This window comes from Eublepharis macularius, chromosome 9, assembly GCF_028583425.1.
Source record: "Eublepharis macularius isolate TG4126 chromosome 9, MPM_Emac_v1.0, whole genome shotgun sequence".
Classification (NCBI taxonomy): domain Eukaryota; kingdom Metazoa; phylum Chordata; class Lepidosauria; order Squamata; family Eublepharidae; genus Eublepharis; species Eublepharis macularius.
This window is the reverse complement of record NC_072798.1, coordinates 28073127-28197495: the sequence shown is the minus strand read 5'-3', so window position 1 is coordinate 28197495 and position 124369 is coordinate 28073127. Positions and strand designations below refer to the sequence as shown.

The following is a 124369-nucleotide window of genomic DNA, read 5'->3' as shown; positions in this document are numbered from 1 at the left end:
TGGGCAGTACTGGAGTAAGCTTTGAATAGGGGACATAATAATGTTACTCTGAAAGTAATCACATTTGATTCAGTGTACACACAATTCAAAGCATTACTAGCTCTCTACGATGACATTGTGTGTTGCCAAGGGGCAATGGCTCTTTTAGAATTAACGATGATACAAAAGCGTTGAAAGAAAATGGATTCATTAAATCTGTCTGACAATTTACAAAAAAAATGAGTACAGAACAGAAAATAGGCTTATGCCCCTATACTGCAGTTGAGAACCCCAAGGAACAACAACAGGTAGATACCTAGTTCTGGTCAGTTGCTCAGTACTGTTTCTATGGTTCAGTTTGCTCTGAGGTTCTCCAATGGAGAGTTTCTATGAGAGTTCTATAGAAGCGATGTGGCTGCACCTGAGTGAGCACTTGTTTCCCCCTAGTTGGCCTTTGGGAGGAGTGATGTATTCAAGGCCAGCTGATAAGCAGTATGTGGCAAGTGTCCTAAAAGACCAGGTGCATGGTTTAACTCATAAACATCCCACTCCCCAGTACAATGATAGGACTTTGTGATCAGATAAGAAAGACAGTAAAATGTAAGTATGTTTTTAAGAGAGAAAAACATCTTGCATTGCCAAAACATAATGTTTAGGCCTGGCCTACAAAGCCTGCTGGGCAGAAAATGGAGGAACTGTGGCACACCAAATTTTCCACATGGGCCTTATCTATGGTAGTTGGCACCTACCCATTTATTTTACCAGTGCCGAGATAAAACTTGTTTTATTTGACATTGCTGCATTTTGGACTGTAAAGAACCTTTAAGACTTTGTGGTAGAAGAGCAAGGTTTTATAGTCAGCAGGTGTGGATGTTGACAGTTATATCTAGGGTTCTCGAGTGCCAGCTGCAGGTAGAGAGAGACTCTGGCCTCTGTCTCCATTGCCAGTCGGCTTTCTAGTAAGCACACAGGAGAAAAATGGGGTGGGGGCACATTGCTGATGATTTATTCATTATTTGTTTAGTTTACTTCATTTATACCCTGCCTTTCTACCTAATAGGGACTCAAAGCGGCTTACATTATTTCCCTCTCCTCCATTTCCCCCTCACAGCAGCCTTGTGAGGTAGGTTATGCTGAGAGAGTGTGACTGGCCCAAGGTCACCCAGTGAATTTCTATGACAGAGCATGGAATCAAACCTGGGCCGTTTCCAGATGGCTTACCTGAAGCCGCTCCATGCCGCAATGTTGTGGATCATGCCAGGGAAAATGGGATATTTCGCGTTTTCCCCGGCATGATCCACAACATTGCGGCATGGAGTGGCTTCAGGTAAGCCATCTGGAAAAGGCCCTGGTTCATCTTAATCCCACTCTGTCATTATAGCCACTACATCACACTGGCTGTGCCATCACTACCCCATGATTGGAACTGACCCAGAGGATTCCTACAGTATTGTGGGAGGAGGTGATGTCATTTCCAGGTCTTTATCCAGAAGTGATATCAACGCCTCAGTGGCATTTTCCCCTCCTGGGTCCACCCACCAATAGCTCTTGGGAAGCAGAGGCCCAGCAACCCTAATTGTGTCTTTGTGTATGGGTTTTTTTTTAGATTTGGATTTTGAAAGCAGCCTCAATATTGGTATTCAATGGCATCCAGGTCCCCCAGTACCATTTTTGGGATTTGGGTTCTATTTTTTTCAGGATTCCAGAATTATTCAGGCTACATTATTCCCTATGTGGAACATTTTCAGGGGGGCTGGGGGTGCTGTTTTTAACCAAATGACATGAAAATTGGAGGGGACCTAGTGCTGCCTGTTCACAAGTTTCAAGCGAATTGGACCAAAGGATACAATTCTACTGGCCTTGGAACAAGGTGCCCCCAGTCATCGTACTTGAGATTGGGAGGGAAAAAAGGAGAGAGAGAAGGAGGAGCCAGCCAGATGTGCAGCTCTGCCAGGCTTTGCATCTGGCTTGCACTAGCTAGGAGCTGCCTTCCCTGAGCTGAGTGAGACTCAGACAGGCTGCAAGCCACTTTCCTGTTGTCCAGGAAAGCTATTAAAGGGGGGAAATGCCAGCCTTGGATATTCCTGAATATTCCTGGAAATAAACAGGACGCAGATACTGATATTTCCGAGAATCCCGAATATACTTGGAAGTACTGAGAAGGTATTTTTCAGATATCTATTTGGACCAGATATATCCAAGCTCACATCCCTACTAGTGTGACAGGTACTTGCCATGTCAATGATCTTTGATTGTGATTTCCGGGAACACAGTGAAGAACTTTGAGAAGAACACAGTGACTTTAGAATTCTTTTATTTTCATTCCTGCATGTCACCAAGAAGTCTTTATGTTTTGTCTAGGAATTCTCGGTTTATAGCCAAAGGGCTAAGTGTTTCATTGTTATGCAATGTATTTGAAAAAAAAAATTGAGATCGATAACCCTTAAGTGAAAACTACCTATGAATGGATGATCTGTACTAAGGGATGAGGGAGGGGAAAGAAAAGCATGGAACCAGGAAAAGAGAGGGTAAATATGCTGCTCACATTCCTTTAAATAAGGGCCCAGTCTTTGAAATGTTGGAACAAACATTCAGCCAGGAACAGTTTAGTTCCTCTTCTTGCTTAACAAGGTTTGAGCAACAATGGCCCAGATAACTGAGCCCCTTTTTCAAAAAAGCTCTTACATCTGGCAACTATGCTTCCTCAGAAGGGACACTGAACCCATATTCTTAAAAAAAACTAACCCTGGCCACCATCTCTTGAAGCTGTGAAGTGGAGATTTGGCACCAAGACCTAACTTCATGCTATCAGAATTGATATAATCGCCTTTGAATATAGGAGAAATTCAGATTAATTTACTATACTGGTTTGGTGAGAGGATCTTTTTTCTCAGCAAACATGATGATAGCTTTATGTGCTAATTTTAGAGTTGTGTTAATGAAGGACGTGTTAATTCCTGAAGGTGGCAGAGGCCATGGAGATTATGCTTATTGCTGTTGTGGGTCCAGTTATCCGTTGTGAATGGCAACTTGGAAATTGGCAAGTGGCACTAGTGACAACAGTGAGTAGAATTTTTATTGTCACCTTCTAGACTGTTACAGCTAGGGAAAGAACATCAGAAATTCTATTTGTTGAATTTTTTCCCATTCAGCTAAAAATATTTTCTTTTTGTTGATTTATGTTTTTCCATGTCTATATCAGTTTGGTATCCTGAAAGGATCATTTCTGGCCTAATTCTCACATTACAATGCAACAATATGGCCAATTCTTTGTCATTTTACCACATCCATTTTGTGTGGTGCTTATTTCATTTTGAATATGTGAGATCCCATATTTACCAAATCTAGTGCTTTTCATTGTGTCTTTCATGTGTTAAATATAACTTCATATGCCAAGAACAAGCAGTCCCATGATGTTGGGGTCCTCCTCAACCTTACAGTGTTGAGGAGAGACCTGCAGTGTTAGAAACAATCTGACAAGAGGATGAAAAGTATTAATTGCTAAAATTTCTTTTTCTACACAACTAAAAGTTTAGTGAGTAATCCTAGAAGCAACTTGAGAGAGGTTGTGTTTTTAATTCATAGTTTGCAGGATTATTTATCCTTTAATTAGGTTTAGGGCTATTTCTCAGACAATGTAAAATGTTCATACTTGTGTTCCAATCTTTTTCAGATGGTGTTTTTTGGCTATATGTTATCCAGTGTAATCTTTGGACTTTTAGCTGATCGATATGGCCGCTGGAAAGTAAGTGACATATAGAGAATGCATTAGGTTGCCATTTGACCTTGCTTCCATGGGTTTAACAATTGCCCGACATGTAGAAATTTAGCCGATTGAACTTCTGACATGGAATTAAAGTAAGTTAGAGCTAAGTCCCACTTCAAAAAGTTTTAGAACCACTGTGTTGTAAGCTAGAAATTCAGCTTTCCTGTGCTAGTTTGTGTGAATCCTGCCACTGCCTACTTTTATTTTATTTTGAAGTAGCCTCAAAGTCTAATGGACCCTGATATTCGTATTTTAGCTGTTAACATACTGCTCACATGAAGTAGGCTTATACGGAGTCAGACCATTGATCTGTCAAGATCAGTATTATCTATTGTGACTGGCTGTGGTTCTCCAGGGTCTTAGACAGAGGTCTTCCACATCACCTACTACCTTATAATTTTAACTGGAAATGCTGGGAATTGAACCTGGGACCTTCTCTGTACAAAGCAGATGCGCTATCACTCAGTTGCAGCCCCTCTCTTACACACACAAGACATTGCCCTGCAATAATGATCCAGCTTTTTCTCGGCTACTGTGAAATTTCAAGTTTAAAATGGAGACACTAAGCATGGATAAAATTTAAGTCAACACTATTTGGGTTTTCAGCAACTTGTACTATTTTTTTCTTTGGAGTCAACTCATTGCCCTGTGTTTAACTCAATTAATATTTCTTTTCATATTCCCTGTTCCAGATTTTATTTCTCTCTTTCATCTGGGGATCATATTTCTCTTTGCTGACATCGTTCTCTCCTTCATACATCTGGTTTGTTTTCCTCCGGACCATGGTGGGATGTGGCGTGTCAGGTCATGCTCAAGGGTAATGTATTGCAAATATCATCTCAGTCAAAACATCAGCAGATTAAAAATCAAGAATGCCACGAAGAGAGCTTAGCCGTATTCATAGGCATCCCCCCTCACTGCTCTATTTTACATCCTCGGGGTGAGTCAAGATCTGCAGTTGTATCTGGAAGCTCAGGTTGTGATATGGGCTACCAGTGATGTCCACTGGCGAGAATACTGTACTCCTTTCTATCAGATGATCTGAAGCTGTAGCTCACGAAAGTTCATACCCTATTACTAATTTTGTTAGGCTTATAGTTGCTACCGGACTCTTGCTCTTTTCCTTTTTATCAGATGGGAATCTATCAACCATCATACATGCCTTCATCACCTCAGATTACCGTGATGTGCTCTGTGTAGGGCTGCCAGAAACTTGAATTGATACAAAACATGGCAGCTTTCCCTCTCATGTAGATGACAGCTGTGTCTCAACATCTACACTGGATTCCTGCTGTCTTCTAGTCACAATTTAATATAAATGGCTTTAATCTATGAATCTTAAACATTGTAAGCCTGAGCTACCTGAGGAGAGAGATTGTTTCTTGTGTTCCATTCTGATTTCTGAGCTCAACAAAGGATGCTATTCTAACTTTGTACCAGTTCCAGAGAGCAAAGGCTCACAGAGAGATGTTTTGGGTAATTACTCCCATCACCTCCTGTGGGAATTCTCTCTGAAATCTTTCCAGCCTCGGCATCTTTCAGGACCACTCTAAAGCTTATTTCTTAGGCTGTATGTTACAAAGATCTTGTGTTGTTGGTGGATAGTGCAAGGACTTTGTATCAGGTTTGTGATGGGAGCTTTGTGTACCCCAGATGCCGGCTGGACCTTTTCCACTCATCACCATGGTGCATAGGGAAAAGTGGCTTCAGCCTTCCACCCTGAAACATTTTCATGTCCTCAGATTGCTCCATAGAGGCACTACAGGCTCAGCTGCAAAAAATTATGTGTGACCATGTAAGTGAAGTATTGGGATTTTGCAACAAACCCAGAAATGCCTCCACGGGACAGTTTGAGTATATAGAAACAATGGGGGAGGGGAGTTTGAAGCGACTTGAACCCATGGGCCATGATCTAAACCAGAAAATGCATGCATCTCTAGGAGGCACAAATTTCCTATCATACATCTGGTCCAAAGTCCTTCTGTTATCCACTAACAAACACAATCACTCTGTAATGCATAGCAAGGCCCAACGGAAAACCAGTGTTCAAGCTATATAACTTCAAGCTGCAGGCAATGTTTTTCCATAACACTGTCCCCCATTCTTCCACATGCAAAGGTAGATGTCAGGAAAGATCCTAGCTACTTCTTGGTATGCTAATTTCTACATGTAGAAAGCATTCTTTTATTTGTGGAGGAGCATTATATCTTTTGAGCCTCCACCTGAAGTTGGAAGTGATAGTCCAGTCTCAGGTGACCACTTCAATGAGAAGGCCTAAGTTCTTTCTATCTGGGCTGCTATTTGGGAATCATTGTTAAGCCTTATAATAAAGCCCCAGTTAACTCCCCTACCCAAGAAAATGCCCATGGATGGAAGACCACTGACTTAAAGGGATTGGAAGAGGGCCCTCTAAAGGAACTGCCAGTGTATGAACGAGACAAGTGGGCAGGCTTGAAAACTGCTACTACGGATGCTCATACACCCAGGAGAATAAGCAAATGGTACTTGACTGCTCATCTGTTTTGTAGTGATGGTGACAGCAGCCATTTCTTTTAGGGTGAGGCTGTTTGTTGCTGCCCAGACAGTGGCAACAATGATTACAAGACCTCTCACTCTGTGTATGGGGAGGAAGGAGACGGGGATGACTCCTCCTTGCCAGTGACCCTTCCAAAACCTGGAGCTGGTCCTGTGAGAACCTTGCCGGGTCTTGGTCTAGCTATCCCAAGTGGCAACTGTATGCATGCATAAGATGTGCTTTCTTAATGTATTGGATAAACTCTGTCAATGGATATTGATGATCTGTATTATATGTTGAGTTTGCTGAAGACAATTCAGTCACTGTCAGCTTCTAGTGTGTAATATGGGTCAGCCAGCCCAGAACCACATATAGAAATCACTTGAGCTAGAATGTTCGTTTCTCTTTAACCTTCCCACTTTATCCTGCCCTTTTTTTCAGGCTTATAATAAAAACTGAATTCTTGCCTACAAAGTATCGGGGCTATATGCTGCCATTATCACAGGTAAGCCCCTTCTGCTCTTTAAGAATTTCATATTGAGAAGCAGACAGGTTATCCTATTACCTCTGTGTTTCTTGATCATTCCCGGGAATCCACCAATTATACCAGGAATCCCCAGCATAGTAGCTCCGGGTGCCATGGGGCCAGCCACTGTATTGCCCGCAGCCTATTTGCTTCATCTTCAAAATGCCTCTTCTCCTGAAGAAAGGAGCCAATCTTGGCTTTCCTCCAAATAAGGGCTTTTTCACATACTTTCTTTTTGAAAAAATAATTTTTTTTCTTTGTGGAAAGAAAGAAAGAGAAAGAAAGAAAAACAAACAACAAAAAAACAATACAATGCTGATGAATCTATACATAAAAAGTCTCAAAATACCTAAAAATAAGTCTATATGCAATTGTCATCTATATGTAATACATTCAGATGTTGGTAAGTTTATAGGTCCTCAATCCAATGAGTTATGGGAAGTGGGTTTTTATCTTTCCAGTTCTGTAATATAAGTCTTTTAGCAACTGTAAGGGTATGGAGGGTCCATTTCTCTTGACCTTCGATTAGGTTCCATGAGCCAGGCAAGCAATTTCCACACACTTGACTTACTCCTGAGTTTTGTAGCTGTCAATCCACAAGGGCTGGAATTGGTTTGGGTATGGTTCTTCCATACATTTGTCCTACCCTCTGTGTTTTTACAGTTTGGGGGGTGGTTTATTTTGTTCTTCATATGCCTTAAATAATCAGGATTTTCGAGCAAGTGTGCTTTCTTCATCGGTGGTGCCATTGATGGGGCTTTCATCCAGAGAATCATGCCTAAGATCACCACACAAAAAGAGAGATTAAGAAGAGGGGAGAGGGGGGGAGTGGTGGCAATGGGCGGGGGAGAAAAGAGTGCATGTTGAACAACTTGCCATTTCCACATGTACACCCAGGCGCGCATATACTCACAGAGAGCATTCACCACAGCTGTCCTACTGCACTTCATGGTGGTTGAGCTGCACTGATCAGTGGCACATGACCCAAATGAATTAATAAATACCTGGACTTTCCAGCTTTTAACCCTGACAACCCCTGTTCAATCGGTCTTTCTCTCCACCCTTTCAGAGCCAGGCAAGAAGGCTTCTTGGAGCTGCTGGAGAATCCCCAAAGCTTCATATCCAGCCCTTATCCTTTTCCAGTCCCTGTAGTTTAGAGTGTCTCTTTCCCTGAAATTTGGGGTGGGGTGCTGCTGGTGTTGATGAAGGGAGGGATCAGGAGATTTTTCTGCCCTCGGCTTGGTTGGATTTTTTAAAAACTAAACCCTGACTGATACAGCAATAAAAACATGCACAAAAATGCAAACAAAATGGGGGTGCTTTTAATCTGTTAACAAATCTGTCCCTCCTTTTCCTCTTTGCCACCTGGCAGGTTGGGTCTTGGGGTGGAAAGCTGAAAAACGCCATTAATGGAGTCATGTTGATACAAACACTGAATTTTTTTAAAAAGATTAAAACGGAAACCAGGAAGGTGGAGGGGAGAAGGAGGAAATTGACAAGGTCAACTGTCCAATCATCCAAAAGTGGGTTGGAGGTGGGTGGGAGTCGGTTTTAAGGAACAAAGGCCACTCAGGATTGGCTTCAGAAAAAAAAAAGATCAGAGTAAAACAGGTGTCAAAAGAACCAAGAAAAAAAACCCAAGAAAAACAAAAACTTTTGGGTGTGCAGGGAGCACCCATTCAGAAATTACTGCGCCCATCACAAGAAGATGCTTGTCTTCCCTCACTAAAGTAGTGCTTTGCATCCTGAACCAACAATTGTGTGAGTGTGGTGTTTTTTCCTGCCCAGTTTTATTGTTTGTTTTACTGTGTATTTTGTATTGATTGAAATATGCCATGAGGAGATCAGATAAGATGGAACAGGAATGTATAAGTAAAATAAAAGACCTCAATTTGTCCAGAAGCATTCAAATGTATACTTCAGACAGGGAAATACTCTTATCTGAGGTGGTGTGCTTTGCAACATTAAATGTGTATGCTGCTATGCACTGAAGAAATTTATTTTCCAATAATCGGGTACTCCTTATGTTACGCTTTGCAGATGATTGACAGCTGACATTCAACCTTCCATAGCTGAGCTGCAGAATGTGTTGCTTACTTTAACAAAATCTGTATTGACAGCCTGTGGCGCCGACAGCGAAATCTCTTTTCTTAATAATATTTACACATCAGCAAAAGTCCAAGGAGGAAAGACCTGAATGCTGATGCTGCTAAAACAAATAAGATGTAGAGAAAGCCATTGCCTTCTGTATTAACCTCCATTTCCCCATTTTACAGGTGTTTTGGTTGGCAGGCTCTTTATTAATTATCGGGCTGGCATCAGTGGTTATCCCAACCCTTGGATGGCGATGGCTGATCAGAATTGCCTCTCTCCCAGGCATAGTTCTCCTCTTAGCATTTAAGGTTAGGAATATTTACCGCTGAATTTACATGTACATGAACACAGTTCGTTTAATATAGATTATACTGGTTCTGACATGGGCAGTCTTCACAAGTAACAAACTGTTTCAAATGTCACCATGAGCTGGATTATGCAAAGTATTTTCTGACCATTGTGGATATGGGGTTGTATGTTGCAACTCCATTCTGTTAATACAAGAGTTTTCCATTTGCATCAGCAAAAGGCTCCTTGCACCAAAGGAGAGCCCCAGGCGTAGCTGAATGGAGTCACAGGTTACAGGGAGGGGCTGTGGTGCTGCAGTTAGAAGCTTTGACACTTTAAAGCTCAGATCCTGGAAATCTAGTTGGTTGTTAAGGTGCAAATATTGCTAACAGTCAGACTTGCTCCCACAATATTAGAAGGCCTATTAATATAGTTATACCATAAAACTCTTCTCTGACTGTGCTTCGAGCACTAAAACTACTGCCCAAGCAGGCGGAAACATGGAAACCAGATCCCAGCTGGGAGATGGAAAGTGCAAGCATGAGGAACGACAGGCGAGGCCAGTTCTCCCCCTCACATGCCCCGAAGGTGAGCTAAAGATCCTTTTTTTTTTTTAAATAAAATTTTTATTGGAATTAGAATCATTTGATATCACAATACAATCAATTCCCGTTTCCCAATTTCTAACCCCCTCCCTTTCCCCCCTTTTTTATAGACTTCCAACAGTTTTCCAACCCTTTGTCCCTTTTCCCTTACTCATTTTAAATTCATCTATCTAACAAACATATACTTTCCCTTTAATCTAAGCAATAATTCTTTAACTATTTTTAACTCTCTATACCCTATCTTTGGGTCCCTTCTTCCGTATTAGACAAACAATTTGTCCCTTTTTCCATTATTTCAAAATTTTCTGGTTTCAAATACTTCTATAAGCCATATACCAGATAAACCATATAATCCATACATTCATATAAGTCAACCAATTTAACTTATATTCTATATATTACTTTTTCTACATATCTTATCTTCATTCTACTTTAGTTATAGCTAATTATCTTATATTATATTATTAATTTCCTCTTTCTTTAATTATACATCTATATAACTATCGTGAAAAATTATCAATCAATTTGATCCATATATTTCTTCAGGTAGACTTATTCAGTTTAACATGTTACACGTTTATACCAGAAACAATATTAATTAGTCGGTCCTTATAGTTAATTATTTTCTATCCATATTCTATATATTTTTCTATATATAACAATCTAACAAAATAACTGCTTAGACATTTTCATTTCTCTCTCTACCCTCCGGTAAAGTCACCCCCCTCTACATTTTGTCATATTTCAGTAGTTCTCAAACTGCCACAGTTCTCTTCCCACCTCCCATTTCTTCAACACATATTGCTTCAGCTTCTCCCAGTCTGTGTTGAACTGTCCTGGGTCCAGATTTCTCAATTTTCTTGTCATTTTGTCCATTTCGGCCATATACAGCAATTTGTAAGTCCAGTCCTCAATAGTTGGCACTTCTTGTACTTTCCATTTTTGCGCATACAAAAGTCTGGCCGCTGCTGTCATGTAAAATAACAATGTTCTATATTGGGCTGGAATGTTCTCCATTCCCAAATTCAGTAGCAGGAGTTCTGGGTTCTTATTAATTTGAAATTGTAAAATCTCACTTATTACTTTTATTATTTCTCCCCAGTACTGCCTAGCTACCTCACATGTCCACCACATATGATACAGAGAGCCCTCATGTTTTTTACATTTCCAGCATTTGTTAGAAGTGTTCGAATTCCCTAGCGCAATCTTCTTTGGTGTCATGTACCAACGATAAATCATTTTGTAAATGTTCTCTTTAATATTAGTACACGTTGTAGTCTTCATTGTGTTTTTCCACAAGTGTTCCCATGCCTCCATTGTTATTTCTTTGTTAAAATTTATGGCCCACTTCACCATTTGTACTTTAACTATTTCATCTTCAGTATACCATTTCAACAGTACTTGGTATACCTTGGAAATTTCCTTCTTATCCTCTTTTAAAAGTGTCTGCTCTAGTTCCGAATTCTCTGTTCTTATGCCTCCCTTTGCACAATCTGAATTGTAAAGATCTCTGATCTGCCTATACTGGAACCAATCATAGTTGAGTGATAACTCGTCCTGTGTCTTTATTTTAAGTTTGGAAGATTCTATTCTGGTTATCTCCTTATATGTTAAACACTGTTGCTCAGTATCGACAGCTCTCGGATCTATTACTTCATATGGAACTACTCACATGGGGGTTCCTTCTTGTAGAAAGTCTCTGTACTTCTTCCAAGTTGCATATAGGCTTTTCTGTATATAATGATGTAGGAACATAGAGTTCACTTTTACTTTGTCGTACCATAGGTATGCATGCCATCCGAATATTTTTTTATATCCCTCTAGGGCCAATAATTTCTTATTCTTCAGCGTCATCCAGTCTTTCAGCCACACTAGGCAAATTGCATCATAGTAAAGTCTTAGATTGGGCAGTTGCATTCCGCCTCTTTCCTTTGCATCTTGTAAAACTTTCATTTTCACTCGAGGCTTCTTGCCTGCCCAAACAAAGTCTAATATTTTCCTCTGCCATTTTTCAAACTGCTTAGAGTCTCGGATAATTGGTATTGTCTGTAACAAAAACATTACTCTTGGTAACACGTTCATCTTAACTGCTGCAATCCTTCCCAACCATGACAAATTCAATCTATTCCATTTGATCAAATCTTGCTCAATCTGAGTCCATAATTTTTCATATGAAAATTTTCATAATTTTTCACCGGGGACTTCCGGATTGGGATTCATGGAGGTCTGACGCAGCTCCAACTGCGGAGCTGACCGGACTGCCGTTTTAAGCGGCCGGAGGGGGCAAAATAGCCCACGGCCGACTGCTCTCAGGCGGAGAGCAGGCAAAGAACGCTCAAGACCTCAGGGCGCGTTGATCTCGGGCGAGGGGGGGCTCTACGCGACGGGCCCCCTCACGACCCTTGAGGTCCCACCCTGTGACAGGTTGGCAAAGATCTCTGCGGCAGTTTCGGGGCCAATGCGGTTGGCATAAGACCTACGTACCCAAGCTTCAACAGGGGAAAGAGGAGTGGAGGAGAAACGAAGATTGAAACAGTGATTACAACCCACGGAAAGTGAATGGGAAGGTAAAGATCACTATCTTCTGATACGGGACAGATTGTTAAAAGTAAAGAAGAATAAAAGTAGATTTTAAAACTGCAACAGGCTAATTATAAGGAGGAGAAGACTCGGCAAGAGTCGAAATAGAAAAAAGACTAAGTTTAAAGAAGTTATTAAAGAATTTGGACTATTGTTTTGAATACTTGCGGTTATGGAGCTGTGAGAAAATTCTGCCATCGCGAGAGCTACTGCGGGAAGTCGGGAGACAGGAAGTACGTAATAACAATAGAGTTGCTGGAGAGAAGCGGCTCCTGCCGGAGGGCAGGAAGAAGGGAATCGCCATCTTTGAAAGGGGAAAAGCCGCGGCTTCAGCGGAAGAGGAAGTAAGCCATTTTGGATTACAAAAACCATAGAAGAACCATAGAGAAAAGACGCCCGACATTTTGGATTTTCTAAAGGTTTTTTCCTTGCAAAAAGACTGGGACATTTAAATTAAAAATTAAAAAGACGCTTAATTCCACGCCACGGAGTTAAGGAAGAGGGCGGACTCGTGGGAGTGAGCTAAGGCAAGCCCCACGATGTCGAAAAAAGAGTGGCAATCGGCAATAGAGAACCTAGACAAAAAACTTTTAGAAGTGATTAAAGAACTTAAGGACATGAAACCGGAGCTGATCAAAGAGGTTAAACAGACAGTGAAAAGTGAGCTGTCAGAAGTAAAGAAAGGTATGGAAATAATGCAAAATGAACTGCAAGGAACACAGCAGAGAGTTAAAGTAGTAGAAGGCGCGGTGGAGAATTTGGCTGACACGCAACAAACAGAGATGAGGCTGATGAGGGGGAGAATGGCGGTTGCGGAAAGTAAACACATGGAGAAGCAGCTAAGATTTCGCGGTTTGCCGGAAGTGGATGGAAAGACAGCGCAAGAACAGATGACTGAGGTGTTAGCTGAATACCTGGGGAAGGAGGAGGAGGAAGTTGTGGCTATCCTGGACGTGGTATATCGTGTAAACTCAAGAATTGCGACCCAGAGGAAATTACCAAGAGATGTGATTGTGCAATTTACGACCCGAAATATGAAAGAGAAGATTGTGACTAAACAGTTTCAAGATCCATTGGAGATTGATGGCAAGACGATTATTATTATGAAGGAAATACCCAGATCGGTGTTATTGGATCGGAAAAAATATAAGGCGCTAATTCAGATTTTGAAGGACATGAAAATTAGGTACAGATGGGAATTACCAGAGGGAGTGTCCTTTGAATTTGGAGGGGCCAAAAAACGCATCAGATCTGAACGAGAGATGGAGCGATTCATAAGAGACAATGAAAAGGACTTACCAGCAACTAGATTATGATTATGGAGTGTAAAGTTTTATCCTGGAATGTAAATGGACTTAATTCACCGAATAAGAGAAAAAGCATTTTTCACTGGCTATTAAAACAAAAATGTGATATTGTTTGTTTGCAAGAGACCCATATTCGGAAACAAGATGTAAAGTATTTAAAATCAAAAAAATTGGGCAATGATTTTGCAGCGGCCTCTAATAAGAAAAAAAGAGGAGTAGTGCTTTACATTAAAGAGGAGCTGCAGCCAAAGTTTGTAATGAAAGATGTGGAAGCCAGATTTATAGCAGTGGAATGCGAATGGAATTTAAAGAGAGTGCTGGTAGTTGGAATTTATGCACCTAATGGAGCGAAAGAAAGCTTCTTTGAGGACTTAAGGAAGCAACTAGATGAACTTTCATATGATCAGATAATACTTGCTGGAGACTTCAATGGAGTGACAAATTTGGATTTAGACAAAAAATCATCAACTGCACAAAAGAAGAGAGGACTGTTACCAAAGTTGTTTTTTGAATTGGTACAACAGGAAACTTTAGAAGATATATGGAGAAGACAAAACCTGAAAAGCAGACAATTTATGTTCTACTCCGCAAGACACTTTACACTATCGAGAATTGATATGATCTGGGCCTCAAAAGACTTAGCGTTATGGACTAAGGAAGCGGAAATAATGCCGATGGTAGGCTCGGATCATAATCCAATTATGTGGAAATTGGGGAGAAGGAGCAAAAGGAAAGGATGGAGAATAAATGAGGACTTACTTCAAGAGGGAGAGAATATGGAGATGCTGAGAAAAGAGACAAAGTACTTCATACAATACAACATGAATAAAGAAGTACCAACCAACAAGGTTTGGGACACCTACAAGGCGGTAATTAGGGGCATACTAATGGACTTAAATGGAAGAGCCAGAAAAAAGAAAGAGGAGAAGAGACAGGAGATTATGGAGAAAATAAAAGCCAAAGAAATACAGTTAAAAAAGAGACCAGGGAAAAAGAAAATTTATCAGGACATTAAAATATTACAAGAACAGCTGACTGCAATGAATAATAAAGAATTGGAGTGGAATCTTAAAAGACTGAATCAAAAAGGGTTTGAAGGCGCAAACAAACCTGGGAAATATTTGGCATGGCAATTGAAAAAGAGAAAGGAAAAGAAAATAATAAATAAAATATGTGAAGAAAACAAAACGTATTTGGATCAGACATCCATTAGTAGAGCCTTCTATAAATTTTATGCTAAATTGTATAATAAGAAAGAGGTGAATAAAGAATCAATAGCGACATATTTGGAGAAAATGAAGCTCCCAGTAATTTCGGAAGCGTGGAGAGACAGACTGAACAATGAAGTAACGGATGAGGAAATAAAAACGGCAATACAATCAACAAATTTGGGAAAGGCGCCAGGGCCAGACGGACTTACAGCTAAATTTTATAAGACAATGGCCAATGAACTGGTACCATTCCTAAAAGAAGTGATCAATGGAGTATTAAAGGACCAACGGATTCCAGATACATGGAAGGAAGCTAATATTTCATTGATCCCCAAAGAGGGCCAAGATCTGACTAATGTGAAAAATTACAGGCCTATATCCCTACTTAACAATGACTATAAAATCTTTGCGAAGATACTGGCAGAGAGAGTGAAGGGGTGGCTTTCGGAAATTATTGAGGAGGAACAAGCAGGTTTCTTACCTGGTAGACAAATTAGAGACAATTTAAGGACAGTGATCAATGCTATTGAGTATTATGATAAGCGTTGTGACAAAGAGGTTGGTTTCTTCTTTGTTGATGCTGAAAAAGCGTTTGACAATTTGAACTGGGACTTTATGTTTGCCACTACGGAAAAGCTACAAATGGGAGAAAGATTCATAAGAGCAGTTAAAGAAATCTACAGAGACCAGAATGCAGCAATTGTGGTGAATGATGAGACTACTAAGAAATTGACTATAAGTAAAGGAACAAGACAAGGTTGCCCGCTGTCTCCGCTGTTATTCATATTGGTATTGGAGATACTGATGATACAAATACGACAAGATGAAGAAATCCGCGGAATAAAAATAAAAGACTTTTCTTATAAAGTTAGAGCTTTTGCGGACGATATAATGTTAATTGTGGAAGACCCAATGGAGAATATGCCAAAAGTGATAGAGAAGATTAAGGAGTTCGGAGATTTGGCAGGGTTTTATATTAACAAAAAGAAGTCAAAGATATTATGCAAAAATATGACAAAGCAAAAACAACAACTGTTAATGGAAATAACGGACTGTGAAGTAACAACCAAGGTGAAATATTTGGGAATTGAACTGACTGCAAAGAATATAGATCTATTCAAAAACAACGGTGAGCTAAAGATCCTGATACAATAGGATCTTCCCAGAGTTCCTGAATTAATCAACACAAGGACACCCTATTGATCTCTCCTTAACCACTTTTCTATTCTTAGGCAATTCAGGGAGCTGATAGCCTCACCCATCCATGTCATGGATCGTTAATCATTATTAACTTTAGTTCCACCCAGGAAAACCTAATCAAACCCTCCTAGTTCATTGTCACACCCCAGAGACAGTTTGCTGGTTCATAGTCCCACTTTGAAGACAGTTCACCAGCTCTTTGTCTCACCCCAGAGACAACTTCTCAGTCCTTTGTCCCAACTTGGGAACAACCATTAAGTCTTTACTTTTGGGGCAGAAGATGCAATCTTGCCCTTGGTAGGATCCACAGTATAATTAGACTGCTCCTCCACCACAGTTGTGTGCATCCACCCACAAACCTTCCACCTGCAGGTCGCTCAACGGTCTCTCTCCTGAGTGTCCTGAGTGTCCTCTTCTGGATGGTAAATATCACCCAATCCCTTAAACTCTGTCCAACTTTCCCCACTGCTTTCCAGTTATCTCTGAGTGAGTGCTGTGTGTGTTTGTTGATCTTTGTTATTTTCAATAAAAATCCCCTTTTTGGTTGAAACCTCTGTCTGTTTATGAACGAGTTCTCTAGCTGGGACAATCCTTGTATACATGGGTGGAGATCCCTGAGTTACCCCCTCTCACTGCCCTCCTTTCATGCTAATTCCCCCAGCTCACAAGGAGACTTTCCCACAGGACCCAAATCTTGCTCTTCTACTACAGACCAATATGGCTACCCACCTGAATTGGTTCAATTCCTAACATTTCTAGTTTATAAAAAGATCAGGTGGTGTGAAAGAGGGTCTACTGAGACCATGGTGAGTTGTCAGTTAGTATTGAACTTGATAGACCAATGGTCTGACTCAGCATAAAACAGCTTTATCTCCATTTATGGTGATTATGGGACAACTTTTTCAAATTATTGTAATCATCAGAATTACTTTTGACTGTAGTTGTGATAACTTGATTCATGCAGTATGTTTGTCCACGTACCCACGAATGGATCGCTGTGTAAACCACACCGCAATAGCATGTGTACTGAATGTGAGTTTTGTAGCCTTAAAGGAGAAGTTCAGCAAAGTTTGACATTAAGAATCCACGACAGAGTTGGAAATGCTGCAGCTAATCCATCTCACCCATTTGCATTTGTAGTTTATCCCTGAGTCTGCTCGGTATAATGTTTCTAGTGGAAATGACAAAGCTGCCCTTGCAACGCTGCAGTGGATTGCCAAGATGAACCGTTCCGTTATGCCTGAAGGAAAGCTGGTGGAACCTGTTAATGTAAGATTCAGAATATTACCATTATACTTGGTGGTTGACCCTAAGATGAAATAAATATTCAGGACTGAGTCACATGACCTGTGGAGATGATAGTTATCACATAAGACCAAATGTATTTTTTCTCCCTAAGGGGGGCTCAAAGCATCTTACAAAATCACACGCTCCTCCTCTATTTTATCCTTATGGATGGATGGACTGAAAGAGAATGATCACCCAGTGAGCTTCCTTGGCAGAGTGGGGATTCCCAATCCCAACCCAACACTCTAAGCGCAACACCATGCTGCCATAGATGACGTAATCAGGAGCACTGCCCTGCCAGAAAAAGATGTCAGCCTTGATAATTTTCTACCAATATATCTAGGACAAACGTAGGACACGATCATGACATGAAAAAGTAAGAGCGGTGTAGCAATATTAAGAGTGCCTTAGTATGACTGGAGAAGCCTAAATTCAAATTCCCGTTCTGCAATGGAACTCACTGGGTGACCCTGAGTCTAGTTTAACTTACCTCACAAGATGGTTGTGATGATAAAATTGTGGAGGGGACAATCATGTAAGCCAGACTGACCTCTTTAGAAGAGAGAGGCCAAATAAACAATACATTTATTTCAACTGAAGGAACTTAGGTGTGTGCTTAACACTGCCATTGAAATCAGTGAAAGGAAGGGTCCAAGAACCATGATGAGATACATGGAGCTGCTGCCACTCTTTGGCTTTCTTCCTCCTCCTTTGTAATTTAGAGGAAAACAACAAGTTTTGTGATGTGCATACAGTCCCCTGTCCTGCCTCCACCTCACATCACTTCATGATGGGGCTGGGGGGTGGGGCGCGTGATAGAACGTGGGGAGCAAAAGACACAGAGTGGCAGCAGTTTTCTCTTTCTCTTCCTATTGAGTCAGACCCTTCAAAGTACTGAACAGTGTCTGGATGATAGATCATGCCAGTGGACATTTCCATGCAAAAAAGCAATTGTGGCTCTTTAAACACTTTTCAGATTGGTTTGGAACTAACACATGACTGTGGCATCACATATCAATAATTTCCCCTGCCCTCTTCTATGACATATGGTCAAAAACATAACTTAAAAAAAATCCCTTTTCAGACATTGTCTATGCATACCAGTAGCATGTGCTACCCGTGATGTTCCTGATAAGCACAGTCACCCTCTTGTCTGGACATGGGTGATGTGTATATTTGCATGTGTGTACAGCTTTAGTACACACAAAACAGAACCCTAGAAAATCCAGCATTTGATTCATGCATACCAAAGCCTCATGCGCATGCAAAATTCATGAATTGCTCCTGTTCGAACAACATGGTAACCGTTCACTTCGGGAGGATATATGCATAGTTGCTAGGCTCAGTACCTAATGGACATAACATTTAAAAAATGGCTTCAAGTTTGTCTTCTATTTTTATCCCCAACACATGGTACTATTTGAGAGCTTTCCTACATGGAGGTTTCTGTTAGCTGTCTTGATTAATTATCAACAGCTCCTTCCTTCCACCAACACTTTGACTCTATTAGATTATAGTCCTGATGCTTCCAAGCTTGGTACTGTAGAAATAACACCTCTAGGTTTCAACAGTGATTTTGTAACTTATTTCTCTTTGTGCCTTCAAAAAAATTATTTTCAGGAAAAAAGAGGCCGGTTCAAAGACCTAATGGATCGCAAATACTTACGGACAACTTTGCAGATATGGATTATATGGTAAAGTCGTTCCTTTTGGATGACAATGTGCTAGGCTGATTGAACTCAATGGAACATGCCGGGAGAGTTAGCTCAGATGCATTTGAAAGAGCAAAGTCATTATTCACAAGATAGTCAATTAGAATGGGAGGAAATTGGTTCTGATGGTTGAATTTGCCAGTCTTTTTCATAAAAGGACCTATGCACAACCAGCTGCCTCTGTATCACAGGTCAAGGCCCTCAATGACAGCTGATGGCGTTCTGTGGAAAGCCTATTGCCCTTTCTGTTAACTGAGAAATTACATGTGAATAAAAGATGAACACATAGCAGATAATGAAGCTGCACAAATATCACTTGCATGCCCCCGGATCCATTGAAATGGCTCCATTGTATAGCGCTGCAACAAACACTGGCTGCCACAGATTCAGCTGAGAATCTTATTCTATTGTCTCCAAGTAATTTAAAACTGTTTAAAGATACACGTCACACAGCAAATGAGGTCGAGCAGTGGGATATAATGGAATGTGTGTTTTGTCTAGCAGTGACAGGCACTGTCCCCACCCACCCCCACCCCATATTTAAGCTGTTTTTTCTCTCTGGCTGCTGTTGATGGAATTACTAAAGGGATATTGACACAATAAAGAGACAATATTGGCACACAATTCCATTTGAGTGCGTACAAACCCTTGCCTACCTGTTCAGAATTGCATTTTAAAAAGAGCCCAAATTCAATAAACAAGACAGACAAATATTTCAGTTCTGAATTGTTTCTCAGTCTGTAAGCATTATCTAGCTAGTTCTATCCTATACATGCATATGTATGTGTATGCCAATTTGAATCTTTTGTTACTTGACTTATGGTCTAGTATGCTGTTCTGTCCTGTAGGAGTTACTCTTAGTAGGGATGGGAGTGGATAGAAAACTTCTAATCTGACAATTTTTCTGGTTGATGCTGCAGATATGTTCCTGACACAGACATTATCCACCTCAGACAATTAACCACTGTCCCTGCCAAACTGGAACAATCCTATCTGTGTCTTTCTCTAGCACTTTTGCTTTCTGTCAATCATTGCTCTGTCTCAGTTGCTGTGGGGAGGGCTTTCTGATTCTATATAAGTTCAGCTTGCATGCACATGTGCACCAGTATATGTGCATCCCCCAATGGGCCTAATAGTGTCCCTGGGGCCAACTCACATGGAGAAACTTAATGAAGGGAAAGCTGAAGGCCCCTTCACTTTGCATGCTATTTGAACTGAAACTTGCATTCTTGGAAATGAGTTTCCATCAGCAAACTTGGAACTGAGAGGTAACTGCCCGATTCAAAATCAGGTCAGAGAACCCAGGCACAACATGGTTCTAGGACTTCTAGTCTTGAGTTAACTTTATTGAATTTAAATGCATCTGGGAGGGAACCTCTTACCTTTCCATGCGCTGCTGTTTAAAGCATATTTTCCCAGACCCGGGCTCCAAAACTGGAAGTCTGCAATGCTGGGGGGAAATGCTGAAGACACTACAGCCCAACAAAGTAGAGAATGGAGAGTTCAGGGGTTAGTTGTCCTTTACAGTCAAATGGGGTGGAGGAGCAAAAAGCAGAACGAAACAGCTGTAGAACCTTTTCCTCTCAAGTCATTGTCACTGGTACCGTAGTAAGTTGTGTTCCCCAACTACAGCCACTTACTACTTACATTTAACTTTCTGTAGGGGGAAAAAAAGCACCCAGTAGAAAATAAACACAGATAATCTATGCATTTTTCCACTGGGGTATTTTTCTACCCTGTGAATTTATTAAGAAAACAGTGATCCAGGGAACCATTTTAAGTGAGTTGGAGAGATATAGCCCTTCAAGACAGCCACAAACCAACCAACCAACAACCAACCAACCGTTACCGGAACTGGTCTCCTTGCAATAAAATGATTTGTGGGGGAATTAGGTAGCAAGGAGAATGGCTATGCAAGAGGCCGGTAACTGCAGGGATCTGTCCCCAGTTTCAACCAAGTCCCCTCCCAAGATAGCAAACGAGACTGGTTCTTAAGGTCCAACAATAACTTTTATTAAGAACAAAATGACATGCACATACATGCAGAATTATGGGGTAAAAATAATTACACACCCACAGAGAGCCCTAGGAAACTTAGTCAGAAATTGGGAATAGAGAGAGAGAGGGAACAAATATATCTACCTATCCTGAAGAGGGGTCCAGTCCACGGGAGAAGAGAGTAGCTTTGAATGCCAGTGTCCTTGGCTAGGAGAGCAAGAGGCTTGGGCAAACCTCAAGGGAACAGTGCTTGTGGATCCGGAAACGTGTACAAAGAGAGAGAGGCTCAGGGAAGTGACCCTAAGGGAGCAGCCAGGAAGCATGCTCGATTTGACTGAGGCCAGGGCCCTACCTTTATAGATAAAATGTGCCCTGAGGTGGAAGAGCCCACCTAGCCATTAGAGCAAAGGCTCCAACGGTCAGTTCCTGGGTTTGACAAAAGGTTTGAGTACCTTGATTGGTAGCTGCCGGGGTGCGTGAAAGCAAATGCAAAACATGTTCTAGCACTGCACAAAAGGGATAGTTTGTTAGTGAATTCCACCTGGGCTAAATTGATGGTTTTTAGGTGGGGACTGTACTTTCCCAGGGATTATGTCGTATTTTCACTCACACTGTGCTATCCGCCAGATCTCAGTAAGAAAGGTGGACAATACATACATACATACATACATACATACATACATACATACATACATACCAACAACAGGATGTGTTCCAATATCTATTTTTGCAACAAAATATGCAACAGTTTAATAACAATTTCCAGACTTTGGCATGAGTGGCAAGCACTGGTCTACTCAATGAGTCCAGAATACTTTCAGCTCTAACACTGTTCAAGTTCCCCCAGATTATTCACTGGTTGAATGACTGCTTTATTCCATATGTCATTTGCAGTCCCTAATGAGGACTTACGTACCAAACAATTCAGGTATTTTCATTTATTATGCTGCTTCTTTGGCCTTCTCTTTCACAGGCTTGGCATATCTTTTGCTTACTATGGTGTCATCCTGGCCAGTGCAGAGTTACTGGAGAAGAACCTGGTCTGTGCAACAGGAGGAGGAGGAGCTGAAGAGGCAGAGATTGGCAATGCTGCAGAGGAGATCCGGAGTCCTTGCCTGTGTCACTTGTTTGCCCCTTCAGATTATCAGGTCATGATCATCAGCACAATTGGAGAGATTGCATGTAACTTTTCCCACTTCTTTATTTTAATTCGGGATTATCTGAAGGGAAGGGAGAGTGAACACTGCAAAAGAAAAGAGGCGGAGCTTGGGACCCTCTACCGTGTAGGCAGGGCATGCATTGTCCACAGGGCTTGGGTCTATTTAACTTCCCAGTATGACCTGTCAAACAAGAGCTCATGGTTCTTAGGGCCAAGTTAGAGGGAAGTCTGTGGTCAAATCTCCTGTCATGTCTTGAAAAACAGCTGCAGGGATGGAGTATTGGACTGGGTCCGTGGTATGTGATGTAAAAAGGTTCTTTCTCTTTAGTGCCATTTTTCCGATTTAAATCCCCCAGCTGCTTTGAAAAGAAAATAGAAAAAAATCATAGATTTTCACCTGGTTTGGCGATAGGTAATGTTTCAATGTACGGAAGGTGGATTTTGCCACCTCAGAGATTGGCTGCAGTGGCAAGAGCCAAGATCTTGGCAGTCCAATTTGTATGCCACATGGTTCTCCCATGAATGAAGAGTGTGGCTTAATGTGGTGTTTGATTAATGCATGACTCTCATCACCACATTCCCTCATGATGTGTATTCAAGTGAAGTTCTGCTCTCTTTCTTGTTGCCCACACCAGTATTACCAGCAGGGCCAGCACCAGCATAAAAGCTGCTGCTGTGCGCGCACGCGCCCAGACCACATGATGATGTCACTGCATGTGACATCATCACGCAGGGCTGGGTGGCGCACGGGGGTCCTTCCAGCCTTCCCATTCAGTTTCTCTGCGGGCCAGGTGCAGCCAGCCCCCCTGGCCGCTGGCTGTGCCTGGCCCACAGAGCAACTGAGCGGGAGGCTGCCTGCTTAGCTGCCCCATGCTGCTGCCACCAGCACACGCTCCTGGCTGGGCGCAGCAGCTGCGGGCCAGGTGCGGCAGGCGGCCGGGGTGGCACATGGCAGTGTGCATCCTCTAGCCCTCCAGCCCAGTTGCTCCATGCGGTGCCCTGGCCGCCTGCCATGCCTGGCCCACAGCTGTGTGCCAGCAGCTGTGGCAGCGGCAGCGGCAGCACAGAGCAACTGGGTGGGAGGCTTGGGAGGCTGCCCGCTCAGTTGCCCCATGTTTCCTCTGCCTGGCTGCCTGGCCGCCTGGCCAGGCGCAGCAGCATGGGCCAATTGAGCTCCATGGTACACGGCCCCTGCCCCCGGGCCAGCACTCCCTCTGTTGCCTTAGTGCTTGAGGCGGCTGCCGGCCCGGCCTCAATGGGCACGCCAGCCCTGATTACCAGAGCCACAGAGGTCTGAACAGTTCTTACAAATTTGTATGGGAATTATAACAGTAGTTGTTGATAGTACCTTCCAGGAGGCAGTGAGCATAGATTGCAGATAAAGAGGGTCAAGTAACCTGCTTTTGCAGTCTTGACATGATGTTATTTTCCACTGAATGTTTTCCAGTAAACCCCGTAAACATTCTGGGCATCAATTTCCTGGGCAGGAGACTGAGCCTGACAATAACAATGGGGTGTACAGCATTGTTCTTCCTTCTCCTCAACATATGCACTTCAAGGCAAGTATGTCAAGCATTGGCAGATGAAGATGAAAATTATGTTTGCATGTTTCACTTTGTACACCCTAGAGCTCGTGATGTTCCCAATGTGCCACCAAGATATTGTGAGAATTTAATACACTGTACAATGGCCATTCAAAGGTTATTGACAGTTCATATTTCAAGAGTCCTGCTCTCTCACACTGAAGGCAGCTTGTGCCAGCAGAGTTGGAGGATGCCAATCTGCACAAAATGTGCCTTTTGATGTGAAATCCTTAATTCTGTTTTATGACCTGACCTTGCAAGTTTGTTATTATGAAATGAATGAGGTGTTGCTCTTCTCATAAGAATAGATGCCCAGAGCTGACAAATTCCCATACTCAAGTTTGCATAGCTTGTGTGTTTATAGCATGTTCATGTTGTGATGTTCCTGTAAATACATAAAAGCAGCTCATAAATGAGGCTGGATGTATTCAATGCTAAAAATAAATTTCCATAGGAGGAAAAACAGAATTCCGTGACTTTTGTAAACTGTGTAAACGAGGGAGGTTTGCACCTCTGCAATTATTTTGCACAACTGCATTATTTGAGAAGAGACCATCTACAAAAAAACATTGAGATAAGGGTTGCTAAACACAATTGAAATTCATTCTTACCCAATTAGAAGTGTGTATATTTATATAAAAATTGATCCAACATGCAATACAGTCAATACAATCCACAAATGTGTTCAGTTACTAGCAAGCAACAAATAAATATTGTAAGAAATTAGGTAAATGAGGGAGGTAAGCACCTCTGTGGTTATTTTGCACAACTGTATTAGCTGAGAAGAGGGCACATAGCTATTCAGGGCAAAGACCCAACACATTTTCTTCTGTGAAACTCCTCAGTCCATTTGCTGGCTTCCACCATTTCAACACTTTCAAACCTATTTTCTTATATTATGAGCAAAAGACAAGAGGCCTGATCCGTTCCTTTCTGTGCACCAGTTTCTGCATCTCTATTTCTGTGAAGAATCACTCTCAACTGTTCTCAATGTTCTGAGAACAATAAGCTTCCCAATTTAAAGGGTGTGTGTGTCAGGAGTTCACTATTTGAGGGGGGCAGGCATTCACTGTCCAAAGTCCTCTATTCAAAGCAGGGCTGGCCCGTCCATGGAGGCTGGTCCGGCAGCCGTCTCGAGTGCTGAGGTGCCAGAGGGGGGGCCAGGGGCAGGCGCATGTGTCGTGGAACTGGCAGCGGCAGCACTGTCGGTTGAGCGGGAGGGCTGGGAAGCTGCCCACATGCCACCCCGGCCACCTGCTGTGCCTGGCCTGCAGCTGCTGCACCTGGCCGGGAGTGTGTGTTGGCAGCAGCAGCATGGGGCAATCTGAGTGGGCGACCTTCCAGCCCTGCTGCTCAGTTGCCCCATGCTGCCGCCGCCTGCACACAGCAGGTGTGGCAGGCGGCTGGGATGGTGCAGGGAAACTGAGTGGGAGGGCTGGAAGGCCACCCACGTGCCATCCCAGCTGCCTGCCTCACCAATGGGGCTGGCTCGGAGCAACATGCTGCGTGATGACATCACACGCAGTGATATCACGCGTGGGGGCGGCAACAGCCTTGAAGTTGAGCCCCGGCCTCAGGTGCCAGAAACTCTGGCACTGGCCCTGATTCAAAGGAACAACTTGAGTTCACATGAGGAAATGTGTGTTCTTATTTGCTTCATTTATAATATAATCTGACCCATAGTGGCTTACAAAATTCTTCCATCTTATCCTCAAAACGACTCTGTGAGGTAGGTTAGGCTGAGTGTGTGTGACTGGGCCACGATTACCCAGCAAGATTCTGTGACAGAGTGAGAATTTGAACCTGGGTCTCCCAGATCCTAATTTAATACTGTAATCATTATTCCGTGCCAGAGACAAATGGTGGGAAATCCTCCTCAAGCTCAAATGACCCCTCTAGGAGCCTATAATGGGGGCTTAAAAAGGCCCTTTCCCTATCCTTTTGCCCCCTCCTAATTTTCAACTGTTTTCAAAATTCCTTGCCTCCAAGTTTATGCTCAGTCCTCATTCAGTTTTTTTGGGGGGGGAGGGGAGGGAATAGTAGTATCTATTTTGATTCATTGGCAACGTCATATTTTTCTGCATTCTTAGGGAGCATCCACAGTATTTAGAAACCCATACAGTGTCTGTGGGTGGCCTAATTTTGCTGTTTTCATGATTGACACTTTACTGTTATAGTTTTAAAAATATGGACTTCTTTGATGCCCCATGCAATCAAGTAATCACACAATCATAATGCAGTCATTGTAACACAAAATTTTCATGCAGCTTCTCTGTTCCTTTTTATATCTAGTGCGGGCCTCATTGGTTTTCTCTTCATGTTGCGTGCCTTGGTATCTGCAAATTTCAATACCATCTACATATACACGGCAGAGGTAAGATAAGATCTTTTAGAACCCATCATTTGTACAGGGAACAATAATTTTCACACATCTTACTGGCTCCGGTATGTCGTGCAAAGCTCCCACGACAATGTCTTCCTGGCGCGATTTCCCAGTTCTCACGCAAAATCACACTAGGAAGATGCTGTCCTTGTGGGAGCTTTGCGCAACGTACTGGAGCCGGTAAGACGTGTAAAAATGGCCCATAACTGGGGGAGGGGGCAGTGTCTGTAGCTTGCATGTGCTGTTTTTATACCTTTCTCTAATCAATTTAGAGTCCTATATATAAGGAATGGATTTCATTCATTAGGGTTTATCACAAACTAACGGGAGTTTTGTTCATGATAAGCATAAACCAGGTTTATTTGGGGGCTTGAGGATGCCTTCCTGTATTCTCACTACGCCTGAAGCAGGGTTGCCAACCTTCAGGTATGGGGGCTGGAGTTCTCCTGGAATTACAGCTGATCTTCAGACTACAGAGATTAGTTCTCCTGGAGAAAATGGCAGCCTCAGAAGGCAACTATGGGTTGCCGTAAACTCTAGGTAAAATCACTCCCCAAATTCCCAAATTCGCTGCCCCCAAATCTCTCAGAATTTTCCAGACTGCAGTTGGCAACCCAAAGACTTCCTGGTTTAGGAAGTCTTCAGTCTAAATGACATTTGTCATGTCATCTTTTTTTTTTTAAATAAAATTTTATTAAAACTGTAAAACACAACTATAAACCGTTAAACAATAAGCACACAAAATTTAAAAACATGCATAAAGTCAAAGCAAGTAATAAGTAACAATTAAATATACAAAGATTTATAACTCACAAGAAGTCTATGTTAATAATGAGTAGTAATTATACTACGTGATGCTTATTACAATATAAGGAATTATAGTTGATCTAGTAAAGAGAGGGAATTCTTACAAAGTACACCAGATATTCTATGAAACTAAGAGGTATTTTATATATTTGCATATGTATGAAAAAATTTTAGGCCGGGCACGGAGCTGTTATATTCCAGATATTCAAAAAATGGAAACCATTTCTCCATAAAATTAGTGGTTCTTGGGAAGTATTCTACTTGATAGATTTTATCATACAACTTTTCCAATATATAATGGTCCCAAAATTTTTTTTGCCAGTTATCAATTGAGGGGGTAGCCTTAGATTTCCAAAGTGTAGCTATTGCATTCTTTGCAGCTACCAGTAAGGTGGTTATTAGGTTTCTCCTTAATATGGGAATATGGGTCTGCCAATTATCCCATTGATCTAACAGGATAATTTCTGGTTCCAGAGGAATTTCATATCCTGTTATTTTCTGGATTTCCTTTAGCACTTCTTTCCAAAATGTTTCTATATGCTTGCACCTCCACCAGCAGTGGGCAAAATCTCCTTCTTCTCCACAATCTTCCCAGCAATTAGGGGAGGATGAGGAAGAGATTGTCATGTCATCTTAATGAAGGCACCTTAACAAATTGGGGTTTCTTTCTTTTCTGGTAACTGAGATTCTAAACCAGGATACAACTGTAATTTAGAACCTCCTGCTTAAAGGGAAGAAGCAAACTCCAGTTAGTCGAGGTACCTACATTTGGACATCACACAAATTGGAATTAGATTGAACCAGGCAGTACATGTTCCTCATGTACAAGCTCTTGACAAAATGCAGCTGAACACTACTCCACTTAGCAGGAAGTGCTGAAACCTCTGAATCATTTGGATACAAAATGAAAGAAATTATGAAGTGGCTCCTAGGAGCTGGGATGCAGGGTGTGGATGGGAAGGTATAGCCCAATCTTGTCTGATCTCGGAAGCTAGGCAATACTTGGTTGGGGGACCATCGAGGAAGACTGCAGAGGAAGGCAATGGCAAACTACCTCTGAGTCTCACTTGCCTTGAAAAGCCCCTTGCTGGTGTCACCTTAAGTCAATTGCGACTTAATAGCACACACATACATAAATTAAATACATGGAATATAGCAGAGACCAATGTTTACAAAGACCCAGTTACCAATCTCCAGGTGGGGCCTGGAGCTCTTCTGGAATTACAGCCAATCTCCAGATAATAGAGATCACTTCCCTGGGAGAAAATGGCTGCTTTAGAGGGTGGACTATATGGCCCTCCTCAAACCCCACTTTTCCAAGGCATTCCCAAAGCCTCCAGGTATTTCCCAAACTAGAGTTGGCAACCCTAACAAAGATGCCAGCTTGATATGTCATTTGCATGTTCATGCAAAAATATCCTATGCTGAATAATTACAGAATGATCTACTTAAAAGTTAAGTCCTGTTTTGAGAGTGACTGATCTCTTAAATAACAAAATCCAGAAGCAAAGAGCTGAGACTGATATTGGCACTTCATTACAATTTGGTTTCAAATTCAGAAAATCTGAAGTTGAACATTTGCCAAAATTGCTTTTCAATTGTCAAAAAAATAGTTGACCTTTCAAAGTTCCAAAATACCAAAAAATTGGACAGTGCAAAACATCAGGGCTTAGATTATCTCACTGGTAAAACTGGAAGTTATTTATATGTATTTATGTATGTTATTTATATTTCACTTTTCTCACTGAGACAAGGGAGATTACACAGTGTAATTCAATACGATCAGTATTGAATTACACTGTGGAATCAGTATAATATTGTCAAACTGGCACGCATTTGAATCTCTCTACTTTCAACAAAAGAGATTTAAGCACAGTGATTAATTCTCTCCTGCTGAAATTGGTGAGACTCAAAGACACACTTCGGCTGGGCTATGCAAAATATTTTTTACCAAGAAAACAGTTTTCAGCCTTTCTTGTGCAGATCTGCTGTGCCTGGGGTGCTATTTGCATTCTGGTACCTCCTCCTGAAGAGTTCAGTTGCTGGCCGCATAACACCCCCCTCTTCATCTGTACTGCACACGGTGGTCTCGTCTCTGGGGTGGTCTGTCTCCAGAGCTTGGTGCCCAGTTGAAGTCTGCTTCAATCTACTCTTCTAGAGCACAGACCTGACTGATACTGAATTAAAAACTGTTCTTATAGGTTTATCCTACTTCAATGAGAGCCCTTGGACTGGGGACTAGCGGATCACTCTGTCGCATCGGTGCTATGGTGGCACCTTTCATAGCACAAGTACGAATACTTCCTTTTGGTAAATTCAGCCTGCTAAGTTAAAACAGATGTCAGGGAAGAGACTTCAGATAAATTGAATAGGCTATGCTTCATTTTCAAAATTCTGTAAATTCAGGCTTTTTTTTTTTAAAGGTGAGAAAGATAGGTTGAAGTTAAACTGTACTGTTTTATGGAGAAGCTTCCAAGCCACAGCTATATTATAATATTCAAAATAAAAATGACTTACAAGCAGGGGACCTGCAAGGACTTGCTGGGGCATATTATTTCCTGCTGAATACCCATTATTTTCTTTTTCCCTTCCCTGAAAGCCTCCATAGTCTCCCCCTTTTTCTGCTTTCTTCTCTTCCACTGGACCTGCCTTCCTGCCTTTCCCACCTTCCCTCTCCCTGGCAGCCTCTTTCTGGGAAAACTGTACCATTCTAGCCAATGGGTTGGGCTGGGCCAAGTTAGGCAGTGGGGAACCCACAAGGACATGTGCTGGGGCATTTCATTTCCCCCCATATCCCCCACACTATTACCTCTTTTCCTCCTCCTGGCAGCTTCTTTTTTTCTTTCCACCCATCAACCAATCAACTTTTATCTATCTCCTATCTTCAGCAATCTTTATTATTTATTTACTTCATTTATAGCCCACCTTTTCCCACAGTGGGGACCCAAAGCAGCTTATATAATTCTCCCCGACTCCATTTTAGCCAGTGAGCCTCAACAGCAGAATGGTGATTTGAACCTGGGTCTCCCAGATCCTAGTCTGAAACTCTAACCACTGTAACACACTTGCTTTTGAGCAGTGGATGCTGTTAATATTAGTGAGTAGCCGAGCCTGCCAGTGGTTGCTGGTATGCCTGGTCCCAATGAGTCCTTCCTCAAAGGCCAAAACATAGAAAGGGCCTTCCCTTCCCTTTTATTGATAGATGGCTGGCAATATTGCTGTACTTGCATAGCCACTCCCGTGCTTCTTTCCCTTCCCTGGCAGGCTCCATAGCTCCCCTTTTGCTACTTCCTCCTCTCCTCTCCTTTCCACCCACCAGCCACCCTCTCTTTGTCTGCAATTTTACAGAGAAAGACCAACTTAAAACAAGATCCAATCGGAATAATAAATCATGAGTTGGTGAGGACCATTCCCAGTTGTTCTTAGAGGTAAAAATGGGCAAATCCAGGAAAGTACAGGGTGATGTGGGATAAGCAAATCCAGTTAGAAAAATGCAGGGACTGGTGACACGTGACCTGAGGGCATGGCTGCTTGAAGCTTCCCCAGCAGGGGAGAGGCAATGCAGTTTTAATTAATGACTAGAGAAGCTCTCCAGTTGATAAATCACTCTGGATAAAGAGAGATCATGAGTTAATCCACATGGCACCCTTACTTAAAGTTTTACTGCGCAGATTTTAATCTGGGTGGTGACTGGAAGTTTGGGGTATATTTGCTGTATTTGTGGACTGATGAAAACTTCCATACTAGAAGCTAAGGCTGAACCTGAGAAAGAGGAAGGTAGTATTGAACTTTTTAATGAATCCTAATTCTTCACTTTCCCTGAGAAGTATTTTTTGTAGAATAGTGACTTGTTGCTCTGCAACATAAAGATTAAAATGCATCAAGCCTTAAAGATATTAAGTTCCACTAAACTCTTTTCTAACTGGATCTGCTTATCAGGATCTACTTATCACTTTACTGGAATAGACTTTATGTTAATCCAATTTTACCTATCAATCAAAAGCTGGGAATCGTCCTCAACCACTGAGTGATTTATTATCCTGTTGATTGGAATCTTGTTTTCAACTGGCCTCAATTCTTAACATTCTCCTCCTCCTCCCTTCTCTATTTTTATAACTATAGAGTGATCATTAGTCAACTAGTTTTTGAGATAGTTTTCCTAATACAACTACAAAGATGCTGAAACTTTTCTTCCAGTGCAGGGAAAAGGCTATTCTGCCATAGCACAATGATCAAAATCTAGAGGTATGCTTCAACCCATTATGCTTACATATGCCTGCCTCTTGTGCTATACTTTACCTAGAATACTTAATTTTGATGAATCTTGAAGGGGATTAGCATAGTTAAGCTTTTAAAAATGTTAGTTTGTTGTATTACAACATGTGTACTAATTGTTTATTTGTAGGTGCTTATGAATGCTTCTTTCTTGGGAGCGCTTTGCCTATTTGCTTCAGTCTGTGTTGTATGTGCTGTTTCGGCTTTCACTCTACCCATAGAGACCAAAGGAAGAGCCCTTCAGGTTGGTAGACTACATACTACAAGGATAGAAAACCACATCCTTCACCTACTAAGAGCTATGGGGCAACTTCCCCTGAACTTCCTCAGCTATGAAAAGCCAAGAGCCCTATAAGACCCACCTGTGTGTCAGGAACTAACAAGCTTAAAGGTTTAACTAGAGAAAAACAATCCTTTCTACATCTAAAATAAGCCAAACACAAGTGATTCTGTCAAACAAGGGAGATCCAGATAGTAAAGAGCCCTTCCAGCTGCACATCTGATGGAGATGTTTATCTGAATGTATGTCCATAACACAATGCACATAAGTAAAATACTTGGATGAGCAGCCTTATAAAGACCTATACAGCAGACATTCTCTATTCAGTGATCTGTTCCCTGATCACCACAAACAGTAAAAGCTGCTTCCCAGTAGGTAAAGGTAAAGGTAGTCAGTCCCCTGTGCAAACACCGAGTCATTACTGACCCATGGGAGGGACGTCGCATTACGACGTTTTCTTGGCAGACTTTTTATGCGGTGATTTGCCATTGCCTTCCCCAGTCATCTACACTTTACCCCCAGGAAACTGGGTATTCATTTTACCGACCTCGGAAAGATGGAAGGCGGAGTCAACCTTGAGCTGGCTACCTGAACCCAGCTTCCGCTAGGATCGAACTCAGGTCATGAGCAGAGCTTGGGCTGCAGTACTGCCACTTACCACTCTGCACCATGGGGCTCTATGCTTCCCAGTACCAAAACAATAAAATTTCCCAGATAACTTAACAATTAAGATTCATGGTATGATAGGAGTAAAACCAGTCTGGAGAATGCATCATGTGAACAGACTGTAAATAAGTAAAATCACAAATCATGATTGTGAATGGTGAGGATCTATTCTAAGTTAAGTTATTGTTGGGATTTTCAGGTTCTTTTTTTTTTTGAAAAATTTTTATTGGGTTAGAACATTTTTATTTTTACATTACAGTCAATTTTCCCCTAATTTTTCGTTTCTAACCCCCTCCCTTTCCCCCCCTTTTGTTGACTTCCAACAGCTTTCCCACCCTCTGTCCCTTTTCCCTTACTTCTATTGAATTCCTCTGTCTAGAACAGATATACATTCTCCATTATATTAAGCAGTACATCTTTAACTCCTTTACTTATTATACACCCAAACTATACGTCTTTAGATAAACAATTTATCCCATTTTCCAGTTTTGAATATTTCTATATAAACCTATATATCATAAACCATAAAAATTTCCCACATTTAAATCAAACAATTTGATTTGTTCTCTATATATTACTCATTTCAACTTTTTATGGTAATTCTATATAACTCCTCGCATAATCAATCAATTTAACTCTTCTGTACATTCAGTTTGGTGCATATAAATCTTATCAAAGAAAGAAAATATTGTTATTTACTCAATCCTCATGTTTAAACCTTATCATTAATTATTCTCTATCAATGTTCTATCAGTTAACCTATACATATCTATATATATCTCAATCAATTAATCTAACTGCTTATAAATTCACATTTCTCTTCCGCCCCCGGTAAAGTCACCCCTCTCTTTTATACTTTTATTATACTTCAGTAGTTCTCAAACTGCCACAGTTTTCCTCCCACCTCCCATTTCTTCTCCAGATATTGTTTCAGCTTCTCCCAGTCTGTGTTAAACTGCCCTGAGTCCAGATCTCTCAGTTTTCTTGTCATCTTATCCATTTCAGCCATATACAGCAATTTGTAGATCCAATCTTCAATAGTTGGCACTTCTTGTACTTTCCATTTCTGCGCATACAAAAGTCTAGCTGCTGCAGTCATATAAAAAATCAACGTCCTATGATGGGCTGGAATTCCCTCCATTCCCAAGTTTAGCAGCAGGAGTTCTGGGTTCTTATTTATTTGAAACTGTAAAATTTCACTCATTTCTCTTATTATTTCCCCCCAGAACTGCCTAGCTACCTCACACGACCACCACATATGATAGAGGGAGCCCTCATGTTTCTTACATTTCCAGCATTTATTAGAAGTATTCAAGTTCCCTAGCGCAATCTTCTTTGGTGTCATGTACCAACGATAGATCATTTTGAAAATGTTCTCTTTAATATTAATGCATGTCGTTGTTTTCATTGTAGTTTTCCACAAGTATTCCCATGCCTCCATTGTTATTTCTTTATTGAAATTTATAGCCCATTTCACCATCTGTGTTTTAAGGTTCTAATGTACAGCTGTAAGACTGATAAGCTTCAGTTTCCATCATTTAAAGTAAATTAGTAAAATGTACATGAGCTGATATGATATAAACTATACACAACAAAAACAAAAGACACTGAACAACAAAACAAATTGTTTACACAATCAAGGCCAATTTTAAAACTTCCAAGTTCTATCCATGAACTGGAAATAGCACCCCCCCACACACACACAAAAAACCCTATTACTCTAAGGAAAGATAGATAACCCCTTTATCATGAAGATGCTTTATAAGAATACTATAGCTGCTTTGGGTTGCAATGATAATATTGATCCGTACTAAATTAAAGTCCTCCATCACAGAACTGTAGCTCTGATTCTGAAAAATTTCTGCACCAGCACCACAGGATCATAGTATATTAACCCCTCTGCATTATACATGATGACCACATCATCATGCTAGGGGCAGTACACAAGAAATATATGCTTGTTGGCAACTACATCAAAGTGCTGCCTGAGGCTGATACCCTCCAAGGAGACAAGGCAGTTCATGAAGCCACTTGCCTCGTATATCAAGTGATTTTCTCCATGCCGCTACAAACCTTAAGAGGAGGGGGGGGGGACAAAGGTTGAAATGAAAAAAAAAGCCCCAAAATCACAGATTCTGGGTATCCTAGGACCTTCATGGACAGAAGCCATGAGGGATGGGGGTTGTAGTAAGAAGCAGAATTGGGTGGGATTGACTGAAAAAGGTGGCTAGATCCAATACATTAACAGTATTAAATGTAAGCTACAAAGCAGACACAACTTAAAATATTTTCTGTGTAGTTGTGGTGGGTCGTCTAATAGTTAAACTTGAGCTTTTAATTCCATTTTAGCAATCAAAATGAAGACACAGAGGCTGGAAAAAAGCACGATAAATAACCTGCTATCAAATAAATTCAGACCACTTTCTAAGAGAGCAAAAATTGTGTTTTCTTGTATGCCTTTTCTCAAAAATGTATATTGTGTTCTTGCATTAATAAACATGTGACCCATTTCCCTTCCTCTTAAATAAAATAGCAAAAATAAAACGTATCTAGTGTCACGCTTAAAACAAGGCTAGTTGCAATGCTGCTGTTTATGGCAGAGCCAAAATGTCAAGGCAGGATACATTTAAATACATGGAAGACTTAATTTTGTGTTTCAGCCCTACTGCTTTCTCTGGATTTTAGCCAAGGCAATAAGGTTTGCATACAAAATGTAGAAAAGTGGAAACCAATCAAAGCCACAGCAATGGCGTTAAATTCAGGCACATTTTTGTACTACACGGAAGATCAAACTATAGTGTCAACAAGAATAGGAATGCTGTTTCCTGTACTAGGTAACCAGTGTGTTCCTAATGAAAGAAATATCAAATGATCATAACACAGTTTAATCTGCTGATTCAAGAAAAGCAGGGATGTGTATTTCCAGTTTACTGGGCAGACACAACATACTGTGAGATAAAAACCTACCTTTATAGAAGACACTAGGGATGTGCGTGTCATGAGTCAGCCCCAGCCCCGACTGGCCACCTTACCTAGTGCCTCAGAGTCCTCCTCAGAGTCCTCCTCAGAAGATGAGCAGGAAGGGCCAGCAGGATCTCCTCTAGAGTCGGAAGCCCCTGCAGAAGCTATGGGAGAGGAGGAGCAGTCAAAAACCACTGCTGCTGCTCCAGAGGGAATTCAGCAAGAACAGCCTGGAGCTGAGACTGTCAGGGACGAGGAACAGCCAGAAACCTCCACAGAGGCTGTAAGAGACAAAGACTCCCCTAGGGCAAGAGCGAAATCCGAGCCTCTGAGGCCAGCTGAAAGGAGGAAACGTAGAGATAAGGCAGCGCTCCTGGAGAGGCGTAGGAGTGGCCGTCTGCAAGCACAACACCCAGCTGAGCTGTTCGAGGGAGAGGCAACAGCTGTCCCTCATTAGGACAGCAATAAAGGAAGACGCTGAGGAAACCAAGCGTGGAAGCAACTCAGCTCGCCACTCCCTACCTGGACGTTTGTGTACCCTGCTCTACTGCTTGCTTGGACTTTGACCTTGGCCTGCCTACTGACTACTCTTCTGCCTGCCCCCTCTCTCTGACTGATAGCCTGACCTTGACACCTGGCCTGACTCCTGGACCCTGGTTTCCTGTCTTCTGTAATACTGAACTCCTGCCTGCTGTGTTCAGCCCTGCAGTACCAGTGAGCCTCCTGCCTGCTGTGCCCAGCCCTGTGCGCGACAGTGCGCTCAGATATATTGGCCCCAAATATACACCTTAAAATACCGTAACAGTATTTTCAGGTATCTGGAGCGGTATTCATGATTCTTGGGAATACTGCTATTTGGGTCCCATATATTTATGGAACTATCTGGAGATGGCATTTTAAGGTTCTTAGCTCTGGTCCCCCTCGCCCCAGGTTTTCCAGGCAATGAGGAGGGTAGCTCATGGCTGCTGAGAGCCTCACCCAGTCAGGCAATGGCAAATTGCAGCCGTCGAGACCTTGACAGGCCTGGGATGGGTAAGTCATAGCTGCCGAGAGCCTTGGCCAGCCAAACTGCAACTCTGGCTGGCAATTTCTCCTTCCCTCCCTTTTTTGTGCATGCAAGGCCAATTTCCAGGACCATTTTTTCCTCCCAGTCAGCACCCTTACAAGTAGGATGGCTAGGTGCATCTCGTTCAGGAATCTGTAGAATTGGTCTCCTTGTTCAAATTTGCTTGTAACTTGGAAGGTGTCTAAGTAGACAGGCACAACTAGCTCCACTGCAATTTTAGTGTCATTCAGCTGAAAAACAGGCACTCCAGCAGCCCTCCCCTGCCCCAAGTCCAAAATAGGGAATAATGGAGCCTGAATATTTCCTGTATCTGTGGAAAACCCAAGCTTGAATCCTGAAATGCTCCTGGGGGACCTGGATTCCATTGTATACCCGTATTTATAGCCTTCCTCAAATCCGAATCTGAAAAATATATTTTCCCCAGATGCACTATGGAGCTGAATTACGGTTTCTAAATGTTATGCAGCAGGAAACTAATAACTAGTATAAGATTTATTTTCACAAGATCGCAACAAGACACATTTCAATACTTTTCAAAGTATTTTAATTCATTTTCTTCACTCCTTACACTTTAGTGCACAAGTAACTTTCTAGGGGCAACTACAATTCCATTATACCAGTAAGTATCCTAGGACAATATCAAATCATGTTCTCCCCCCCACCCCTATCCCCAATGGCTAATGGTTATGTACAGGTACAGACAATCGATATTATGGCCAGTCACGTGCCTTTGGTAAATTAATGTCTGGTGGGTTCACATTTTCCTGAAACAGCAAAAGCCATTAAATTTAATTCCAACAATAGTTTTTACAAATCTTTTTCAAATAAAAGATTTGAACAACAGTCACTCTGGAGTACTCGTGGCTTCCAAAGAGGATATAGAAATTTTCTAAGGTCTCCTACATGCTTCAATTCTTGGTAGTACTAAGCAGCAAAGTATGACTCTCAGTAAGGATCCATAGATGTAGAAGTTATCTCAAAATTTTCTCCAGAAAACGAACATTGATAAATATCAAGTTTTTTTTTAAAAAAAAGTGTTAGCAGTTCATACAACCAGTTCATTTAAAAAACTGCCGCTCTTCCCCTTTGAGGCGTTTTTTCCTGGGCTGTACAAAGTCATCATCCGAGTCGTCTGTTAAATCTGGACTGCCTCTATTAGTATGGCAATACAGCTGGGTGGGGAATTTTTTGTCAGGATAAATGTTCTTCAGAAGTTCCTCAAAGTAAGCTTCCAGTTTCATGCCAGCATCAGCCACTTCTGAATCAGGCTGTAGGGGAAATTTAACATACCAGCATGTCAGGTTTTTACAATTGTTGTTCCATGAAATTAAAAACAGTGTTTTCACATTAATAGTCAAAAACCATTTCACTTGGAATAATTTGCATATTTTTGAAACAGGTGAGAGACCCAACACTACCAGCACTTCTGTTACTAGGTATATATTGAATAGTTTGTCAACAGCATTTACAATATAGAGTAAACAATTTAGCTAGCCCTTTGGGAACTTCATATCACTAGAGGTAGACAGTTCCTGGGCTAAAATATCATAAAAGAACTTGTTCATACAGAATTCCTTTTAATGTCAGAAGACTACCTCAGCCAACACCACTATGGATGTTGGTCAGATTTAATCTCTCTCTTCCAGAAGAGTATTCCCTATTGCTACTAAATGTGGCAGTTGTAAAGAAGTTTCTCATTCAGCTCTGTCACATAACATCTTGGTAAAATCCGACTATTCTGGGTGGCTTTTGTCAGGCTAATCAGTATAAAGGTTTGTACTTGATAATCACAGGTTTCTATTTAACTTTCCAACAACTGATTATTAATCTCTGGGCAAAAGTGACTTTAGGTTCATGTCAGGTATAGTACAAAATTACTGTCAAAAAACTTTTGCATCTGTTTTCATTTTACTCACCTACACACACACGCACACACACACACCACACACACACACACTGCCCACAGCTTTAACTTGTTATGTACTCAGAGTTATAAAATAAAAGAAGAAAACTGCATGAGTCCAATATTGCTTCAAAAGGTACAGACACACAGCAGCTTCAAACTCTAGAAGCTGGTTTCTATTCCAGAGTTACCATATTTATAAAAGGTTACCTCACATAAAAATAATTTCTAACATAACCTGACTGCCCCACTAATTGAGTTCACAGTCTTCATTAATTCAGCATTTCTATAGAATTAGAACATCTTGTAAGATTTCCCCTTCCATATTTTCTTAGATAGGGTGAACCAAGCATATTCATGTGTGTCTTCAGATAGCACTGACTTATTTTAATTGTATCAGAAATATATCCATTTTATAATGACTGAGCCCTGATCTGGACAGCCCAGGTGGGCCTAATCTCATCAGATCTCAGAAGCTAAGCAGGTTAGTAATTGGATGAGATTAACAATATTCCCTGTGTTTTGATACTGTCCAACGTCTTTTCAGACTACTTCATAGTTTTCAGTCTGATTCTGTCTTATTTTTAAAAAAAGCATTTCAGATATTAATCAGAACAAGGCATTCCCTGATCTTTACCTGCAGCAGCCTCATTAACAAGACCAATAACCATTTTTAGCACTTGGCTACCGATAGTCTTTGTGAGATCTCTGATGCAATGCTGGCAAGACATCATGCAACAGGGACACAAGCAATTACATTTCACATATAACAACAAGCTGTGTCCCTCTGAAACTACCGTAGCACCCAAAATAAAATGATATATACATGCAGTGTAATATTTCCTAACCTCATTAAATTCAGCACAGTTTTGGAAGATCAGTCGGAAATCAGCTACAACATCTTCTGGTTTTGTGTATGATGGGTGGTGAAGTTGCAATCTATTCTTGATTGTGGACAAGTCCATTGGCTTCTTAATTATTTTGTAGTAGTCAGGCACCTAAAGAGAAATAGATCTGTATTTTCATAAATACTCCCAATGTATTTTTAGTTCAGTTTCAGGGGAACAGGACATTTGAAGCTCAGAACTTCAGGAACTTATTTCTGTTAATGCATGATTTCTATAACTGATGAAAATAAATGGAAGGAATCTATATTAAATATCAGTTAGCTCCATATTACTTGAAAACATATAGCCAGTTTAGGGAATTATTCACTCAATAAATGACTTGGGGGGGGGGCGGGACATGATTCAACGGACATGCTACTTAGGATCAATGTTGGAATTGTTTATTGCACTGATAATAACAATTTGGCTGATGAACGGTACCAATTTATATTATAAAACTAATGGTAAATAATCAAGTAACAACCATACCGTAGGAGGGACAGGATCTTGAAAAGCAAGGCTCATTTCATGGCAGTAAAGGTACAGCAGTAATCTTTCACACTTCTGTACAACATAAGAGATCACAATTACACAAAATACCAATATGAAAAGCTAAAACTGGTAGTCTCCAGTGCTTTTGCTGTGATAAGGGATGCCCCTGCTGATATTCTGACATTGTGCGGTTCTTTTTCTCACTTCCTCCAGCAGAAAATCTTTAAATTAACATATTTTCAAGACATATTGAGTAAAAGGACATTGAACAGACAATGTGTGCATCTCAAAGAGAACAGATGTTCTACTGGTACATTTCCTAAAACGATGAAGAAACTGCACAGTGCAACTGATTAGTCCACACCTAAAACACATTATTACAACTTCATGAAAACTGTTCACATCCAGGAATTTGAGAAGAAAGGTGTTAAAATGGTTTGCCAGAGCAAGGCACAACCAATCACATTTTTGCAATCATGAAACTGAAATGCCTACAATAATAAACTTATGAAAACTGCAAAAGAATGTAGATGGTCACAGGAAATGCACAGGTGCAAGATGTCTTTTGGATACATTCTCACATTCTTGGGTCCTGTTTTTTTTTAAAGAAACTACTGATGTTCTGTATTTATTTTTGTCACTCACTTCATTTCCAAAAAAATATTCACAAATGAACGTAATTCAATTAACTCATATCCTCACCCTCCGATCTTTAGGGGTCAATCCAATGTTGCTTTCTAGTTTTCTTTTTTCTTCAGCCATATGTCTTGGGCCATCACAATCATATTCTACTTGTGGTCTGGACAAATCACGGCAGAATGTGCAGATCCACTCCCCACTAAGTAAATGGACAGAAGGCAGGTAAGTCTCAGTGCACATGCTTGAGTTCTGAAAGCTTCTAGGTAAACACTTTAATCTAAGATGAGGTTTTAGAAGACCCCCAGACAGTGAGATGTTTGGGCCCACCCCACCGTTTCCTGTGCTTTGTACCTTGGAAAATTCCTGAGTGTGGGAACATGGCAAGAAAGATGGAACACTTTAGGGCATCTGTCACAACACAACAGCTCTCCTCCATTCTGACACACTGCACACCAGTCCTCGTTGGGGTCATCATCTTTTCTACCATCTCCAATATGAGCAGCCCCTATCCATGCTCCCTTGCCACTGGATGGCTGGTCACCTGTACTATCTGGGGCTTCAGTTCTCAAGGCAATTTCTTCAGAGGAGTGATTACGATTGCTATTCAACAGCAGTGAGGTAAGCAAATGTCTAGAAAAACTCGCCTGCAGAGAAAACGAAAAACAAGAGCATGGTCTGACAAAAACACTGACGTGACTATGTTTTTACACACCTGCATCGTTTTAAAAATACTGGAACATGTCTACAATAGGGCAGTTATAACCTATCCTACTGAATCGCTTTAACTCCTTCAACATATAACTCTGAAGGCTGCCTACAATATTAAACACCTCAAATACTTAGATCTCAAGGGCTGAAGAACAGGTGGTTCTTCTAAATGAATAAACTACATAAATAAATAGCATGAGTGCTATATAATTTTTCAAAGATTAATATGAAGTGCTCAGTTCTCACCAGACTTTTAGCTTTGAAAAAGAATCTTAGCAACTCAGGTAGTTTTCCAATAAATTAAAATTATCTTCCTACACTCAGACTAGTTTCTTTATAATAACAGTGATTACATTTTGATTCCTGGATTCTTCATCTGTTTCTTGCTTCACTGTTACAACTGGGAAATCATAATTCTCACTTGGCATACCAGACTCTTGTTTTATTCTGATAGGCTCCAACATGACTACTGGGGCTTTTTGGGTTGAATCAGCACCTGATGGTCTGCTAGAGGAGCCAGAGCTGTAAAACAAAGATGGGGGTGCGGGTCGGGTGAGGGGAGGGAAGAAAAATTAAAGATGTTTTTGACATGTTCTTGATTTCCTGAAGCAGAACACAACACCACTATTTTCAGACAGGAATGTGAGGGTTATGAGAATAAGCCCTTTATGCTACAGGTTTTCAACCTCTCTATGATTAAAAGCTGTTTTTGAACTGGTTTTTTAAAAGATAAATTACAAGAACTTAAGAAGTTTCCCACAACTTTCAACTACACAAAGTGTAGTTCTTATAGCATAATTCTTATAGCATAAGAAACATACAAGCAGAAAATTTTGACCCTAGCCAAAAGGGGGGATTTCAGCACAGAAGATTCTTTAATTTTTAAAAATTTATTGTAAATTCAAACAAATTTTACAGTCAATCAATACCACAGAAAAGTCCAAATACAATATAAAATGTGCCTCAACCAAAGTTCTTACTATTAATCTCTGCTATCTTAAGTTTTTCTTAAAGAAACTCCTATAAAAATATAAACAAGCAAACTACTTAAACATTCATACAGAACATCACATCACATCTAGGGAGCAATCCTAAGCAGGTCTACTCAGAAGTAAGCCCCATTCCATTCAATGGGACTTACTTCCAGGAATGCGCCCTCAGGATTACAGCCAGTGTGATTCATCTTTCCCCTTTAAATATCTTGATTCAGATTCTAAGATATTTGCACTCCTTGCACAATGGGAATATGAAACTTCATGCAAGGCAAATCAGGTTGCTTTCAAGATTTCCAGATGACAAAAGAGCAGTCCTCTGATTTAATCTGTCCATATCAGTTTTTCATTTTGCTCAGGTAATTCAATCTTAACATACACATCTGTCTTAATTTTCTCATATTTATAGATTTACACTTTCTAACTGATATCTTCTATCCTCCCATTAATATGCGACTATTCCTGGGATATTTTGCAGGAGCCCCTCTCCAGACATACAAAGTGTCCTACATGAACCACTGATGACCATTTACAAATTCATTGCCTAATAGTTATTTCAAGGCATCCTTTCCAACATATAATCTGCTTACCTGCCTCGGCTTCCAACACTGGAGGCACTGGGTGAACGAACTGGAGGATGGATGCCAGAAGCAGAAACTGCCCCTAAGCCATCAATGAAAAAGAAATTAGAAACATATCTTGCCATGCACTTTCTATTATATTTTAAAGCCTCTTGTGGTTTGATCTGAAGATTCAGATCAATGTGTTTTTATTTTCACCTTTGTTGGGAGCTGGTGTAGCATACAGGTTATACACCTCTCTCTGTCCAAAAGAGAGGTATACAAATGAACTATTGTTATTAAGAGTAGAAAAGTGGGGTGTGAAATCACCTGACAGAATGGAGAGTATCCCAAGTCCAAGGGAAAGGCGACCATCCCTGCAGGTCTAGGCACAGTAGTGACAACCCTAGCAGACCTAACAGCCACGATACTCCCTGATTATTGTCACTATCATGGAGAAGTCCATGGGCTGGCTGTTCAAGCATGCCATTCTGACCCCCAGGAACGACAAGGCTGCCATCATTGGGGAAACACAACTTAGCGCCCTCAAAGGGGCAGAAATGGAGTACAGATCTGTGGACTCAGTGGTGCAAATGGATGATGTGTTCCACTACCCTGTGGAGTATCTCAACATGCTCAGCCCTCCTGGCTTCCCAGCCCGCAAGCTTCTCCTCAAAGTGGGGGCTCCAGTGATGCTGCTCCAGAACCTCAGCCCACCCAAACTCTACAATGGCACCAGACTACGAGTGAAAGCCCTCCGAAGGAACATCATCAAGGTCACATTGTTCACTGGCAGTTCTCGGGGGGGGGGGCAGGGTTCATACCACGCACTTATGTGGCATTTGAGGTATGTAAGGGACATACCCCAAAGCAAAGAGCGAATCCTGGCTTTCTTGTGCCTCGTCAATCGAGGATGTGCTTTAAAAGAGCCCAGGGGACACTGCCTTTGTGTCTACAGGGAGCACCCACTCAGAAGAAGTGGCAGGAAAACTCTTGGTGTGGAACCTCTCAGTTTCTTGTGACTGGCCCAGCCTGCGGCAACCATTCTGTAATAGTACCCACTATCTTTTTTCAAAATTCAAAAAGAGCCTATAGGCTTAACACAGTTGTGGACCCACTTAGTGCTTCCTAGCAAAATGCTGGTGGCCCCCAGAATTATTCTTAAAGCACGGTTTCATGATTGTGAAGGCTGCAAATCTTTCCGTGAAGGGACTGCCTCATTCTGTCATTGCAATTGATAGAGCTGCTGGATTCAAACGGATTCTTCCTTCTGTACAGCCAGAAGCCACACTGCCCATTTATTTATTTACCGAGAGCTTTGGGAATCTCTTTTCTCAGAGGTTTCAAGTAAAGGCCTAACCAGAATTTGTTGGGGTGCTTTAGGTTGAGTAATCCATTTTAATCATAAGGCAAGTTAGTTTTATCTGTGAACACCACTAAACTTAGGTTTTATTTCACCCACTGATTACTGCAATATTCTATTGACCATTCTTCCTATTGATTGTCTTCAGTCTTTGATTTCTTCTGCACAGTGTTTTCTCAGTTCTTTTGTTTTTGCTATGGCCTCCTCCATCCTCCCACATCCAGTATAAGTTTCCATAAACCTTACTATTAAATCTTTACATGTTCTTGATCCCACTGTCATCCATATCTTGTTATTGTCCCAATTGTACTCTCCATCCCTGTAGTTCTTTATGCCATGAAACTCTATCTCAGTTGCACATTTGTTTCTCCTGCCCTCTTACCTCTCCTTAAGAGCTGCAATTCTTCACCTTGTCATTTACATTATACTACTTTGTCTAGCTCTTTTCTGAGTCTTTTCTTTTCCGATAATGAATAATGACATAATAATCATAATAAGAGCTAGAATATTCATCTGTAATAATTGCACTCTATTTAATTCTTCTTTCCCTTTTCCTATTCTTTTGTTTCTTATTTTGTTAAACTGTTGGCAGAGACTAGTTTGTTTTTACTTCGTATGATGCACACTGCAATATTAGGGGTGGTATGAATAGCAGCAACCCTACCTGAAAGGCCTGGAGATGGTACTGATGAATTTGGGGACTGGACGGTTTTGCGGGAAGGAGGTTTGGATTGGCTCTGCTCCAAAATTGCATCTCTCCTTCCAATGTTATCCAGGGAAATAGTTCCTGAACAATCAATCTTTTAAAAAGATGAAAGAATATAAGATAGATAGAACAAAATCATGCCCTTATTTAGAATGTATCGAATTAGCCCTGACACAGGATTAAATATCAGATCTTAATATATCCATTCAATTCTAGGACCACATAAGTACACTACTGACGGCAAGGAAACATGCATATAACTTAACTTTTCAGCATCAGCCAATTCTTACACTAGGCAAGAAAAAATACTATGGAATAAGGAAAGAGCACCTCTGTAGAGCTCTTCTGGAGTGTAGCCATCAGCTGAAGAAGCAAGTTCACATTAGTTTACAGCCAGAATTCTGCTGTATTGGAATATCTAACAAGGCTAGAAGGCAGCCACATAAAAAGGCATACCTGCTCTGTTCTCAGGTGTCAGGAGAAATTAACAATCAATTGGTTGCGTCCCGAGTACAGTACTAACTATATCATGTCTAATATTCTATGATTATTCAGATTTCTTAAATCCTAGTTCTAGCGCATTGCTTACTGGATGACTCATCATACTGACTGTATTGAGTTACACTGTGTGAGTCTCAGTGAGAAAGGAGACTATAAAATACAGTAACTAACTAAATCAAACTCTCTTGAAATCTCCAGAACAGAAGTAACTGTTCGAACTTGAAAAGCTAGGCTGAAACTGCCTGTTTTGCAAGTAAGCCAGATATACCACTGCAATGGTTATTCATCAAATGTAATAAATCTTTTAACAGGGCAAAATATCCATCTTACATCAGGAAGAGCAGGTAGCGTATAGGAACCACTCATTGTTGAGGCCAGATCTATCATGGGGGGAGTAAATGTCTTCCCATCGTATCCAGCAGCACTATTAATAGTGGGACTGGAGGCAGTTGCAGTGGTGCTGCTGGCATTTGAGGGAGCAGCAGAAATTTGTCCACTGTGGATTTGCCACTATAAAAGAATGACAGACATGTTAAGCCGCAGCAATCAATCATAAACATCAGTAGTAAGAGAAATGGGGAGAACTACTGTGAATCTGGATTTAAGTCATGTGTTTGGATTGTCTGCCTAATAAGGCTAGCGTGTTAAGGCTGAATAAATATGAAAAGACTTAGCAAGTCATTCTGAAATCAGTTTACAGGATTTTTCTTCACACCCAATTTTTTTAGTCATAATGAATGCAAACGTTCTTTGTCTTTTTTTATTTATGAAAGTTATGCCCTGTCTTTTTGCCCTCATCAGGCCCACTAAGGCTGCCAACAAATTAAAATATAGATAATAAAAACATGCCTTAAAAACCATTAAAACCAAATAAAACACATAATTTAAACAATTTAAAATACATATACAGGGAAAATAATCTAAAACATAAGGTAGGAAGGAAGGATCACTGAGGGAATGCCAGATGAAGGGAAAAAAAGTCTTCACTCACTGGTACAAGACAGCAACAGAAGAGGACAGGCCTCTCTAGGGAGAGATGCTAAGTATTGGTGCCATGGTCAAGAAAGGCCCTCTCCGGGGTTGCCACCTGTCTAATCTCAGACGGGAGGGGCACCCAAAGCAAGGCCTAAGAAGGTGACCACCGCAGTTGGGTAGGCACATTTAGGGTAGAAAGGTCAACACCAGCACCTTGAATTGTGCTCAGAAACAAAATGGAAGTCTGTGTAGATGGGTCAAGATAGGAATGACATTGCTTTGGCAGAACTGGATGATCTAGCTCACTATTCCATTCATCTCTGAGACTCTGCATATCATTTATATTATTAACCAACACCAAATATGTAAATATTGTAGGTTTCATTTTCTGTGTTGATTCAATAAGAGTTTCCAAAAGGGGAAGAGATTCTGAAGCACTCAAACCTGCAGGCCATATTTGAGCCCCAACAGATAGTACAGTTGTAAATACTGCCATTCAGCAAAAATAGGCAAATCGTATCTAGATCTCAGCTGTGAAAATGACAACAGTCCATTATCATACCCTATCAATTGGTCTAAAGTAAAAATCCCCATCTGTCCAAACCTTCCAGAAAAAAGATTTCCTCCTAATTTTTAATTGGCCCATAAGGTTAGTTTAGCATGTGAGAATGGGTCAAATTGATATTGTTGTAATATTATGTGCCATACTTCTCTAACTCCAGAGATTGCAGAAGGAAGAGAATTCATTTTAACATAAGTAGATGCTAATGCACTCCATTTAAAAAGTGGCTCCAAACACGAAGCCTCCAAGCCCAAGATGGATAATACAACAGAGGATTAAGTACAGTGTCCAATTGTTGACATTGTAACTTAAAAGATGAATGTCTTCTTAAGCATAGGCTTTGGGCACGTCCAGTTATTTGGTCCTTTTGGGAGGAAGTTATTACTCTTATTATTTTTGTATTAGAATACTCATTTATTTTTTAGGATGTTTATGTACTTTTAAATTATTTGCCTGTCTCACAGAACCTAACTGATGGTCAGTGGAAATGGACCCTCCAAGCCCTTACAATCACTTCAAGACTTAGATTACAGGATTGGAAAGACAAAAGCCTGCTTCCCAGGAATCACTGGATTGAGGTCCTTATAAACTTATCAACACTTGAATGTATTACATAGAAATGACAACTGCTTATGGACTTAATTTTAGGTATTTGGAGACCTTTGATAGAACCATGTGTATAGTTTCACCAGCATTGTTTCACTGGGTTTTTGTTGTTGTTGATTTGTTTCCTTCTTTTTTTTCCTTACACAAATAAATGTGTTGGTTTTCTTTTTAAAAAAAGACTGGAGTGACACGGTTCCTATGCTTGCTAGAGTCAATAGCCTGGCTACAGCATTTTACACCAAATGGTTTCCAGTTTATACATGCAGCTGTTTAATAGACAATGTCCTACAGAAGGGGGGAAGATCCATACCTGCTATGGCAACAAATAAGCTGCATGTTAATTCAGTTAGCAGTTCTCCTCTCCATGTTGTGTTTTACGTAAAATGATTATCTAGCATTCCTAATTTGTTTGCCCCTCCCATAATCCTTCTTTAACAGTTAAGAGGGCAGGAGGCTGGGGTAGTTGTGGAAGAGGCACTGCAAAGGATATGATCCTCTTACCTGTTTAATAGCTTGCTGTGCCAAGAATGCCATCTGCAGTGGATTGGGCCTTGCAGCTGGATGTGATATATTTTGGTTTTGAGGCACTCTCATTGGCTGACTAAGAGGAACTGAGCCATTTGATTTGGGGTTGTGATTCTGAAAGTTAACCAAACGTGGAGGAGGCTGCTGGAAAGATAAAACCATCCCATTAGCTGGTTAAGTATTAACCAGAATGCCACTGAAGCCTCATTATTTGAAACAATTTATAGACCTGTATGAATCACCCTCAGCATAATGCCATGTAGCCCAATAACACAATTTCATAACCTGCTTAGCCAACTGAGAAACTTACACAGCAGTATAAGAAAAGACACTCTTACAGAGAATACGAGCATCTAAGAATTCTAGAGAAGGCACTGAACTTTCAGGACAGAAGCAACCAACACTGGTGTTTATGTAATATGGACGATTCTTCTAAAAGCACAAAACCCACTATTCACTGAATGCCTTGACACACTGCTCTGCTGATTTCAGCTTCCCTTCTGACCAAAGTAGAGGTGTCTTCTACTCTGGTCTTCTGATTTACCTGAGGAGGAGGTGGAGGTGGAGGAACCTGGTGCATGGGCCCTGCAATTCTAGGATTTGGGAGACCAACGGGACCTGGCCTTCGCTGGGCCTGCTGCCTCTGAGCAAGGACCTGCTGCTGCATGTGCTGGAGTCGCAGTTGAGCTAAACTGATCTGCGTTGGGAACTTGGAGAGCTGATTTGAAGGTAAGCCGCTTTGAGGCGGTATGTTTGGTTCCATCACCGGGCTTTTAGGCATGTGTGGTGGGGTCTCATTATCTTCTATTGCCAGAGAACCTGAGTAAAAATAATTACTTCATTATAACCCTTTTCTGCCATTAGGCTATGACTTCTGACAAACCATTCTTTTTGCTATTAACGTCATTGCCAAACTAAGAACTCATCTGTTGCTATGAAGCTAAGTTGTGTAAATGTGTTTTTATTCAGTTGCCAAGACCAGAACTACCAGTACAAGAAGTGCTTAATACCTGACAGACATAATCTTATTCTGCTAAACTCTTAATCACGTTCACACAGATAATAGTAGAAAAGAGCAAGAATCCAGTAGCAGCTATAAGAATACCAAATTTGTGACAGTGTAAGAGCTTTAGTGAGCCACAGCTCACTTTTTCAGATACAGCTAGGAAGTGAGACTAACAAAAGAAATGAGCTGTAACTCACGAAAGCTGATACCCTACCACAAATTTTGTTAATCGTATAGGTGCTACTATACTCTTGCTCTTTTCAACTACAACAGACAGACTTACATGTCCACCCATCTTGATCTTTCTATACTGATAATACATTCCTACAAGCTACTACTTCCACATAGGAAACTCCATGTATTCTGCAAGCACGCAATCATCAGTGGCATGTGAAAGTCACCATGTACCTATGAACATATTGTGTGAAACTATAACTAGTTGAGACATTCTGCCATATGTGTATACACTATTTATATCCTTTTCTGCCATTAGGCCATGACCTCTGACAAACCATTCAACATCCATATACTGAACACACAGAGTGCACAATTTCCTATATAGAAAGTCAGTAACAGTGGTGCAATGGAAGCATCTGGTGGGTGGAGCCTGGGGGAACAATGTCATAGCGTCACATAGATCAAGATGAGCAGCCGTGTTAGTCTGCCTGTAGCAGTGGAAAAATGTCACATGACACTCTAGGAATTCACATTGGTGAATTAGCATGATGCCATATTCCACCCTCTAGCTTTGTTCCAGTTACTCTCTTCAGTGACAGCAGGGGCACAGCAGGCAACCTAGTAAGTTTAAATACAAATAATATTGCAATGTAGGAAATCACCCTGATCCAGTGAACAAATCCAAACAAGCGATAAGCAGGACAACACAAAAACTGAAAGCATGCATGATTATTCTAAGGAGGTTATCACCACAAAATAAGGAGCTAAAACTCAACAGAGTCCTCTAACCATTCTGAAGATACTTAAAAGAAATCAAAGACTTATTTAGTTAAATCAACAGTTTCAATACTAACAAAGCTGAAAACAGGAAACGTGTCATACCTAAGTTGAAAATATTTTGGGCCCAGAAGCTGGGATCACAGTGAAACTGAATGGTGCTGCTAGACAATGGTAAGGCATCACACCTGGCTCTAAGGAGGTATCTCAACCGATATGTAATCTAGAACAAAACCAGGAAAATGTTAAAATTTCAAGATTTTTTCTGCAAGCTAATGGATGCATGGAACAAGCTATAAACAAAGAACTTAACAAGAACTTAACTAAGTGAAAAAGATTAGTTTCTCATTGAATTATCCCTTTTCAAGGCATATCATTGCCTTGCAGGAATTCCCATGACAGAAACAATGTCATATATTCTGACTCAGGGCTTTTTTTCTGGGGAAAGAGGGGGTGGAACTCAGTCCTCGGAGAAAATGGTCACATGGCTGGTGGCCCCGCCCCCTGATCTCCAGACAGGGGGGAGTTTAGTTTGCCCTCTGCGCCACTCAGCGGTGCAGAGGGCAATCTCAACTCCCCTCTGTCTGGAGATAAGGGGCGGGGCCACCAGCAATGTGACCATTTTCAAGAGGTTCCGGAACTCCGTTCCCCCGCGTTCCCCCTGAAAAAAAGCCCTGTTCTGACTGAAATATAAAGTGGCAGGAGCACCCCCAATGACCCAGTAGGAATTCTTTCAAAAGTGTCTATCTTAATATGATAGTAAAAGAACCACCTAAAACTAAAGAACGAAAGAAATAACAAGGGTGGTAGAAGGAGAGTGCACATGTTCATGCAAACACATGTTCAATGTATTGTCGAAGGCTTTCACGGCCGGAGAACGATGGTTGTTGTGGGTTTTCCGGGCTGTATTGCCGTGGTCTTGGCATTGTAGTTCCTGACGTTTCGCCAGCAGCTGTGGCTGGCATCTTCAGAGGTGTAGCACCAAAAGACAGAGATCTCTCAGTGTCACAGTGACTGTGACACTGAGAGATCTCTGTCTTTTGGTGCTACACCTCTGAAGATGCCAGCCACAGCTGCTGGCGAAACGTCAGGAACTACAATGCCAAGACCACGGCAATACAGCCCGGAAAACCCACAACAACCAAACACATGTTCAATTTGTGACCAATATAACAGGAAGGTCTAGAATTTGATACTGTGAATGAGACAGCGAACCCACTTTGCGTTTAAGCATGCTGCCTAAGGATCCAATCTGAGCCTACTAGCAAATACACATTTGCAAAACTGTTCTGTTACATTCACAATGTACACTGTCTCAAGAACTCTTAACAGCTTTTGACCTACTCCTGTGTTAAAACTATCTGCAATAGTAGCAGCTACAGAGGTTAGCTTTTGCCAGGCCCTGCTCTTAGCGTTCTTGTTTTCCTATATCCTGCTAATTGCATTTTTTTTGTAGTATTGGACAAGGTCTCAAAATGCATCAACTTGCCATGACTACTGCCATCCTAGACAAAAGTTCAATAGTTCTCTATTTTTACCAGCCGTTTGCTGTATAATAAAGCTGTGCTGCTACCACTGGAAACCGCCCACTTAGCAAAGTTCATGACATGTTCCAGCTGCTCAGAAAGCCCTGCCACTTCCTGTTGTTGCTGCACAAGCTTCATCCGGTGTTCTTTAGCTAGACACTGCAAGAGAGGAAAACAAAGTTGTGAGCTTTCTTACTAAGCCTTGTTGCAGAATGCACTGTTGTTGTTGCTGTTACTATTTATAGTCCACCTTTTTCACTGAGATTCAAGGCAAATTACAATATTGCAAGTGAATAAAGTATAATCAATAGCTACGACATTCACAGAGCAAAAATACAACATAAACAACAGGACATTTAATGAAAACAGATACAATATGGTATGGTAGCTGCAAAAATGAAAAATTAGCAGAAAGCCAAACACACAGATAAAACCTTTCTGAATTTAAGCTTAAGTAATTAACATGACATCTTTAGCAATGTTGAACTACCCATTTGGAAAGTATCTACATTTCTGCCTGATCTTCTCATAAGGTGGGTGGGGGCTACCACAGAGGAAGCATGTATATGGGCAGTTAATTTAGCCCAATTGCAGGACGTTATCTGTAGAAGGCCCTGTTCAGATGAGTGAAATTGCCTTGGTGGAACATAGAGGAAGAGGTTATTTCGCAGATTTTTCTTTTTATAAGAAGTGAAAGATTTCACTTTTTATAAGCGATTAGTATTCAAACACTTAACAGCTACCTAGATACCCTTAGATCTGGACAATTTCTCTGCTTTATAATAAAATGCAAGTGACTGTTATGTACTGTTAAGTTAATGTATTTCAGAACTCTTCTCTATTTATTAAGAAATTCATCTAATAATATGCTATTATTGTCCCCAAGTAGAGAGGAATTTACCTCTAGCTGATGCAGCAGAGCTTTCCCCTTCTTATTTATTTCTACCATCAATGTGAAAATAGCAACTTTAATGTCCTGTTCTACCAGTTTTTGATTCCTATTCACTTCCAGGATCCTGCAAAATGTTAAAAAAAAAGTAATGTAGAAATGTTATTTAAAACAGTCTGCATAAGAAAGTGGCAGAACTTAGTTTAAAGACAATCCAGGAAAATTTAGTCATAATTAAATTATACTATCACCTGAGGAATGCAAATTAGTCTCGCAACTAAAGTTCCACCGATTTCCATGAAACTCTGTTGCAAATACCTTTTTCCACAATTCTGATTAGTTAGAAAACCATTAATCTTAGAAAACAAAAGTTGTCAGAGAAAACCAGCTCTAATGTAAAAACCTTCCATTTTGTAGCTAAAAATAAAATTCCAGAAGATTAGGTTCCCTTGTCACTTGAGTTACAAGAAAGCAATTTCACTGCACATTCAGTATCATTTTACTTTTCCCCGCGTAATCTTTCAAAACATTCATATCTCACTTCCCTTCTAAAAAGTAACACATCAAACAATCTCTTTTCCTTCTCATACAATTTTACTTTACTGAATTTAAAGCTTAATTATAAAACAATATTTTATAATGTAACATACATTAATATTATGAATGTGAGTATATTATTTGCAAATTTCTACTACATCCCCCATTCCTTAGGGTTCTTTCTATACATGTAAGCTATTTTAGTATAAAGTCTAATTTTTGTCTTAGTATTTTTAAAGGATTTTATAAATAGCACAAATAAAACAGCAGGCTTCATACATAAATGGCAAACCATGGTTAGTCTGATTCTTTGCACATTTATTAAATCCAATCAACTGCCTATCATCCAAAAAGTGCTATTTTACTGCTGTAAAACAAGATAAATACCTGTTTTGAATCTGCTCGCCTGTATATTTTATGTATTTACTTTTCTCCATCAGCTTCATAACAAGCGTGTCAATTATCACCTTTTGATTTTGAAAGGCTTCTTCTATAAACTGGTATCTGTAGAAGGTAAAAATAATACACCATGTACATAGTATCCCACATGTAACCTTGCTAAAAAATTAACTGACCTCAGGGCACAAATGACTAAAAGAAAAATCTGCTTAAGATAATGCAAGTTGCGTTAGAAAGTGTTTAAAATTGTTACATTTTGTCTTATTTTGCTTTGTGAAATGTGTTAACATTTTTTATTATGACATCATATTAGCAGAGCATGGGGAGGTAGCCACATAGTTTAAACTGATCTAGAAAGTTTGTTGCTTCTTTACTGTAACTGATGAAAACAGAGTTGAGTCTTTTACAGCAAGTTTTTGCTGAATCAACATACAATTAGAAACAAAAGCCCCTTTTTAGGAATAAGATATATATTTAGGGTTATCCATGCCTTTTAACACTGAAGAAGTTTTATGAACATGATTTCCTGAATTTTATCATACTACCTTGAGATAATGGACCACTTGTTTGTCTTCTAGTTTTTTTGTCATTTGAAGCTTAGTCAATGTTGGTAACAATATAACAAGCTGCTTTCTAATCCAGTGGGAGAGTGAGAAGGATGGATTTATTGTCTAAATGTTCCAGGAATAAAACAAATGAATTTTAAAGGAATAGAACAAGTTGTGAGAGGTTTTTTTTTAATCACTGCCTCCAAAAATTGGATGCTAACACACAATTCCCCTGTGTGAAGATAAAAACCAAATTTACCACACTTTCTCCAGAATAATTCAGGATATTGCCCACAGAAATGGTGAATATCTTTGGGGTTAATTATCATCTTGTAAAATCAATATATCTAATTCTCAGCATGGCCAAATATGTGGATGCTTAAAAACGGAGGTCAGAGCCATGAGCAGGTAAGACAGATATTTCTACAAACCTGAAAAAATGTCCCAGGTTTGCAGAAAAATCTGAAATCTTAAAAAAAAACCCCGACCACAGTTTTTTTTATATCCAAAATAAAGAGGCAGTGCCCGTAGCTTTAAGAAGCAAATGCTCTCAATGGCCCGCCTTGTTTTCTGTCAGCCTTTCCAGGGCTATTATGCCCTTTGAGGAAGGACTCACTGGGGACAGGCAGCTGGATAACTTATTACCACATGACTTGCATGACTCAGCCAGGAATGGGTGCTTAGTACAGTTTCATCAACAGAACCCTTAATGATTGCTATTTGGAACAACAACCAAAAATACAGAAGTTGCTTATGGAAATTAAATATCAAAAGTATATTTGCATCCAGACATTGTCGCTCTTAAATCAGTGGAGTCAGTAGGTAAAATATAAAATTCGATTAATTTGTTTTTGTTTCTTGTTATAACGTGAACCTAAGTCTTAATAGTTAGGGTTTAATATGTCTGAATTGCATAAGAATGCTATAATTAAACTCTGTTCCACCCACTGGAGAAGTCATTTAAGTATCCTGGAATAGAGATCCAGTAAGATTTAGAATTCTTGTACTGCATATGTTTGTTTTTTAAATCATAGATACTCATTCTAATCATGTGCTTTTTAGGTAGTTATTATAACCTTTGTGGAAGTTCAGAAGTTAGTTGGGATGAAAGGCAGCATTGCTTTTATGCCCGACAGTTCATTAGTGTAGCTGAAGAGAAAGTAAATTTATTGCAGTTTTAATTGGAAATAGCAATGCTGGAGAATGAGTAATACCAACGCATCTGTTTTCTTATTTTATAAACATTTGGAAAATCAATCATTTTATCTAGAGAACAATCACATCTTAAAGTCATAAAGGTTTACCTCAGTTTGTAACTGTCACTTTCTTTATAAAAAGTGTTATGTAAAGGGCTAATCGGGCTTCTGTTGATGGGTCAGTCAGAGAAGATCTAGGTGAGAAATTTCTGTGGGTGTGTTAGGCTTCCAAAAAACTTTCCCAGCATTCTGATACAGTCAGCTGAAACCCAATTTTCTTTAAAGTTCATGTATTCGTTCAGTTAGGTATGAGAAATGTTAGGAGATTTAATTTTATTGCAAATGTTCTTTTCAGCTATTGTTAGATCAATTAGCATTTGTATTTACCCTTTTAAGTTCTTGCAGAATTAAAAAAGTTATATATTATTTCAATAAAACCCATTAATTCACAAAAAGTTCTCTGTTTGGTTTGCTGCTGAGAACTAGAGATGGGTATGAACAAAAAAAACCACGAACATGATGTTCGTTGTTCGTTGCCATCCACGAACAGGGACTCACGAACAACCACGAACATGGCCCTGTTCATGAACATGTTCGTGGTTGGCTTTTCGTGGGGGCCAGCAGGCTCTCCTCCAGCCATCATCCAAGTTTGGTCAAGATCCCTACTGCACCACTCCCAGAAACCTGACTTGAGCAGGCACCAGGAAAGGTACCAATAGCTTGGCCCCAGAGCCTGGCAGCAGCCCTGGAACTTGAAAGGGTAGATCCCTACCGCACCACTCCCAGAAACCTTACCTGAGCAGGCAGCAGGAAAGGTACCAATAATAAATAATAGCTTGGCCCAGAGCCTGGCAGCAGCCCTGGAACTTGAAGGGGTAGATCCCTATCCCACCACATACAAAGAAAATTCACGCTCCAATGCACTCTCTCTATCAAAATGCCAACAGCAGCTGTCTCTGGCAAAGCCAGAGCTGGGAGCCCCCCTCCCCCCTTGCTCTTTGCTCCCTTGTTGTAACAAATTTGGAACTCCACACTTGAAAGGAAAACCTGCCTATCAAGCTAAATTGGGCTTAGATTGGGGTTTCCAGGGCAACAGCAGGAGATCAGACAGAGTTTAGACAATCCCTGCCTAAGTTGCAAAGGGAATTGATTGCAGGTGCCAGACTGGCTTGATGAACAGCAACGAAGGAGGCTTGCAACAACCACCTGTTTGTTTAGAATGGGGCCTCACAAACAGCTTGTTCACAAACAGCAGATTGGGCTGTTCGTGGCTTTTTTTTGTTTGTATTGCTGTTCCTGCCCATCTCTACACAGCTCTCATTTTTTATTGTACTATGAAGATAAATTTTCTCTCAGTGTATGCGGTCTGTGTTTTTACTTGACTACAAGAACAAGTCTCACAAAGTTGAGTAGTACAGAGCCTTAAGTGGATACTAATTAAATAATTTGTTATACTTAGTGGACTATAATCCTCATAAATCACTTATGAAAATGAAAAAGCTGATTTATTGGCATACACAATCTTTATCATGGAAGGGCAGAATATCTAGTATAAAAATGAATGTTACCTAAATTAGTATTTTTATTTATTAACATACCACTTCACGTAAATGCACACATTGCTAAATCTTGGGGAAAATTAAATAGGAATTTTATATGATTGGATAAACCTATTAGGGCTGCTGAAAGGGAGGTCTTGTGATTCCATACATAAAACTGTACTATACAACTATGAGATTGGCTGATATGACAGAATGATATTTGCCTGATAAACATTTAGATTCCTTCATCCAAAGAAATTTTCAATGAAAGGATCTAATTTTGTTTCACAAAGGAAGATTTCAACTGAGTAATCCAATTTTAAAGCAATATATTCAGAATGGTGTAAAGTTACATCTTCCTTAAATCCTGGTCTTTCCCCATTACGCTCTGTATTAGTCAATGATAAATCACAGCAAGTTTAGAATCAAGATAAATTTAAGATCCGGAAGAAGAATAATCTGGATGTAATGGAAAAATCTAGTAAAGGGTCATCAGGTATTTATTTATCAAAGCCAATTTTAGAATTAGCAGATAGACTACCATTGTTTCCGTTTTTTTCAGTCCAGTCATTTCGCAAACCCTAGAGATGTAAAGGCCCAGAAAAAAGTGTGTGTGGGGGGGATTGGGGGGTTCCTTTTCCCCACACCAGAGGGCTTTGTTAATTTTTTCCAGTGAAAACATTGAAAAATTATGTCGGGATTGAAAAACACACCCCTCGGGGGGGGGGGTTGTTTTAGGAATGAATAACATGAAAGAAGCTTTTACTCAAAGTATATAGTAAGAAATTATGTAACATAGTCTAGAGCGATAATGATAATTCCTATGTATACTGTAAACATACAACATTTTAAATAATACTTTTCTGCTAAATGTAAATATTTGGCAAAATTAATACACTATAATGTGTTTAATGGAAATATAAAGTTCAGTGTGTTCAATGGTACATGCCGGTAGTCCTACCTGTTGTTACTGTATGAGAGTATGAATGTCCAAAGAACACAACTTTTTTATTTATTACAGAATTTGCCTTCTGCCTTCATCTTTTACTCTTTACTTCTCAGATGGTAAAAAACAAGATCCATGTCCTATGGTAGATGGTTTTGTATACAGTGACTTCAATGTAAGCAGTCAGCCCGGCCTTTGCCAGTTGTACAGCAGTTTTCATATAGCTACGTGTGATATTAAAAGTGTGCAAGCCTCTGGAGTTTAAAATGGCTACTGTATGGCCACCAGAGGACCTCTAACAGTTGGTACGTCCTTCCCGGGAGAACCAGGCATGCAAGGAATGCTGCTCTGGAATGCAGAGTGACCACAGCTTGATTGGATTTACTGCCATTGCCAGCCCCACCAGTGCCCAGAGCAACAAAGGACTCGCAGCATCTACCCCACGTAGCACACTCCTCTCCCTCCTTCCATGATGACATCTCCTGTCCGTGATTGAGGAGCTAATCAAATGACATTCATAAGTATATACAGTCGTTCCTGGAACAGTGCATTCCCCACCTAAATTCATTAACTTAGCTCTGGTGGACTTCTTCAGCAAACTATCCTTTTTGTGCAGCTCTAGAACTAGTTTTACATTTGTATTCACACACCCCGGCAGCTGCCAATCAAAGTACTCAAGCCTTTTGCCTAACCCCGGAACCACCTGTTGGAGCCTTTGTTCTAACAGCTAGGTGGGCTCTTCCACCTCAGGGCATATTTTACCTATAAAGGTAGGCCCTGGCCTCATTCAAATCATGCAAGCTTTCTGGCTTCTCCCTTAGGGTCACTCCCCTAAGCCTCTTGCTCTCTTGGCCGAGGATGATGGTGTTCGAAGCTACTCTCTTCCTCCATGGACTGGACTACTCTCCAAGATAGGTAGATATACTTATTCCCAATCTCTGGCTAAGTTTCTTAGGACTCTGTGTGTGTGTGTGTGCGCGCGCGCACGCGCATGAAGCCCTGTTCTTAATAAAAGATATTGTTTGATATTAAGCACCAGACTCGCTTGTTCTATTGGGGAGGGGACTCGGTTAAAGCTAGTGATATGGTCCACATGGTTACCGCCTCTCGTATAGCCGTCTTCCTTGCTTGCTAATTCCCCCATAAATCATATTTAATGCAAGGAGACCATTTCTGGTAACATCAAGAGCAAAATCATTTTTATTCTCTTGGAGGTTTACAAAGGTACGTAAGTAATTCTGAAAGGAGATGATGCAGCTTTTCTCCATATACTTTGGTGGCAATGATCAATGGCTTACATAGCCTCAGTTTTACAGATTCCCACTTTTGAAACAAAGTATATTGCTTTGTTTGTTGTGAGCTGCTATTCTACAATGCAAGTTTGTTGGTGAAAGAAATATCCCCCTCTGCTAATCACCCAGATGCTATAACTGTTGTTTAAACAAAGTTAATCAAGTCATGTGAATGAATTTAAAGTTTGGTAAAGAAAGATCAGCCAATACTGAAAGCTGTGAATTGAACAAGGATTATTAGTAAAAAGAAATGGGTTGATCTCTTGAAAATGAAAGAAGAATCGCATGGAAACATTCATTCTGGGTGAATAGGGGAGACTCACTCATTTTCCATGAAAAAATATCCATTAGCACTGAAATGAGAGTGGAGGAAAGAACCTTTTAAGTCCCACTGATTCCAAAGGGAAAGACCGAGATAGCATCCTTTCATATGACACAGGGAAACCAAAACAATAGAGAATAATGCTAATCCACTCACACCTTTCGATCCATCAAAAAAAAATCTATCTATGCAAAACATGCAGCCTCTGGGGAAATGTGTTTGTGCATTATTCTCATGATATATTAAATGTTTCATGTCAATCTAATACACATACATATTCAGCACAATAGTAGCTCTGCTATCTATTTTGTCTTTAGCATTCTGATACAGATCCCAAAAAATCCAAAGAAAATCTACTTCATAGTTTCAAAGAGAGATATAAGGGGCAGAGGAGGGAATTCAAAAGAATATTTGTTACAGCTACATTTTTCTATTTACAAAAGTTATGAGACAATTATTTTACAGAAGGTTAACAGTGGTAAATACATTCCTGAAGCAAAGCTTAGCAGTTATTTATATCACATTGAACCATAAGATTCTTAGCAGTGAAAGAGTACAACTATAACTAGTAAGGCTAGATCTGTTAAGCAAATCTATTTGACAGAAATAATGAACAGATTAATATCCAGGCAAACAGAGCAAGATTTTACACAGGAAAAAAATTCTCTTATTAGTCTTGTAGAACCAGCTTAGTTTTGTACCTATGTTCTTTGTGTTCCAGCAACTGGCAATCCCGACACGTCAACTTGTCACAAGTCTCACAGTAGAGCTTCAGCTGCTCCTTTTTGTGATAAGGGCAGAACACAGGTCGCTGACTAGTTATACTAACAGCCTCTGAAGAACAAAAAAGGGGAATCTCATTTTATCATCTTTTTGTTATAGTTGAGAAATAATACATTTATGAACACATCTGCTTTCTTACAGCAGGAATCTTAGATTCTCAGCTTTTCCAAATCTGGAAACAAGGAACAGGCCCTTCTCATTTCCAGTGCAAACTGCTAAACAACAATTTCTATACCTCTGGCATTGCACCCTACAACCTAATGCCAAGCTAAAGGGGGGAGGCATAAGTGAACAAAAGTGGTAGATTTCATGTTGAATGTGTCTAGCCAGAGGATTTAACAAGCCATATCCAAGCAGTAAGAATTTAAATGGAAAGCCAGACCTTCGAGCCTTTGGAAAACTTTTTCACGGGTACTAAAATCCTGAAATCTTAAAAATATTCCCCACAATTCTGAACCATTTGTGTAGACTAAAAATTATATTCAGATGCAAGGACACAAAGATATTTATTGTCCACATTCAGTAAATAATGTATCCACAGTGTGAGCTAGTTTGGTTTCATACAATAGTTTTCTTTTTATCTTTTCAGGACCTTGCATAATTTTTTTTGGTATAAACATGTGTATAAAATTTGACAAGATAACTTGGTACTATTCTTCAGATCACAAAACCTGAAAAACATGGAATTATTTCTGAAAAGTAAAGCATATCCGTTTCCAACTGGTATCTCAGTTTTCCACTGAGAAATAGATAAGCATCCTTCAGTAGCTTAAACCCAATTGTTATACTTTTTTATATTGTATTCTGCTCTGAGCCTGCTGGTGCGGAGAGCGGTCTAGAAATATATATTATTTATTATTATTTACAGTGCAATCCTAAACAGAGTTACTCTAGTCTAATCCCATCTGTGAAATTCAATGGCACAAATCTGGGTTCCGGATTCTAGTTCAAAACTCTAAACACTACACCACACTGGCTTTCATATGGTTGCTGTTGTTGCTAAGCCTGACTGAGTCATGTAAGTTGGGTGGTAATAAGTATAAGGATGCCAGGCAACTCTCAAGAGACTTCACTTCAGGAGTAAAAGTTCTTTATTGATAAGATGCCAGTTTTATACACTTACGCCATCCTTGCTAGGACTGGCAACTACAGGCCAGTATCACACAGATATAGGTTCCCCAAGGCTACTCCTAATCCCGCCCCCCCTTTCTCCTAACTCTGCAGACAGGAAAACGGGCTGTGAGAGATTACAAGAGGAACAAAAGCTTTCTGTTCCCAGTTTCCCACTCCGAGTTCAGATAACAGAAACCCCCAATAGCATCAGCTTCAGCTGCAGGGGGTATTGAATATAACAGGTGATCCTGAGCACCTGACAATAAGTCGTCTGGTGGTTGCTACAATGATTCCTCCCTCAAAGGCCAAAACAGAGATGGAAATGGCCCTGCTCCCTCTCTTTGCTTTTTACTGACTAAAACCAAGGCTTGAATGCTGGCAATACTGTTGTGGTGCCTAGCAATGACCACTGAGGATATTTGTTTCTTAAAGCTACAGGCACTGCTTCTATTGTTTTGTGTTTTACATTGTAGATTTCAGATTTTTCTGCAAACCTGTTTTCCCACCTCAAATTTGTAGAAAAATCTGTCTGGTGTATTCTTGTCCCCAGTCTTTGGATTTAAGTATCCCTAGATTGGACAATGTTGAGACTCAGATATATTGATCGGCATGAAGAACTTACTAATATACTTCTTGAGGAACTAAAGCTGCAATCTTATGAACACCGACATGACAGCAAGTTCCACTGAACACAACTGGACAATAATGAATACAGTTGCATAATATCTACTAATATGAGGCCAAGATTAATTAAGAACATGTTAGTAGCCTCCTTATTGCAGAAAGATTAAGGTTGTGGATATTTGTATTTGTGTGGTAGCAGTGTTCGGAAGGTATCGTTGCAGCTGGATATTTCAGAATTTCTATTAGTTTTATGCTATTTATGTTATTCATTTGGGGATTTGTTTTGTTGGTTAAAAGGGAGTTAAGTACTCTAACAGTGCTATCCTATGCAGAGTTACTCCAGTCTAAGCCCATTGAAATCAATGGGCTTAGACTGGCATAACAATGCTTAGGATTGCACTGTAAATAAAATAAATAAAAGCAAAGCATGGTCCAATATTGTCTATTCTAGTAGTTACTTCTGGGTGGGGTTGGATAATGAAAGGAAACAAAACTAATATTTATATACATATCCACAGTGATAAGTGAGCTTGATCACAATGCCCCAACTAGATTTGAACTGTGAATGGAAATATTTACCTGGAGATACTTCTTCTTTCTGTCTGACTGTATGATCCTTTGTGAATTTCACTCTCTGATGAGCTCGGATGCAGGTCTTGCATAACCATTCCACACATTCCACACAAAAGCCATTGGCTTCTGCATTATCTTCACAGCTTGTACAAACCTGACAAAATATAGGAACATAAAGTCTTCCATTGAAATAAATCAGCATCTTTGCAGTTTGTTTTCAATATATATTTTATTACTTTGTTATATTTCCAAATAATGTTTATACAGAATGGAAATTATATTTTAAACTTTAACAACATCATTGCAGGCAGCAGTGGGAGCTAGGTGAGAAACAGCAGCAGGTACGCTGATCAGACTTTCAGATTTTTCACCCACACATAGTTATGTTGCATGCTTCTCATTAAAACTGGTACTCTCTGTGTGCCTTTGTAAAGCAGTTAAATAGGAAGCAAAAGCAAAGGAAGTAAAAATGCAGAACGTTTAAAAGATGTGATCCAAAAGGTATAATCTAGAGGCTCATGTGCCATCTATGTAAGTACTAGGGTTAGTATGCTGCAGACCCCCAATTTGCCTCTCATCCCCATTCCCCTAGGAGTAGCATTTCAGGGAGATCAGTGGGCAGCTGTGAGAGAAGAAAAGGTAGGAATGTTTTGTTCCGCTAACAGAAGTGTATTGCCTGAATGGAATATTTAGTCTGGACTGAACCCAACATCTCAACAACTTTAAAAATAAACTGATTAGGGACGCTGAAAGACAAAAAGTAATCTAGTAACTCTTACAGAGGTTCTTAAGTAATAAAATAAAGACCCTCTGCTTGAAGCCAGCTGGGTGACCTTGGGTCAGTCACAGTTTCTCGGAGCTCTCTCAGCCCCACCCACCTCACGGGGTGATTTTTGTGGGGATAATAATGGCATACTTTGTAAACTGCTCTGAGTGGGCGTTAAGTTGTCCTGAAGGGCAGTATATAAATTGAATGTTATTATTATTGTTGTTGTTAAAAGAGTCTCAAAAGTTGGCAGTACATAATTTGAGAGCCAGTTTGGTGTAGTGGTTAAGAGCGTGGGACTCTAATCTGGAGAGCCCGGTTTGATTCCCCACTCCTCCATTTGAGGCCAGCTGTGTGGGGTTTCGTTGTGGGGATAATAATGACATACTTTGTAAACTGCTCTGAGTGGGCATTAAGTTGTCCTGAAGGGCGGTATATAAATCGAATGTTATTATTATTATTACCTTCCATTTATAATTACTGACATTTTACACCATGTTGCATATATGGTGGCATATAATCAAAAAACTTAAACGTTCCCATGCCCGCTGCTTCCTCTCTATTCCATAATCATTTACCCACAAGTTTAATAAAAGTATTTACAGGTAAGTTTTTGCATGAGTTTATGTCAGTATTGCTATATTTACCCAGACCAGGCAAAAGACCACAACAAAATTTCTTTACACCTAAACAAGAAGTTATGTCTTTGTAAACTTGTATTTATTTACCCTATGGCATTGTTTATTGAAATGTCCTTGATACTGACGGTACTAATCTAACACTATGTAATCTGCCTCAAGTATCAGTGAGAAAGACAGACTATAAATGACATAAATAATAAATAAGATAATAAATAATATTTTCAGATTAAAGTCTCAGTTTAGTAGAAGGTCAGATGTCTTTACCCATGTCTTTTCTGGTAATCAGAGCCAATGCTCCACAAAAGCATTCTCCAGGTTGCCAGTGTCAAGTAAGTTTCTTCTCTAGGTGACAGCCTTTTAAGGGAAAGGAATTTGCTGCACTGTGCCTTGAAGAGCACCATACTTCTAGGACTGCAATCAGTTTTACTTTCATTTTCAGACCAAGGCCCTTTTCACACTACATACCTGCTTCCGGGACATCGCGAAACGTAGCGCAAAAAACGTGGAAGGTAGCATCTTTTCACGAGAGTTTTGTGCAACATCGCACAAAACTCTTGTGAGAAGATGCTATCTTCCATGTTTTTTGCGCTACATTTCGTGATGTCCCAGAAGCAGGTATGTAGTGTGAAAAGGACCCAAGGCTGTTCTATGCCTCAAAGCTATTTGTGGTCACAGTCTGCTTAGTCTTCTATCCACATTAGTTTAACAGATACAGATTTTAAAAAAAATAATGTTCACTGCCATGGTACCCAAGAGACATACTCACCTGATTTGACTTCTCGACTGTACTACTAGGAACCTCAGTAGTATCCTTCACAAAGATGTTATCTATAATGTGTCTTTCTGCACATTCCTGGCCACAAACTGGACAACGAACAACACCAACTGGTAAGAAGGGGAAAAAATGGGAAAGATTAGTAAGTGGAGTTCCTCCACTGATAGTTCAGAAGGTTCTCTCCTGGAGAGTTTATCTGCTAACAGCAAGTGATACATTATTCTCAGTCACTGCATTGGTACTCTTATCCAAATGCAAAGTCTGAATAAAGTTATTTTTATAGAAGAACGTTCCTGAGAGAAAAATAGGAGACGGCTGAGTGAGATGAAGAAAAAAAAGGGGGGGGGAACTCCACCCAAAATGATGAGTGAAATAGGAGGGTCAAGCTAACTGGAGTCTATCATACTCCCAATTAATAAGACTGAAGAGAAACTGTAGAGTTGACAGTGACTTCAGGAGACAACTTGCTGACAGGTTACTCTTCTAAAATCTTAAAAAGAGCTTTCCACAGGGCTTATAATACCTCCAGGACAACTCTTCTTACCCCTAGGATTAAGGATCAGGGTGTCGATAGGATGATTATACCTTTAACTTATAACAGCACATACAAACCAGTAAATGCTATTATAAATTAATATTGGAACCTTCTCTCCAACATTTCTAGATGCCAAAATCCTCCTTTATTCACAGCCAAAAGAGCTAAAAACCTCAGAGACATCTTAATAAGAAGCAGGCTTCCCAGAGATAAGGGATACCTAAAGTTTTTTTGCATGTGGTCACTGTGCTGTATGTGCTTGTGCGGAGACTAAGAGATGCTTTCAAAACTCATCCAACACCAGAACCTTCTCTTTTGATTCATTTTGTAACTGTGACTCTAGAGGACTAATTTGTTGTGTCAAATATCCTTGTGATTTATTATGTGGGAATGACTATAAGACTGGTTAAAGTAAGAATTTGTGAACATAAAAGTTGTATCAGATCAAAGAAATTGTGTGCTCCTCTTGTAAATCGTTTTTGGCTTCTGGTCATACTGATAAACAGTTGCGGTTCTGGGTCAGAGACAGTGCAGACTACATCTTTAAACCTGTTCAAACTTTTCCGGACTTCCGGAATGAGACAGTGAAAGCATGAAAGGGGAGTTTTATGAGCTCCCTCCCGTGACCTTCCTGGTTCCTTGGCAGCCGAGAGATCGGACCCCCAAGCCCTCCCCCCGGAGAGGGGAGGCTGGCTGGAGCAAGGTGGAAGGGCTTAGGGGGACTGGCAAACCTCCAGAAGCCCAGATACCAGTTCTGAAGCGAGGACCAAAGAAGGAGCCAACGTGGCTACTTAACTGTGAACCCGGGAGTCCAACAGGCCGGAAAAAAAACTATAGCAAATAAAGCAGATTCTTAACAAGACAGATAAAAAAAAACAATTCTAAGAGAGCTTAACTGACCCTACAGCCTTCCATCAAGTAAGTGGACAAATTTATGGTTTTACGGGGCAATTCAGCTTAAGTACTCGCGGCTGCCCGAGCGAGCTGAGAGGGGCAGAGACGGGGGAGGAATGACTCTCTCAGCAACTGCTGGAATGCTATAAATCTTTTAATATAATTAACCAAAACAAAGCTTTTTACCACTTTCTGAAATGGCTTCTTGGCAAGAAGAGGTACTTGTTTGTTTGCAAGAAATGTCTAAAATAATGACGGAGTTACTAATTAAAGCTGATGCGATCTTTGGAGTGGAAAAGGATAAAGGGATTACAAGAAATCACAATCCAGAAAAAATTTCTGGAGGGACAGCCTTAACAGAAAGGAAAATCGAGCCAAATGAAGGGGAAATCAGTCTGTGACACACTTTGCAAAATGGGCGATCTTATCAGGACGTCCCCTTCAAGACACAAAACTTTAGCAAAGAAAAGGCGGGGCCACGAACCAGACCTGCACGGAGAGAAACAGGCATCCCAACACAGAAAGGGGAGAAAAGAATGCAGCGGATCTTAAAACAGAAAAATAAGCAGAGGAGTAACTACATCCATACTGATCTCCTTCAGAAATGGCTGGAAGACAAGGGAATCTACCTTTGGTGGCCCAGATCAATCAGGGATTGGATGTACTACGTCTCGTGAAGAAAGAAGAAAAAAGCAGATCTGCATGGAAAGAATTAAGCATGCCAATACTGAAAGGGGAAAAAGACTGGAAAAGAAAGGGGAAAGGACTGGATGTACCACTTTTCATGAAGAGAGAAGAAAAAACAACGATCAGAATCTTGGGGCATATCAGGACTTATTAATGCAGACTTAACCTCTTACTTAAATAGCTTTTCCCTTCTTTACTTATTTTCTCTTTTTTATAAAACACCATATAGTCTATGTTAATGGGTCTTTGGAGTTTATTAAATGTACTTAAGACTGTACTCCTTCTCAAAATATAAAATACTGGCTAAGCTAAATGACCACCTGCTCTTCTTAACCTTACGAGTACGAAAACCCAAGTAAATAAGTCCAGATGGTCAAAATAAAATAGATGAAGGAGTTACTATCTTTCAAAGGTAAAATTGTGTTTTAACTATATAGTTATGTGACCACCCTAGTCTTATCAATATGAAAACCCAAGCAAATAGTTTCGGCTAGAACAAAATAGATGAAAGACTAAATATTGATTTGGCTTCTATACTCTTACTATTATGAAAATACAAGCAGACAAGTTTGGAAGGCATGGCCAGAACAGATATAAGAAAGAGAGGAAATTAATATAAAAATTGCTCTTATTTCTATGTTGAGGTATATTACTGTCCTGCTGATATTGTACGTTTTGCTACATCCACCTCCCACTCCTAGAACGATTATGGATCTAAGATCCCTGATTAAAAGGTAAAAGAGGTGAAATGTGATCTAGCTCTAATATGCACAAAAAATTACTAGAAATATAAGCTACAGAGGGGCAGCCCAATCCTAAGAAGGGCACGGAAAGTGAACAGGAACCGAACTAAGGCTTGCGAGGGCGCATCTAGCCCGTACACCCGCGTAAGTGGCCTTCCGCCCGCGCTGGGACGCGGCGCTGGCCCGCCGGCGGGCCAGCACCGGTGCAAGCCACAGGCGCCCGGGCGGCGGCGCAGAAGTGGCGTAGAGCCCTACGCCGACGCAGGGGGGGCGGGGAGCAAGGCGGGGTCGGAGTTAGTCCGCTCCCTAAGCTCCTCCAGAAGCGGGAACGCCCACAGCGGCGCAAAAAAGCTACGCCACGGAAAAAGAAGGCGTAGCCCATAGGCGTCCATGGAACGGCGAAAAATCAGCCCCCTCTCTGAGCGCCTCGCCCTGCCCCTATGGCCCGAAGGAGCATAGGATGAGAACTATCCCGGGGACCAATCAGCGTGCGCGCCCGGCGTGGACGAGCCCCCCTCTCTGCACCCAATCACCTGCGACCGCGCCCTACAAAACATCCGGCCAGCGCCGCCCAAACCCCCAGGTAAGTGAGCACTCGGCCGGAGGCTCTGCCCGTCTGCTGAGTGGCATTGCCCCTTTGAAAACCGAAACGGGCTGAGGGCATTCACATTGGCAGGCGCAGAATGCACTCGGGGGACTTTGCGAAAAACTGGGGGAACTTCGCATAAAGGGGAAGAGGTGCAAATGTCTGCCTAACTCTCTTTCTACCGTGATAGAAAGAATGACTCCACAGCTAACTGATGCATGCTAGTTGCTTCTAACTAAGCACAAACAAACTAACCCTTCCGTGGCAGAAGGGAATGACACTTTGCAAATTAACCGCATGCTCTCCCGTTTCCTTGCAGGTGCCCTGACTCTGGCGCTCCCACCTGGTGATGACCGACGGAGCGCTGACAGGTAAGGAGGAGGTGGGGGGGCATTCCGCAGATTAGTGCAAACCGCCCATTCACCTGAACCCACCCGCTCACTTGCCGCTTTGGGTGAGGCCCAGCAGGGGTGCCTCTGAGGCAGCCCCTGGCTGCCTCAGAGGCAGGCGCCTCGAAAACCACATGTGGCCAGGTGTTTGTTGTGACCAGCTCATTCTCTCCCTTAAAGGTAAAGGCTTGCCAAGGCCGAGTGCATCCTCACCAGACCGTCATGCATCAGCTGCTGCCCTCGACCATGTGCAACCCCCCCCCCGGATGGCGGAGTGTGGGGCTTGCCTTGCCAGTGGAATGAGGCAAAGCCCACACGTGTCTTTTTCCCCCACAGGCACGTCCAGGGCATGGCTGCTCCCCCGCGCCCCGCCCTCCCCAAACATCTCTGACGGACGGTTGGCTGCAGCCCAGGAAGCACCGTCGCGCCGCGGCCTGCATCCCAGCCCCGCCCCTCCGAGCGGGAAGGAGGGCTGTGTGGAATGCTCCGGCTCCCTCGCCAGCCTAAACGCAAGCCCGCTCTTTCCAGTGCAATAAAACGAGATGTACAACAACTGTTTTCTGTGTCTGCGAGTCTGACTTCGTCCTCCGCCCCTCCCCCAACACTCCCGTCACATCTCCCCACCTGCACATTGCCACAAATGTATCCGACACACCCCGTCTTGCCTCCCCGCCCCCTCCCTCCCTCCTCCTCCCCCCTCCTCCTCTGTATTTGACCAGTGTCTGTACCACCCATCTGCCGAAGAGAACTTGATTCTCAGAAGCCTATGCCACAATAAAATTGGATAGTTTTAAAGGTGCTATGGGACCCTTTTTGAATTCGCTACCACAGGCTAACACGGCTAACCCCCCTGCATCTATGGCCAGGTAGAGGGTTGGGGCGGGGCATGTGAGCGGGGAGGGGGATCAATCCCCGGTGGGGAGAGTAGCTGGCACCCGATAAGCAAGGGAGAGGGTGGTGCGAGCTGCCGCTGCAAGGGGGCGGGAGATGGCAGGGGAAACGGTCCACTCGCGGGAACCCTAGCCCCCACCAATGGAGAATCCAGGGTGGTGGCAGGCGGATGCCATATCCCGGGCAGGAGGTCTCGCGCGCCTGGGGAGGGTCGCCCCCATCGCAGCCGCAGCCCCAGCAACACAGTCCCATGAGCGGCCGCCTCCCAGAGTGGGTCCAGCCCCTCGGGCGTCTGCAGCAGCCCCATTGGTCATTCCAACACCTTCCACCCCAGGGCGTCCTGCCTCGCATCCAATCCCGTGGAGCAGTTGCCAGCCTCCCACGCCAACAGGCCATGGTTGTTGGGAGGGGTGGGGTGTGTCCGAGGCTGCGCGTGGCTCCGCCCTGGCTCGGCGCCGTCTCCTGCGTTCAGCAATTGTGGCCACTCGCGTTGCCCTGCCGGGGGGGGGAACCACTCCGAGGCTGCCAGCCCCGCCAATCCTGCAGGGAAGGCCGCTGGCCCCGCCCACAGGGGCAGTGGAAGAGCGCATCAGCTGCGCAAAGTGGCTAAAATGCGGGAGCCCGAGGCCTCCCGGCTGGCTGCCACAGCGTGCCCCTTCCCCGGCCGGGCCATGCAGGCTGGGTGGCCACCCCAGGCCCGGGAGGGCCCCCCGATGGCAGGTTGCGTGACTGCCCCAGCTCAGGGCGGCATGCCAGGCAGGGCAGGTGCGTTAGGGCAATATGGAAGACATGCCAGAGCGGCCCCTGGCCAGTCCTTGTGCATCCTAAGCCCCCCCCCTTGGAAGGGATGCGCTGTCACCGCGGGCCTGGTCATGCGCTCATGGTGCCAGGGCAGGATATGGCTGGCAGTTCACCAAAGTATCGCAGGCAGACACGGGTCCATGTGTAGATGAGCTTTATTCCCAGTCCCACGGCGCAACGTACAGCCAGGCCCAAGGGTTCACGTCCCGCAAGGATGCACTTGAGCAGCACAGCATCCCCGCAAGGGAAGAGGGCCCTGGGGCCATAGGAAGCCAACCACCACGGCCCCCTCCCCTCCAACCCACAGGTCTGAGACGGGGGGGGGCCTGTGCTGAACCTATCCATGAACTATGCAGCTGCCAGACAGAAGATAGGGAATTGTTACATCTCAGACCCTCCAAGGTCATGCCGGCGGGCGGTGTAGTTCGGTGGGCAGCACAGAAACACTATACCCACAGCGGTCCCGGCTGCATGGAGGGCGACGGGTGGCGGGAGCAGTGGGCGGCCAGGCTCGGGGCCCAGCTCATTGCCAAGGCAGCCGGGAATGACCTCCTGGCAGATGAGGGTGCGATGACTGCGCGGCCAGTTTACCTGGAGGAGCTCTTCCCTGGCCGTGCGGAGGAGGCCCACCTCATACGAGCGTGGCTAGACACGGCGCTGTGCGAGGTGGAGCATGACCTCCTGGAAGAGGAGGTGGCTGCGGGCCCTGCGCGCAGTAAGTCAGGGTCCTCGGCGCCATCCAGGGAGCCTCCTCCGCTGCCACAGAGGGCAGGCCATAAGGGCCCGGAGGCGTCCCAGCCACTTCCGTCGAGGCGCAGGTTGCAGGTGCTTGCAGCAGATGCCGGGCTGCCACCAACGGGTGCCCCCCCTCCCTCTCTCCCCCCTCTGCAGGGACCATCAATGACAGGTGGATGGCTGCCATGGACCGGGTTCACGGGGCATTCCAGCAGGCGCGGGCAGCGGCACCATGTGAGTCTCGCCAACAGGAGGGGCACGGGCATGTGGGGTGGGGCGGCCTGCGGCCGCGACAACAACCCCAGAGCCCACAGGGGCCCTGACGCTCCCATCCCCCACCTCTTGCCCCCACAGCGGCGCCCGCCCGGAGCCCCTCGCCAGATGAGGAGGAACTTGGGAGGGGCTTCACCGCCTGGTCTCCACCCCGCTACCCGCCACCCGCTGAAGACCCAGAGGGTGACCCAGTGGAGGGGCCTGGCAGGAAGCGGCCGAAGCTGGAGCCCGTCCCCGCAGACGGCCGGGCAGCTGCCGATATGCCATCCCAGGCACAGGCATCTTGGACCCCAGCCGGGCCCCTGCTCTGTAACGGGGATGCCGTGGCGGGGCCGCTGGCCTCCCCCTGCTCCGACGCGCTACCTAGCCCTCACCCTCCTGGCTGCTGAGGCCGGGGTTCTGGGTTGGCAAGCTGCTCTCTGGGCGCCTGATGCGGCCCTGGAATCGATTGGGAATAAAGCCAAGTTCGTTAACCGCTTTTCCCGTGCAGCCCGTCCATGGGGGGCGGTGGCTGCTGGCCGGGGCGGCTTTCCCATGCTCTCTACATGCAGGGGTTGAGGGAGCGGGGACTCGGAGGGGCCGCCTGGGACACCATAGGGGCGTAAAGGGCGAGTGTTTGGCCGGCCGAGCCCCCCATGGCCAGGCATGGCCCTCAGCGCGCAGCATGCCACAGGTGCTCCGCGACCCTGTCTCGCACAGCTCGGTCATGCTCCTGGGGCTCTGCAGGGGCGTCAGGAGAAAGGCGACCGGCGGGCGGCAGCCAGGGGTCCTCGCCTGGGCCCTCTGTGGCTGGCAAGGGGAGCTGCTGGTGCACGGCAATATTGTGCAGCATGACACAGGCAGCCACTAGCTTGGCGACGGTGAACGGCTGCATGGCCAGGCGGCCGCCCGTGTGATGGAGGCATCTGAAGCGCATTTTCAGCTGACCGAAAGCACGTTCGATCACCATCCTCGTGCGCCGGTGGGCCTGGTTGTAGTTGGCTCTGTCGGCGGGCTCATCCGCAGGGTATGGCGTCAGGAGGTAAGGCAGCAATGGATAGCCACGGTCACCTGCAAGGGGAGGCGGAGTTAGGATCTCCCTTCCCATCCCCGTCCCCTCACAGCTCCCCCACCAACTCCTGACCTAGGAGCCAGCCTCTCCCCTCAGGCCATGATGACAGGAGCCTGTTCAGGCCGGAGGTGGTGAAGATCTGTGCGTCGTGGACGCTTCCCGGGAACTTGGCAACGAGGTCCGTGAAGATCCCCTGGTGGTCACAGGCTGCCTGGACGTTGATACTGTAGAACCGGTGCCGATTCCTGTAGACCTGCGGCTCCTCTCTGGGAGCGCATATGGCCACATGCGTGCAGTCGACTGCTCCAATCACATTGGGGAAGCCTGCAAAGGAGGAGAAGCCAGCCCGGATGGGTGCCAACTCTGCCTCCGAGGTGGGAAAGTGGATGTGCTCGCGGATCCGACCAACTAGGGCGTCCAGGAAGGCATGCAGGCAGCGGCTGGCGGATGACTGGGAGACCTCCAAGGCCTCAGCCATGACTCCCTGGAAGGAGCCAGTCGCAAGGTAGCGGAGGGACAGCAGGACCCTCTGGAGGACGGGGATGCCCCGGGGAGCCGCAGCTTGCCCCTGAAGGGCGGGCGCGAGCTCCTCGCACAGAGCCTGTATGGCTGCCCTGTCCAGGCGGAAGCGGTCCAGGCAAGTCATGTCGCCCAGGAGCAGGGATGGCACCCTGGCCTGGAACCGGCGGCGGCGTCTGAGGCGGCGCCGCCTGAGGGCCGCTCGGACAAACATGGCTGGCAGGAGGTGGCTGGTCCGGATGGCTGGGAGCCGCGGCGGCAGTGGCGGGCACCAGGCGGGGATGATCAAGGTCCTGCCTGGAAGGAACGCAGGTTGAGTTCCAGCACCCTGAACCCCCCCCCCACGCACAGCAGCAGGCCTACCGGTCTCAGCGGCCCGTTGCAAGTGGTGCTCAGGAGCAGGTCCTCTGTCCGCTGCATGGGCCGTCCCAGCCACCCTTCCCGGTCCTGCACCCCCTGTGCCCTCCTCCATCTTGCCGAGGGGATGGGTGAGCACATGACTAGGTGGCTGGTTCCCACCACTTATCTCGGGGACCGGACATTCCAGCGGGCACTACCCCCATGTCTGCTGAGAGCACTAGTGGCGGCGGAAGCCAGCGCCAGGCAAACTGGACAGAGGCCGAGAGAGTGCTGCTTTTTGGGCTCGTGGTGGAGAATGCGGAGGTCGCCCTGAGCACGCACAGGGGCGCCTCGTCCCGGTCTCGACGACGGGCATTCTGGCAGATGGCAGCTGACAGGGTCTCGGCTGTAGGCAACGCGCCCCGCACTGCTCACTCGGCAATGAAGCGCTGGAATGATTCTTTCGGGCCCGCGTGCAAACGAGTGCGCCTCCTCATGTCTCAGGGGGTTCCTTATGAGCGGGCCCTTGACGAGGGGCTCCCAGGCCCAGAGGCGGTCATGCGAGCGGTCATCCCGGAGGCGGTGGTGGGCGGCCTGGGCATTGAGGTCCTGCCCGGTTAGTATTTGTGGATTCAGGGAGGCGAGGGGGGGGACGTATGGATCGTGGCACTTGTGTGACAGGGCCTCTCCCGTGAGTAGGCACGGCCCCTGAGGGTCCAGACCCAAGCCAGGCGGAGGCAGAGGCAGCGGAGTCTGTGCCCCCCCTGGCAGAGAGCGGGGCCCAGGAACCGGCAGCCCTTCCACCGCCACAGCAAGCCCCTGCTGCCAGCGACGAGGAGCCTCAACCGGGCCCGTCGGGGGGCATGGATCCGGAGCACGGTATGTATCTGTGGCCCTGCTGCTGGTGGGGCCAGGGACCGGCTCGGCCGCCGGCCTCGGCCACACATCCAAGGCCACTCATGGTGCCGACCGGTCTCAAGACGAGGGGCTGCGGCCGCAGTTGGAATGGGTGTGCTTGGCCCGGCTCGGTGGCCTGTGGCAGCCCATGTTGGGCCGCTGCTCTTCCCTCCCTGGGGCCTCTTCCCACCCATGTCTCGCTCCAGCAGGGACCATGCGCCTGGAGATAGGCGGGGAGGTGATTGCCCAGCTGCGCGAGCTGCCACCCTCCCGGAGGACCTCTGCTGCCGGAGCGGCTCTCCTGCAGTCGCTCGGCTTCCCTGTGTCGGTGGAGGGTGAAGGTGGCCCTGGGACTCCACCGGTTCAGGACACCTCATCGACAGAGCCGCTCGAGGAGCTGTCCCAGCCTGCAGCACCATCCCCTCCAGCCCCCCCGCCCCCGGGTGCCATGGGCCGTGTGCGGGAAGGACCTGGCTCCGCCTCTGAGGGGGAGGGGCCCATGGAGGGGATCCTTCCAGGCGCACGGGCTCGCGGCCCCCGCCCTGCCCAGCGGCTTCCCCCGACACTAGCCGCAATGTGGGCGGCGATTGAGAGGGAGCGGCTAGAGGTGCACGCTGCATGGGAGGAGGCGAACAACCGCGGCCGGGAGTTCATGGCTGCGGTACTGGAAGTGGGGGAAGGGGTCCGTGCCTCTCAAGTCCGTGCCGAAGCCCTGCTCGGGCGGCTCGTCGCCATCCTCGACCCTCCGGCCCCACCCGCTGCAGCAGCTCCACCCGCCCCAGAGGCACCCCTCCCTCGGGCCCAGTTGCGTGCGAGAGGCCGGGCCCGTGGACGGCCAAGGGGGTCCGGCCGCCGGCCTCGCCGGTGACCGCCGCTGCCGCCTTGGGGGTGGGGTGGGGTGTTTTGCTGCACAGACGGCTCTCCTACACGCCTCCCCTTCCTCACGTCTGCTGGGGGAGGTGGGATGATATAATAATAAAGGCTGATTTCTGTGCAATGGGTGTCTGTGTTCTTTGACTTGGGATGGGGACGAGGGGGCAGGCCCGCTGTGTCTGCCTCTTGGTGGCGGCCTCAGGCCAGCCCTCCCCTTCGGCGCCACTTGGGGGCTGTCCCCTGCTGCCAGAGACTGGCTGCTGCCCTGGATTCCTCATGGCAGGGCGCCTGCCAGTCCCATGCCAACCTCTCTGGACGCGGCCGCCAGGGACTTGGTGCTACATTGGGCAAACGGGGGAAAGGCTTCTCAGACTACGCCCACCCCTCTCCTTCCCGACTGCGAGCCCCGCCCGATACACGAGCCGAGGCAGTCTGCCAGCATGGGCGCGGTTTGCCTGCTGCTCTGGGGCCTGGCCGGGATCGCGTGCTGCCCATAGGCTGCGCCTTTCCTGGCCCCTCCCCCTGACGCTTGTCAGGAACAGTGCCCTTTGGCTGCGCCTGGCGGCGGCCGTGGATCAGACCCGCCCACAACACTTTCTGGTTCTCCAAAATTGCATCTCTGCGCCGCTGCGGGCGCCGCTGCGGCCACACTTTGCTGGCACAGGATCCGGCCCGGCGGCGCCGCCACACCACCAGTGCAGCCGCGTCGGCGTTGGGGCCGGCCATAGGATTGCGCTGTAAGTGGATTAAAAATAATATAGAAATTAATAAAAGGGAATCTTGAAGGTATATGGGGCACTAATTACATATATAATGGCTTTTTATTTCTGGATAGATGATTATGTGTCTTGTATGTGAATCTCATAAATCTCATCTGCAGACATTTACTCCCTTGTGATTGAAAGAAGTAGTAGACTGGACCTGCTGCCTCTGAAAAGAAAAAAAAATCCCCCCCAGTTTTCTGGTTTCTCTCCTCTTTACCCCTTCCTAGAATTTTTTTTCTTTCTTTGAATAGCAGTCTGCAATGTATGGGTGTGATTGCATCTCCCTCTTTTTCTGTAGTAAAACATCAGGGAATTCAGGGGGGTGATTGCATCACTCTCTCTTTCCAGAGCAACAGCATTATGCAAAGTAGGGGTCTGATTGCATCATCCCCCAGCTCCTTCATTTATTGATGTAGTATGAGTAAAGTGCCATTTGATTGCAACTTTTGATGGAGTTTTCACACATCCAGTGATAGTGGATACTTTACACCAGCTAGGTTGCTAATTTAGATGCTTTAGACTTTAATATTTCATATTAATAATAATAATAATTTATATTAATTTATATTAACAATATAAATATATATGTGTGTTGATACACAACATTTATTTTTAGAATAATATTGAGTAGAACATTCAGATGTGTGGGTGAAGTTACCATGAGAGTCCATCCATAGTTTCATGTATAAACCTTAAAGTAACCACAGATCATTTAAGGTAATAATAGCTATAATTTTGGTTAAAAATGTTTTAAAAATCTTTTAACAAATTTACAATATATAATAATTTGATTTTTTCTTTCTCTCTTTGACCTCTGCAGAAAGCAACACCTGGTTCTTAATTTTGTTATTGGCTTAGTAAATTCCTGGATGTGTGTGTATTTTGTATTGTATTACATTGACTACTGAGGAAGACCTTTAGGGGCCGAAATGGGTATGGTCTATTTCATATTGGGTAGTCCATCAATTGTTTATGCGATATTATAAATCTGTATATACATATTATTGGTCATTGTGTTGTAACCCATCATTGTATATGAAATATTATAATCTGGTATGTTTTTGTTATGCAGTCTGATATTCCAACTTTTTGTTTTTTAAAAATTTTGTCCATATGTACACTCTATAATAAATATTTGTAATTTTGTTATATTTTGGTATAGTTAGCCTGACTTAGTTATTACAAAAATATTATCTACCATTGCAAAACAATTGCAAACTCCATAATACAGAAAAGTCAGTATTTGTGTTTATCAGTTTATCAGATTTTCGTTCCGCCTACTCTCCAAAGATTTCATTGCAGCATATAGTCTCACAACAACTCTGATATCTCGGCAACAAGTCAGAAATCTCTAGAAAGGATACAATCTAAATTTTTGCATGCCATTCTTCAAGTCCCTCCAGGTGTCCCTAATTCCCTCCTTCATTTAGAAATGGAATTAATGAGAATTGAGGCAACGATTTTGTTGGCTTCTGCTTTTCAGTGGCTTAAAATTCGCAGGAACCCAAAGGGCCTTCTTCCTCTTGCAATGCAAGACACCTACCAACCAAGATGGCTATATATGGTTGAGGGAAGTCTGGAAAGAGTGGGCCTCTCTGTCGGTACCCTTCTAACACAAACTACTGACCAAGCAAAGCTCACAATTAAACAAAGAATTTGTGATATAGAACGCCAACAAGACCTAATGAGATCTCCTGGATTTTGGGCTCCTGAGGCGACTAAATTTAGTATGAATATGGCCCAATACCTCAAGATCCTAGATTTTCTTTCTCATAGGAGGGCTTTTACATTGGCCAGATGTAGTGTCATGCCATCAATGATCCTGGAGGGGAGATATAAAAAGATTCCATATTTTGAGAGGATCTGTCCCTGTCCCCTAGCTGAGGTGGAAACCATGGGACATGTTTTTTTGCGCTGCCACCTCTATAAAGAAATTCAAGTCCAGACATTCTTTCTGATTATAAATAGAGCTGATACAGTGACGGACAGTGCATGTTTAGATAATCTATTAAAAGACCAATCTTTAGCCATTACTAAGACAACAGCTAAATTTTGTGCGACGGTGATCAAATTATGCAACAAACACCAGCCAGATGTATCCGGGCTTTAACTCAGACCACTTTAGGAGGTTACTATATGGTGGCTGTTTAAGATCTCTGCTTCCCAATTTTAAAGTGCTTATGCAGGGCTATATTTATGACAACTATTATAAGATATTATATGATGTATGCTATTTAGATTTTATAATATTTATATCTGTATTATTTTAACTGAAGTTTAATTTGTATAATAAGGGAAATAAGGGAATGTGCTATTTTACTTGTTTAAAGCTGGTTGTGGACCAAAATAAATTCAATTCATTCATTCAACTCTGTAAGATATTTTAAACTGATGCTGACTGACCCATGGTCCAGTAGAGTTGTCAGTCAGCAGCTGAAAACCACAGAGTTTCCACTGAATACTAGAGCGGCATGACATCACTTCTGGGTTCTCTGGGAGTTCACTTAAGAAGGGGAAAGGAAAGAGGCAGTGCAAACGGATAAAGCAGAACTGGTTCTTGTTACCTATCTACAGCACAGACATCCAGATAATTAAGCAAGTCCCAATATCACTGGGCAGCCAGTGATCCAACAAGTAAAATGCAGACAGAAAGCACAGAGGGGGTGAACATGTCAGGAGGCTCAGCTAAGTAGCAACACAGGCAATATACCAAGATTTGCTTCAGCAAGGAAGCAACAGAGAGGTAAATGTTATATGTAGGGTTGCCAGGTGTCTGATTTTCGCCTGGACAGTCCATTTTTTATTGGACTGTCCAGGGGAAATGCAGTTAAAATTTTTGTGCAAGGGGGAGAAGTAGTTGTTCACTGGCCTACAGGCGCTGGCCAGCAGCTACCTCCGCCTCCTCTCCCTCCCTCCTGCTTGAAGCACTCCCAGAGGAACGGCTGGTGGGCCTGCCCAGACTCATGTGTTGCCTCCACCTCCTCCCCTGTTCTTTCAGCTCACCCAGCCTTCTGTGCACAGGGGAAATAGCCAGCTGGCCCCCTTGCCTGCCCTCCTGTGCACCAGGGAAGCGAGCAACCAGCCAGGCCACCAGCGCCAGCAATGATGTCATTTGCAGAAGTGACATCATTGCAGTGGAGACGGGAGTTCATGCGCACAGAAGGAGAAAAGTTGGTGAGTGTATCAGGAATGGGAAACTTCACTATCAACACATGAGGGAGACATCAACAGAAACACATTTGGGAGTTGATTCCGTATTCAGATATAGAGGTTGGAGCTTGAATTAAAACAAGAGATTCCTTTTTCCATGGGCTTAGAGAAAAGAAGAATCAAGGAGAAGAATCAAGTAGAACTAATATTTATGCTCCATGATTGGCTGTAGGTAAGGAGAGAGTTCTCAGATCTGGAAATATTTCTAAATAAGAGAAGGAGGAGAAGTTTCAGAATGGGATAGAGAGGCTGGATTTGGGGAAAATTTTGCAGCCACAAAAATACTCTGTATTCTTCCAGCACAAAAAGCAGAAATTCGGGGCAGGGGGATTGAAATATATGTAATACTTTCTTATCAAGCCTAAATTTCTTTAACTAGAATATAGAAGTCTAAATACATCGGTTTTCTACTAGCAAAACTGAATATAACACAAGAGTAGAGCGAAATAACAAACTGCTATACCCTATGTTCACTTAAACACTTTTTTTTAAGGTTTCCATCTGAGCGGTAGGAAAAATAAAAGTTCAAAATAGTAAAACAACTTGTACAGCAAAAAGCTACTGTCAGACTAGCAGCACGTTTGGATACAGAATTAATTAAGCTTCAACACTGAAATCCCTGACCTCTATTATCATCACACGTTATAGCATATCAAGTGCTATACTATACAATTAAATTATCATGATCTACTGCTCGAGACTGTCTAACATAAAAATCTCTATACTACACATCTTGTTTAACACTAACAGCCCAATCCTAAGAAGGGCACGGAAAGTGAACAGGAACCGAACTAAGGCTTGCGAGGGCGCATCTAGCCCGTACGCCCGCGTAAGTGGCCTTCCGCCCGCGCTGGGACGTGGCGCTGGCCCGCCGGCGGGCCAGCACCGGTGCAAGCCACAGGCGCCCGGGCGGCGGCGCAGAAGTGGCGTAGAGCCCTACGCCGACGCAGGGGGGGCGGGGAGCAAGGCGGGGTCAGAGTTAGTCCGCTCCCTAAGCTCCTCCAGAAGCGGGAACGCCCACAGCGGCGCAAAAAAGCTACGCCACGGAAAAAGAAGGCGTAGCCCATAGGCGTCCATGGAACGGCGAAAAATCAGCCCCCTCTCTGAGCGCCTCGCCCCGCCCCTATGGCCCGAAGGAGCATAGGATGAGAACTATCCCGGGGACCAATCAGCGTGCGCGCCCGGCGTGGACGAGCCCCCCTCTCTGCACCCAATCACCTGCGACCGCGCCCTACAAAACATCCGGCCAGCGCCGCCCAAACCCCCAGGTAAGTGAGCACTCGGCCGGAGGCTCTGCCCGTCTGCTGAGTGGCATTGCCCCTTTGAAAACCGAAACGGGCTGAGGGCATTCACATTGGCAGGCGCAGAATGCACTCGGGGGACTTTGCGAAAAACTGGGGGAACTTCGCATAAAGGGGAAGAGGTGCAAATGTCTGCCTAACTCTCTTTCTACCGTGATAGAAAGAATGACTCCACAGCTAACTGATGCATGCTAGTTGCTTCTAACTAAGCACAAACAAACTAACCCTTCCGTGGCAGAAGGGAATGACACTTTGCAAATTAACCGCATGCTCTCCCGTTTCCTTGCAGGTGCCCTGACTCTGGCGCTCCCACCTGGTGATGACCGACGGAGCGCTGACAGGTAAGGAGGAGGTGGGGGGGGCATTCCGCAGATTAGTGCAAACCGCCCATTCACCTGAACCCACCCGCTCACTTGCCGCTTTGGGTGAGGCCCAGCAGGGGTGGGGGGCAACCATGGCCGCCCCTGGCTGCCTCAGAGGCGGGCGCCTCGAAAACCACATGTGGCCAGGTGTTTGTTGTGACCAGCTCATTCTCTCCCTTAAAGGTAAAGGCTTGCCAAGGCCGAGTGCATCCTCACCAGACCGTCATGCATCAGCTGCTGCCCTCGACCATGTGCAACCCCCCCCCCGGATGGCGGAGTGTGGGGCTTGCCTTGCCAGTGGAATGAGGCAAAGCCCACACGTGTCTTTTTCCCCCACAGGCACGTCCAGGGCATGGCTGCTCCCCCGCGCCCCGCCCTCCCCAAACATCTCTGACGGACGGTTGGCTGCAGCCCAGGAAGCACCGTCGCGCCGCGGCCTGCATCCCAGCCCCGCCCCTCCGAGCGGGAAGGAGGGCTGTGTGGAATGCTCCGGCTCCCTCGCCAGCCTAAACGCAAGCCCGCTCTTTCCAGTGCAATAAAACGAGATGTACAACAACTGTTTTCTGTGTCTGCGAGTCTGACTTCGTCCTCCGCCCCTCCCCCAACACTCCCGTCACATCTCCCCACCTGCACATTGCCACAAATGTATCCGACACACCCCGTCTTGCCTCCCCGCCCCCTCCCCCCCCTCCTCCCCCCCTCCTCCTCTGTATTTGACCAGTGTCTGTACCACCCATCTGCCGAAGAGAACTTGATTCTCAGAAGCCTGTGCCACAATAAAATTGGATAGTTGTAAAGGTGCTACGGGACCCTTTTTGAATTCGCTACCACAGGCTAACACGGCTAACCCCCCTGTATCTATGGCCAGGTAGAGGGTTGGGGCGGGGCATGTGAGCGGGGATCCCCGGTGGGGAGAGTAGCTGGCACACGATAAGCCAGGGAGAGGGTGGTGCGAGCTGCAGCTGCAAGGGGGCGGGAGATGGCAGGGCAAACGGTCCGCTCGCTGGAACCCTAGCCCCCACCAATGGAGAATCCAGGGTGGTGGCAGGTGGATGCCATATCCCGGGCAGGAGGTCTCGCGCGCCTGGGGAGGGTCGCCCCCATTGCAGCCGCAGCCCCAGCAACACAGTCCCATGAGCGGCCGCCTCCCAGAGTGGGTCCAGCCCCTCGGGCGTCTGCAGCAGCCCCATTGGTCATTCCAAAACCTTCCACCCCAGGGCGTCCTGCCTCGCATCCAATCCCGTGGAGCAGTTGCCAGCCTCCCACGCCAACAGGCCATGGTTGTTGGGAGGGGTGGGGTGTGCCTCTCAAGTCCGTGCCGAAGCCCTGCTCGGGCGGCTCGTCGCCATCCTCGACCCTCCGGCCCCACCCGCTGCAGCAGCTCCACCCGCCCCAGAGGCACCCCTCCCTCGGGCCCAGTTGCGTGCGAGAGGCCGGGCCCGTGGACGGCCAAGGGGGTCCGGCCGCCGGCCTCGCCGGTGACCGCCGCTGCCGCCTTGGGGGTGGGGTGGGGTGTTTTGCTGCACAGACGGCTCTCCTACACGCCTCCCCTTCCTCACGTCTGCTGGGGGAGGTGGGATGATATAATAATAAAGGCTGATTTCTGTGCAATGGGTGTCTGTGTTCTTTGCCTTGGGATGGGGACGAGGGGGCAGGCCCGCTGTGTCTGCCTCTTGGTGGCGGCCTCAGGCCAGCCCTCCCCTTCGGCACCACTTGGGGGCTGTCCCCTGCTGCCAGAGACTGGCTGCTGCCCTGGATTCCTCATGGCAGGGCGCCTGCCAGTCCCATGCCAACCTCTCTGGACGCGGCCGCCAGGGACTTGGTGCTACATTGGGCAAACGGGGGAAAGGCTTCTCAGACTACGCCCACCCCTCTCCTTCCCGACTGCGAGCCCCGCCCGACACACGAGCCGAGGCAGTCTGCCAGCATGGGCGCGGTTTGCCTGCTGCTCTGGGGCCTGGCCGGGATCGCATGCTTCCCATAGGCTGCGCCTTTCCTGGCCCCTCCCCCTGACGCTTGTCAGGAACAGCGCCCTTTGGCTGCGCCTGGCGGCGGCCGTGGATCAGACCCGCCCACAACACTTTCTGGTTCTCCAAAATTGCATCTCTGCGCCGCTGCGGGCGCCGCTGCGGCCACACTTTGCTGGCACAGGATCCGGCCCGGCGGCGCCGCCACACCACCAGTGCAGCCGCGTCGGCGTTGGGGCCGGCCATAGGATTGCGCTGTAAGTCTCAAAGAGCGTTTCACTCATTCCAAAATATTTCATTAGTTGTTTTTTTTAAAGAGGTCCTCTAAATTTCCCATTTTTCTATTGGGAAAACTGAAAAAAGAAAACTTGGAAAAACATGTTCTCCCCCCTCTCCCATTTATCCCCCTCCAAAGCCTTCACATTTCTAGCAGAGAGACAGTTAGTTTGGTGCAATCTTTATTATCCCACAGAGCTAGGATTGTTGGGAGCAATTCGAACTGGCTATTACTGACTCAGTCAGTTGAAGATATAATTGTTGAAAGGAGAATTTTTAGCAGAAAATGTTGGCTGAAAAGATGCTGGAGGATCCTTTGTGTCTAAATGCACCTTACTAAGAAGTCTTGATTAATGATTTGGGGGCAAGATTTCTCTTTCAGGCTGCCGCTGTTTACCGATGACTATGATGAGCAGCTGTGAAGAAGCTAGAAAAGATCCTCAATTGTCTCTCTGGGAACCAAGGTCAAGATAATCCAAACTATGGTATTCCCCATTACTATAAATGGATGTGAAAGTCGGATGATGAAGAAAGCTGACAGGAAGAAAATTGATTCATTTGAAATGTGGTGCTGGAGGACAGCTTTGCAGATACCACAGACAGTCAAAAAGACAAATAAGTGGATACTAGATCCAATAAAATCTGAATTCTCCCTAGAACCTAAAATGACAAAATTGAGGCTATTGTACTTTGGTCACATCATGAGAAGACAAGATTCTCTGGAAAAGTCAGTAATGCTAGGAAAAGTAGAAGGCAGTAGGAAAAGAGGAAGGCCCAAAATGAGATGGCTGGACTCAATAAAAGAAACCACATCCTCCATTTCGCAGGATCTGAGCAAGTCTGTTACTGATAGGCCATTTTGGAGGTCTCTCATTCATAGGATCGCCATAGGTTGGTGGCGACTAGACAGCACATAACACACATGATGAGGCTAAGATGGGTGAACCCCCAGTGCTGTCCCTTGTTTCTGGCCTTCAGCCTTTATCATGAAGCAGGTATTATTTTCAGGGTAATTATTAAGAGCTCCTCTCATTACTGGGGTGGGGGGGGGGGGAGAAATGCCAGCAGCAAATGGAGGTTTGATAGCAACACCATGCATCTTAAAGACAGAGCTAAGCTCAGGGCTGTGTGTTTGCTGTGGTTCTGCAGGAGCACAAAAAAACCCACCACATTAACATGATAATTAGTGCAGAACTCAGCTTCCTGAGTATCACTGCTATCACATTAGAAACAAGCCCACTTATGATTGTGAAGATATAGTTGCCGAAGATTCAGAGCAAAAGAGATGGTAGTGTGCGATTTCCTACAGCTGACTTCAATACCCTGCATTGGATGGTTAGCTTTTCTGTATCTAGCAAATACCTAATTAGACAAAACAGTAAAAATAGTAGAATTATGCAAAGTAAGAGAAATTAGGCAGATCCATTCTATTTACATAATGTAAAGAATGCATGGAGTCTCTGGACTGCCTGGGTGTGGAATGTAAATGTGTTCACTGGATATGCAGAAGCCCTAGCTATGCAGTGTGTACTCTGGTTAAGCTTCAGTAACATGGACATGTTAGTTTAGTTCAGGTTTGCTAATCGAACTAACAACCTTACCTTATGCTTACTTACATCAGTAAGAAATACCAGGATGTTTAAACCACACACCTGCATGTTTGTATTTATGCAAAGGCTCTTTCTTCTTTTTTGCCCCCAATCTGAGCTGTTACTTAATCACGCAAATCAGCCTAAAGGTGAAGTATGCTACGGTCTTACATCAAAGCAAGCCTTCAGACATATTCCCTAAATGGAGCAACTGTAATATCTTAGGAGCAGTTTTGATTAATTTCCTTCACTTTTATGTTATACTAGACTATTTTATACAGATGGTTTGTAAACCTAAAATAATTTCACTGTTGCTTCATTACATTTACACACATGTACACACAAATAAATAGAAGTCCAGTGGCACCTTAATGACCAACAAAATTTATCCCAGCATAAACTGTCATGAGTCAGAGCTCACGTTAACAGATACATAAAGCGTATATCCACAGAAGTTATTTATACTTAAGTACAATCAACTGAAGGGTAGGAGTGGAGAAATTTTTACAAAGAAAGGCCAGTTGAAAAGAATAACCAATCAAAAAGAAATCAATCCATTCTCAGAGAGGTCAACTGCTACTAAGCCATCATGAATGTTATTCCTGATAATACTATAGCAGACCTTGCTAGCTACTTCAGATCTGGCAACAATTTATACTGTAAGATTAATGGCAGAGATATAGATACCCACAAAACAGTACAGTATGCAAATATTTTCATGGCTGACTGGGAGCAACACTTCCTCAGCTTCTACCTATTAACATCCAGTTTGGTGTAGTGGTTAAGAGCGGCAGGACAAAGGTTACCAACTCCAGGTTGGGAAATTCCTGGAGATGTCAGGGTGGGAGCCTTGAGAGGGGAGGTTGGGGAGGAGAGGGACTTCAGCAAGGTATAATGCCATAGAATTACGGTTGTCAGGTCCAGGTTGGGAAATTCCTGGAGATTTGAGGGGTGAAACATGGAGAGGGCAGGATTTGGGGAAGGGAGGGACCACAGTAGGGAGGGCCACAATGCTATAGAGTCCACCCTCCAAAACAGCCGTTTTCTCCTGGAGAACTGATCTCTATGGCCTGGAGATCAGTTATAATTCCGGGAGATCTCCAGCCACCACCTGGAGGCTCATAACCCTAGGCTGGACCCTAATCTGGAGAACTGGATTTGATTCTCCACTCCTCTGCTTGAAGCCAAAGCCTTGGGTCCATCACAGCGTCTCAGAACTCGCTCAGCTCCACCCACCTCACATGGTGATTGTCAGGAGGATAATAATAATACTCTTTGTAAACTGCTCTGTGGGTGTTAAGTTGTCATGAAGGGCAGTATATAAATTGAATATTGTTGTTATTCCTCCTGTCCTTGAGATTTATTTATGACATTTTCATCTAGCCACAGGTGAAGTATGCTCATGAAAGATTCCACCAGGACCTTTCATCCCTCCCATCAGTCTAAGCATGTACCAGTCCATGCAACAGGTATGTTCTCTGGACTCCACTTTGCGATAATGCAGTGGGTACAGAGGTTTAAAATTTCTGGAACAAAATGGAATTTTGGGAGGGAATGGAAATGTATGCAATACTTATTTTCCTGTCAAACCTAAACTTCTTTTACTGGTTTAGTAACATAAAGAGCATCATTTATAACTTGGCATATAAATTTGTATTCATGGAATTCAAGGATATAAATACCTTTGTTTTCTATAAGAAAAACTGCAAGTATACCCAATATGTGAGGAAAGTTGCAAAATGCTGCAATCCAGTGCTACTATAGCACATGAATCTTTAAATTTTACCCTCTGAAAATTAAGAAAAGATAGATGTTGAAGGCAAGTAACAAATCCTGTACTAAACAAAAGTAAGGGTATTACTTGGACAGAAAGCCCCTCATAGATTCACAACAGGTAGAATTAACAGTAGCATGTTTAGATATTCAGTTAAACTCTGAAAATACTGAATTCTTTAATAATGTATTATCATTAAAACAGCATATTAATTTTTTCCAAAATTCTTTCCATATAAACATAAGCAACTATTGAGAATGTTGTATATGTCTACAGTATAAAAGGTTTTCTTCAATGTTCCCCCAAATTTCTCAATTTTTCCAGTGGGGAGAAAACACATTTTCCCTACAGGAAATCACATTTGCTCCAATCTCTCAGACATGGACTCTCACCTGAGGAATTTACAACAGGTATTCTTAAGATTACGATACCCATCTAAAGAAGGAGAGAAACAGACTGAGAGTCAGAGAAGTACCTAGAAATAGCCAGCTGAAAGACAGGTCTAAAGATAACAACAGGACCCTTCTGGTCACCTACAGCTCACAGTTCAAACCAGTCCACACATGAATGACCAGCAGTTCCTCCTGGATAATAATGATATTTATTTTTCACACAGCCTGGGTGGCAGGCTTTTCCTTGCTTACTGACAGCCCCACAACCTAAAATATCATTTCACTAAAAACTAGAGATGGGCATGAACAACAATATGAACAAAAACAAGCCACGAACAGCCCAATCTGCTGTTCGCGAACAAGCTGTTCGTGAGGCCACATTCTAAATGAACAGGTGGTCATTGCAAGCCTCGTTCGTTGCTGTTCATCAGGCCAGACAGTCTGGCACCTGCAATCAGTTCCCTTGGCAACTTAGGCAGGGATTGTCTGAACTCTTGTCTGAACTCCTGCTGTTGCCCTGGAAACCCCAATCTAAGCCCAATTTAGCTTGATAGGCAGGTCTTCCTTCCAAGTGTGGAGCTCCAAATTTGTTACAACAAAGGAGCAAAGCACAGGGGGGAGGGAGGCTCCCAGCCCTGACTTTGCAAACAGTGGAGAGGGTGTGAGACAGTTGCATTTTGATAGAGAATGCATTGGAGCTTGAATTTTCTTTGTGTGTGGTGGGATAGGGATCTACCCCTTCAAGTTCCAGGGCTGCTGCCAGGCTCTGGGGCCAAGCTATTTATTATTGGTACCTTTCCTGCTCAGGTCAGGTTTCTGGGCGTGGTGCAGTAGGGCTCTTGACTTGGATGATGGCTGGAGGAGAGCCTGCTGGCCCCCACAAACAGCCAACCACAAACATGTTCATGGACAGGGCCATGTTCGTGGTCGTTCGTGAGTCCCTGTTCGTGGATGGCAACGAACAACAAACATTATGTTCGTGTTTTTTTTCTGATCGTGCCCATCTCTACTAAAAACAATGAACTATAAAACGGAGACACAAACTTAGGAATTAAATCCTACAACAAACTTAGGTGCCAACTTTCTCCTGAGAGACACTTGGTCAATAATAACATCAGCTATACCATCTTGGGTTCATCTACTCCAGTTAGGGTTTTCAGGTCCTGTTACCCTCCCAGTGGTAGGATGGGTACCAGGCACTCACCTTCTCTGTGTCCTTCTCGTGCACGATCTCATGCCTGCGTTATGACATCACTGCCAGTGATGTCACATTTGGGTGATGTCATTGCGCAGAAGCACACATGCATGCTTCACAGCATGCCAATGTGAGCGCCAAACTGGCTCAATTTGGCCCATTCAGGGCCCAAATCGGCCCGCTGCACAGTGCAGGAGCGCTCTCAGGACAGCGCAATGATGTCACTCCCAAGAAGTGATGTTGTTGTGCCACCCCAGGAGCATGCCCAGGAGATCCATTTCAAAGCCTTCTTCCCCCTCCCCCTGTCAAGGACGTCTTCCTTGGTGTGGACAGCAATGCCGGGTTGCAGGAAACTGTTGCTATAGAGGCACACACACACACCATCCAAAGTGTATGACATTTATTTACAATGACTATATTACAAGTTATCACAAGACTGACTGGCATAAGGCTCTGCCAGACTTGTGTTACCAACAGAGGGCAAAACATAATAGTATTACAACCTTTAAGTACACAGTTGCTTAATCACAGGAGATTACACAAATTGCACCAATTAACCAATCATGGAATAGTTGCTGACTCACCATGACTGAGTCTAATTATCCTTGTGTATCACCTGATATGCAATCATGTGACTTAGTACCTGTCAGGCTAGATCATTCTCATCTAGCCAGCTGTCACTGCCAGTAAACAGCTTCAACACTCCTCCCTGTTTACAGAAGTGACACTCAGGCAACTCCTGTAATATTGAAACTATTCAACACATAAACTTTTGGTAAATACGTCAGCAATGTTCTCATCTGTGTTACAATGATCTAGGGTTACAAACTTGTCACCCACAGCTTGCCGAACCGTCTGATACCTAATTAGAATATGTCTGCTGCAAGCTTTTATTCCTTGCTCGCTTGCAATTTGTACAGCCGCTGAATTATCACAATACATTTTAATTGGTAACTTACATTTCAGCTTAAGATTCTTTAGTAACTGATACAACCATTCTAAAGTAAGAATGCAAGAACACATGGCTGCATATTCTGATTCACAGCTACTAGTTGCAACTAGCGTTTGCTTCACTGATTTCCATACAACTAATGCATCATGTACAAATACCACGTACCCAGTGGTTGATTTGCCAGAAATGTGATCATCACACCAACTGGAATCCGTATATACACATACTTCAGAATCTTTTTTGACGTTGAGGACCAACTTATAATCAGCAGTGGCTTTTAGATATCTAAGTACTCGCTTGGCAGCCACCCAATCCCTGTTACAAGGGTTAGCACTTTGTTGACATAACCAGTGTACTGCCAAAAACACATCAGGTCTACTCCAGCATGCTAAGTAAAGTAACGCTCCGACCAAAGATAAATACTGCCTTTTGCATTCTAACTCTTGGTCTTTAGGTTCTTTAAGGTATCCAGTAGTCATGGGTGTACTTACAGGTTTGGCATCTGTCATGCCATATTGTTCCAACAACTTCATTATTTTCTGCTGTTGGCATAACTCATAACACCCTTCAGGATTCTTTGTCACATCCAAACCCAAATAATGTTTAATGGGACCTAGGTATTTAATCTTAAATTGACTACTTAGTTCATACTTGAACTTGTTCAATGATTTGTCATTCTCACAGAGGTACAATAGATCATCCACAAACAAAACTACAAATTCTTGTGAACTTTCTCCTTGTTTGCTGAACATACACTTGTCAGCGATCCCAGCAGTAAACCCTATGCTGGACAGCTTAGTGCTTATACACTCGTACCAACATAATGCACTTTGTTTCAAACCATAAATTGACTTGTGCAATTGCAATACCAGTGTTTTGTTTTGTGGTTCAAACCCCTCAATCTGATCCATAAATAATACCTGATCCAGATCTGCATTAAGGTAAGCAGTTTGGAAATCAAAATGATGTACATTAAGATTTTGCATACTTGCTTTACACAAAGCTAAACGTAAGGACTCTGCCCTTACCGTAGGCGCAAACACTTCGTCAAAATCTGTACCTTGGGGTTGAGAAAAACCTTTGGCCACTAATCTGGCCTTTCTTTGATGACTACCATCTGGCAGCTGTTTAACCTTGTACAGCCAGCGACAACCCACAGTCTTTTTTCCAGCAGGCAATTTTGTAAGTGAAAATACTTTATTTTCTATCAAGGAGTCATATTCAGACTGCATTGCGGCCAACCAAGCCTCTTTTTCAGGACTTTTAAAACTCAGTATCTGGTATGTAAACATAATTAATAGATGCTGTAACCTTGGCATCAAAAGCATACCTAACAGGAGGACAGCCTTTAGTGCTTCTACTTGACATGCGAGTTGGCTGTATATCAGCTTGCTGCTGTACACTACTTTGTGCATGTTCAGAGGCTTTTTGACCTGGAGAAACTGCCTCTTGTTTTATCTCCTGCCTAGCCTCTGGCTGCTGCACATCTTCAGCCTCGTTAGTAATAGGTAACACAATTTGACTCTGCTCCTCCCTTCCATGTAGTTTACCCCAATTTCAGTGCTCATTAAAGTTAGCTGATCTGCTAAAACTTAGTTGTTGTTGCGAATCTGCAAACCTGTAGGCTTTCATGCCCGTTCGATAGCCCAAAAATATCAATTGTTTGGACTTGGGACCACCTTTTCTCCTCTGAGATAAAGGGACATTCACCCACGCTGCTGTACCGAACACTCTTAGGAAATCTGCTTTAGGCTTTTTGCCAAACAACTTAAAGTAAGGGATTTGGTCAATTGAGCTGGACCACACACGGTTGCATATGAAACAGGCAGCACAAATTGATTCTGCCCAGAACCACTTGCTCAGATTTGAATCTGCCAACATAGCATTCATTACTTGTTGAATCAAACCGTTTCTCCTCTCAGCTACACCATTTTCAGATGGTGTGGCAACAATTGCAATTCTATGGTAAACACCACGGCTCTCAAGCCAATGTTTGAATTCTTTTGACATGAATTCACCTCCTCTGTCAGTTTGAATAGCAGTTAACTCTTCACCAAGCTGCTTTTCTACCCTGCAACACCAACGTTTAATAGTTTGGTATACCTCTGATTTATGCTTCAAAGGATAAATCCACCCAAATCTACTATAATCATCCACTAGACAGAGTGCAAATTTTAGTTTAGTGAAACTCTCAGGATAAAGCCCAGAAACATCCATATGAACCAATTCGAAAGGTCTTGTGGTCACCCTGGTACTGGTTTTTGCCACGGGGGACGCTTTTGCTTTTACACATTTGCATTCCTGGCAATCAAGGAAATTGTTACAGCTTTTTACCTTCTCTGTACCCAGACAAGCTAAAGTTTTATTAATTACTTTGTACCCCATGTGCCCTAGTCTACGGTGCAGCAAATGAATGCACCCATCATGGGGACTCTTATTCATAACTACTTGAGCAGCTGCTGGCACATTGTGAACCACATACACATTATTGTTTAACTTCCCAGTCACGAACACTTTATCTCCCTTTGATATGGTGCATGATGTTAGTGAGAAGGACACATTAAACCCTGCTTGTGTTAAACAAGCTACACTAAGCAAATTTGACTCTAGTTTGGGTACATACAATACATTATGAAACACATGTCCCAATGCTGCGAAGTCAAGGCTTCCTTCTTCTGAAACTTGCACTTCACTGCCGTCAGCCAGGTTCACATGAGTAAGCTCAGAAGAATGCATGTCCCGGAGCAAGGTCTTATCACAACAGAATAGCCTAGTTGCACCAGAATCAAGCAACCATTCGTTATGAGACACTTGGCTCAACACCACAAGCCGGGCACTGCTCTTGAGTACGTTGTCAGATTCACCCAGAATCCTCTTCTTCTTGCCCTTTGCCTTCAACACCGGGCAAAACTTACGAATGTGGTTTAATGAGCCACAACCAAAGCAATGCCGACGGATAGTTAAAGCAAACTGCTTCTCTTCTTCACTTCCACTCGGCTTGGAAACACTGCTTGAACTGTTCCAGCTGTGCTGTGTTTCCTTATCAGTTTTCCTGGAACCGCTCCCAGGCTTGGCTCCGTTCCCAGATTTAAGCAAGGACGATTCACTGGTTGCCACTCGCTCTGCAAACTCAAATATACGTCCTGTAATGTGCTGTAAGGACAATGTAGTCAGGTCTTGAGACTCAAGGGCCGCAATTAATGGGAGGTAAGTGTCAGGAAGCAATGAGAGTAGGATTAAAACTTTGTCCTGCTCAGTGATAATTTTCTCTCTCAAAAGTAGCTTCTGAAAACACTCTGCCATGGAGTTTATGTGAGTCTTTACACAACCTCCCCGGGCCAACTGCATCCGGTACAGCTTCCTGGTAAGAGATATAACAGACCCAGCAGTCTGCTGCAGATATATCTCTTTCAAAGTGTCCCAGGCTGCTTTTGCGCTGGTTTTATTAGCCACATGTACGAGCTGATCATCTCCCAGGCACAACACAATAGTGGCAAGAGCCTTCCTGTCTCTCACCTACTCTACAGGACTTGGCTGATCAGGAGGTGCATCCACACTTTTCCACAGCGACTCCCTGACGAGGTAGTGCTGCATCTTCAGTGCCCAGACGCTGTAATTACTGGAGGTGAGCTTGTCCACCGGCAGCCCCATCTGGACCTGTGCCATGCTGTTGTCTAGGACAGGAACCAGGGCTGGAACCAAAACAGGAACCTGGAGCTCTTCCTCCTCCTCCTCAGGCTCACCTTCGTGAGTAGACAGGTTTCTTTCCGTCTCCTCCTTCCTTGCTGAAGGTAGTAACTCCTGGCCTCTCTGTTGTCTTGCCTCTTGAATGCAGCTCACAGTTCACTGCCCTTGAACCCAGCACCACAGCTGTGGTCTGGGCCCATAACCCTGTCAAGGACATCTTCCTTGGTGTGGACAGCAATGCCGGGTTGCAGGAAACTGTTGCTATAGAGGCACACACACACACCATCCAAAGTGTATGACATTTATTTACAATGACTATATTACAAGTTATCACAAGACTGACTGGCATAAGGCTCTGCCAGACTTGTGTTACCAACAGAGGGCAAAACATAATAGTATTACAACCTTTAAGTACACAGTTGCTTAATCACAGGAGATTACACAAATTGCACCAATTAACCAATCATGGAATAGTTGCTGACTCACCATGACTGAGTCTAATTATCCTTGTGTATCACCTGATATGCAAATCATGTGACTTAGTACCTGTCAGGCTAGATCATTCTCATCTAGCCAGCTGTCACTGCCAGTAAACAGCTTCAACACCCCCCACCCCACTGCCTAGGTGAATGGTGGCAGGGGGACTGGTAACCCTAACTCTAGTGTACTAGATCCACTTGCTCCTCCTGCAATGTAACATCCTGCCATCATGTGTCAACAATGCCCTTCTACTCTGCAAAAATCACTATTGTAGTACACAACTGGTACTTTTAATGGATTCTGCAGGTGGTACGGCCTACCACGTGCCCCTTGGACCCGGGCCCGTCATGGCTGGTGAAAGCCAGTGTTGACGGGCTTCGGAATTCCTTGGAGGCGATTATAAACCTGTCCTTGAGCTCTGGGGTTTTTCCCAAGGCGCTGAAGGAAGCTGTGGTACGGCCTCTTCTGAAGAAATCATCACTAGATCCTGCTGACCTGCTCAATTACCGACCAGTTTCCAACCTTCCGTTTTTGGGGAAGGTGATTGAGCGGGCGGCAGAGAAGCAACTGCAGAATTTCCTGAAGGAGACCTCAGCCCTAGACCCCTTCCAGTCTGGTTTCCGCCCGGGACATGGGGTCGAGACATTGTTGGTCGCCCTCACAGACGATCTCCGCAGACATCTGGATCAGGGCGGATCAGCACTGCTGATTTTGCTGGATCTGTCAGCAGCGTTTGATACGGTCGATCATGAGCTTTTGACCCACCGCCTTGCCGATGTGGGGATTCAGGGGACAGCACTGCAGTGGCTGGTCTCCTTTCTCCACGATCGGGGACAGAGGGTGGCGCTCGGGGAGAGGGTGTCATCTCGTAGGCCACTGGTTTGTGGTGTGCCACAGGGAGCGATACTCTCTCCATTATTATTTAATATCTATATGCGGCCCCTCGCCCAGCTGGTGCGGAGTTTCGGGCTTGGGTGTCACCAATACGCGGATGACACCCAGCTTTATCTGTTGTTGGACGGGCAGCCTGGATCGGCCCCTGATGCCCTGGAGCGTGCTTTTGAGGCTGTGGCTGGTTGGTTGAGACAAAGTCGGCTGAAATTGAATCCCACGAAGTCGGCGGTCCTGTATGTGGGTCGTGGGGAGATGGCTTTGGGACCCCAGCTTCCTACACTTGGTGGGGCAGCACTTACACTGGCCCCGAGGGTTAGGAGCCTGGGGGTGATTCTGGATTCCTCCTTGAAGATGGAGGACCAGATCACTGCAGTTGCCAGGTCTTCCTTTTATTATCTTCGGCAGGCCAGGCAGCTTGCCCCTTATTTGTCTCCCCGTGACATGACTACAGTGGTCCAAGCAATGGTCACCTCTAGGTTGGATTACTGTAACGCGCTCTACGCTGGGCTTCCCATGGGCCTGATCCGGCGGTTACAGCTGGTACAGAATGCAGCAGCGCGGGTCATTGCTGGAGCACCGGTGTGGGAGCATATTACACCGGTGCTACGCCAGCTGCATTGGCTGCCAGTGGAGTACCGAATCAGGTTCAAGGTTTTGGTGTTAACCTACAAAGCCCTACGCGGACTGGGACCGACGTATCTGAGGGACCGTCTCTCACCATATGAGCCCCGGAGGACTCTCCGCTCTGGCGGAAAACATCTTTTAAGTGTCCCTGGCCCTAGGGAGGCCCGCCTGGCGTCGACCAGGGCCGGGGCCTTTTCAGTCCTGGCCCCGACCTGGTGGAATGCTCTGTCTTGCGAGACAAGGGCCCGGCAAGATTTGCTTGCATTTCGCCGGGCCTGTAAGACAGAGCTATTCCGCCAGGCATATGGCTAACGCCGGGCAGTGCCCGCCCCCCCCCGTGAAGGGGGGGTTAAACCATCACCCCTATGCAAACACAGAGGCATGTATGAACCACTGGGCAGCATGAATTGTTATATTTAATGTTTTTAAATGTTTTTAAATGTATTATTTAATGTTTTTAAATGTTTTTAAACATGTTTGTATTTGTTATCCGCCCTGAGCCTGCGAAAGCAGGGAGGGCGGAATATAAATATAATAAATTAAATTAAATTAAATTAATGTCCCTTTAGCCAATCATAATAAGAGACAGACGCGGAGTCCTGCAGATGAAGCAATCTATAACCGTTTATTAAACGATGGAAGAACGATGGTTACACAAAGAGTAAAAGCCCCCCTCATGTCCAACGCTCATCAAAGCTACAATAGCAGTACAAAGCAATTAATACCTTTTGGTTAATTATAATATTTGTTATTCTATTGGCTCAGAAAACACAGTGGCCCCCATTGGCTCAAGTGGGCGACCATCTCTCATGATACAAGTGTCTAAGGGTATTCTGATTTGAAGAAACAACTTAGAACAACAGCATAGTTATAGCATTACCCGATTGCTATTTCTTTATCTTATCTGTCTTTGGTTTTATCTCTGAAGGAACATCTTCCTTCCTTTCTCACGCATCTCTTTCATAGGCTTCTCATTCATGTCCATTCCTTTGGTCTATGTAACATTTAGTAATGGCACCCTGTTGTCACTTCTGGCAATCTTGTGGGCTTCAAGCGGAGAATATTTCTCTGGGTTCCATGGGAGAGAAATGCTCTCCTTCCCTTGGAATGTGCTTATAGTTACATTCAGTACCCCTTCTCCGCTTTGTGGTTTCCTCTCTCAGCCTTGAGAGGTTTTGCTAATCTAGCTAGCTTTCATTGCAACATTTTGCATGGACAGTTTCACAAAGGGGTATCAAGTAAGGAACAGGTGTCCGAAAACAAGCAGGTGCTTTATTAAGCTTATTAAGAGCAATCTAGCTGGTGGCAAGCTTCACAGTACTTTGATCTTACTTCTCACAGTGATTTACATGTATAAAATACATTCTGTTTTAGTCTTTTGTTTCAAGTTTCATTTTCTTGCAAGTTGTGTTACAAATACTACATTAGCTCCTGAGAATAGTAAAAGTGCATAACAGTGATAGAAGGCACATAAAGTCACATAAAATCTCTTTCATTGAATCCATTTCCCACACTATCTTCAGAAACAAGTTAGGGAAGGTTTTCATCTTCCAAGACATACTGTTGCAGATCTAAAGTTACTGTGCTCCTGCCGAATAATTTCACAGGGAGAATCCAACACAAAATTGCTCTATTAGGATTCATCAACAGACTCAACACTGTCTCAGGGTTCTTCACTCACTGTAGGTGCTACAGATGTCAAGTAGTTTTGCTTATCTTGCTCCACATTGTATGCTGCTTGGCTAGAACTAATTCAATGTGCATTTCTTTCAATAACATTTTTTTTAATTATGAAAAAACAGAATAGCACTTACTGTGATTGTTGTTCAATGATGTCTTCTGTGCAGGCACACATGGGACTGCGCATGTGCAGGCCTGCCAATCAGCAAAGTTCTTTAAAGCTGAAGTCCACTATGGGGTGCATGTCTCCACAGTGCACATTTGTGGCGTTTCCTGCCTAGCATGCCGCTGGGAGGCAGGGCCCCCTTACTCTCAGTTCTCCTGAGTCGCTAGCCCAAGGTAAGTAATCAACAGGCACAATGGGGCAGGAGGGAGGGTATGTGTGCTAGCACAGAAGGTGTCAATGAACAACAGTTATGGTAAGTGCAACTCTGTTTTCATTGTCTGTCTTCTTGTCAAGTCCCACATGGGAGACTTACAAGCTTCTTACCCTGGAGATGGGTATGATCTTTATTGGAAGAGTGAATGGAGTACTGCTTGTCCTACTGCTGATTCTTTTCTCTCCATCAAATCCAGGGCATAGTGCTTCACGAATGTATCCAAAGAGGACCATGTTGCTGCCTTACAGATGTCACAGATGGACACTCCTCTCATCCAAGCAGCTGATGACGCCTGGGATCTCGTCAATGTGCTTTCGCCTCCAAAGGACAAGGCAAGTGTGCTGTTATGTAGCATGTCAGCACAATCTCACTATGGATTGTGCTGTGGCTGCTTTCCCTTTTCTAGGGCCAACATAACAGATGAAGAGTTGTTTGTCCTTTCTGAAGGGTGTTGTGTGATCTAAGTAAAATAAAATCACTCTACGTATATCAAGCATGTGTAAGCCTCTCTCTGAGTCTGTGATAGGTGTGGGTAAAAACACTGGAAGTACTATGTCTTGAGATAAATGAAACTGACTTGAAATTTTTAGTCTAAATTTGGTACAAGTTCGTAGTACTACTCTACCCTGATGTATCTTAAGAAAGAGTGTGTCTGACCTGAGAGCCACTAACTCACTCACCTGTCTTGTGAACGTAATGGCCACTAGGAAAGATACTTTTAACAATAAGTATTTCAAGGCACAGCTAGCCATAGGTTTGAAGGGAGGTAACATAAGTCTTGCTAGTATCAACTGTAAGGACCATTGTGGTACAATTTTCTTGACAGGTGGGAACAGATTTTGTAAACCTCTAAGGAAAGACTTACAGATGTGATGTGAAAAGACTGCTTTTCCATCAATTCTAGGGTGAAGGGCTGATATGGCAGCTAAATAGACCTTGATCAATGAGTTAGAGAAGCCTTCGTCCTTGAGGGTTAGTAAAAATTCTAACACTTGTCATAATGGACAGTCAATGGGTCTAACACCTTTTGTTTAGCTCATGTGCTAAATCTGTCCCACTTAAAGCCACAGGATTTTCTGGTATTGTCCCTTCTAGAATTAAGGAAGATCTCTGCTACTCTGTCTGAGAGTCTCCCTGTCCTGTTATCTGCCAAGCTGTCAGCTTCAGTCTGTGTAGGTCGTGATACCATACTCCTTTGTCGCTGAGAAGGTCTGGTTCTGATTGGAAGGGAAACAGTGAGCCCTGAGAGAGGTGCATCATGTGTTGGAACCAAAGTTGTCTGGGCCAGTAGGGTGTTACTATGATTATGTTTGACTTGTCTTTCTGTATTTTGCTGATTGTCCTGGTAGTTAGGGGAATAGGAGGAAAGGCATAGAAGAGGTGTTCCTTCCAAAAAAGTTGGAATGTGTTCCCTAGGGAATTCTGATCTATGCCCCCACTTGAGCAAAACTTTGGTGCTTTCTGGTTTCCTTCTTTCACAAACAGATCTATATCTGGGTGTCCCCATTCCCGGAACACGTATTCTAAATATGTGTCCTTTAGTGACCACTCATGATTCTCTGTGTTGAGTCTGCTCAATTTGTCTGCCACTACATTTGTAGTGCCTGATATGTGTACAGCCTGAAGAGTTGTTTCCCATTTTGTTGCCCATTCCCAAATAAGTATTGCTTCTTCGCAAAGTATTCTGAACATGGCGCCTCCCTGCTTGTTTAAATAAAACATAGTGGTACAGTTGTCAGTCAGCACCTGTACTCTTTTCTGTTTCACGATTATCTGCGAAAGCAGGGCATAACGAATGGTTCTCAATTTGGGAACGTTAATATTTAACTCCTGTTCTTTTTTCTTCTGTGAAAAGTAGTCATCTGTTTTGGAAGAGAATAGTGTTTGCCCCTCAAATGGTAGGTCTTCTATCTTGGCTCTCATCTCTAGTGGTAGCGCAATTGTTTATAACCAAGAGTGCCTCCTAAGTACTAAAGATGACACCAGAGACCTGGCAGACGTGTCCAGTGTATTCTGTTCTGCATTAATTTGCTGTTTGGACAGCTTTAAGGCTCCTTCCAGTATCACCTTACCTAGCACTTTTTGGTCTTTGGGCAGTTTCCCAACAAAGGTGGACATTCAGTTCCATAGGAAGATCTGATAGGCCCCCATGATCGCAGTATAATTTGCGATCTTAATGTTGAGGGCAGATGAAAAGTAGAGCTTTCTGCCAAGGGTGTTCAGTTTTCTACTTTCTTTATCAGTAGGTACCAAGTGTATCCCTGTTGTCTTGTCCGCATTTCTTCAGTCACCAAAGATGACTAAATAGAAATGAACAGATGACCTCCCTCATTTTGTACAGCCCTTCAGACTTCTTGACTGTGGCATGTATTGATGCTGGTTTCTCATAAATGGGGTTCATGAGTTCCACAAAACCTTCAATGACAGGGAAATTGATATTGGCCATGCTCCCTGAGTCCACCACTGAAATTTCAATGTCAAGCGACCGAGCCATCTTGTGATCAACTCTGGACAGCAGTAATCATTTAAACATAAGAGAAACTGCAGGCAAGTAAAAAGAAATATGAAAAAGGGTGCCAAAAAATCTGCGCAGGGAAAAAAGTGATGACAGCAGTACTTAAATAGAAAAAGATCAGCACACATTGAGGAAGTCAGTAAAATACTAAAAGGAAAAAATGCATAAAAACAGCAACTATAAGATTCTTACCTTACCACAAAAGTTGAAGCATATAAAGCAAAGGTAGTAAGAAAGGGGAAAGTATTCCACTTAACTTCAACTATGCAGGAATACTTGTCCAATAAAAGAATGACATGAAGGTGTCTTTTGGGTGAAGGGGGGGGGGTTACTTCAAAAAACTATTTGAAAGTATACTGTCAAACAAAACTAACAACAACGTAAAAGGCTAACACAATGAACAGAAACAAAAGGATACTTTGTATAAATATGCCTTTAAAAAGAAACGAGTAAAAACAACAGGCAATCTAGCAAAGCATAATAAACAAAGTTGTTCCCATAACTAAACAGAGGTTACATAAATACATACATAAATGACTGTGATAATGAAAACCTTCCAGTTTGTTTCAGGATAGTTCTGATATAAGAGCAAACTATGATTTGAGAATGACCCCGTTTGCTTATAATCCTCCCTCCTTTCCCTGCTGATTGAATAAGTTAGTGACTTTCACTCTCACCATAGTTTTCTGTTACCTTCAAGTAGGTAAACTGAACTTTGCGCTTCTACAAATCTACACTTGGTAGTTCAAACATACAGAATATGAGCACATCTGGTATTGCAACAGAACTATCAAGTCAAGACAGAAGACATTAAACACAGTTAAAAGTCAACCTGCTAAAGTGTATAAACAAAACAAGGGCTGAATCCACATTACCTCCGCACATCCCGGTGTTGCACTAAATGTTTGCTAAACACCTGGAAGTATAGCGTCTTTCAAGCGTGATTTCTGAATCGCGCTAGAAAGACGCTATACTTCTGGGTGTTTAGCGAACATCTAGTGCAACACCGGGACGCGCTGAGGTAATGTGGATTCAGCCATGGACTTTGGAAAGCAAGAACATTCCTAAAACAGACATTGCATGATTAAGAAAATATGTCAACTACAACCAATAGAAAATTATATAAATATTTTGTAAATATTTACAGAGAGTGAGGGAATAGAAGTGTCTTATGTCTAGAAAGCAGAATTTTTTAAAAAGGGGAGAAAGGCCAAGGTGAAAAGGAAACAGACCAAGCAGAACAGGGGATATATTGTAGATTATTACAGAAAAGTAAACAAAGGAAAAATCTGAATGGATATAAGGACAAAAATATGTAAGCGTGGCAACTTAATAATGCAGGGTCTCCAGTGTTGTATTTGTGGATGTCATGGTGCCCGCCAACACCTTTCCTGACGCTCACAAAGTGTTTTTTGGAAAGTAGGTGAGACCAGATGGGGATTTGCCCAGCAGGGCTTCTGATTGGCTGTGCAGATTTTTAAACTGTTGCTTTCGCAGCAAGTGCCACCACAGCATAGGGATCTTCACCGCATGACTGAAGGTAAGCTGTGTATATGTGAGAAAATATTTTAAAATAATATGTTCATTTTAAAAGGCATTCTGCTAAAGAGAAATTCTGCTTGAAATGTTGAAGAGTTACTATTTATTAGAGTTATGCAGAATATCACTCCTCAGCACTTTTCAGTTGGCTCTTCTTCCTACAGCAGCCTTTTGGTGGTTTGATTTGCCTCCTGCAGCAGCCATTTTACAGTTCAGCCCACCATGGGGTGTCAGAATTCCATAGGTGTCCACAGGCTCAACAAAGTTGGGGACCCCTATATTACTACCACTATAGTATGCAATATGCCTTTACAAATTAAAAATTTGAGAGCCAAGATTCAAAATGTCACCCATTTAGATATTAAGGAATTTGAAATACTGAATTTGAACTGTTCATTCCAACGGATGTGAGGAAAGTGGTGACAATTAAATAGCACAATAAGCCATCTTCTCCCTCCAGCAGAGGGTCCCAATATTTTTTTAATTATCTTATTGGGTGAGTGTCGTCTTCCACAGCTCTTCCTAGGTAACAGTCAGCATACTAGCACACTCTTTTTTTTATCTGTGAAAGCCTATTTAAAATTCTACTGGAGCATGGAATACAGCAGACCCCCCTACACACACACACTCATGGTTTTGTGACTCACTATTTGACTTATTTGTAATCCCTAATGCAATCAGATGATAGTTTCCAAATTCAAAAAACGGTTTATCATGACACGATCTATATCCCTAAAGTACAATGTGTGCATCAGCCTAATCAAAGTTTATGTTCAATTTTCTATTTAATGCTAAAAGGAGTTGGGAATATAAAAAGGATAAATTCAAAATATACTCCTATTTTTCCTAACTTCCAACTTTGCACCAGTTCCCCACAGGAACTTCATAGATAAGCCTCATCCCTGCGAGCCTTTGGCCACAAACAATAAACTTACCTTACACATGAAAAAGTGAGACCAATGGTTACAGGCTCATTTGAGCTTCTTGCCAAATTAAACACATTCAGCAGAAAAATGACTTCCCTAAAACAAACAAAACATCTTTAAAAAAAACCCTTCCCTACTGATATGCATTATAACCACTCATGAATTGTTCCCATGCCCTCTTACTCTTTAATATTTTTACATATTTTATTTATTTAAAACATTTATATGTCACCTCTCCACCCAAATAGGGTCCCCAGGGTGGTGAACATCAAGGCATTAGAACCTTGAAACAGCATTTAAAATGTATATACAAATATTTAACAACACAATACAATTCATACAGACATACAAACACAACAGGAGGAGGGCCAGTAAGAGTTTACTGGGGGTACATCAAGCAAAGCATAGAAGTCTTCACTCATTGGCAGAAGATAATGACAGAGACAGATAAATCACTTCATTCAGGAATCCATGAAGTTGGCCAGCCACCATTCGTTCAGTCACCTTGCTCAAGCGCGTACACTTGAAACTGAATGACAGTTTTTTATCTTTCCAGGGTTCAGAGTAGGTTTCTTTAGAATGCACAAGCGCCTGCTTCAAGGCAGGGGCAACCATCCCCTCTCGCATGAGGCATTTACTATCTCCTGGACCCGGTCTGGGAGCCCCACCCCCTCAAATTTAAACAACTAGGAGGGGTGACAGTTGTATAAGCAGATGGTAGGTCTCGAACTTCCAAGATTCCAGACAACATCCTCAGACAAGCTGAAAGATATCCTACACAACTGGTTAAATCAGCACCCTGGGACTATTCAAGCCGGTCACTGCTACTGTAGAGCCCAAGTTGGATGCAAGAGATTTTATCTGCAAAGTGCTTAGCAAAATGATCACAGAGGGCTCCACAGCAGTTCCCCATCTCCCATAGTCCCGAACCCAACAGGCCCTGACCACTCGGAAGAATTCCCCAGTTCTGTACGGTGAAGATGCAATGGTGGTAGAGAACTATGGTTTCTTTGCCACCATCATCAACACAGAGTATGCTTTCAAATGATCTCTGGCCCGTGTCTTGTTTAATTCATCTCAAGTCTTTCTCCACTGTCGCGCTACGGATGAAATGTACCTTTACATATTAAAAACGTTAGAGTCAAAATTCAAAACATCACCAATTTAGATATTAAGGAATGTGAAATATTGAATTTGAACTGTTCATTCCAATGGATGTTAGGAAAGTTATGACAATGAAATAGCATGATAAGCCATTTTCTCCTTCCAACAGAGGGTCCCAATATTTTTATGAATTATCTAAACTGGTGAGCATCTTCTTCCACAGCTCTTCCTAGATAACAGCCAGTATACTAGCAAATTCTCTTTTATATCTGTGAAAGCCTATTTAAAAATTCTACGAGAGCAGACCTCGCCCTGCACACATGCACACACTCTTGGATTTGTGACTCACTAACACAAAGCCAGCTAGGGCTGCACGTTTCATCCTACAACTTACCAACATAATAATGGCATTCAGCAAAAAATAACAGGTTTGGATTGTTTCTGTGTTGACCAAGATTGATTGTGCATAATGAAGTCGAAGAGGCATAATTCCACAATCAATCAAGATTTCTGCTGCTCAAAATGCAAGGTTTTCTTACATGACCAAGATTTACCTCCTGATTCAACCATGATGTACACTGCTAGCAAGAACGCACCTCTGTGCAATACTATATATATGCAAAAAGTCAGCATGGTGAGACTCCATATTTTCTAGCTGAAGTTAAAACTCCAAGGCAAAGTCCCTGAGGGCACCATAAATGATTGCCTCAGATCTCAAAGTCATGTCAAGACAGACTTGTGACCTCCCCCCCCCCCCCGATCATCTCTATAAAATGACCAATTATTCTCACATTATGGCTCAGAATGACCAGTTCTTCTGACCACTGAAACCTCTCTCAAATACTCTGGAGACATCCCCTCTTAACTCATAACACAATGGTGCCTCTTATCTTGATTTAATAAACAAGAAAAAAATCATCTCATGACCCCCTTAGGCTGCCATTGTCACCCCCTTTCCAAACACACAACCAAAAAGTCAAGTCCTTCAGATTAGGCTAGTGGATCCAGAAGGCTACTCCCAACATCTCACTGGTTCTTCTTGGGCTTTGAGGTTGCTTCTGCTGCTTGTTGCTTCCCTCTCTACAGCTCCCTAATTTGCTCCCTCCCATTAAACTGTTTCTATTCTCCTTTAGCCCAATCCTCCTCTTTGAGCTCCACTCAGGATTCCTTCCACACTATCCCTGTGCCACCCTGCATAAACATGGCAACATTAACCCCTTTCTTTGCAACTCCCTTCTCCCTCTATAGGTTTGTCAATTTCATAGCATAGCATAGCTTTTTGATCCCCTTCCTACAACATCAGGCCAACTCCTCCACTACCCCCTTTCCCCACATGCTTTCCATCACTTTCCCTCCTCCCTGGGCACATTATACACACAGTATACATGCAACCACACATGGGGAGGGGATTGCAGTTTTTTTACTACAAGAGAAGGGTCCATTTAACCTGTTCCCATTTTACTATTTTACTATTATGTGTAGGTGTTATCCAGAAATGTTACTTTTCTAAACTGAAAGATAAAACTGTTTATTCTTCCTTTACTTCTTCTGCCTACTTCTTCATAGTAAATAAAATTGGTTCTTTGAGCAAGGAACTAGAAGGTGGACGCAAACATGCACACACCCACACACCCACACCCACCCACATCCTGGAAATTCAAATTCAAAAAAATCGGGGATTTCTGAAATCCAGGATTCTCTGATCTGGTTAAGGCAGATCAGAGGGATTACTTTAATAATCTCCCAACAAGAACTACCTGTCTCACTTGATAAGGACACACATTCGTGGCTAACTATTTATCTTTTAACTTCAAACACCACGCAAGGTTATTTACATATAAAAACTATTAGTACATTCTTATTTCTTTTTATCTTAACAACGTCTATTTCAAAATAATGATTACAAATTTCTCATACATGTGGATATATTTTGGCCTCCCACCAATCTTTGAGCTAACTATATCTTCTTTTCTGTGAAGCTGGGACATTCTTGCCATTCACAGATGCTTCTGCACCTGGGCCTCAAGAGATAGTATCTACTGATATGGGTTAGATAGCTTCTAATCTACACAAGGCCATATAATCTTGTTACCTCTTTGTACCCTGCCTCCTCCAAGGCCATTCTTTTTTAGGTCTCTAAACTCCCTTTTTGGTATATTTAGTTGAGGAGTTGGGCTAGCTTTGTTTCTGTATGCAACAACAGTCTCTATAACCTTTTTGGTCATGTCCAACAAATATTCCTCTATATTTCTGGTCATATCCATGACACCCTTCTCCCACCAAAATGCAACGCCCCTCAACCCTGCCAGTTGGCAGGCAGTTAAATGGCCAAACTCCTCCCCCACCCCCAGCATTCCAATCCAACATTTGAAAGTGATTGGCTGAGGCTCCTGGAGGGTGGAGGGTGGATGAAACCGTCCATCACAGGTAGGTTAGACTGAGAGTGTGTGAGTGGCCAAAGGTCACTCCGCAAGCTTCTACAACAGAGTGAGTCTCTAAATGGGGTCTCCCAGATCCTAGTCTGACACTGAAACTACTGCATCACACTGCTTTTATGGACAGTTGTTGATTTCATTTTATCTGCAGTTTCTTTGTTGTGTTTATGATCATTGTTTAATCTGCTGTAAACACGTTTCAGCTCTAGGCAGGCAAAGTATAAACTTTATAAATAAATATGAATATTCTCTCAGTGAGATGTGATTATCATGGGAAATTTATACATTCAGGTGTCAGATCCCAGGCCAGTGGCATCGGAGCCTGAGTGGGGAGGGTCCTCCAGTTTGGCCCCTGGGTCAGGAGGGGTTAGGGGTAGTCCTCAGAATTGGAGTGAGGAGGAGGGTTTACAGCACCCTTGCACCCTCTCTCCCTCCACTGGGGTCAGTTTCTCCACTCTCTCTGTCCTTCGTACTTGCTCCCAGCTCCTCCTCACCAGCCATCCCCATCTTCCCTCCTGCCCCCTCCCCCAGGCTTCACCCTGTCTGGTTGCCTCCCTCTTCCCCCTTCCTGATGGATGGTTGTCCTGGCCTGTCCAGGCATTCTTGCAGCCAGCCACCACCACCTGCCCTGCCCCAGCTTCTAAAGTTCCACTGCAGGACAGGGCTGGCTGGTCCACACCCCTCCACTTGGCCCAGTGTTGCCTGGGCCCCTCTCTGTTCCTCCCCACCCCCCCTTCCTCCACGTAGCAGTGGGGTGGGGTTGCCCCAGGATCTGCTTCCTCAGCTAGGCCTGCTGCGGTAGGCCCTGGCACGGCAGCCTGCATTCAGGCAGCCTCGCCTCACCCTCACACCCCTGTACCTACCGCAAGGGCCTGGGGTCGGGTGGTGTTGGCCAGCCCCATCCCGGCCATGGCAGCATCAGGCAGCTCTGGCTGGCCCCTGCCACTCCCAGCGGTATCAGGGCAGCGGCGACCCTCAGCGGCTCCAGGCCAAGCCACACTGCTCCAGTGGCCTCCATGGTTTCCTTGCTGGGTGTTGGGCTCGTCACAGCCTGCCTGGGGCCTTCTGGCTGCCTCCCAGCTCACTGAGAAGGTAAGTCCAGGAGGGGCTGGGCCACCGGACCTGGACACGAGGTTTCTAAATGATGCATATGAATGCCTCAAATCACCCTTAAGTACAAGCTAACTGTGTCTGCCTGCATACTAGTCAGTACTGATACACATCTATTACTTTGGAAGAATGCATTTCCCTCTTCGAGATACTACACAATGACAATGTTGTGTTAGTCAACTTGCAGCAGAAAGACAAAGAATGAAACAAGAAAGATGGTTAAAAGCTTCTGAGTAAAAGTGGCCATATACAGCAGATGGGGACCTCTAATTCCTGCATCACCTCAGACTGGTGATTGGAAATGGATCTTAAGATGAGCAGTAGGGTTGCCAACTCCAGTTTGGCAAATTTCTGGGGAATTTGGGTTGGGGCTTGGGAATGGCAGAGGGGATGTTATGTCATCAAATCCACAATTTGAACTTTCCATTCCCTCCATGGGACCTGATCTCTGTAGTCTGGAGACCAGTTATAATTCCTGAATTCCTGACACCACCTTGGCGTTGGGATCCCTAATAAGTATGACTGTATTTTCTTAAATGTTCTCATAATAGTGTGTCAGAACTCAGTTGAGTCAGCACGATATACCACATACTGAGAAACAGTTGTGATTTGTGGAAGGGATATAAGAACAGTCTATAGATAATTGACAAGTGTCATACAGCAAACAGAATATGGCCAAGCAGGAAATTACTGCGCAATGTGACTTAAACTACAAAAAGTGAATCCAGACACAGCGCAACTAAAGTCCTTTCCAGCTGCATAAGAAATGCACACAGCAGCATCTGTTCTCTTTCATCCTTTCCTACCATTGTCTTTACTTGCCTTCCCCTCCAATTCTTTGCCTTAGGAGCAGGGATCCATTCAGTTTTTGCTTATGAAATTCAATGCACTATAGATACACTAACGCACTGCTACATTTATTATTATATTAATTATGCCATATGAGAAGCAAAAATAAAAGGTGGCAGAAATAGAATCAGAATTCTGAATGCAGCTTTTCAGTGACTTGCACACAGTGACAAAGAGACCTATTATAATAAGCTGTGCAAAGATACAGAAGAAAACAACAAAAAAAGAAGAGACCTTTTTCACAAGAGCCAAGAAATCAAAGGGAAATTCAAACCTCGGATAAAGATGCTGAAAGATCAGCACAGAAATATATTATCTGATCAAGACAAAATAAAGAAAAGATGGAAATAATACACTAATGAACTATACAGAAGACATGAAAGGATGACAAGTACCTTCAAAGAAGAATCTTTTGATGAAGAATGAGCAATGTTAGAAAGTGAACTGAAAGCTGCACTCAAAGCAGTTGGGAGAAACAAATCACCAGGAGTAGATGAGATATTAATAGAGCTACTACAAGCTACAGAGACTTAGTCAAAAATATACCAACAAATATGGAAAACAAAGCAATGGCCCACAGGCTGAAAATGTTCAATCTATACTGCAATTCCAAAAAGATAAAAGGAGACATCAAAGACTGCAGCAACTATCAGACCATCACATTAATTTCACATGCAAGTAAAGTGATGCTCAAAATTTTACAACAAAAACTTACCATATATGGAACAAGAAATGCTGCCTGTACAAGCTGGATTCAAACTATAGCAAACTATAGATTGACTAAGGATAGACTGGATATTCTGCTAGTCTATTGGCCACATAGTTCCCCTGTAAACACCCTCTCTGAGCTGGCAGAGACGCTCTCAGACTTGGTGCTGGAGATACCTAGACTGGCAGCTCTGGGTGACTTCAACATCTGATGGACCATTACTTGATGAAGTCAAGGGTGAATATGGCCCTGACATCCCACAAAATGAGAGGCCCAGCTAAAATGGTCTGCCCACGAAGGCTCATGGATCCTTCTGGATTCCAAAATGCTTTGGGAGATTTTAGAATTCCAAACACAGGCTCTGTTAAAGTGGTGGCAGAAGCATGGAACATGAAACTCCTTGAAGCTATCACAAGATTGCTCCTTGCCAACTTCTCCCACCCTTGCAGCAGAAGCCAGCCCCATGGTTCAAGCAGAGCTAGGTAATCTAAAGAGGGCTGGAAGATGTCTAGAAAGACATTGGCAGAAAACTCATGCTGAATCAGATAAAGTATGCTACAAAGTCTATTGGAAGACCTATGAAATAGCAGTTATTTTTCTGCAATCATTGCATCAGCTGGTTTGCCTCCATCCCAACTGTTTATGACATCTCAACATCTTTTGACTCCTAAATCTGAACCCCCATTGGCTCAAGAACAAACAAATTGGACAAAGAAGAAAGCTGACAAGAAGAAAATTGATTAATCTGAAATGCAGTATTCAACAGGAGTTTTATGGATACCATGGACAGTCAAGAAGACAAATAAGTAGGGGCATGTAATTTGGTATTCTTGAGCTGAAAATATATCTGAAAAATATCTACTTGATATTATTTAAGTATATCAAGACATATCTGTCTTATTTGGGTATTTTCAGATAAACCTTTATTTACATTCCAGAAGGATCCCAATAGATTCGGGAATATCTGGGAATCTTATTTTAAAGATTGCAGTAGCTTGTCCCCCCCCCCCCCCGCAGACTTTCCAGGCTTTCCACGCAACAGGAGGAGGGGGAAGGCAGGAAGCTTTACTGTGTGTTTATTTCAGCGTTGTTTGCTTGCCATATGCCATTGCCAGGTCTGGCTGCTTCCTTGGTATTAACTGCCTTGCTAGGTTGGATGCTGGGATTCTCTAGTTTGATGTTGATCCTGTTGGGCTTCCATTGAACCTGGGTTCTGCCTGGAATCTTTGAGTGACATTGATTCTGTTGGACTCGTAACAGTGTCCATTGCTTCAGTTTGGTTCTGCTGGGACTCTCTGCTTTCACATTAGTTCTGATGGAATTCTCTGGTTTGGTGTTGGTTCTGTTGGGCTTTGTTGGTTCTGTTTGGATTGGGAGGCTTTTGGTCATTGGTTGTTGTTGTATGTATGGCTAAGGCTTTCTGTGTACTGGAGAATCCCTTGGATTCCCCCCCCCCCACAGGAAACAATGGAGAGTGGCTGGGGTCAGAGGCCTGCAGAATTAGGCCATTTGGTCCAATTCTCTTTAAAATTGGGAGTTTTTTAATGGACATGCAGGAATAGGTTCCTTCAGATTTTAGTGCAGTTTGCTTGGAAAATGGCTCCTCCAGCCCTCCTGAAAAATTTCTCTCATAGGTAATAATGGAACTGAATATATTTGGCATTCTGAATAAAACCTGGATCTGAATACTATATTGGTATTTTTGGATCCAAATATTGGTAATACTGAATATATATGGCATTCCAGATACTAGAATCTGAATAATATCATTTTTTTAGTGTGTATCCCTGTAAATAAATGGATTCTAGATCAAATCAAGCCAGAATTTTCCCTAGAAGCTAAAATGACTAAACTGAGGCTTATCATATTTTGGTCACATCATAAGAAGTCAAGACTAATTGGAAAAGACAATAATGCTAGGAAAGATGGAGGGCAGTAGGAAAAGAGGAAGACCCAACAGCAGATAGATTGACTCAAAGGAAGTCATGGCCTTAAGTTTGCAAGACCTGTGATAGGACGTTTTGGAGATCATTATTCATAGTGTCACCATAAGCTAAAGTGCCTCAATGGCACATAATGCACACATATATGCCAGGCATCTGTAGAAAAGTGAGAAGTCAAAGGAACAAGACATCAAAAGAAACCAAACTTGCTGAGTAATCTAGAAAGGGCTGGAAGAGATCTAGAAAGATTCCAGCAGAAAACTCAACACTATATCTGATAAAGCATGCTGTAGATCCCACTGGAAGACCTATAAAGCAGTGGCGATAGCAGCAGAGAAACTCTTTCGCTTTCCACAAACTATGAGTAGACTATACTACTGTGTAATGTCTGTTGCTGTAAGAATTCTCCTATTAGGTAATTTCTGCATCATTTAACATGGCATGCTTATGCTTTGTTTCAGCACTGTTTTAGCTCTGCATCAGATTTCTGCTCGTTTTCAAATTTTCTGCTAGCCACACCCTATTGCTTTGTTTGTTGGATGTCCCAGCTGTAGATCATATTGACTTACACTATAAAATCTGCCTTGAGTCTCAGTGAGAAAGGTGTGTAGAATGAATAAACAAACAAATAAACAAATAAATATGTTTTAATATCTACCAAAAAATCAGCATGTTTTTCAAGGATCACTAAATATAGGTACCCAAGACAGTCTCAGTCAAGATATATAAGTAGCTTAGAAAAATGTCTGAAAGCTACTGAGGCATCTTAGGACTAGAAAAGAGAAGAATGGGAGGTAATGTTACCATAGTGGCAGAGAGCCTACACTGCTTCTACATAGCTATGATATTGAAGAGATGTTGCATCAGAGACTGAATGACTTCCATTTCACTAAGGACAAAAAAAGGAACATATGTTACTGGTAGAATTTTAAAAGCAATTTTGAAAAGAAAGAGGCATTACACTTGAAAATTATGTTGTGTGCATAAAACTGCCTAATAACTAACTTAAGAGTCTCAGAGGGTATTGCAAATACTGGGAGTATAACATGGACACAGTAACTTCTTTCAGATATATACACATAATATGCATTTTAGCCCAATCATTTTGGACTCATTCTGAGGGGCTCAAAAGTATTAAAGGAGAGTGCATCTCCACTCTTCAAATCTGGATTTGTCCACCTGAAGAAGTGACTTTACTGTAATTGGTTACAAGAATTCAAGACTATTCCTTCTCATAAATGATACCACAGGATTCTCTTTAAAAACCATTTTAGGTTACATCTACCATGGAAAAGGTAGCCGGCTCAAGGCTGACTCAGCCTTCCATCCTTCCAAGGTTGGTAAAATGAGTACCCAGTTTCCTGGGGGTAAAAGTGTAGGTGACTGGGGAAGGCCATGGCAAACCACCCCGTTAAAAGTCTGCCAAGAAAACATCATGAGGCAACGTCCCCCCATGGGTCAGTAATGACTGGGCGCTTGCACAGGGGACTACCTTTACCTACCATGGAAAAGAACGTAAATATGTACACTCAGTGAAAGAAATTAAAAACAGAGAAACTAAAAGAGCAAAAAATATACACCACTTCAGCATTTTCCTTAAGCCCACAGACTTCTGTCTGTTTTCCCCACCAAGCAGCCACAAACTTGGCTGTCACAAAGAACAATGCAACCCATCTACTCCTCAGCATTTTTTAACAGTGGCACTCAGTTGGGAAAGCTAGAAGACACCAATGTGGAAGAAACTGAGAACTTTCTCAATAGAGACAAAGAAGCGTCCTCTAAAAGTATTTAAGAAAGCCTGCGAGTGAGGTTCCTTAGTGTATCTCACCAAATGCAACACACTGGCCTTTTGCTCCAGGAATCCCTTAGAATATAACAGAGGAACAGACTACAAGACACCACAGTTCTCATTTTTCTTTTGGAATACTGATCTAGTGGTCCCAGCATCTTCAGAGGTAGTGCCTGTACTGCAGATAATAGCATGGGCCAGAAGACAATTAAGACAAACAGCTTGACCAAGAGTCATTAAGGATCTGTGGCTCTCAGACCAAACATTCCCTGGGACTTCCTGCCTCACACTTATTCTAACACAAGGATGCCTTGCGTAAACAATGGGTGTCGCGGTCATTCGCCGTTTCCTTGCAACAGCGAGGATCACAACATTCAATATTTTCAAGTCCCACAGGTTCTTTATACAGCAGCATCAGTCCCAGCTCTTGGAAAGACTTCCTTTTCCCACTTGAGAGTTTTACGCTCCTACAAGATAGTTTCAGGTGGGAAGCCGTGTTGGTCTGCAGTCAAAGAACAAGATCCGGGTCCAATAGCAGCTTAAAGACCTACTAGATTCCCAGGGTATGAGCTTTTGAAGGGAGCTTTGACTATCAGAAATCTAGTTGTTCTCTAACGTGCTATTGGACCCGGCTCTTGCTTTACGGTGGTAGAGACATCTAGACATCGCCCGAGCACTCTTTTCTTTGGGGCTACCTATTCCCTTTCCCTGTTGCATCTGGGCTGGCGTCTCTGTAACCCACAACCTCCCCCTTCCACACGTTCTGGATCTGATGAATTGCTCCCAGGAGCTCAGGCCACACAGCCCAGCCTCATATGCTGGTTTACTCGCCAGGCAGCCCCACCGTGATCAATGAGGCTACTGCCCAGGAGAGCGTGCCTGTGGCCGGGCAGCCTGGAATATCTTCTCGGCTGTTCGCCAACAATTCCCCTCCACGGTCCTGACCCGCAATGGCCCCCTGGTCAGTTTTTGGAAGTCCACCCAGCGCCTCCTATACGGCGGGCTTCTTGCAGCGCCTGCTGAACCGGCCACCTCCGTCCTGCTGCGAGAGGGACAAAGGGCGACCCTTCCCCGCACGCTTCCCCTCCCCAACGGGCTCCCCTGACAAAGAACCTCTCCCAGGCGCGCTTCGGCCCGGGACCTTCCCTTTGTCGAGCGCTCCCGGCCAGGGACTCCAGTTTCGCATTGCCCGACCAGCCGGCAGCGACTTACCCGGGTTGCAGTGCAGCGGCGAGGGCGGCGCGGAGCCGGGCGAGGACGGGGCCGGCTGGAGGAGCGGCGGCGGCGGCGGCAGGGGGGAGTCTTTGGGGCCGCCGCCGGGCGAGGCGGGCGCGGCGGGCGGGGGCAGCATGAGGTAGCGGTGCGGTGCGGGCAGGCAGCGCCTGCAGAGCGAATGGAGGCAGGGCAGCAGCTTGGGCTGCCTGCTCTGGATGTGCTGCCCGCACACGCCGCAAGTGTCCAACAGGTTGAGCGGCGCCTCGCCGTTGGTCCGCTCCGCGGGGCCTTGTCGGCTCTCCGCCTCGTTCTCCCCACCCATGGCGACGGGACCGGCGCGGCCAGGCTGGGCATGAACAGCGGCGCCCCCTCCCCCGTGGCTGGCTGAGGAGGGAGGCAGCCACGGCCCGGGGCGCTCCCTTGGCCCCGCCGCAAAGCCAGGGGGCCGGCCAGGCTCGGCGGCAGCGCTCGGCAAGGCGAAGGGGCTGGCCGCGCCAGGAGCGCGACGGGCTGAGGGCCGGCCTGGGCGAGGATTGGCGGGGAGGCGGCCGGCTGGCAGGCTCCGGTCCGCGAAGTCCGGTCTCCGGGCAGTCTCGCTCGCACAGAGCCCACCTCCCCGGCTGCGAGCGGGTCCCGCGGCCGCGAGGGTGGGACTAGAGGCGCGCGGGGAGGGGCCGAGCATAGGCGTTGAGCTCTGCTGCTGGGCGCGCTGGTGCGCTGCGCCGTAGCAGCGGCAGCAGGAGGCGGGCGCCCGCTTGTGCCAAGGCCATGGCCTGCACGGCTACGTTGGCCCCCTGCCTGGCAACTGGGCTGCTGCGCCTTGGCAAGTGCCTATTCGCTAATAAACTGAAGCCTCCCTCACGCCCGCTTCTCAACCTCGGGAGGCATTCGGAGGCTTCCTTGCAGCCGAGGGGACAGTTCCATTAAAGCCTGGGCGGGTGTACTAAAAACCAATGACAGAAATGCCCATTGGAAACAATGGGAGCAGCCAGAGGGCCCACTGGATAGACCGAGAACAGCGACTGCTGATTGTCTTAGATGGGCTGCGTTGGAATACTCTGAAGTGCTGCGATGGTGCAAATAAAATGCGGAACGGATCCAAAGGAAACCAGGGAATGGGTCGAGCATGGTCTCTGCCTCTGGCTCAAATGACAGTCCCGGGGAGTAGAATGACAACCCTGGAGTGAAATGCTCCCCCAGCCGTCTCTAAACACAGCAGGGCAAGCTGCCTTTAGCAATACATAAGGAAACTGTTTTGCACAGTATCTGTGCAAGAGTTCAGAAAGCCCCATTGCCCCTTTACATTCAGGAATATACACAGCTTGTGGTTGTTGTGGGTTTTCCAGGCTGTATTGCCGTGGTCTTGACATTGTAGTTCCTGACGTTTCACCAGCAGCTGTGACACTGAGAGATCTCTTGTCTTTTGGTGCTACACCTCTGAAGATGCCAGCCACAGCTGCTGGCGAAACGTCAGGAACTACAATGCCAAGACCACGGCAATACAGCCTGGAAAACCCACAACCGTCGTTCTCCAGCCGTGAAAGCCTTCGACAATACATACACAGCTTGTGTTTCATGTCTGATGTCAATCCTAGAATGGATTATGTTCTGTTTCAGCAATCCTTCAACCCTCTAGTGGATCCTTGCTAATACTATGTCTCTATAAATTTGTATTCATCTACCCTATGACATCTTTTATGGAAATGTTCTTGACACTGTATGGAAATGCCTACCCTTGTCCTTGCTACTGATTGTACGGATCTCACACTATGTAATCCGCCTTGAGTCTCTGTGAGAAAGGCGGACTATAAATGACATAAATAAAATAAATAAAATAAAAATCTTGACTATGAATGGGGGAATATTCAGATCTCTGAAGGAGAAGCTGCCATGTAAAAGAAAAGAATCTAGGAGGAATGAGGCTGTAGGTAGCTGCACTGGTCCAAGAAAAATCCCAAAACAAAAACATCATATCTTTTATTAGGACCAATCAAAATTACACAAAACAGTGCGTAAGCTTTCCTGTTCTCTAGGACCCTCCAACAGACTGGAAGTTGAAAAGGGAGGTGGTGGTACATTCCAGACCCTGCTATTAATTAACTAGCATAAGACCTTGAAATCGTAGCCTGAAACATCTCTCATCTCTCACATCAAGCCTGATGAAGAGTTCTCGAGAACTCAAAAGCTTATACACTGTTTTTTGTCCTTTTGATTGGTTCTAATACAAAGTAGCTTCAATTTTAGGGGAAAGAATGCGTATTTCAGTTTCTAACAGTACTGGAATTTTATTAATTTGTTTCACTACTCACACGTTTGCTTGGTTTTAGGGTTTCGGCTTCTGAAAGGACAGTTTTATATTTGGTTGCTTTTATGAGTTTTATATTGTAATGTTTATGTTGTGGTTTTAGTTGATATTTTATTATTAACTTCAATACATCCTCTGTATTGAATGCTGTTTTGCTGTTACTTGCTGTTTTATTTTTCTTTTATATTTCATAAGCTAGTTCTTACAGAGAGTTCGGGATTTAATAAAAGAGTATAAGCTCTTTTATTAAACTAATATTCTTATACTACTAACAAGAGCAGATGCTTGATAATTTCCAATGGTCCTTCAGAAAATGAATGCATTCCTATAGTCATTTAGAAGGAACTACATCCTAGTCGTTCTCTGTCATTTTTCTTAGCTGCCTTTATGCCTTGGCTGTGCTGTGAAAGATACTCCTTTCTCTATATTTTTCGTGTCTGCCTCTAAATCTAGTTATTTCTTGTATATGACATGGAAGGAAAACAGAAAAACCAAGTGAGAAGAAGTAAAAACTTCTGAAGTTGGAAGCAGGAAAAACTTCAAAGTTTACTGACCTATTTATTGGTCAGTCCTGCTGGCCTTGAAAGTGATCATTCTGTGTCACAGACATTAGCAGAAGGAGCACAAGATGACCTAAAAGCTTTGAGACCACGTCTCAAAGTGCATCCTAGTACACGTGCATTGGAAGAAAACAAAAAGAGAGGCCAAACATTGGAACTGAGATTTCTAAGAAGAATAAGTTGATATTTCTGTGAAGCAAAAAGAAAAAAATTCAGTTCTCATACAAATCAGCCCCCTGAAGATGGGCCATTTTCATACTGCTTACCCGATTGTGCAAAACTCCCAGAATGACGTGCCTTCCTGGCACTATTTCCTGCAATAACCGGAGTTATGACGAGAAATCGTGACAGGAAGGTGTGTCGTTCCGGGAGTTTTGCACAATCGGTAAGCAGTGTGAAAATGGCCATGTTTGTCTTCAACTTTCCTCTAGAAAATGTTTTTCCAAGAAGAGATGGACCTCAATTGCTTTGGCTTTCATACCATCCATACTGTTGGGATGGTATGAAGAGTTGGGAAGCATGTTTGCCACCTAATTCATGAATACAAGTATAGCAGTCATTATAATTACTGTGCAAAGCCTCACATTCAAAGCACAAAGGTATAGAACAATGGAGAAGAGATGAAATTAAAAGCGATGGGCAACTATTGGAAATGAACTTATTAAACTAATTGGGAAAGGAGAATTAGCTTTTAGGGGAAGTACCACTGAAATTACAAATATACTGAATGGCCCACAAGGCCATGGGAATGTTTTTTAGAATTCCTCATACCGCTCAGCAATTATGACCCAGCGTTAAAAAGAAAAGAAAAAAAGGTTACCCTTCCAAGATGTCAACAAAAGAAGTACCCAAGTACAAAGAGAGACAAGTGAACGTGGAGAAATATTGAACACCCAAAAATTAAAAATCGAGAATGTAATGAAATGGCAAAATCTCAATATCCCTATGATAAGACACAATCTTACAGCCAGTTTGTCAGTAGCAGCAAAAACAGTGATAGCCTCACATTGGAATAAACAAACACCTCCATCAATAGACCAATGGTTCTCAAAATTATGGGACCATTTTATCATGGAAAAAATAGCAGACAGTCTACAACAATCTAACATACATCGTAAAATAAGCAATATTCTATTACAAATGGTTACCTTTTTTTGACTATGTCACCAAAAATGAAGTGCAAACTCCAAACCAGCTATACCAAATAATTCTCAACTCATAAAACCAAACAAATGTGAAGGTATCACACTGTCAAAATCAATATAATTAAAAATTTAAGAAAACAAAAAGAAACAAAACATCATCAATGTTAGAAAATTGGGTTCTATGTATATAGTTAATATAGTAAAAAAGTTAATATAGTAAAGTTTGTTTTGATGCATGTTCTTTTTCATAAGTATCTTTATAACTATTGTATGTGAAAATAGAAAAGAGTCCAGTAGCACCTTTAAGACTAACCAACTTTACTGCAGCATAAGCTTTTGAGAATCGCAGTTCTCTTCGTCAGATGCATCTGAAGAAGAGAACTGTGATTCTCGAAAGCTTATGCTACAATAAAATTGGTTAGTCTTAAAGGTGCTACTGGACTCTTTTCTATTTTTGCTACTACAGACTAACACGGCTAACTCCTCTGGATTGTATGTGAATAGTCTCAATAAAAACATTTTTTTAAAAGAATGTAATATAAATGTTCTTGCTATTACACTTCGGAGTGGTTTGTTTATACGTTAAACTTATGCATCTGGTAGGGAAGTATATGGAGAACAGCATCACTATCTATGTTGGACACCCACCACATATCACTGCTTATCAGTTTGCCTTGGGATGTATTACTCCCCTCCAAGGTCAGTTATGGGAAAATACACACACAGGTGAAACTGTGTATCCCAAATAGTGTATAAATTCCACGGGACCACCCCAACAGCGAACCTCAAGTGCAGGCTGAAACCATGCTGTGCAGTTGGCCAGAAAAAGGGTCCACCCATTGTCATTCTGGAGTTCCCAACAGCAGTACAGGGGCTTAAGAATTATTCTCTTGTTATAACTTGTTGATTTTCTTTCTGTAAATCACCAGAGAGATTTTCAATAAAATCTGTCTATTTCCCTTCACCATTTGTGTGTTTATTGCCTTTGCATCCCTTAGCGGAAAACAATCATCCCCCATCGGCAATACACTCTCCAGTCTGGTAGAAATATTTCGCATCACCTACTACCTGGTGCAGATTTAATGGAAGATGTGGGGGATTGAACCTGGGACCTTCTGCATGCAAAGCAGATACATTATCACTGAGCCACAACCTCATCCCACAGTCTAAGCACATCTGTGGCTTCCCAAGTGACAGGGAATTTGAATTTATATCTTGCAACATCCAGTGCAAGATTCTATCTGCTACACTATGCTGCACATTAATTACTTCTGTGCCCTAATGATACGGTTCAGATTGTGTTGCAGTACACTGTCCCGCTTTGCTGAGAACTAGCAACACAGTTGGAGCTTAGAGCTGGAGGTAATATCTTATAATATATAGTGTATACGCCTTATTAAATTATATATATTACATTATATTATAATGTATATAATATAGTATATAATGATGGTTTTCCATTCCATTCCATGCTGCTACGTGTTTCTTCTTCTGTATATCATTGTAATTCAAAAGACAAAGAGTAGGGGAAATTTCCAGGGGTGGGGAGAGGGGGTTAAGAAGCTATTGTAAGACATGAGCAATTTGTAGCCCATTTCCAACTGCACATTTTCATACAGGCACAAGTCACCACGGTAAACTGACATGTGGTGGCTACAATGCTGCAAACTGCGGGAATACTCTGGCTATTTTCATAAGTGACTCTGAAATTGATTTCTCCCCCACCCAGTTTACTTCATCTGTAATTCTAATGTAAAAACCTTTGGGCAGAATGTACATTTGATTTAAAATTGACTTCTACATTCTAGCCCGGATTTCACTAGCAATGCATTGTTTCTGTGGCTGAAAGCTCCCAACAGATTTTGGCTTGGAATGGAAGCGCCAATATCTTACTTTTTTGCTGTACCTACTACTAACAAAGAGTCTTGTGGCATCTTGAAAACTAACACATGTATTTTGGCATAAGCCTTCTTGAACAAGAGGGAACTTTGTCCAATGCATTAATTGTTTCATGAAGTTGACACAAGCAGGGCACCCACAAGAACTTGTAAGGGGTATCTCATGTTCCCTACCCCCCCCCCACTATTCTTTCTGTTCCCTAAATGACTCCATAACCTCCCCCCCCTTTTTTGCTTCCTTCTCTCCTTCCCTTTATGCTTTCTCTCTTTCACTTTCACATCAGTTGCTGCCTGAGAAAGCTATGGCCCAATTGTGTGGTGCCAGCCGCTGGGCCAGGCCTAGTTGTATGGTGGGAAACTTGCAAGGACTTGGGAGAGGGGGGACCTCACTTTCCCCTGTATCCCCCTCACAGTGTTTCTACTTTCCTTCCTCTTGGCAACTCTCACTTCCTCATCTTTCTGTTTCCTTCTTTTCAGGCAACAAGGTTCATTTCTTTATTCCAACTTCTTATTTAACATAAGAGGATAATTTCTTTTTTAAAAATCCAAAAAAATAAGTTCTCTACTAGTTCCTTCACCAAGAAAACTAGTCCCCAACACATGAAACACAATAAACTCTAACACATTTTACCTTAGTGCTAACTCTTTACAATATCAGATTATAACAATCTCGCCAGCAATATAACAATAGAATGAATTTGCCACTTCTCATCTAATTGAAACAATCAGGCTGAGAGATTTTACACCAGCATTCTTTAGACTGATTTCAGAAGAGGAGGTAGAGGATGACCTGGAAAAGAACAGAGAGAGCGGCCAGAGGCCTTCTCCCCACCACTTCGGAGCCCTGCTCCTACTTTTATACCCTTTTCAAGGTATCCTCCCCTTTGTACCAGGAGCTCACTTGACAAACATCACAAACAATCATCTTGGCCAAATTTGTTATACAACCAGTTCTGGATTTCTAGTAAAGACATATCGAAATTGACAAGAACTCTTCGCACAGCTATTCAGCAATACAGGAAAACATGCAAATTTCAAATGGATTCTCCTCAACCAGTGTCCTATTTTTAATGGGTCATGTTGCCCTTTTCTTTGGCTCCCTATTAATCATTAACATTCTAAGAATTCCACCCCTGGCCAAATCCTGGATTATCTTTCCCTCTTGCATGAATCATTAAATGTTGTCAGGCCATGCCACATATGATTCCCTCTCCTAAAGTATCATTCAGGACCCACATCAGCACATGGTGAGGTGGTGCAGATGCCAAGGCCCCTGACTTCTGGTGGGATACACTCCTGCTGACTCCCAACCCACACATCTCCTCTGATGCCTGCACTCACACTCTTCCACTCCCTGCTTGTAAGTAGACATGGGCACCAACAGCATTACGAACAGAAAAAACCAAGGAACAGCCCAATCTGCTGTTCTCGAACAAGCTGTTCGTGAGGCCCCATCCAAAATGAACAGGTGGTCATTGCAAGCCTCATTCGTTGCCTTTGGCAGCCCTTCGGCAAGCCAGATAGTCTGGCACCTGCTGCAATCAATCCCCTTGGCAACTGGAGGGAGGAAGGGACTGAACTCTGTCTGAACTCCTTCTGGCTTGCCTTCTGGCTTTAACCTTTCAAAGTACTTCCAGCAGAGAGAGAGTTTTTGCCACTGTGAAGAGAAGATGACAGCCAAAGGGGAAACCCGTAGATCATGCCTTTCCCAGGGTGCAATCTCTCTGAAACTTGGGGGGTCTTCAGAGGACAGCAAGGACTATATCCCCTGCAAATTTGGGGAGTATTGGACATTGGGAAGGTCACTTTTGTAACCCCTCAAACTAGCTGCCAGCAGAAACTGCTGTTTTTGTCAGGACAGGGCCCTTTAAACTTTCAGCTGGCAGGAAGCAGGGGGGAATCCCCCCCTGCCGCCTGCCAGCTGATAGTTTAAAGGGATCTTTAAAGGACCAGGTAAGTGGGTTTGAGGGGAGGGGGGGCTAAGTGGGGAGGGTTGTGGGTGGGGTGGTTCTGGCCCCCACGAACAATGAACAACGAACATGTCTAGGAACACTTCATGTTCGTCCATGTTCGTTGTTCGTGGATGGCACCAAACGACGAACAGGGTGTTCGGGGGGGGGTTCGTTTGTGCTCATGTCTACTTGTGAGTGCTTTGTCACCTCTGTTCCTGGGCCTTTGAACTTGGTCCAAGGCTGTCCAAAAATTTACTACTTAAATGAAGATTTAATGACTATTTAGGGGACTGACTTGCTGCAGACCAAACCAATTCCTTTAAATCCCAACTAACTTGATTTATTAACATCAGAATACTTTAGATATTAAATCTTCAGATTATGTTAATCATCAGACCTTCAAACACAATATCGATACAGGTGGGATTTTTCCTGTGGCAGTCAGAATGCTTTGTTCCTGCTAAACTTGTGTAGTTAGATTACTTTAAAACTATGCTTTTTATACGTTTGATTTAGATTAGAAATATTTCATTGATATCTCTTGGCCTTTTGGCTCAGCTGTTTTAGTTCTTTCCATCAGTTCTGACTTCTTTCTGTCCCCAAACCCTGGGTTACTGCCCATATCACCATGACTGAGATCACCAACAGTCAGGTACACATTTCTCATTCAGGCCCAAAAGCTGAAACCTGAAGTCTAACAGAGATGATAACCACTTCTAGTCCCTATAGAGTCCCCAAGTAAACCTCTTCTCAAAGCAAGTGTAGAGCTGCTTTCCCTGCACACATCATCAGCAATGAATGACATGTTTCCTTCCCCCTCCCCCCCCCCCCCCCGCCACCATGTGGCTAGCCTGAAATGGCAGTTGGGGATGGAATGTTGGGGAAGCTGTCAGTTGGAGTTGGAGAGTAAACAAGAGAGTGAAAGAGAGTTGGAGCCTGGCTTTAGACCAGAGAGGGTCAGCCAGAGAATCCTCTGTGAGAGGAAGAAATGTTTGTGAAGCACTGTTAGTCCTCAGACTAAAGTGGGAAAAACCAGCACCAACTCCTGCTTAGACTTGAGAGATCTGGGAATTATAGAGGGCCAAGGAAGTGGATAGAAAGGAGTCTCCCCTTCAGAGCCAGCAACAGGGTTATAGTTCATAACTATAACGCCTGCCCAGTATCTAGTAAGGATTTGTCTCAAGGGAGCACCCTTAAGTCTGGAGAGGAGGGAAAGACGTGCTGTGTCTGTGCTTTAAAAGGGAAACATTTGTGAAGCAGTGTTAACCTCTGAAAGAAGTCAGCAACCTAGTGTTAAACCAAGTGTTTTGTGCCTCACACCAGTGAAGTTGCTGTATAAAAACCTTTCTGTTACTTAAGTTCAAACATCTGCCTACCTGCCTTTTGATTTTAACCTTCCGTAAATAAACCTTCAGTTACGTTTTGAACCTCCCCAGGCCTTGTATGCCAGTTTCTGCTAAAGGGAACTGCAAACCCCTGATCTGTCCCCTACTAAGACTTGGCTGGGTAACCATTTTTAATAATCCTTAAGTGTGGGACAAGAAAGAAAGTTGAAGCTTAACATCAACCACGCTACCAGAGGCTTCCCAGCCCAGTATACAGCTTCATAGGCTTAAAGAGGAGAAGTTTTACCTCAGGGTAGGGGAAAGTCAGCCTAAGCCTGAGTTGGACGTGAGTTTGTGGCAACATGATCGTAGATTTCTTTACAACACACCATTTGACATAAAGCCGTAATCATATGCCTGCTTAACTGAGAGAAAGCCTCGCTGAAGCCAGTTTTCAGTTCAAGTGTATCATAACAAAAGTCAAGATTAGAGATCATGCTAAATACAGCTGCCATATATTATTTCACATAAGAAACTGCAAAAACAATTAAATGCTTTTTTTTGGTCAACTCCATAACAGAATGTAACTATTAGTCTCAGATGTCTAATTTCCAATCTGTTGAGCAGGCAGCTAGAAAATGCTGGTGAAACTGAACAGATGGTATTGCAAAAACTGCTGCATTTAGCATAAGTGTTACTACTTGTCCAGAAATATTCCACCTTTTACACAATTTAAATTAATACATGTGCCGCCCTCAAAACTGAAACTATTGTCTCAGATTTTCTAAAATCATATACAAGAACAAACAGGGCAGATACAGCACCATTGTCACATATACAAAATGGACATCAGGCAGGCAATCTTGTGGTCCAGCCTAAAATGATTGCTGCTTGGAGTTTATACCTGGGCAACTCAGTTGGTATACCATGTTCAATCAGTAGATAAATTGAAGGAAAAAGCAATACCACTTCAAGCAAGAGAGAGCATTGCAACATCACAAAAGTGCATGGCAGACACCCACCAACCACAGAATAGCATGCCAATGGTTCCTCCTGGAAAGACCCAGTCTTGATACGGTGATAGCAGCACTGTGGCACTGCCATGTCAAACACAGCATGTGTGCCGAGCAGGAGCTCTACCATACTTCATGGATCACTGGGGCAGGATGAAAAACTGAGCATTGTTATCTATCTATCTATCTATCTATCTATCTATCTATCTATCTATCTATCTATCTATCTATCTATCTATCTATCTATCTATCTATCTATCTATCTGTCTGTCTGTCTGTCTGTCTGTCTGTCTGTCTGTCTGTCTGTCTGTCTGTCTGTCTGTCTGTCCTGTGAGTCAGTACAGTCAGTTTCAAGGACACTTCAATAAACAATGTTATAAGGTCTGTAATGCAAATCTGCAAAGATTTAAAACCAGCAGAAATCCAATACAGAGTGGAAGAAATGCTGAAACAGAGTATAAGCAATCCTAAGACCGACATATTAAACAACATAGAACTACCCAGGAAAATCATACTTCAAGCAACAGATAGTACAAAAGACCATTGAATTTTTTTAAAAAGGTGGGCAGTCCATCATCATCATCATCATTTCTGCTTATATGTCCATAGGATTTGAGCATAATTTAATACAGTTAAAATCAGGTACAGATATGCGATTACTAAATAATAATGGGTTAAAAGTACAAGATCTGTGGGCAGTCCAAGCACCTCTGCAGTGTACTTGAGAGAAAAAAATTCCCCCGGAAAATCCATGATTCTTTAGAAAAGTGTTCATGTTTGCCATGTCCAGTCAAGTATGGGTGTCCTTTATATACTGCTCTGGAGGTGAAGTAAGGAAACAGAGTTATTTCCTCCCTCTCATTGAGTTCCTTTTATTTATGTCACCTCTGTACTCTATATGGTACATTGTAGGGGGCAGGAAACTGTAAGGCAGCTTAGCACCCTAACTAAATCTTGCTTTTCTCCAGTCACATGGTTAATACTGCCCATTTCTGGTCCCTTCACAGGGAAATACGCCATCATCACTGCTGTCATTACCATAGTGCTGCAGTGATGTTTCACCTGTGTACAGACCCCAATGGTGGCGTATTTGAAATATGTTGGCTTAGAGACATGGCCTCCACATGAAGTTCTTTTGTTAATGAATGCTGGAATTTTAAACCACCAGACTACCATAAAGGATTATGGCTTCTTCTACACAGAAGATGTTTTCTACTTTGGCTTTCAAAATGGAGTACTTTGAGAGGGGATGGGTTTTACCCACATGATGTTATGCCCTAGTTGTCCTCTTGTCAGATTTTCCTAATCCTCAACATAGTGTTTCTCAAAACTGCTTTGCTCCATTCTTTTTGGAAAGAATGTAGTCCAAGTGTGTTAATAATAATAATAACAACCACATTTGATTTATATAATGCCATTCAGGACAACTTAATGCCACACTCAGAGCGGTTTACAAAGTGTGTTAGCATGTTGTATGCGAATGGTATTTGTTTTGTATTGTCGAAGGCTTTCACGGCCGGAGAAAAATGGTTGTTGTGGGTTTTCCGGGCTGTATTGCCGTGGTCTTGGCAATGCCAAGACCATGGCAATACAGCCCGGAAAACCCACAACAACCATCGGTATTTGTTTTCTTCATTTTGGCATCATTTAGCCACTCTCAGCCTCTCATGGGTGCCATTTTCTTGATTTTTTCCCCCTGGACTTTATGATCACCACTTATATATTTCTGTTTTAAATTGTAGTTCCTCTGGATTGCCAGTTTTCTATTTTTTTAAAAAATGGAGTCTCTAGTCCTTTTCAACATACAAATATAAGGGGAAAGATGCAGGCAGTTTTTAACCCAAGTACCTGGAAAGAAATGGGTAGGGGATGCTGCAAGATGGCTGGAGGGATATTATATGTATGTAGATATTGCTCAACAGCACTATAGTGCTGATCAGTTGCCACTTATCTATTTCAAATTTTAATAGAACCATCATAGTACTATAGAGCATGTGTGAAGAAAAGAAAAGAGTATTGGTGGGAGCTGTGATGACCGTACCTCCAAGACTGAATGTGGAGTTGCTGTGGAAAACTCTCATGTGTGGAGGTTCAATTGCCAACCTGCATGCTTCCGCATTTGCTGCTTGAAAATTTCTCCCACTAACATCTGAATATTGCCATTTTATGTGAGATTTGTGCCCATAACGGAACCTATTT

At 43.5% G+C, this 124369-nt stretch overlaps 2 protein-coding genes across 4 annotated transcripts; one reads left to right on the top strand and one right to left on the bottom strand.

Annotated features, from left to right (window-relative positions):
* The first annotated feature begins 3652 nt into the window (after positions 1 to 3652).
* On the top strand, positions 3653 to 34629 carry SVOPL (SVOP like). Its single transcript, XM_054989179.1, has 12 exons — positions 3653 to 3724; positions 4438 to 4562; positions 6702 to 6765; positions 9063 to 9188; positions 17212 to 17340; positions 18979 to 19052; positions 22042 to 22250; positions 23675 to 23786; positions 26103 to 26184; positions 29202 to 29291; positions 31406 to 31519; positions 34571 to 34629. Exons 1-12 carry the CDS (start codon positions 3653 to 3655, stop codon positions 34580 to 34582), a joined length of 1209 nt encoding a protein of 402 aa, XP_054845154.1. The 3' UTR covers positions 34583 to 34629.
* Positions 34630 to 36809: 2180 nt separating this feature from the next.
* Positions 36810 to 112546, bottom strand: TRIM24 (tripartite motif containing 24). 3 transcript variants are annotated; one of them, XM_054988922.1, is made up of 19 exons: positions 111970 to 112546; positions 64090 to 64208; positions 61923 to 62070; positions 59525 to 59657; positions 52967 to 53083; positions 52055 to 52169; positions 51166 to 51312; positions 49733 to 49850; positions 48212 to 48486; positions 47644 to 47811; positions 45330 to 45509; positions 44457 to 44592; positions 42460 to 42532; positions 41231 to 41399; positions 40521 to 40813; positions 40233 to 40368; positions 39528 to 39602; positions 39000 to 39149; positions 36810 to 37516 (listed from the first exon to the last, which is right to left on the bottom strand). In XM_054988922.1, the coding sequence occupies exons 1-19, from the start codon at positions 112292 to 112294 to the stop codon at positions 37307 to 37309; spliced, it is 3087 nt and encodes a 1028-aa protein (XP_054844897.1). In that variant the 5' UTR covers positions 112295 to 112546; the 3' UTR covers positions 36810 to 37306. The 3 variants fall into 3 exon arrangements, with proteins under 3 accessions (XP_054844897.1, XP_054844895.1, XP_054844896.1); XM_054988920.1 differs by having other exon boundaries at positions 47644 to 47808; positions 111970 to 112379; XM_054988921.1 differs by lacking the exon at positions 47644 to 47811 and having other exon boundaries at positions 111970 to 112379.
* Positions 112547 to 124369: the final 11823 nt, after the last annotated feature.

Coding starts and splice junctions, on each gene's coding strand:
- SVOPL (XM_054989179.1), top strand. CDS start 3,653: ATGGTGTTTTTTGGCTATATGTTATCCAGTGTAATCTTTGGACTTTTA. Junction 6,766..9,062: donor ATATGCTGCCATTATCACAG/GTAAGCCCCTTC, acceptor CCCATTTTACAG/GTGTTTTGGTTGGCAGGCTC. Junction 26,185..29,201: donor TCTACATATACACGGCAGAG/GTAAGATAAGAT, acceptor CTGTTCTTATAG/GTTTATCCTACTTCAATGAG.
- TRIM24 (XM_054988922.1), bottom strand. CDS start 112,294: ATGGGTGGGGAGAACGAGGCGGAGAGCCGACAAGGCCCCGCGGAGCGG. Junction 48,487..49,732: donor CCAAAATATTTTCAACTTAG/GTATGACACGTT, acceptor ATTTTTACTCAG/GTTCTCTGGCAATAGAAGAT. Junction 41,400..42,459: donor AGTGTTGGAAGCCGAGGCAG/GTAAGCAGATTA, acceptor TTTGTTTTACAG/CTCTGGCTCCTCTAGCAGAC.